Source organism: Sturnus vulgaris, chromosome Z (assembly GCF_052056855.1).
Source record: "Sturnus vulgaris isolate bStuVul1 chromosome Z, bStuVul1.hap1, whole genome shotgun sequence".
Classification (NCBI taxonomy): Eukaryota; Metazoa; Chordata; class Aves; order Passeriformes; family Sturnidae; genus Sturnus; species Sturnus vulgaris.
Window position 1 is genome coordinate 18,017,430 of NC_142283.1, and position 121,896 is coordinate 18,139,325.

General features: G+C 39.7%; 1 protein-coding gene across 2 annotated transcripts; it reads left to right on the top strand.

The window, feature by feature from the left end:
* The first annotated feature begins 617 nt into the window (after positions 1-617).
* SVEP1 (sushi, von Willebrand factor type A, EGF and pentraxin domain containing 1) lies at positions 618-120,320 on the top strand. Of its 2 annotated transcripts, XM_014884085.2 has the most exons (50): positions 618-1,389; positions 14,292-14,547; positions 15,674-15,850; positions 39,739-39,897; positions 40,143-40,322; positions 45,259-45,438; positions 49,286-49,483; positions 51,837-51,955; positions 53,191-53,320; positions 53,933-54,040; positions 54,707-54,838; positions 56,076-56,270; positions 57,278-57,399; positions 59,322-59,430; positions 61,346-61,534; positions 61,866-62,099; positions 62,619-62,780; positions 63,491-63,652; positions 64,515-64,676; positions 65,237-65,331; positions 66,468-66,564; positions 67,194-67,307; positions 68,156-68,269; positions 69,181-69,382; positions 70,403-70,560; positions 71,484-71,685; positions 72,338-72,513; positions 73,797-73,921; positions 77,251-77,374; positions 77,905-78,075; positions 80,137-80,310; positions 83,162-83,281; positions 84,578-84,754; positions 85,521-85,605; positions 85,920-86,111; positions 88,017-88,184; positions 90,094-90,766; positions 92,101-94,880; positions 96,074-96,299; positions 97,380-97,535; positions 99,375-99,438; positions 100,136-100,309; positions 101,959-102,132; positions 102,548-102,721; positions 104,023-104,199; positions 105,551-105,721; positions 110,653-110,748; positions 113,464-113,559; positions 116,161-116,254; positions 117,790-120,320. In XM_014884085.2, the coding sequence occupies exons 1-50, from the start codon at positions 871-873 to the stop codon at positions 117,818-117,820; spliced, it is 11,073 nt and encodes a 3,690-aa protein (XP_014739571.2). In that variant the 5' UTR covers positions 618-870; the 3' UTR covers positions 117,821-120,320. The 2 variants fall into 2 exon arrangements, with proteins under 2 accessions (XP_014739571.2, XP_088013480.1); XM_088157354.1 differs by lacking the exon at positions 102,548-102,721.
* The last annotated feature ends 1,576 nt before the right edge of the window (positions 120,321-121,896 follow it).

Here is a 121,896-nt window from a genome sequence, read left to right on the forward strand (position 1 = left end):
GAATTTTTCATAATAAGCACAGTTTATTGTCACTGTTGCTACATCAGTGTATATGTGTCCATACACGTGTTGATGTACATATGCAAGTGCTGTCCCTGTCTTTGATGCACACACCCTTGTGGACACTCATCCTATGTGTCTGGACACCCCGCTGTCATTTCTGTGAAATGTACATAAAATATTGCTACATCTTGAAAGTTGAAAAACCGAGTCCCCAGGCTGCTGAAGTGTGCCCTTGAACAAGAGAGGGAGACTGTGACAGAGCCAGGAGCGAGACCAGAGCATATGGACCCTTCAAACCTCCCAGCCGCAGGCGCATCCTCCCCGCAAAACAAAGGGCTAAATTAACCACTATTAATTCAGCACGTGTCAGTGCAAGCCCTCACTCCGTCCCCGCGATCAGCAGCTCCAGCCCGCGCGGCGAGGGAGTGGAAAAGGCGCTCCTCGCTTTTCGGGGGGGGTCCAGCCTTTCCGCCTCCCTTCGCTTCTGCTCGGCGCGTTTCCAGGGACCGCCACCCGCCCCGCTGCCGGGCTGGCCCCTGCCAGCCTTGCGGGACCCATCGGGGCGGGACGGGGCGGCGGGAGGCGGGGAGGGACCGGGGGGGAGAGCGTTACCGAAAGGCGAGGAGAGGAAAACGGAGAGAGGGGCGTGCGAGGGGCAGCGCCTCTGCCGCGGGGGATTAAAGGGCGCAGATACCTGCGGGGGCCGGCGGGGAGGCCGGCAGGCAGAGAGGCAGACAGACAGACAGACAGACAGACAGAGAGGCAGGCCGGACGCCCCTCCGAGTAGAGAGGAGGTGGGGCGTCAGGGGGCGACCAGCAGCTCTTCTCCCGCGGCTGCCGGCGTCTCCCAGCGCCCGCCGCCACACCATGTGGCCCCTGGTGGCTCTCTGCTGCTGGGGGGGACTGTCGCTGTCCCTGTCGCCGTCGGCGCCGCAGGGCCGGGCGGGCGGCCAGCCGGGCGCCCTCCTCCGCGCCCCAACTTTCGCGTCGCCGTCCCTGGAGGCGCCGCCGCTGCCGGACACGACGGAGAGCAAAGTGGAGAAGCTGGGGCGCGCCTTCAAGCGCCAGGTGCGGCGTCTGCGGGCGCGCAGCGGACGGCTGGAGCTGGTGTTCCTGGTGGACGAGTCGTCGAGCGTGGGTCCGGCCAACTTCCTCAGCGAGCTGCGCTTCGTCAAGAAGCTGCTCTCCGACTTCCCCGTGGTGCCCGCGGCCACGCGCGTCGCCATCGTCACCTTCTCCTCGCGCAGCAACGTGGTGCCACGCGTGGACTACATCTCGCGGCGGCGGCCGCAGCAGCACAAGTGCGCCCTGCTGGGACGCGAGATCCCGGCCATCTCCTACCGCGGCGGCGGCACCTACACCAAGGGAGCCTTCCAGCAGGCGGCGGTGAGACGGGGCGGCGGCAGCGCGGGGTGCGGGGGATGCGCGCTCAGGGCTCGGTGAGAGGAGCGAGCCGCGGTGCCGTGAGGGGCAGCACCGGCGCGGGGCGCGGGGCGCTGCGGCCAGGCCAGGTGTCGGCATCGAGGGAAGGAGCGGCGATGTGAGTCGCGGTAGTGCGTGGGGTTGCTGGGGTGCGATGGCTCGGCGTGCGCTGTGCTGTGTGTGGTGTGGGGATGTGGTTCTCCGCAATCTCCGTTGTTCGAGGATGTTCCGTGACAAGGGGTGTAGGGCTGTGTGGAATGGATGTAGAATAGTCTGGTCAGAGCAAACAAATGTTTGGAATTCGTTCTTTGAAGGGGCATGGAGCCTGTCTCTCAATTTCAGAAGTGATACATATGAGTCAAGTCTGGCATCTGAAATGCCTGCCTGGTTTCATGGCAGCGGGACTTGAGTGCCTGCTCGCTGTCAGACATACCTATGTACTGTTGCCAGATGTCTCTTTTAATTGCTGATGACTTACAAAGGTCCCCTTAAACTGTGTACAGTATAGTAATAAGTGGGGGCATGTCCGCAGGAACATTTCCAGACACTGCAATACAATCACTTGTCATGCTGTCTTGCAGACCTGTGGCAGAAATTTAGTTTAGGCAGCCCCTGGACATGTGTTGGCAGTTGATCATATTGGGGAGACTTCCCACTATATGGTTAATGGAGAGCCAGTCTACTCAGGAAGCTTTTTTTACAAGGGTAGGCCTCACTCTTCCTTGTCATTTGGCCCCTGTGTTCAGAAACAACTGCCAATCCAAGTCTCATTTTTGACTTTTCTTTTTTTTTTTTTCTTTTTTTTCCCCCCATCTAATTTTTGGTAGTGTCCTGTAGCTGAGCATTGGGTGCACTTGTCTTGAAACACACGTTCTCATTTGGAGCTGAGGAATGAGATTGCAAGAGGTGCATCACTGCTGGGCATGTGAAATTGGCAGAGATTATTCTCTTCTTCACTTTTGGCAGGAGAAAACAAGTTCGCTGTATAATGTGCTCAGAGTTGCACATGCCAAACCTGCTTTAGGAAAACACATCCCTGTATTAGATCTTCCACTGTGAGCCATGTTTCAATATAGATCCATCCCAGGGGTGTTGTGTGAAAAAAGTTAATGATACAAGTTAAAAATAACCGCTAAAAACAAAATATAAGCTGAAGAAATACCATCTGTTGTCTTGATATGAAATCTTGACTAACGATATCTTTAAAGTGGAATAAACAAAAAATCCCTTCAGGAGCCCACAATTTAGTTTCTTGAGACCAGCTAAACTTTGTGGCTGCAACAGCATGACTGTCATTTTACATTGTGTTCTTATAAGAATGTGGGAAGAAAAATATTCACATGGTGACAGGGAAAATTAAGATAGAATGACAAGGTTAAATTCCGGTCTGCTTACTAGCTCTTGGTTAAAGATGTTGTACTGTGGTTTTCTTCAGTATGATTTCTTCATGTCAGACAAATTAACATCTTCAGAGATTACTCTCCTTTCTAGACACTCTTCAGAAAATGACTGTTCTAAGTTTAAAATACTACTTTTGGAATAAATCTAGAAAGTTTTTTAAGTATAACAAAACTGCAATTCCCTCTGGTCTCTTAGACTTCTGCATCATGTTTTTAACTGTCTTTTAGTACAACCGTAATTATTTCTTTCACTTTTCTAAAATGTCTCTTTTTAAATCACTCTTTTTCTTTTACACTTTAAGTTGGGATTCCTTATGCTTCTGACAAGAATTCTCTGCTTCATTTCCAAACTCAAAGGTATCTGCAAAGCATCTACAAAGTCTCTGGGATTGTATCACTTACATTTTATAGTGACAGACAAGGAGGGGAAGTGCATTGTTAGAATAAACCCAGCACTTAAATTGCCGTGCTGCACTCTTCATTGGTAGGTCTCAAAGTGATTAATTCACTTCTGTGACAGTTCCACTGAAACCACGGAGGCTGAGAGATAAATGAATTCTGCAGGGTCATCAGGCCAGTTAGTGTCTGACCTGGGAACATGAGTGAAGAGGAGCAAGATTTACATAACAGTAGCTGTCTCAGAACCTGTGGCAGCAAAACATCATCCTAAAACATCATCCTGTTCATTTTGACAAGCTGTCAACCACACAATGTCCACCTTCTTTTAAAACATAAGAGTTCTCCTTGGCACTGCAGCTTTGTATCCCCTCCAAAGGTACTTTGGAGACAAGCTTATTGCAGTTTCTGTGTTTTGTTAAAGATGTCCTTACTAACTTTTGCCGTGTAGACCACACTTTGGCATTCCTACCCAGTAGATTAAAGATAAATTCTATGTGATTCACAGAAATATACCATATATACCACAAGAGACAGTGGCAAGAGACAACATCCTGATGAGAATGGCTGAACTGCTATTGATGTTTGGGTTTGCCATCCTGTTTGTGATTTCATGCCATGCTTGAGCTAGCAAGTGCTCATTTTTGGAGTCTTTCTTTTAAGGCGCTTGGAAACAGTCTTAGAGGGGGAAGAAACTGAGCTCATTAATTCAAAACTCTTTGGCTTCAGTTTTTCACAGCATAAGTTGGTGGGACAGCACAAACTACATGCAGCTTACGTTAAGCAGATTGCTTATTGCATTATGGAAAACTACAGAGCTGTTGTGAGAGCAGGAAAGAACCAAAGCAGAATTGAAAATATGAACAAGTTTGAGCAAGTGTTGCTCCTGATGCCTAAAGAATGCATCTAAAGACCAAAGAACTCAGTGGTGGAAGTGTTGAGAGACCTGTAGGCAACTGTATTGGAGCTTCTGATGCTGAGAGATAACCACTGCCAACAGCACCCACTACACCTCGTGGGAGGGGTGTGCATTTGTTACCAGATGGGTTTTCAAATAGAACTGGGTGGTCATCATGCCAGGATGGAAGTTTAATGGGTTCTTGTTTTAGCAGCTGAGAGCCACAGTTACATATAAGTCAGCATTGGTGTGCTATCTTTATTGGTGGACAGTTTAAACATCCTGAAGTTGCATTGGTTTTGGTGGTAAAAAAAAAAAAAGATGAAAATAAAAATTATTTAAACTACTCTATGTGGCAATGTGTTGATGAAATTATATCTTCTAAGATGAAGATAGTCTTATTTCTGTATTACAGAGGAAGTAAAATGGGAACAATTTCTCCTCATAATTGAAGTGGAAGTTGTAGGTGTGTATTGAGCAGAAGTTAGAGACAGTACTCAGACAGCCTTAGACAAATCAATTGTTGTAAAAAATCTGGCAAAGCAGTAGCTCAGGGAGCCTTTGGGAGCTCTTCTGCGTTATAAAAATAATTGTTTCATTAAAAAAGTAATTTTTTTGTTTTTATAATTCATCTTCACTCCATTGAAGTCAGTATAAGTATAGGTATATGCAAGTGGAAGAATAAGGTTTCACATTTTCTGAGAATCTAGTCTTTGAAATCTGGTGTTTGTATCTAATATGATCTTGACGGAGCATGACAAATGTCCAACCAGCATGTCAAATTCCATGCTCTCTGTCATAATTAATAAATATTTTTTAAAAAGTCCCTCAAAAGAATGTAAGCACATATCAGTTTAGGATAAACAGTTCTAATGCTTATTTAATGTTTGTTTAAATAAGTAACGATGCCTTTGGTTCTTCTATAAGACAAAAGCGCAGAAGTACAAGATGCAGCATTGTTACCCACTAGAAAAATCAGCTTTTCTTTTCAGTGCATTTTCAGATTCAGAATCTCATTTTCAAATTAAGATGAAAAATTTATTGAAGCTAAAGAAATTAATATATTTTCTTACCATGTACTTGGGTTTTTTAAAAAAGTAGTGCCCTCTCACTGAGAAGATGAACATTCAGAATCATGTATGTTGTCTGGTTATCAAGCATATCTTTGTGGATTTTTATTCCTATGACCTCTGCAAAATCTGCAGCTGATAATGAGAGAGTAGCAGATTCTAGGTTATCTTTGGCATCGTGCTCTAAATATCTGATGACGGCTTAGGTCAGCTAGAGCTAACTGACTGATTGGCAGCATTGGGCCTCTCTGGGCTTTGACATGACCTTGGCAGTCTGTGTTAAATATATGTTGGAAAAAAAAACAAAGTTAACTTGGTTTACCTCTCTGGCCACTTTTGCAATTGCAGAGCTGGTAGTTAGGGATTACCAAATTGAAAGCAGCCATCACTAGTGCCAGCTCTAAATCTCCAGTTTTAATCAGTGTGGTGTTTGTGAAGAGTACTGCTCCAGCATACTCCAACCTTGCATGGGGTTTGTTCACAAGATAATTAAGGCAGGGTCAGAGGCAAGATACACATCTGCACATTGTTCATGACCTTGGACCAAGCCTGAAATATACCTACCTTTAGAAGTTATTAAGTAGATTTCTCTGACCTTTTGGCTGGGACAGGCAAAAAGTGCTCTGTTTAGCATAGTATCTGTGGATGCATAATCAGGATTAATATTTTCTATAGCTGAAAACCTGTTCTTAGGAATTCTTCTGCTTTTGCTCACAAAATTGTATCTTGCGTTTTGGTCTAATCAGAAGCCTGCAATTTGGAAGTCTGCTGTAGATATTGCTGCACAAAATGAAACAAATCTCGTGAATGTAACCAACAATACAATGAATGAAATCTTTCACGACCATGGTATCTGTTGGTATCTAAATGTTTCAAGAATAGACATTCCATTTCATGAGAAAACCATTTTTTGTTGTCATCTCAGAGCCTTTTTTGGAAGGGTCTGACAAGCCCCTTCTGATTCCCAGTCCTTAAAAGTTACAACCCTCACAGAGAAATCAGTCTTATCATATGCCTTGCTTCAGAGATACAAAGACAAAGCAAAAAAGCTGCTGAGTGATTTGTTCTGAGAGAAGGAATAAATCTCTGGCACTAAAATTTTGAAGAAGTCAAGGCAAAATAAGTTGGTTTATTTTTAATTAATTTCCAAGGCTTACAAGAGGCCTTTACAGCAAAATACATCATATTTAGCAGTAGTTCCTGACATAAGCAATAGTTCCTGACATAAGCCTCAGCATTAAACTTCTGAATATTTATTTTTGTGTTCTGTGATACATATTTTACCCTTTGTCCCCCAATTCCGTGTGTTACTGGAATTTGTGACTCAGATTTTGCAGGTGACACAGCATGTTTGTGATGCTCAGAATTTTCTGACTTTTCTAGGTGCAGAAATTAAAAGCGCTATTGCTTTTAGCAACAGGTTCTTTGTAGGACCAGCACCCTGCTTAAATTTTGCAGCTGCTTACTTTTCTATTTCATTAACATAATCTAAAACAAGAGCTCTTGTTAAAATTATAGTACTCCCTCTGGGTCAAGGTCTCACTGGCAACCTCAACCAGGAAGATGAAAACCCTCCTTGACTGAAAGCAGCAGTCTGTAAAGAGCTGTTAAAGTCTGCTAAGAGCTTCAGCTCTGCTAAGCATACGCCGTATGAACAGTTGAGCAGAGATGGATTTCTCTCCCAAACACTCCCCCACACCCAGTTGTTCTGAGACACCTCCTATCAGTGATAACTTTGTGCTAGTGTTGCTCAATTCTAGCAGTCCTGGAGAAAAAAAAAAAAAAAAAAAAAAAAAAAAGGTATTCATATGATAATTGAGCAGTGACAGTTGGCCGTAGATGGGCCAGGTCATGAATTGTACTTGTCCATTTGGAATTAATTATTCAGTTCAGCTTTTCTTCTTTTTTCCCTGCTTATTTAAAGTAATAAATGTTTAAAGCAAACACAAAAGGAACAGATATTTAGCAGATGTATTGGTCAATAGTGGTGTGAATGCTTGGTCTGAAAAGACATGAAAATCAGTTACGTATTTAGTAAAATATTTTTGAGTCACTGTTTTTATTATTAGCAGAAGACCAGAGCAGTACTAAAGAAATCAAATAACATCTTTATTATATTAATGATGGAAACTGCTCACAGACAAAGAAAACTAGGATTTTTAAGTTTTCAAATCAAACTGAGATCAATTAGCAAATGATATTTTGAATATAGCATGCAACATTACAGCATATAAAGGTCTCCAGCAACTTTGCAAAGTCTTAATAAACTTGTTAAAAGGTCATATAGCACAAGAGCTCAGAAAATATCTATGTACATAGATACTGCTTTTTAATGTCCTGTTTAGAAGACTTCATAACCATAAAAGATGAAGTATATGCATGTTAGCTTTTTCCTGGAAACTAGGTGCATTCTGTTCTTTATAGTTCAGAGCTCAAAACTGCAAGCCACATGATTTCAAATCACCGCATACAACAGCCCTAACACAGCTACACGAGTCAAAATTCTGTGTAATATCTCCTGTCAGTGTAAACCCGGTGGTGATTTTGGGTTGTTTAGGCTTTTGTTCTGGTTTCTCAGGACTGTGTCTAAGTCGGTGTTTGAATATACCTAAGGGTGGAGAACCCATAAACTTTCAGGCGAGCCTGTTTCAATGGTTCATCACTCTTGCAGCAGAAATGTTGCTCTCTTTAAGTGGAATGTTGGTATTTAAGTATGTGCTTCTTGCCTCATGCTACCAATTAGAAGAATCTGTATATATCTTCTTTACTCCTCGCCCCATTAAGTATTTATATATATATGCATGGATAAGAGGACGTTAAACCTTCTTTTCCTCCATCTAAACATTGTTAGATCTGTCAGTCTTTGTTCAGTTCTTTGTTGTATCAGTACATTTCCTGGCCATGAGCATGCTTGGCTTTTTCACCTATGTGCTTTCATTCATATATATAGTGGGATTGTCTGACAGAGTTGTGAGATTTACTCAGGTCATGACTGCCAGTTACTGAAAGAACTATTTAAATATTTTAAATATCCAGATTATTTCTATAGATACATCTTTTCTCTAAACTTTAATATTAGTTAATTTCTTCTGGATATGTAACAGCTCATTCTCTAGGGCCTGTGTAGCAGTGCAGAAAAGAGTGGGAAATGTTGGAATATCTTTTAGTTCATTCTGTGAAACCTAAAGAGGGGATAAGATTAATTTGATTTGAGCAGTGAAAACAGCAGGGTACAGTGACCGAAAGAAAACGTGGTGAAATCAGACCTTTGCTCTTTTAGAGAGGTGCAACCAGGTCTTTCATGTACAGGAATAACATTTGTATTGTTACCAAAAATCAGTAAAATGAAACTCCTTAGCACTAATGTAACATTAAGAAGCAAGCATTCTTTATTCAGTTGGATGCATGAGGGGATATCTCCTCCAAAATGTCTTGCATGCTGAGTGCATAAAAAGTTCCTGTTTATGTACTATATTTTACATGCGTATTCATAGGTTTCACCAGAAAAAAACGTACATATGATAATCATTTTCCCAAAGTCATCAACTTAAATTGCCTTCTCTCTGTGCATGCTTTCTGTCCTGGGAGACCAGTGATCCCTGGTGGTGGACAGCCCCAAAGTCATACCTGACTGCCTGGTGAGCTGGTAAAAGTTTGCACAGTTGGGCTGGCTGCTTTCCAGTTCTTCTTCCAACAGAATTAACATTGTGGTTCCATAGGCCAGTGGTTTTTGAAGAATGAGCATTGTGTTAACCTGCCAGGTGCAAACAATTCTTCACCTGGCAATAGTTTCATGATGAAGGGGAATTGTGTTTGTCACCCCCTAGTTTTGCAATACTCTTGTGACATGACCAGGTTCATCAGGAGTCCCCTGAATTCAGTGGTAAGGTGTCTCAGCTTCACCAAAAGCTATATTTAGTCACTGTGCTGGTTATTTTTTCCTTGTAGAATATTTATTTATGTAAAATCTCCTGTCAGATTTGGATTTTTTACCTGCAGGAAAGGTGAAAGCAAAGAAACTTGAAACAGCAGTTTAGCTTGGCAAAGAGATTTAGCATTGCCATTTTCCTTTGTGAACGAAATGCTGGTCTGCTTCTGAAGTCACCTATGATAAATTAGGATGTACTGTTTCAATATTCTTATGAATATATGGACCAAATCTATGCAGTGTTTTTTGTAATAAACCAACATTTATTCATTTTAATATAAGTTTAACAACAAATATGTTACGTTATCGATAGTTAAATTAATTCTATAATATTGTAAAATGGAAATAATTTTTTTATACTGAATAAGTGATCATCTAGGAAAAATAATAATTTCATTCTATTCAGAACTCATCCGCTGGTGTGTATGTTCTATGTCATTCCTAAGGTGAAAAGAAATCCAGTGTAAGTGGTCTTCTGGGGCAGCACAGCTAAATGGCACTCTAGTGGAAAGCTTTCTGGTTTGCTTCTGAGAGGCAGTGGAGGTTCTTCCTGATCTATAAGAAATAACATTCACTTTGTAGCCCTTAGGTAGTGTTTTTCCTATAAGGTGGATGTTGGTTAATGTTCTTTTGAGGGCTAGGCTCCAACGTAAGCATTTTAATGCAGGCTTTTCCTGGGGCTGTATGATGTTATTAGAGGCTTGGTCTGTAAAGTGAGAGAGGCTAACCCATTTCAACTTGTTTCCCTCTACATAGATATATTAATATTCAATTCTGTATGGTCAGAATCTTCTTTAAAGTCAAAAGAGAGAGTAAGGACAGGACAGGAATCAGGCCCAAGCTCATTTGTTTATGGGTTACATGCAGAGGATATTGTTGAGACAGTAATGAAGAACCTTTGACAACAGCATTGCTGTGGCTGTCAAGTGGCTGAAGAAGTCTTTACCCTTCAATACCTCACCTTTCCTAACTTAGTGTTACAAACTCCATGTCAATGTTAAAAATGCAGAAGTTAGAATTTAGCTGTTTATGTGACTGTACTGATAGAATTTAATTTTCCATTACAGTAATGTATTTCTAGAGAAGGATTTTGTATGATAACTCTTTTGTTGCACAAGACTTCATTTTTTAATTCTAAGGACTTTTATTGGCACAAAAGATTGGTTAGACTGCCAGATATTTGTACACACCAAACAGTCACTGAACACAATACAGATGGTAATAACATTTTGCTAATGTGAAAAGAATGTTTTATTTAAGAACTGGAAGAATTACTGAAACTGACTGATCTACCACTCCTCTGAAGGAAGTGTAGACAAGAAAATAGTTACTGGAATGGTAAAAGACTAGGTATTTCTTGTGTCCCCATTAATTTCTATTCAATCATCCAGAGCACTAGTTGTTTTGTTTTGTTTATACTTATCCCCTTTTAATTTATAGTAGTGACCAAATGGGCTAAATTTTCAATTTAATAGGCCATTCAGCCCTTTATTTTGAGTTATGGCTGGTGCTCAGTTTCATTTGATGGTAAAATCAGAAGCAGATGTAGATATGTATGTCAAAGAAAGAGATTCTCAGGATCCTTTAAATTTACTAGTACAATTTAGAGGGCTTTTAAACCATATTTGTTGAAGAATCTGACAATTTATAAAGGGACTGCAAAGCCTTGTCAGGGGAAAAAAAAAGTCATCTTTATGTAGATACAGTCTTTGAAGTTGGCAGGGACTGATGAACAATCTCTGTGTGTACTTACAAGTTTAGGGGTTAAACAAGTTTTAGGGGTTGAACAAATATTTTAAAATATATGAACTTTCTGTTCGGGAAAAACACCTTTCAAAACAGCTTTCTGGAGAGGGAAGGAAAGCGATTTCTCAGAATAGAGGGATGCAAGTCAGGGTTAGAGAAAACAAAAATTATGTGAAATGCTGCACAAATATTGCAGAGAAGGGGAATGGAGACTGATGCTTGGATTATTAGCAGCTCTGACAGGACAGTGGCCTGTTCTCTTGTCCTCACAAGAAGAAACAAAATACTAAGTGGACCAACAGACATACACAAATTATTTTAAAACATACTTTTGTCTCTTCGCCCCACCTCCTCCCTTCCTCCCCCCATGCTGAATGTTTCTTTCTCTCCCTTGTTGTTTTCCTCTGTTTTTATACAGCAGGAATTCTGTGTCTAGAGTTACAGCTGCAAGACATGAGGGCCAAGCTGGTCAGTCGCCTTGTTTTGTTTTGATTTCTAGGGGTAATATGTAGCAATCTTGTCTGTCTGTCTGTCTGTTTCTCTACTCAGATTCCCTGGTGCCTCAATATTCAAGTCTTCTGGGTAGCAGGAAGACAGCTCTTACCTGTTAGCTCAATTCGTGTCTGTGTGACATAAGTGGTTGTCCTTTGAGATGCAGAGAACAGAAAAGATGTTTGCTCTTGCCTTATCCGAGGGTCATGTAGCCAAGGCATATTTTCCCCTCAGAAATAATCATTTGGTCCTCAAAGATGGTCTTTTACTGATGCTTTCTAGTTACTCAAACCCACATCTTTTAAAAGCTCTTGCTAAGAAATTTTTCATGGGACCAGGAACTTTCTTGATTACATTGAAAGTCATAGAGGGTTTGATTTCAGGAGTATCAGAGGGCATTTGTAGCAGTCTAATTTTGTTAAATAAAAATCCTTGCTTATTTGCTGTTCAGAATTAAATAGTCCTAAGATATGTAGTTCTGTCTAGACTACTGGGGTACAAGCTCATTTGTTCACTGGCCATGCAGACATGTCTCTGTGTTTAGGGAAAATGTGGAAGCTTGGTTGTTGCTGATTATGAGTATTAACTGCTGAAGAACCAGGGCAATGTGTAATGCTGTCCACTACCTTCATCTGTGAAGTGTGTGAAGGTTTCTGTTATGCACCAAGGGAAACAGGGCTCAAGAATACTACAGAAATTGCCATCCTTCCAAAATTAAGCTTTGTTCCCCCTTCTGCACATGTTATGACCCCATCACAAGTTGGAATCATATTCTGCTACAACAATTTGCGTGTAGGTGTGATCTTCAGAGAATTGCCCTGGCAATCTCCATTATGTCTCTTAACCCTCTGTAAGTTGCGGTTTCTTCCTCAGTTACACACATTCCACAACTTTCATGTATTTGGGACATATTTTTCCACCTTTATTATGTGATTTGCCTATTGAAAGTTATTTTTTCTAAGCTCAGAGATGCTACAGTTGCCAAAACCACTTGAGTAGGGATGTAACATATGTTTTCCTTGTCTTTTTTTTTTCCAAAAAAGGGCCATTTTTACTGAAATAGCTTTAGATAAACATCCTGAGTAGAGAATATCAGCCTGAATACTTATGAATTTGGATAGAAGTTTAAGTTGCTTATATTCAGTTTTAAAATAGCACAGTTAATGCTAAATAAGTTAATTATACATGTTAATTATAAATAACACTACTGTCTCTGCCTGCAGTCACTTGTCTTAGAGCATCAGTTTCAAAATGCATTTTGAAATTAGGCATTTGTACATTTTTCCTGCTGTTTGTCTTCATGTTGCCCTTTTGTCTTGTTTTTTTCTTCCTGGTTCTTTTCATTCCAGTTTCCCACTTCATTCTGGTTTTCCACTTATAACTTAAGCAATATGAGGAACAATAAGTTTGACTTGTGAAGGGTATTTTTGTCTGCAAGAGAATTTGGTTTCACTCCCTTTGGGTTTTCCAAACAATCAAGCCCAACCGCAAAAACATTGCTTGGCAGTCTCTCAGACCACAGTGCCAATGGTATGTGCTTTGATTTATGGTGTGTGTGCTTGTTTTTGCATAGTGTCTACCTGAAATCAGTGAACAGATAAATCAACATCCAATTGTCCTAAAATGTGGCCTGGCTTACCGAGAAGGAGTATAAAAACTCTGCAGGTTATTTAGGCTTGCCTAGCTAGTAAGCTTTTGGATGAGCTGAAAGGAAGATGATTTTACTTCAAAAGATTTACATAAAGATTTTCTAATAAAACAACTCAGCTTAGTTGATCTCTGGTTTTGGAATTTGTCCTTGCTAAGAGTGTCTTAATCACATTTACCTACTTGTCACACAGTGACATGTCTTTTGCAGGATCATTCAAAGGTCTATTAAATGTGGTCTTTTACATTAATTGTAGCATGATGCAATCTGTTATTGAAATAAACATGGTCATAATTTGCTACCAAATTGGAAATATGCATCTAATTATTTCTACGTAAGTTCCCAGAGGATGGAGAAAATACATCTTCACAACCCCCTGCTTTAGGATTGTGGACAGCACCTGGCCACAGCTGGGAAGTTGGTAGTCGTCCCTTATTTACTCACACTGACAGACAGTGGCTGATAGGGTGGCTTCTAGTCCATGGCACATGACATCACATTTTTACTGGTGCTCTGCCTGTCGCCCAAAATCTGAAAGTACTTGGAGAGTAATTAGCACTAGTGCATTGTCAGACTGGAAGGCTGAAATGAGCAGGAATCTGTGAGTCATGTTCTCACTAGGGCAGTACTGAGCAGCATCACACATGCTTTGTGTGAAGTATTAGGAAGAGCAAGCAGCAGGGCCGAAGGAACTGCAGATATTTTTGAGGTCACAGTGGACAATCTAATGTGACCTTAGTGAACTGTTGTAAGGGAGGAAAGCATCATTCAACAGGGACAAATGAGGAATTTTATGCTGGGTTTAAAATAATCAACAGTCCAAATACTTGTTAGGGGAAGCCTTACAATAAATGAGCAGTAGGATTTATAGTTTAGTGGATCAAAACATAATATTGCATTAAAATATGTGAGATTCTGTTTTGGGTCTTGCACTAGATTTTCAATGTTTGCAGTACCTATTTCAACTTCAGTCTGAACAGTATCATCAGTATCAGTATCGTTGCTGAATCCGTTGCATGGATGACTTAATCAATCAGCATGAAAAGTCTCATTTCTTATCATGTCATAATTTCTGTGGATATGTAAACTGTGACCACCTAAAGTGTGTCTCAGTGGTTGGACTTGCTCAACCACAGGCTGTATGTGCAGATGTTTGACCTTTGTTATAGTGGGTGATCTTGCCAAGGGCCTTATTAGCTGTATAATTCAAATATAATGGAGGAAGTAGTGTACTGATCAACCACTGTTAACCCTCTACTGAGGTGTGCAATTTCATTTTCTCTTCCAGCAAATATTACGGCATGCCCGTGGAAATGCTACGAAAGTGATATTTCTCATTACTGATGGCTATTCCAATGGGGGAGACCCGAGACCCATTGCAGCATCCTTGCGTGAGCTTGGAGTGGAGATCTTCACCTTTGGGATATGGCAGGGGAATATCCGAGAACTGAATGATATGGCATCCAACCCAAAAGAAGATCACTGTTATCTTCTTCACAGTTTTACTGAGTTTGAAGCTCTGGCACGTAGAGCTCTTCATGAAGGTACTAATGTCCTAACCTCAGAAATCTACAGGCAGCAGAGAGGTTTGAATAGGAAGATCTCCAGTACTGTCTTGCATTTACACTTCATGTAGTGTTGATTCCCTTTTTATTTTTCTCGTAACTTTCTAGCAGAGGTGTTTGTCCCTCAGTTAAAACGATAAACTTCATTTGGCTTAACTCATCACCGACAAAGTGAGAGCAAAGTTCTCCTCACTGATGTGTATACATATTTACATCCATTCAGCTCTTCATTTTGTCTGTGAAGAACACTGTGCTCTTGGCCCAATGTATCTTGTGCTTGAACAGATGAACCTTGTAGTCAGGTACAAGAGGCACCTAGTGTACACCTTAGAACTAGACTTACTACCTTTGGGGTGTCTCATACAGCAACAACAGCCTGTTCAGAACCAATCTACATCCCTCTGTGTAAGAATCAATACAATTTGTGTTTATGACCTTTTACACGCAGTAAAACTGCAAAGAGGAAGTGGTGGAAAGAGAGTTTGTACTGTGATTCCTCTTTTAATCTACTCTATCCTAAAATAAAAGTTCTTTCTGAAAAATAGGGTAGGTTTAGATAAGCAAGTGAGAGCACTTGATTAAACATTTGTGTGACAATGCTGCTTGATTGAGGCTTAGAACAGGCATCAGACTAGCCATTTGAACTTATTTGCTATAATTTTTTAAAACATGCTACTTTAGATTAACAGGGTAAAATAAGGTTTTCTGATGCTTTGTTGCCAGCCTGTGTGTTCCAGGTAAGGTTGGACTGGTCTATGTGAATGTGCTGAAGATTTTTTTTTGTAATATGACCAATTGATTTTCATGCCATGACCAAAAGGTGTCTCAACAGCTTCTGTTGGGAGTGAGACTGCATTCTGGCAGTGTTAGACTCAAATTAAGAGAAAATCTGGGTGCACGGTGGATTTCACTGAGCCCTTTTCCAGAATGAGGACACCAGTCTTTTGCATGTTGAGCATAGCAAGGCTCTGCTTCATACTCTGCTACTTAGAACTGGAGCATTGGGTTTTCAACATGTGTTTTACTACTGGTATAATGTGAAACTGTGGTATTACTTTTGTGGTTTTGTTTTAAATTCTTTGTTAATAAATTGGTACTGTTTCAGACCTGCCCTCTGGCAGCTATATCCAAGAAGACATATCTCACTGTTCATATCTCTGCGAGGCAAATGAAAATTGCTGTGACATCATGGCAAGCTGCAAATGTGGCACTCACACTGGCCAGTTCGAGTGTATCTGTGAAAAAGGATACTACGGGAAAGGACTACAACATGAGTGTACAGGTGAGTCTCATGTCTCAGTATTTGGTTTCTCTGTATGCTCTGAATACATGGCTAATCTATGTGAGTGCTAAAAGATCTGTTTGGGATTATGGCTATGAACCTGGATCAGAATGGAGCCAAGGCTGCTGGATAACTCTCTGGCTGAAAACGTAGTATAGCTCTAGCATCAGACTCACCTCATACCTTGTCTTCAGCAATAGTTCAAGGAGATGAGCAGGAAAAAGGTAAGAATGGGGCAAATGTTCTGACAAAATAAAGCTTTCCTAAATCACAGCATAGTGGAACATTGTGATTATGAGTATACCAAGTCTGAGGTATTATCTTTTGCTCTCAAGTGTTCATAGTACATTTTTCCCTCATGAGTTTTGCTGATGACTTTTTGAAATGTCATAGTTCGGAGAGGAGCTATATATGTGGACCTTTGCAGGATAAATTCTGGGTGAACTTACTGTTATGTAAATGTGTTTTAATTGTCCCATGATGACTAGAGAGGAAGAAAACGCGAGTCACTAAACAGAGACATTGTGACATTTTGCTCATCCTGGTTTTGTTACTACTTTTTGGACAAGCCCTTTTACTTGTATACATTCAAAGTGTGGTTAAAATAACAACCATTTACACTTCTTTACAGAAGTTGTTCTGTAAAGTTTATTACATTCCCTGGCAATTGTTGCATTGTAATTCACCTCCTGCCTCTGGAACTCCTTTCCTTCTTTCAGAATGTAAGTAGGAATTCACTGAGTTTTGAGTGCAACATGAGTAGAGGAATGCAGTTAGGAATCAATATCAGCACTGGCACATTGGATCAGAATCATATTTTATGTAAGTGGCTGCAGCTCCTTTTTGTGCTCAGTTAACTCTAAACAGGTACGCTATTCCATTTTGTTTATTTTCAATTCTAATACTAATTTATTTAAGACAAAACCACATTTTCATCATATTTTTTCTTTTGTCATAAAGTTATTTTCTTTTACCTTGAGTGCCATAGTAAGATAGTGAGCAGAATACATACAGCATTTCTGCCTTTATCAGTAGCTTGTGTTATTAAATATTGTTTTGAACTATTCCTAAGGAGAGCAGGACTATCATTTTAGAGTTGCCCTTTCTTCATGAAAAGGTTTTTTAACAGGGTAAGCATACCTTTCAAGTGCCACCAAAAATGGTAAAAGTCAGATTTTTTAAAATGGACACTTTGCAGCTGCAGACAAAAGTTTCACTTTTGCTTCCTTGGTAGGTGCTTCTGAAATAAATTTGTAGAAGGGTCTGGTATTAAATATACTGCAAGTAAGCTGATGATTGCAGCCACCTGCCATGTATGTGATGATAATTGAAGTTGCATACATGTGTTTTAGGGAGAATTTGACCTGAGTAACTCAAACCTTCTCTTTGTATATGCTCTGTTCAACTCTTGTATTTTTCAAGACAGACAAAAAAAAAAAAAAAAAAAAAAGACAGTATGTGTTCTTTAAAGGAAAAACAGCCTATTTTGAAATCTTTTATTCTGAAAAGGATTCCAACCTTTTTTTAACATTTCACATCTGAGCACAGCTGTGGATTTCTAAAGGATAAAGAATCTTAAGAATGCATTTTAACTTTTCCTCACTCTATCATGTGCAGGAGGACTTGTGGCAAGTTTACAGTGATAGGACTTAATTGGACTTTTTTTAGGGTTTTTTTGGCAAAACCTGCAGATACTCCACTAGCCTATGTTTCCCAAATACCATCAGGCTTTTTTAAAAGAATTTGAATTAAGAGGGAAATTACTTTTCTGTGTAGTATCTGTTATTTTTGCTATTGTATTTATTTTCTGTGATTATTTTCTGTATGCTCTGCTTTTCATTATACCACCTTACTCTTGCTTATGGTTTTAAATGTGAAGCATCAGAGTAACACATAAAAATCCTTACAGTTTTTTACTTTCATCATTACCGGAAAACACTCTAGAAGTCTTCTGTAAAATGAAATAGTAACCATGTGCTTTGTGCTGAAAAGCAGAAATTCAGTGTCCCACTCCCAGTCTTTGTTGTATTGTTGATGATGTGCCACTAAAGGAAGAACAGACTGACTGTTCTCTACTTTAAAAAGCAAACCAAACAAAACTTCTTGGCCCGCACTGGGAACTTCATGTGGCCAGAGATATCTGTGATGATTGTGGCAAAGAAAGGGAGTGAGAGGTTTAAACTAGTGACAACCAAAGAAAAATACAGAAGACAGCAAAAATAAATCTTCTGATTTTTCATTAGGACTCTTTCTTCCATTTCATCAATAAAAGGTGAGTTGTTTAAATCAACTGTACCTTTCATAGGAGAGTAAAACAAAATCCAGATCTCCATTTGTATCTTCTTCTCTCTCTTATGAGGTTAGAATGTATGTCTTTGACATGACGTTTTCACAATGTTTTCCAGTAAGACTCTCCTTGGAAAGCTGTTTTAAGTGATCTCTTGGGTTGGATGACTTTCTAGGTTTAAGATGATGCAACTAAAGATAGTACCCCTCATGTTCACCTCATCAGTTACTCCTAAACACAGCCACAATTGTTGGGGAGGTTAGGAAACTGTTGTCTTACAAGCACTAGTTTATTTTGTCTAACATGTAAACCTCATTTTTGGCAGCACAAGGTATCCATAAAGATGATGTGCAGCTCACACAGAACAAATAACTTGATTCCTTGTAGTCTAGGTTGATTATTCATTCTTTTGTTTATATTTAGCTCACTGCTTGGGTATAATTATTGAATTCCACCATGTGCATGAATATTTAATGGCTTGCATAGGCTTTTATTTAGGAATATGCAGCATATCAGTAATCATAAGCACAGCTAGTAGGGTAACAGTCTTGGCTTCAAAACACCACATGGGTTAGATTTCTAAAGAGCCTTTCCAATGGAACATGAAAACATGCAAAAACTTCACTTTTTTTTTTTTTCCACAGATATTAATTCAGAACACATTACTGAAAATACTTTAAGCTGAGGATATGTAGGTCCAGCAAGAAGATTTTAATTTTGTGGTTTCTTGAACCGTGCACCTAATTTTCACCCGAGGATTTTTTCCATGAGATTCTCAGGATCATTCCTGTTGAGAATGCAAAACCAAACCTGACATTCATAATGAATATCTTTCCAGTTAGAAAAGAAAAAATGAGTTTAATATACTATTAGTAGTTCTTTCCTTAGTCACACAGGAAGAACATTAATTCCAGTGGCAGATCCAATCATCTAGTGAAAGGAAAGTAAATATTTCTCCTGCCATGCTGTCTCCTTCCTCCCTCCCTTCCTTTTGGTAAGAGCTTCCACTCCTCAGAAGCTGAATCACCCTTTCTCAATATTTTTCTATGAGAGGTATTTCTTTAGCTATCCTGGAGGAGTTACTGACTAAAGGAATGCTTTGCCAACCATCTTGGAACTTGGCAGATGGTATTTGGAAATTTTCACTGAAGTTTTCGAGATTCCTTCAAGGCTTCCAGAGTTAACAAGACATATAACAACACGTATATGTTATACACTAAAGCAGGTGCCTACCATGGATCTGGAGGAGAACCCCCAACAGCACTCTGATATTCTGACAGACAGGGAGGGAAAAGAAAGCAAGAAAGGGAGTGTGAAAAAGAGTGTAGAAAATGTCTTCAAGCTTAGTAGGATCTCAGGCTAAATTTGCTTGTTGAATCTGAAGGTTTGAATTAGCTCATGGAGCTGCAGATTTTCAAGCCCTTAGAATTTGTCTTCTTGCTGTCTCACAACGCAGTGTTATTTGATGCTTTCATTCATTGATTCTGCGTCTTAAAACTGGGTGGGAGTTTGTTTTGATTCCTCTCTCCTCCTTTGATTTTAATTTCTAAATCAGAAAAATACTCTTCATTTCTAACTCAGCTGTCACTAAAAGAGGCCTCCCTGTAAGACCTGCAGCCATTGAAAACTGACAAATTGGAAAAGGGGCATTTCTTTGAAGAAAGTGTCAGATGGCTGCTAGGGTGGTATTTTGTGTCACATTAACTCTGCAGATCTTGATATACCAAAACAAGAAAGCAAACAAAAATTTTACATCAGATCATTTCAAGTAACTTGGATTACAGCTGTGCAAGGAAGTTGGGGTGTACGTGCTTAATGAAGCAATAATGAAATACTTTCAAAACCTGAACAGTTTGGAAAAACTTAGGAGTTAGAATCACCTGTGGTAGAGACAGAAAAGCCTTGCTGGAAAGACCTTTGTGTACAGCATCTGTCAACTTGTGATTCATCCCTTTTACTGAACAGCTCTGTAATCATGATCCTACTTCTGTAACCCTGTGGAGGGATGAGATACATTTGTATACTTTATTATTTGTAATTTAGTCTTCTTTTGTTACAGAGTGACTTTCAATCTGTGGTAATGCACAGAGGTTCTATTGTGAGTGTGCTGTGTCAAAATGACTGGCTGTCATGTAAAGGAGCAGGGAGCTAAACCAAAAGGAAGGATGCAAAATGCCTGTAACTAAGTAATGCTGAATTAATGCCTAATTAATACTGGCAGAAATATTCCTTGCTGCCATTCTGTGTATTTTTTTCTGTTTCTTATAAATCTCGTGACTCTTTAGGGGTGAGAGTTTCAGGAAACATCGTGATGGTTAAATACAAAAGAAATGTAAATGCATTTTTCTAGTGAGGGTAGAATAAAGTCATGATGGATGAGTACAGGAGAAATGTAAATCAGTTTTCCAGTGGTTTTTCCACTGAGAGTGCTGGAAGACAAGTGGATGAAAAAGGTAGATCGAAAAAGCCAGTGCTATAGAAATGTCTGTGGAAGTTTGGTAGGTTAATTATCTTTTAAAAATTCTTTTTAAGTCTTAAAAGAATAATGTAAAATCATTAATAATTATTGTTTTTTCTGAAAACTGGATAAAATGGCTTTTACAAGTGTTTTGTGTGCAAAATAAATACATCTGGAAGCGTGCAGACATGCTAATCCAGATTTTTTGCATTTAAATCTGCATACTTAAAAATTAGTCCCCTGAAGCCCCGTACTGTCTGCTTTGCTTCTGGAAATTCGGTAGAGGTTCTCCTATCTGTTGCTATAGAAAGCAAAGCAAAGCTAAGGGAAAAACTTAATTGAATTCTTCAAGATTTTTTTAATGCAGCACACGGTATATTCCTTTAGTTTGAAAAATTAGTAGTGTATTGCCAGCATATTCTTCATATCAGGAGAGGCTTTTGGTTGGGTTCTTGGGGTTTTTTTTTAATAGAGATGAAGGCTGCTGTGTGATTCGACTGTAGCTTTGCTGTTATTTTAAGTCACTTCTGACACCAAAGTAGTTTTTTTCTCACCCATACAACCTGCTTTATGAAGATGGGGCATTTCTGGCAGTGAATTTAAATCCAGATTTAGTCCACCAAAAAAACCCTTTAACAAGCTTTAGAGTCAGACAGTGAGCTATAAATCGGAAAAAAAAAAAAAAAAGCATGAGTTTTAACATCTAACCAAAGGGGCTTTGCCTGCAAAATTCTTAAAAAAAGGACCTTTTCTAAGTCGGTTTGGTACAAATTTTTCAGATCAATAAATGGCACATGAAGCTGCTGGTGGGTTTTCACCATATCCATAGTCTTGTCAAGCCGGTTGAAGTGGATGAGAGTATCTCCACTAGTATCAATGAGATCTGGATCAAGTCTTAGGAACTCAGTGACTCTTTGCCTTGTGTATCAACTATATAAATTTTCTATCACAAAAGTAAAAATTGTAAGTAACATGATAGCTAATAATAGTATCAATGTTTCTATTTTTTTTCCAACTCTGTACCATGCAACTTGTCTCCCCTGAATTTTAAACTAAACTGGCAGAAAAAGAAAATACAGAAACTAAAAAAAGGAAAACCTACCAACAAAAAAGTTTTCTCTGAATTTCTGCACCACTCCTGACAAATTTCTTTACCAAACGAAATTGTAGGGTGAAGGTGAGAATCCAGATTCAATTCTGACATGTGCAGACCAGAAAACCAGAGGTGTAATTTTACATTTGTACATAGTATTGAAAAACATCCATCTTTTCCATCTAGATGTTATCTGAGGCTTTAGAAAATAAATTTCTATACTAAACCAGACTCTTTCCTATTAAATACAGAACTGTTTCTGCAATAAATTTGTTGGAATGTTAGAAAGTGATGTACAACTTACTCCTTTTTCCTTATCTTCAAAGCGACATGTCTTGGTCACCTCAGAATATCAGGAAAATAAAGACTCCAGAACATATGGGCAATTTGAATGGTTGAATGATAGAAAAAAAATCAACCATTTGGAAGGTGTGAGTGATGCAGAAACCATACTCTGATTAGAAATAGACATAACACAGAAATAATCTTCCACTTTCTGTGTCAGTCAAACTTAGGCTCTCTATAGAGCCTTGTCCTTTGGCCACAAGGTAAACATTGCAGACAGTCATTCTAATAAGAAAGTTTAACAAAAGTGTAAGTACAGTACCAGCTAGTACAGTACCGGGTTTAGCCTTTAGTTAAATGACTCTAGAACCTTTATTGTTCAGGCTGGGCTTTGCCCCGAGGCTCTAGACAGGAAGAAAAGCAGGCTGTCTTGCCTTCACTGAGATTGTCCATGGTTCGAAAACATCTTTTTTCAGTAGTGCAGTCCTAGTAGAAGTGGTAGTTTAAAAGATTGCCCTGGACATGCCTTGTTTAACTGCTTAAAATGTACATCAGCCAGTTGTCACTGATCTTTAAACAGTTGAGGCTCAAACCATTTGACAAGGATCTTTGATAAGATTTTAAGTGGTCTTGTATATTTGAGAATCTTTTTTAGGATTGGGACTGGCATTATAGCAGGAATAGTTGTCCCCTGAAATCCTTAACGAAAAGTTTTCTGCTGCAGCATTCTTCAGCTACCTCTGCAGATCGTATAGTGTCATCTTACTTTCACTACCTTTTCAAAAATACATAGCCAGGATGCTTTTGTAGACATACTGTTCCTGAACTTGTGCCATCTCACAAATTTAAAGCAGACAACTTAGCATTCTGTGAGCTTTTTCGTAGCTTTTGTCTTATATAAGAAAATATTTAAATTCTTGAAACAGTGCATCAAGGACAAAATGAGATAACGGTATACAGCAAAGTGTTAATTTTTGGAGTGAGGAAAGAGGTTAAAAGACTTAAAATTTGTTTTAATTACCTGTTTTGTTCCTGGTGGCTCTCTGGGGCTCTGAAGCTTCACATTTAACTACTTAAGTCATTACAAGAAAGTAATTTCTACTACAATTAGCTTGCAAGATTTAGTCTTAGTGCCTGTGTGGTTGTGAATAAGTATCAGGATTTCTAGCACCATGAATTGCTGCTGAAGTCTTGTCAAAGTTGAATGCTTTGACTGGACTTGAGCGTGACACTCTTGGTGTGACAAAATCAGGCCTCTCCTGTGTCTCTGCATTTGGATTTTAATGGATTGTACTCACTGTATTTGTCACGTGTCAAACAAATTTGACTCCTAGCTCTGAGGATCAGTTTCAAATTGAGATGGAGTGTAGGAATATTTCCTCTCTTTTTAAAATTCTTCTCTTGAAGAAGAATTCTTCTCTTGACTTATGCTGTGAAATTCATTCGGCCCAAGCCAGTGTGTATTGTGAAGTGCTTTCCCTCTAAGAAAGAGTACTTTAAGTATTTTAAACAAAATTATCTTCTTCTCTCCTAATATGATAATATTGTTTACAGAATGCAATTTGCAGCAATTGCAAATGTTCAGAGGTGGTGACCTGTTACTTGCCTTAGTTTTGCTAAGAGGGAAAAGATAACATAGAAGCAAAAGTGCACAAAGCTCATCAGGTCATAACCCACATCTAAATAAGTAATTTGTTTACAGATTTTGACCTAAACAAAGGCTTTCAAGAGATGTACTCAAAAGACAATATAGAGGCTTCTTCTGATTCATTAAAAACTGTTATGATCACGGACAAAGACCCTCTAACTAATTAAAGTTACAAAGTGGTGTGTTTATTCACCATCGGGTGGCACGGGAGTCACCTCCGAAAGGCGTGACCGCCCCAAACAAGGTTCTTTGCCATCTATTTATTCCCCAAGATCTTACATACAATACATCTGCATAACCCCAGCACCTCCCATATTAAAATGAGCCCATCAGTCCTTCACACGTGCTCAGCTCTTCTCTTGAATTGGGTCGGTGGTCACGAAATGGGTCAGTGGTCTCCATTTGGGTCAGTGGTCTCAAAGGATGGAGTCAGGAGAGTTTTCATCAGGTCTCTGTGACCCTCTGGCACAATCCAAGGCCCCCTGTTTCGTGATTAATTGATATACAGTCCAGGTGCTGGCCATTGTTCTTACTGGTTTCAGACTCTTGTTATAACGGCTCACTCCACTTCTTTCTGTAAGCAAGTTCATAACAGTAAACAATATAACAATTAGATCTAGCTTAGCTTAAGCATCTAATAATCATTAACCGACCTTTTGCTTTCCTAACTTACATCTTGATCAATATGAATTGCTCCCAACCCTTAGCTAAAATCTTAACTCTTTATATTCACTTCCACAACTGTCTGTTCGTTTGTCTACCATTATCACAAGAGCACAAACATTGCAGTGAGAAAGGTTAAGATTGTTTTTCTGCTGCCTCTTTGGCTCAGTCCTGTCCAGCTGACTTCTCTCTGCTCTCTATGGAAAATGGTCTGGCAGGTTCATCAGATCATTTCACAATTGCTTCAGGAAAGAACCCACTCTGCCCTCTGCAGTTGTGCTCTTGCTCCCTCCCATATTCTCTGGTTCTTCAGACCCACGGGGGTCCAGAAGCACTTTAGAGTCTGGTACCACTCAGGCAAAGACTATGGACAGTGAGAAGCATATGGTGGAAAAAACACTGTGATAAAAAGGGTTCAAAAGCCCACTCAACTTGTAGAATTACAGCATGTAGGTTGCAGATAGATAATAAATATTCTATTATAAGTTGATTATACCCACCAAGTACTCAGAAGCCAGAATATTTGGTTGACTGTCTTACAAGCAGCCATGTTTTCTTCTAAAGAAGAAAGCCTAAAATCTGCTGCAGATACCCCACATTTCTCAACCTGAAACAATACTGACTGTATAGTGGAGTGTGACCTGGGGCCTAGGCAATAAGAAAGCAGCAGCATAGATCAATCTCATCAAACAGGAATTTTTTTTTTTACTGGATTTGTTGGTGATTTGATGAAAACAGAATCAGGACTCTGCATAGACATGGAAACATCTTCAGGCCAAAATCCTAGGGTTTCGTTTGTAACCATGCAAAACAAAGCCATAGCAGCAACTCAACACTTCCAATGCAGATGTTTTAATAGAACTAACAACTGAAGGTAATTTGAGAAGTTGAATTTTTTCTCCCTAGTCTGAAATTTATTGAATAGGAAATGTTTTAGTCAATAAGAGTGGGAAGAATGAATGGATCTTGGGGTTGGTGAGAGGTTGAGAAACTCTGATGTTACAGAAGTGAGTATAATGTAGCTAAATATATTGTCTAATCTAATATATGGTCTATAGCCACGTCACGTAGATATAATTTGGACCTGACAAATTTGAAACAAAACCCAATAAAATTAGGCACTAAATTGCAGGTTTTAAGCAGTGGAAAGCATAGAGAAATGGCAAAAATCTACCGTCTGTGTAGGTATGGGCAGTTGCACTGATTTTACCCAGACCTGCACTTATTGTAACAATCTAAGGACTGGCTCCTTCTCCTAGCCATTAAAATCTGCTGGGGCTCTTCCGCTAATATCAAAAGAAATATTCTGAAGACAGGAAAAAGAAAGAAAGAAAAACAAAAAAAAAAAAGAATAAAAAAGGAAGAATGTGGAACTTTTGCCCCAAAAAAGTTCAAAGAAAATGTCTTCCCTTGTAAATGCTAGTAAGTATCCATGCAAAATTGCTGTCTCCTTGTGGCATGAGGTTTGTTTCTCAAATAGAAATTCCAGAAGATAAAGTACAAGAACTTTTCTGCATTGAGGCTACTAGTACTGATTTGTTAGGCTCTGCGCCAGCTCCTGTTTTGGGTTTTATGGCAGAAAAGTGCTTGCTACGTTCCCACTGTGTTCCCCTAGAACAACTCATATCTGGAAATATACATAGCTGGTATTAAAAACTGTATAGAGGCAGAAGCAGTATTCTGGAGGAACACAGAAGCACCTACATGATGGGCTGGGAATAACTTAAGCCACATTAATTTAAAGCCATATGTTCTGAGTTTTATTCCTGAATAAAATTATCTGGAACTCTGCAAGAAAACGCTGGCCTGCTATTGTATTTTCTCTTTCTAGTCCTCATTTCATACATTGCCCACCTCCTGACTTTAGAAGGTACCATGAAGCCTGTGTAGGCATGGGAATGCCAGCCTGCTATTGCCCACTGCAATAACTTTAGCATCATAGGAGCCAAGACCAGTGCATCTGACATCAGCAACGCTGTGTATGCTCGCTTTGGGGCATACAGTCCAGTGTGGAGGTGCTCTAGAAACTTTAAATGCAGCAGATTACTAGTCTAAATCTTCTGCATCTCTTACCCCTGTGACACAGTGGTGCTTTGAGTCTCAAGAAAGAAGGTATGGAAGAGAGGCTTTCTTGTAGGAATGTGAAATACTGCAAAGGTCAGTCAAGTAACTCAGTTCACGTGTATAAGGTTTTCTAATATGAGGGAAGTGGGAGGCTGAGTAGCCTTGTTTTGAGGAGTCATGTTGTCAGCAGAGGATGTAAGTAGTGCTTGCCAAGCTTCATGGTAATATACCAGGAGAGTTACATGTTGTTAAGCTGGTGTTTCTTTTGGCCTTGTGTTATTTTCTTTCTCACAGAGGCATTAATATGTATGCCTAAACATATCCCGATCCTTTAGGCCTATTTCTGTTGTCAACTTGGCAAAGAATATCCCATGAAATGCGAGTGTTTTCCTCATTTTAGAACCTAAGCCTTTGCCTCAACTTTGTATCGAAATATGCTGTCACTTTCAAATCCCCTCATTTGAGTTTTTATATCGCTGTGAATTGTAGAGGAGTAAAACATATATATAAATTTTAATCTCTTTTATTTCTGAATGGAAATTCAAAATGCCTTATGAAATGAAATATCTTTTTTAAAATATGACGCTTCCATGAGCACCCATATTCTTCCTGGTTGGCCAAAAACATTAAAAATTGTCCCAGTGGCAGAAGAGGGGTTCTGGCTAGGTCATGGCACAAAGGCAAGGACACTTAGTTTTGATTAGTCACTTGAATTCACCAGTGAAAGTAGCCAAGCTGCATTAATGTATGGCTTTTTACGTGGGACCAGTAGCTCACCTTGTGCTCACAGTCCAAAGTCCTGACAACAGAAGTGGTGGGATCACAAAATTTGGACTGAGAAGTATCTTACTTGCCTCAGACACTGAGGGACCCTCTGCCAGTATCTCTTTAGGGTAACAGTAGCTGAGGGTTCCCTTCATGCCCACCTTTTTCACTGCTTAGCAGTGGTACTCCTTTTCAATACGCATAGAATCATGGGACTGTTGAGGCAGGAAATGACCACTAAGATCAATTATTCTGACCATTAACCTAATGCTGCCAAGTCCACCACTAAACCACGTCCCTGAGTAGCATTCTTACACATCTACTAATACCTCCACGTTTGATGACTCCACCACTTTTCTGGACAGTCTCTTCCAGTGTTTGACCTTCTTTACCTTTTGGTGAAGAAATTTTTCATAATAGCCAACCTAAACTTCCCCTGATGCAATTTGAGACGGTTTCCTTTCAGCCTATAGCTTGCTACTTAGAAGATGTTGACCCCCACCTGGCTACAACCTCCTTTCAGGGAGGTGTGGAGAACGGTAATACTCCCCCCTGAGCCTCCTTTTCTGCGGGTTAACATCCCCAGCTCCTCAGCTACTTGTGCTCTAGACCCTTTTTGATCTTTGCTTTGCCCCTTCTTTGGGCACACTTCAGTGCCTTCGTGTCTTTCTTGTAGTGAAGGGCCCAAAACTCCCCTGTGATAATGGCTCTCCTAACCTAAATGCCAGAGGGGAGCCTGTGAGAAAGCCCTTATTGCCTTCTTGTTCCCCTGCTTGTTTTTACCTACCTATCCCTCCAGATGGAGGTGACGGATTACAGCTGTTACTTGTCTGGTTTTTGCCTCAAGGCTGTAGCACAGGCAAGTATTCAAGGTAGTAAGTTCAAGGTCTATGAATGTGATGTTTCACAAAGCTGTCTGTAACATCTTAAATTTTACTCCCAGTGACGTTAGAGATTGATTTATTCTCCTTGTTTTAAGGTAATTTTTTGGGAGGCTCCTACATTGAAATAGAAATTGCAGTGCCTCATGCATTCGTAATCAGAGAGGTAGTTTATGAAATGTCACTCGCAAGCCTCACTGGTTCACAGTCTGCAAAAGTACAAGAAACCAGTCAAGAATTTGGCTCCATCTCGTGAAAAACTGGGATGTTTTTATATAGCATTAATTATGTTGTAAAGCTAAGTACTTGGAATCAAGTGCAATTTAGAAAGAGATTTTCTAGCTAAAACTCAGTGGTTTGATAATTTGAAGCCTTGGGTCCATTGAGCAGTGATTTAATCATTATTGCGCCTTACTTTTATTTTTTCCTTTTTGCTTCAGTTAAGTGTTCCCTCCTTGTTTTTCTTCATCAGTGAAGATGTGTATGGTCTTGTTTATGGCAAAAGAGCTTAGAAAGAGAGCATGTATTTAAAGAAGAAGGTAGGACTGGAAGTGTGGCAGGCCTTCTTTCTCCCAAAGCATGCAAAGAATCCCACTGCCCTTTAGAAAGAGAGCAAGTGATTCTGCCTTTTCAAGATAGAAAAATTGCGTATGAAGCAGAGAAGAGGATGAAGAAGTGGGACGCAGAGCACAGATTTACTTAAATGTGTAGAGAGGTTGAGAACCTGACAGTTCTTGAGACAACCTCACTCCAGTGTTTCCCTGCTCCTTTTCTAGCAGCTGCCACAGGGTGTTTCATTCTAGTTTAATCAAATGGTCTTCAGTAAAGTCCTTGGATCTTACCGGTACTACTTTAGCACTTTTTGTCAATACTGATGGCAAAAAGGGGCCTTAGAAATGCATGACTCACTGCCCTGGGATTCCTTCTTTATGGGAGAACTCCTGCATTGCAGAAAATTAGGTCTTTGAAGAGTGGCTGTCTAGTGAGGGATGAAAACCATGTTTCAGAAATATTTTAAATGGCAGTTCTTCACAGAAGAAAGCCGAGGCTGTTTATTTGGTACTGCAACATAATCTTTTTTATCTTTCACCCCTTTTACCATAGCCTTTGCAGCAGTAATATTCACTTCGTTGGCACAGGACTTAGTATTTAAAAGTCCTTTCTTCAGGTCAGATCCAAAGTGACCCACTTCCTGCAGTAGATACTGCTTTAGCAAGTCAGATATGTTCTTAAGGACATCTTTTATATCTTGCAAAGCAATGAGAGGTGGCAGGGGGAAAGGACAATTGGGGAAAATGAAGTGAGAAGCAGTCTGTTTTCCAAATGTTTCTTGAGCAAGCAGCAGTTAGTACTGAGCATACTGACATAGTTATTTCTGTGCTCTTGCTTTCCATAAACAGGATTTTATTTTGATATACGTATTTGGATGATATTAGAAGAATTCAGGGTATCCTGTCAGTTTCCGTAAGAGTTTTGCTTGCGGAATGGAGAATGGGATTTATGGCATTTTTCACAGTAAAACATGAGTATCTGCAGTGATTCCAGGAATTAAGTAGGAGCTATAACATCAAGATTACAACAGCTTACTGAACTCTATGTAGAGATAGTTGGGCTAGTTTCACAATATGTAAAAAAAATAATTGGCAAAACCACCACTTTTTATGGCCTGATTATTGGCCTGAGCCATTGCATGTCTTCCAGCCGTCTTAAGTTAACCAAAAATGCTGTTTCCTACTCTGGGCTGCTAAGTAAATAAACATGGAAATAGTGACATATGTTCTCCATCTGCACAGTCATGTGCTATATCTTCAATGTTCAGAAATGTTCCTTAATAGGAGTATAATCACTGTTGTTGAAAAGTATATGTAATGATAAAAATAAGGAATGTGGAAAAGAGGCCAAGTTTGGCACCTAATGCAGTAGTGACAGTTTATTGAGGGTCTGGCAGAAATAGCTTCTCTTTCCTGTTTATAATAACTTTTACTTGCTGCATTCCCCATACTGTGATTGAGCACTGAAACTACTCTGATCTGCAGAGAAAGGAGGCAGAAATAGGTGTCTGGGTTTTTTTTGTTTGGTTTGTTTTTTTAACTCGAGGATCATATGCACCAGAAACTGTTGGGAGTGGGTGTTGGAGGGAACAGCAGAAAAGGAGTATTTCACATTAGGCTAGTAAAATGATTCAGGAGCATACAGGGCTCTGTTAATATTTTTCCAGAGAGAAAATTAACAATTTTTGTATCAATGAGAATGAGAAAATCTGACAATGTAGAGTCTCTTGACTACTCCTGGGTTCCCTAGACAACTTGCTTCTCTCAGGAAAGCCAGTTTGCTCATTGAGTTTGAGCAGAGAGTAGGTTTTAGTTACATTATTAAGTCCCAAGAATGACTTAACACAAAACTGTTCAGCCTGCTGAATTAGTGAACATAGTGGAAAGAGATCTTGAACCACCAAGCACGTTCTTCACTGCAGTAACCTATCAGTGCTGTGAAACTTGGGGTGCATGCCTTGTCAGCTTCTAAACCCTTCTCCATTATTTTGTTAAACTGAGCAATCCCAGGAGAAGATGATGTGTTGAGTTAGCTGTAACATGAGACTCTTGCTCCCTGCTTCTGGAAGAAAGTGCAGCCTGTGCTGAGCAAGTGCTGGCTGGACTGTGGTAATTTCAGTGAGTCCCAGGGGTCACAGGCTGTGGAGATTCTCACTTCTGTCCAGATTCCTCTGGGTGTAGCACGTTTGTTGTTAAAGAATTACTTTTTTCATCCTAGCTCAGACTTCACTCTTGCCAACCCGTCCCTCTTTCAAGCTGTGGATAGAGGAAGTCTATTTCTTGTTTCCTAGCGTGTACCTCTAGCTCACACAGCAGTTAGCTGAGCAGCATCGACTGCAGCCCAATGGGGCTTTTCCACTCTTCCATATTTAACAGCCATCGCTTGGGATCTGGCCTAGGGTTAAATTTAGTCCTTTAGGCACCTAGTTGCTGATTATAAGTCCTCCTTGTTAGGAGGTAGGTGATGGGTTGGTGCAAATGTTTCCCTTTCTTGGCCTTCCCTTTTCTTTCTTGACCCAGAACCCTTTGTGAAAGGGTGAAAGGACAAGCAGAGTTATTTGAAACATGATACAATGGTTAGACCAAGGAAACCCTGGGCTTCCAGTGCTTTCTTGTCCTTCAGACAGGAAAGATACTAGGTCTCTCAAACACATATTTGCTCAACTGTGCATAGCACAAATGAAACAAAATGTTTGGGTTCTCTTTCATGGTTTCTTTACATCATTCAGTCTGCTTTTGGGGGTTTTTAAAATTTACTTTTCTGAAAATGAATGCGCAACTTCACAGCAGTGATACCAAAATGGCAAACAAGTGCAGCTAGTACAGGATGGCAAAGCTCCTTTTCAGTGTTTATGTATTTAAATAGCAGGATGCTATCCAGGGCACTTAGAACAGTACTATTTAGAGTTGCATGTGCTATCACATCAGCAGTGATCAAGCTTTGCTGAGGAATGTGTGTCTGTGATTATGATAAAGACCATGTCAAGAGAAGCCTACTGTATAGCACTGCGGCTCTGAGCAAAGCATTTTCAGAATTTATTATATTTCTGCTTTTGTATAAAGGTCTCACTTTTATACATGAAGTTTTAGAGAAAAAAAAAACCTTCCCTTGTATGTAAATAACTAAATAAATCTTTTTTTTTTTTTGCTTAGCAAACTTAACAATATTAACTGAGTTAATTTCCCAGAAAGACTTTTTGTAGTTTTGGAATTACACTTCTAGCATGTGTAAAATTTGGAATTTTACACTTCTAGCATGATAACTTCTAGAAATACATGGGAATATGAGGACATGAATCAATATTCAAGTTCTAAAAATCAAAAGTGCTGGCATGAACTGATATCTGTAGCTGATAGGCATGTGTATGTTTGGGCATCTCCTCCAATGTATCACCAAAGCTGGATTTTATGTCCATGGAAACAGCAGACCTGTAACTGCCTAAAATGCACTGAGACTTAAACCCAAAGAGCATAATTTCATTACCTGAATGTCACTTCTGTATATAGATATTGCACAAGTTGTCGGGATCTATGTTGTGATTTTGTAGATTGAATGAAGCATAGGTAGACTTCCTTTAAAGTTACAATACAGTGCATAGAATCAGGATTTTTTTCTTATTCTTAAGCAAGCCACATGTTTTGAAACAAAAAGAGAAGTTACCTTCTGTAAAAGTATATATAGTAATCTCTCTCAGTAGTCTTAATTTTTATTATTATAACACATTTAAAATACATCTCTCAGCTCTGTGTCCTTGCAATGCAAGTGTGGTTCAGGTATGAATCTGTTTAAGGCACTCACCATGATTTTAACAAATAATAGTTGGCCTGTTTCTTAAAAAAAATTAAAAGTGAGCATAAATTGATTTCCTGTATATTCTCAATACTGCTATGACCAAGGAGGGTGTTTTGCATTCAGAATCATTTCTGTGCAGTAATCCTGTATAAATGTGCTGGCGCCAAGCCTACCCAGAGATGCTCAGCACAGCCAGACCTCCCTGTGGAGAAGGTTCTTGTTGGCATCCTAGCTTTTACAAGCTGTGATTCCTCCTGGGCTTATATTCTTCAAGCAGGCAGATTGTTCTCCACATTGTGGATGCTTGCAGTGCTAGGATGAGATGCTCACCCAAGGACTGGATCTCCTTCCAGGAAACATCTTCTGCTCCATGGGAGGGAATCCAAGATTCTCATTGTTGTCAGCAAAGTTTTTTCTTCTGATAGTTTGTTGTGACTGTTTGAAGTACTTAAAAATCTAGAGCTAAATCATCTCAAAGTGTCATAGCAAATTCTGCAGACTACTTGGCAGTTGAATATTTCAATTTTTCTGTCTGTAATCTCAACCATAGGGTTTTAATGAACCATCCCCTATGTATCATGTAGAGACAGCTAAACTTCTGAATTGTTTTAGTCTGCTGCCTTTGCTTGAGAGGAAATTTGTAGAAGTACTAAGGAGATGGAGGAAAATATATCAAATAGGAACAGAGACATCTAGCTTGTTAAATTGCTAATCATGTTGCTTTGAGAAGGGTATTTAAAAATACTGACAAAGAGCAGATGGATGAGCAGGTTCAGTGCCATCTAAAATTAATGCGGTGCACATGCTGGGGATAAATAGGAGATATTAAAGAGCTGGAGAACATGCTATGGCTTAGAAATATTTCTCTGATCCCTACACATAAAGGCAAGCTTAGGGTTTTCCTTTGCAGTCTTTGTACAAGTCATACATCTCAAATGTTTAACTAAACCTACTGCCTTGCCTGTGTTTTGTAATCCTAGCATGCTCCTGCCTCGTTTTTTTGTTGTTTGTTGTTGTTGCTTTTTTGTTTTCTGGGGTTTTTTTCCAGCGTCATACATGTTGTAAATTGCAGAAAGGTGGATTACTGTATCTGCCAAAAGTTTAGATTTCTTTTTTCTTATCTTTCTGAAGGCATTTCATAATCACAGTGTGGGCAACCTGAAAAATCTACCATATAGAAGATCTTAAAAAAATAAGTCTTCCTAGATAATGAATGTGACAACAAAAGTTGTAATTTCTGGTGGTAATCTCTACAATAGAGACCCATTGTGTGGAAAGTCTTAGAGAAGCAAGTTTAAAGATCTTCATGTGCAGGTCCAGTAAAATGTACTTTAGAGACCATGATGGTCTGTAATCCTGCTGGGCCAAGCTGAAAATGGCTCATAAAACGGTTGCAGCAAAAGCCAAGAGATGTCACTGTGAAATACATGGAGATGTCAGAGGGCTGGGGAGTTCCATGCAGCTGTGGCCTCCCATATGTTATTCATGTTCCACTGCAGAGGTGACTCACAGTTTAAGTGTGCAGCAGCAGCAGCAGAAGGGTTTTGAAGGCAGGAGGGAGTTTGAGGAGCACTGTGTGTTAGTACAGCAGGACATCCCAAACTCATCTTCTGCTGCAGAGGTAAGTACAGAAGTGTCAGGAAGTCTTTGACTGCTTGGTGTGGAATGGGGATCTCCATTTCCTACATGACACCATGGCTTGTCCTTATAAAGTGCCTTTTATTTGGCAGGCTATTGTCAAAAAAATTCATAATAGTTCCTTGTTCCTACTGCTGCTTCTAAGTGAGGATGTGCTTGGCCCTTAGACAAATCTGATCATACAGTACTTTGCTGAGAGATGCAGATATGAAAGTAGAAAGATATAGCATGATACTATACTGTAATTTCTCCATATATCCTTAATTATTAAAGTTTTAATTTCCTTTTAGTTAAATAACTAAGTTTTATAGTCAGGCCTATTCCTGGTGGCAAATTTAAAACATGACTTTGGCATATACAGCTACCAGAGCACTTTTTTCACACGCATGAAGTTACAGTGATGACTTCTTTTTTTTTTCCATTGTTGCCAAGGCATAGCAATAATACGTGAAGTAAAGGAGTGGAAGGGAGAACTCACAGCTTCAGACTGCAGTTCTCCAAGGACATAAATGTGAGTTAATTTGAGGTTTTGGTTGTGGATCTTCCACATAACTCCCAAGAAATTGCTAGAAACACAAGGAAGCATATGTCCCATATAAGATCCACTCAACTAAAAATCTCCACGTCCAGAGTATGGAGATTCTGTAACCTGTGAGTTTCATCATTTTTAGTGGGCACCAGGAAACCAAGTAAGAACAGGTATTCATGTTGTACTGTGGTTGTGGGACAGATATCTTGAGTACCTGTCCATGCAATCAATGTCAGGAAAATAATTACAGTGTCATAAACATGACTAGATTAAATGGCAAACTAGGCTTTCTTTCCTCATTGTAGATGTTTGGAGGCTGAGTTATAAAGACCATTGGAGATTTGCATCAAAGTGTCATTTCATTTAGGCTTTGTACTTTTGGGGAGAAACGAGAATTATAGACTACAGTCATCAGAGTAGCTGTGTATCAATAGAGCTCAGGTTGATGCAGAAGAGAGCAGGATATTGCCTAGCTGATTCCTGCCATGTCCCACAAAAGATAAATCCTTAATCAGATCCTTCATTAGCATAAAGTGTGGAAAAAATGGTTTATGCCAGGGATTACTTAGTAAAGGTAGTTAGTGGGAGAAATTATGCATTGAAGAAAAATACAAAATCCATCAAATTAATCTTTGAAGTACGTGGAGTTTGAGTCTCCTCTCTCTTAACACTGAGATAATTGAAGAATAATTCCATTTCAGTGACTTAGAGCACTAGATGAGTTGGAAAGGAAATTGAGCTTGCTTGCTCTCCCAGGATTTGCAAGTTTTCTATTTTTAAGGCAGAAATGTTTATCTTTAAAATTTGTATTTCTATATTTAAAGAAAGAATTGTGATCCCATGTCACAGAGTAGAAGAGCCCTTGTCCCATGATCTCCACCTGTTTAAGTCCAGACTGAAGTCTTTATGCCATTGTGGGGGTTCAGTGCTAGTTTGCTTAACTTTGATGATGGTTTTAGTATTTGCGGTCTTAAAAAAGCCAAACTGGATAATGCATATTAATTGTTTGATGAATCTCTGAAATAAACCTTTGTTTTTGTTGTCACTTTTACAATATTAAATTCTTGTGTGAAGATTAAAATGTCAGTTTTTTCAGAATTATAAGAAGGCAGAATTCCTACTGAATTTGAAAGTTGGTTCTTTCATTTTTTAGAGGCCTTTTTTTAATATTCTATGTTCATTGTTTAACTTCAAACAACATCTTGACATATAGTTGTGCTGTCAGTATGGTTAGTTGACTGAAATGTTTTTATGTCTGCCCTGTGGGTCTTTGTTACTAGCAAACCCCTGGAATATTTCTTTTTTAGTGATTTCTTTTCTATGTCCAACTTAAGTATAAGAAAATGCATTCCATTGGTGCCCAACATGTCATCAAGCCCAGTAATGTTCAAAACCAGAAGAGACATGGTCGATTTTCTTAAAATTTTCTGTTAGTTATATACCCTGGGAGAGCATTTGTGAGGAGGAAAATGCATGAGGCATGCTGAAGTAACCACATATTTCTTCATTATAATTTCTGGTCAGAAAGTTATTGCACTGTCATTACTACAGACAATAGAATCTGCATGTGAATTGTTGATGAATATCATTTTATGAAAGCGAGTTGTTGATGACAACTTCAATATGAGCCATCTTTGTGTGCTTGGGGAATTTGGGCCTTGTGCTTGTTCGAGTTAGCACAGTAATCCCTGCTTCCAGATATCCTCTAACAAAGAGGTAATCCTCTGGTGCAGCTCATTGTTCACTATTCTGGTCTCAAGAGGAGAATTACATTAAGCAAAAATCATTTCCTTGCTCCTCCCCTTGCTTCTGGGCAGAGAACAACATGGTTCACATGTAGAAATTCACATCTTTTGTTGAGGAAATCATGTATGCAATGTGCACATGAGTCTCCTCTCTCATTAAAGGCTGACACTGTTAAAATTGTTTTCCCATTTTTAAATTCTTCCTTCTTTTTGTTGCTCTTAACAGTGCCAAATTTGTGCTTATTTACGCTAGGGTTTATTCACACTTGTTTTGAGGCTTTTTACACCCTGACATTGCTGGAAAAGAGAAACAAACCTTGAAAAAAAGTTTTAATTGTTTTTCCAGATTAGCACCAAAGCATATGATCTTTCCCTGTAGTCAGTTTTTTGCTGGTACAGAGTTGGTGAATGCATACAGGTGACTAGAATGAAATTTGGCACTGCTGGATCCTGTAAGGTTTCTGACTGTATGATCAGTTATGGATTGAGCAACATGTACTCTTCAGGTGTGCTTGCTCCTTAAGCTCTGGTTTAGCTTTGAATCCATCACTGAGTGTAGACTTGGGCGATTCTCTAGTGATGGCTGGGATGGGTCTGCAGTCTAGCTGGGTCAAGTGTGGACAGTCTAGAGCAGATAGCCAGGGCTCTGCTCATCCACACCTAATTATGGATGGTTTTGACGTGAGCTGTGGCCAGGCTAACCTCTGTGACTGTTACGGAAATGATGGAAATGCACAGAGTGCTTATGCTCTATTCTTAAACCATCTCTTTGACATCTCGGCATAGGCTGTGTCATCTCACACACTTGGAAATATCTCTGTAAGCCAGTGCTTTCTGGCAAAGATTCTGAATGAAACTTTGTGTGAGAGTTTTGTAGTTTGAATATGTCTAGGGCATATGTGGGATCAGTGAGCAGGGATTCAGACTTGAAAAAAATTCCACATAAAATGCCAAGTTAGGATATAGTTCAACTTCCTGTAAAGGCAGTGATAAACATTTGAAGCATAAAAAAGGAATGAGGACATTTGGGAACACATGTTTTTCTCAGTAGAGACATTAATAACCATTTTAACATTGTTATTTACCTCCTGCTGCTTGACTGGAAAGAGCAAATTGTAAGTGTGATTTCAGAATTAATCATTTTCTTCAAAGCTAGACTGATTCAAAGCTCTAAGTAAATTACTGGGTTTATTGTTAAAAATGTTCACATCATAGAATAGGTGACTGCTTTTATCCCATAGTTCTCAAAACAGAAAGAGAAAATTGCTGCTGGTTTTTTTTATTTAAGGTCAGGTTGAAAGAAAGAGAGAAATTAGGTTGGTGGTTTGTTGGTATATGGGGTGGGATTTTTGGAATGAATCACCTGGTTTAGATGTCATTTTATATGCCATACATGGAAAAGAAGAGGCTCATTTACTTCAACTGGCATATGGAGGGCAGCTCTGTCATAGAGCAGGTCCCCTGTGATGCTTAATTTTCACTCTTTCCTGTCTCTTCTTGGATGCACTTCATCACTTTGTGCTGGATACAGTTTTAAAAAGGATGCGCAGAGACTTTCACAAAATGCCAGATGGAAATATTTCAGAGATTTCAGACTAATGCCTCTGATACTCTGATCATCTAAAGCAGGAAAGAATATTTCAGAGACATGTGATGTCCAAAGTGAGAATCTGCACAGAACAAAGAAAACAAGCAGTAGAATTCCAAGAAGATTGTCTTGGATGGGAAGAACAGGTGAATTATATGAAAGGGACTTTTTCTTAATACTTTTTTGAAAATCCCAAAACAAGAATTAAAAACTCCCATCTCTAAATCTGATTGGATTTTTCTGCCCTATTTCCTGCAATGCTTTTTTTGTAATAATATCCCTTATAGGTATTATCATTGTCTTTTTAAAAGTGCATTTAAAATACAAATTTGTTAATTCCAATTTCAGCACTCAAAATTGCCTCTTAGCTGGAAGCCACTCAATTGCTTTCTACAAAAAAAAACATGCAAAGTTTTCTGAAAAACCAACAAAAGTATTTTCTCTGGAAGCTATCCAAAAAATCATACTCCTTCTGGAAAATGCCACCTGTTCATATTGGCTGACTTTTTGGGGGGTATATTCCATAAAACTTGGCTTATGAAAGTCAATTCTCTTATGGCAGGTGAGGAAAAAGGAGAAGGGATTTTCTTCTGCCTTTGTTTTCCGGGTTTTTTTTTCCCAGTTGCCTAGAAAGCAATAGTTTTTTATTAGTAAGACAAGAGTCAGAGTATCTTAACATCTAAGTCACAGATTAGACCAAGTTGGTCTTATACCTACCAGAGGGAAGGTTGATGCTGCCAGAATTTCTGAACTCCAGGAAATACAGCTCCATAGGAGAGACCAGCTCCACAAGCAAGGCACACCTAACTGTGTAAGGAGGAATTCACTTGAGGGTCACGTAGTTGTACAGTTCTTTATTCCATTCTAATGGTACAAATTGATTGAGGGGAGAATATGAGAGCTTGAAGGAGAAAATGTGGCCTTTTTGTTGACAGTTAAGTTAATGGAGTGAGAGTTTTTTGGCTGGGTGTCAGTGTTCTATTGCATAACCTTCTTAGAATATTTCCTGAACTTTTCATTAGGAGTTACGTTTTTCAGCACAAGTGTCTTTGTGTTCTGTTTCAAGTGGTAATCTGGTCAATCAAAATTTCATTTTAGCAGCACCTGTTGATTAGTCACTCCCTTAATTCACATGTCTTGTGAAAGAAACATAAATAATTACTGTGATTTCCTGAAGAACAGAATTCAACGCAGAGAGCAGTAAGACTCAGAGCTATCTAGCCCATGTGAAGTTCTCTGGTGAGAGGTGCCTTTTCCCTTTGTATTTTCCCTGCTTTAGAAAACATCACCTGAATGCTTTTAAAGCTTGTGTGTGTAGGTGCACAGAATTAAAAATATTAAATTCAATATGAATGAGTGCAAAGGCTTCAAGGAGTAGTTGCTTTGATTAATTCCTTCATTGTTTGTGCCTCTCACATTTTAGCATATCTAGTATATCATATGACCATGACACGTAAATCAAAAGCAGGGGGTTTTGCTGGCTTGTATTAGCTTTTTCCTGTGAATCTGTATACATTAAACATCTGTGAAGTTTTGAATGGCAAGGATTAATTTCTTACACTTCTGAATCAAGAATGCCTTCATAAGATCTGCACAAGTTATGTCAGTGAAAATCTGGTGTGTCTTCTGGGACTGGGTTTCTTTTCAAGGTGATTGATAATGGACTTAATGTCTGTCCCCAGGCAGTCACTAAAGATAACTCCACCTCGTCTGGTAGGCATCTGTTCAAACCTGTTAAGAACTTAAGAACTCTCCAGTACTTTAAGTGGAGAATGCTCCTGCCCTGTGACACTAAATATATAAATGAATAATGTAGTAAGAGTAAAGCAACACATCTGAAAAAATATGCTAGGTGAAAGGTGAATGTCCTGAATTCCTTTCTGTTTTCTTTTGCTGAAAGCTTGTCCACCAGGAACGTACAAGCCTGAAGGTTCACCGGGTGGAATCAGCACTTGCATCTCATGTCCTGATGAGAATCATACTTCTCCACCAGGAAGTACCTCCCTTGAGGATTGCACATGCCAGGAGGGATATCGTGCTGTAGGACAAACCTGTGAAGGTAAGTGTTTCCATCCAGGAACAGAATACCCCTGGAATGCACAATGCAGTGCTGGGACAATTTTTTTATGTGAGTCTGCACTGTGAGGGACATGTCAAATTGCATGCAAGATTTTCTCTGTCATTCCAAACCATCAAACATGCCAAAGTGGAAGCTGAGTTAGAAGTATTAAAAGATTGTTTTCCTTCAGTGGCCTATTGCACTCCAGCTAGTAACCACATTGTTGTGGTTGTTTAATTATTCAGTTGTTCACTGTCCTGAACTGAAGCCCCCTGAAAATGGTCACTTTGTCCAGAATATCTGCAACAATTACTTTAATGCTGCCTGTGGAATCCGATGCAAAGCAGGATTTGACCTCGTGGGAAGCAGCATCCGGCTTTGTCAACCAAATGGGCAGTGGTCTGGATCAGAGGCTACTTGCAGAGGTATGTGTTTGAAAAGTATTTTTTCTGTTGTTCATTCTTAGCAGTGGTTTTCTTTACTCTCTACAGGTCAGGTGCACAGATCTGATCCTGTTAGCCCTTGTGTGAAAGAAAGTTCCAAAGGTTGGCTGCCATGCCAATCCCTCTGTTTCCTTCCTTTCTAAAGTGGAAGGAGGACTTCTACAACAGAGAAAGCAGAGCAAGATTTACTAGATGGGCAGCCTTTTGCAAGTGAACATACAGTCTCTTTCTTTAAACCTCTCTTCACCCCTGTCTACCTAATTTGTATGAATTCTTTTTATCTGCACTGTAAAAATCCAGTGAACCTACCAAGCATTTAAATATGTAACAAGACCTTGCCACCTGGCTGTTTTAGATCATCCACCACACTCTCAGCATAGAGGGGTGTTGGTGTTGGAAGACAACTGTGAAAGAATTCCAATTTGATCTCCTACAATTTCTTCTTACCAAAGATAGGAAAGCCTGGGACTTGAACAGGGTCTTCAGAAGAATTTTGAGTGGAATGACTGACAATATCCTAGAAGTTCACTATAAAAGAATGTCAGCCAGAAATAAACAGAAGGTGTGAAAGAGAGGAGACACAAGGAAGAGAATCCTGAAAAACATTTCTGGATTTTCTGATAGGAACCGAGTTTTGTTTTACTGCAACGAAACTTCCTGAGGTTGGGTTTTTGATGATTTTGAATGTAAACTGCAATCCCATGCCTGTATATCTGCATGGTATGTCTTCCAAGGATAGAATGAAAAAAAAAAACCCAAGTAGAAGCCCTTATCTCAATAGCCACAAGATGTAGTTCAGCATGTTTAATTTGACTTGAATGCCCTTGACATTAATGATCTGCACTGGAAGCTAGTAAATAAAAAGCCATCTGTAATAAAAAGCTCATTCTGTAACTCTTGTCCTGGCCTTGTGTTAAGGGCAAAAGGCAGGATTGATCTTCGGAGGAATTAGTGCTTTATGACAGTACAGCAAACACTACAGTCCTGAAAGAAACTGCAACTTATGGTTCTGAAAGGAAGAATCTGAGCTAGAAATCAGTTTCTCAGGACATTCTTCATATAGCAGTTTACTTCACCTTAGATTTATAGGAATTTTCTTCAAATAATCCCAGAAATCTTAGGTTTCCTTTTTAGCTTCCAGTGAGAAGAGGAGAAGGTTTCAATAGAAAACAAATTGCTGGTCAGTACTGTGAGGGTATCTTGAGTAGCAGGACTTGGAGCTGTGGACTTTTCCAGCAGCTAAAACTTAGACTGAAGATTCATGCTGCTTCAGGCAGACTGGGATACTGTAAAAGAGCCTCTGTCAAGGCTGCAGTCACACAGCCACCATTTCTACAAAAAAAATCTGGGAAAAGCTGCAGACAGCCACAAAGAAGGGATGCTTCATCTTCTCTTTCATGGAGAAGTGGAAGATTCTAGTAGTTGCTGAAGCATTTAAACAAATTCACCTATTTGGTATTGGGGTGTGATCTTTCTTTAACAGGGAATTTGGAAGGTGAGGGAAAAGTCTGCATTGAGATACTGTCGCTATTGAGCTAATATCCTTTGAAGCACTGGAAGGATATATTTTTGCTTTGTGTGTGCCGTTGTCCATCATACTGAAGACTTTCAAATTTAAAAAAAAGAAAAATTTAAAAATCCCACTGTTACATGTGCTGGGTCTGCTAGTCGTGATTCACTCTATGTGACAATGAAAGGGAGCAAGATCAAAGGCATGGTTTATAGCTGTCTTGTTAATCCCAAGAGTATTTTATCACATAAATTAGGAAGAGGAGGGTGAAGGAAAATCCCTTTCCACTGCTTTGGATTTTGACATTAAATACTCCTCAGTTCTTTTGCTAGCTAAAATCTGCTGTGCTATTAGAAAGTCATTAATGCAGTCATATGTCATGCAATTAACAGTCACCCAGAGAAAAAAAACCAACTGCAAACCATATATTTAATCCAAAAAAAATTTATTAGGAGAAACCCCAGAGCAAGCAGAATATACTGTTATTGTTGTTGCTGCTTTCACTGGCTTTATGGAAATGTTTCTTGGTCATGGAAAATGTGTTACTGATAAGAAGATGGGTTGGTGTTTAATGTTTGGAGCCATGACCAAGGTAACATGGGCTGAGGTACAGGTTTCTGCCAGAGCCATGCTGAGACACTGAGAAAGCACGAGCATTGAAACACTTGAGGAGGCAAGAGCACTACAGCTGTGTACTCCTTTCAGAAGAAATGGCTAGACAGCAGATAGTGAAGGGACTGCCTCCTCTGCAGGTACGTTCACATTGACAAGAGTTTCCTTAGTGCTCTTAATTCATTCAGGCTTCCTAAGTAGTAGAGTTTGATAGAATTTGCTTCTCTTTATTGCAGATTGGTGAAAGCCTTAAAAGAGCAAAGTTTTTTGTGCATAAAGTACATGAGATTGAGCTGTAAATAAGTTTTTCTTACTCCCCATACTAGAGTTAAGATACAGCGTATTATGAAGCTGCTCTAAACCTCAGAGTGTTTCACAAAACAAACATTTCAAGATAATTTTAAATACACTTCCTAAAGAATGTCTGTGTATATGCAAACACAGGAGTAGTAGTACCTTCAGAGAGTAAACATGAGACAGTGGTAATATAAAGATACATTAGGTACATCTGGGTGGCTTATTTTCCTTCTTTTTTATCCCATATTCATAGGTTTTGCTACTTTTTTCCACTTAGGTGCAACCATAGCTGTTTAAAAAAATACATTATTTAACATCTGTTGTTTGTAGCTCTCAGAGGCTGTGTAGTTACTATTAATTATAGAGCTGGCTTACATTTGAAGTAGCATTCAGCCTACATGCCCATTAATTAGTTTGAGGTGTCTAGTAGTGTCCACTTGTGTGCAGAGTACACACAGAGAACAATTATTGGAGAAAGGAGAGGTTGCCAAGCTTTGAGTGCATTTGTAGAGGAGATCGTGTTTTGCCTCCTACCTGCCAGGAGCAAATTAACCTCATTGGTAAAATCAGCTTCCCACATCACAGCAGAGAGGCAGCTATCTGAAACCACCTATCACCAGAGGTTGCCCTCCTGCCAGCAAGGTAAACAGAAACAATCAAGTGAGAGCAGAGTTCCTCTTGTGAGGAAGGGATGAGAGGCTGGGAGAGCTGGACCTGAGCTGGGAGAGCTGAGAGAGCTGGAGCCTGGAGAAGACTGAGATGGGATCCTATCAATGTGTATAAGTATCTGAAGAGGAGAGGGCCAGGCTCTTCTTGGTGGTGCCAAGCAGTGGAACAAGAGGCAGTGGGCAGAAATTGATGCAAAGTAAGTTCTACCTGAGTGTAAAAAGAACTTCTTTACAGTGAGAGTGACGTGAGCCCTGGAACAGGCCACCCAGAGAGGCTGGGAGTCTCTCTCACTGGAGATACTCAAAGCTGTCTGGACATAACCCTGTACAATGTGCTCTAGGATGAGCAAGGCAGAGCAGAGAGGTTGGACTAGATATGCTCCAGTGGCCCTTTTGAACCATAGCCATTCTGTGATTTTGTGAGTTTAGGGAACAGCAGTCTTCTTGGTTATATTTTTGTGCAATCATGCTGTTTGCCCTTATGTGTTTTTATCCCTCTTTTGAACATACTGAACAGTATCTGCCAACTTCAGTTGAGATCAGTTTTAAATCAGAGTTTTCCACTAATTTTGGAAAGCCAATAGCTGATTATTGGTGTATCACCATCACATACTCATCTCTAGACAGTCAGTGTGTACAGCTTAGCTACTTGAGGGACCCAAGGGCTAGGCAGTGTGTAGGTAATTCAGAGTTTTGTCTGGAAGGGACCAAGGACACAAATGCTGGAGCATGACATCCTAGCTGAAATGGATCTGCACTGAAAAGGCAGTACAAAGGAAAAAGGTCTTACTATAAAATCTTGGGTTATGACATTGAAACAAGGAACATGAACTGGGTCATACCATTGCTACTTTTTTCTTACTACGATCATTCATCTCTTCTGGGATCAATCTTAATTACAGAGTAGCTTTGTGCTAGATTGCAGGATCAGGATTCAGTAGTAAAACCGTAAGATAATCTGCTGATCACTCTTCACCTCCCAGCTTCCCTTTCTGCATACACATCCTGCACAGGACTGCATTCTCCTTGGAATCACACTGCTTTCAGTGTTTGTAAGACATTACAGGAGAAAAGCCTCTGTGCTGAGCAGCAAGCAGGACTGTCTCCCTGCCTGACACCTGAAAGGGTCTCTTTTGTCTCAGCAACAGCCTGATTTGTTCCTTTCATTTCTCACCTGGTATACAAGCCATATAAACGGGCTTGTATTCCTTCCTCCTGTCTCCTCTAGCATGCTGAGCATCTTCTCTTCTGATTTGCTGACACGTGTCTATATTCTGTGAATACAGTCCAGAGTGCCTGGGGAAATTCCTGAGTACTGGGACGCTGTCATCCAGCCTGTTCATAAGGTCTTAGCCTGGTCCCTGGTGTGTACTCAGCCCGTACCAGCCTGCCGGCTTGAAATCCCACCAGAAATTCTCGGACATTGTTGGAGACGAGAAACTCCCAAGAACGCATACTTTTTCACAGGATTCCATTTGTCTGCAGCTGTTCTGTTTTGAAGGCCGATAGACATTACCAGTTCAGGCCACACACTGTGTATCAGATGTACATTTTGTTTGTTAGTTTGAACTTATGTCAAAACTTAGGCGACCTTGGAAGTGTGTGCCCAACCTCACACATTCTATGTAAGATTGTTTCAGGAAGAGGAAGATATCAAGCCTTTGAAAAAAATCTACTCTCCACTAGCTCTATGCCCTAAATTCGTAAAAACTACTGTAACGAATGTACAAGACAGTATCTCTCCTACCTCTGAAAAACTGGACAAATTAGTGTAACTCCACTGATACTTAGAGCTGAGAGTGAACTGGTTTTGTTTTTTTTCCTTTCGCAGTTCGAACATGTCCCAGACTTCGGTCTCCTCAAAACGGACACATTAATTGTTCAACAGCTGATATTTCCTACAAGACAGTATGTTTTGTGACCTGCAATGAGGGCTATGAAATTGAAGGAAATAGCAAACTCACCTGCCAGGGAACCTCTCAGTGGGATTCAAAGGAGCCAAAATGTGTGGGTAGGTATCTGATCTAACTCTGTCTTTGTTAGAGTGTAGCCTTTTCTCACATGCTTTCACGGGTGAGAAATTCTTCATATTATAATAACTGGTGAAGCTATGATATGAATGAGAATTTGTCTATGGATGTTTTATGGTCTTAGAAGTTGAGGAAGGGCAAAAGAATTTATAAATGGAGAAAGTGGACAGATTATCGTTTAAATACAGCATGGACTGCTGATTACTGAAAGGCTGCTGTGTCTCCTTGGTGTCAGACACTGTCGCACAGTGTGTTGCAAGAAGTATAGAAGCAGTAGGTCTAAGGACTAAATATGAACAACCAGCAGTTCGAGTTACCATCATAAAGCTAAAGTTGATGTGAAGGCAAGGACTAGCTTATGTGGGCCAGGCACTATGAGTGCCGCCTAAAGGTGCAGCAGTTGTCACTTTTGCTGGGCTCACAGCAAGGAAATAAGAGTTTACACAAGTTAGGAAGTAAGCACCTCTGAGTCCATATTCACAGGTCACACCAGCTATGCAGGGATAGCTAGGCATGTATTGCTGTTCCAAAAATAAAGGACCATGTATTTCAGAATTGTCTGTTTAGGGCTAGTGACAGGTATTGAATTAACTTTGAAAAGTAAAATGATGAAATACAGTTGAAACACTTCCAAGAATATACTGAAGGAAAAAAAAAGAAAGTACAAGTCTAAAGTCCAGTAATGCAAAAATTGAGCCAGTGCTGACTAAAGTCAGGGTGAAGTATATATCACCTGGATGCAGTAATTGCAGTGCCTTTAGGGTGACTTCACTTGAACCTCTGGCGATTTCCTATTTCTTTACTGTTTTATTGCATTCTTAAAAATGTGGATTTTGTGTGAGACAAGCATAAATTTCTAACTGTAAGTATATTCTCTGAAATTATGAAAATAACCCACAAGAAATAATTTAACAAGACAGTTTGCTAAGAGATCCTAATCTTTCTTCTGTTAAAATCAGTGGAAAAACTTCAATTAACTTCAAAAGGAAGGGACCCTGAAATACAGTTGGGATATTATAATTAGAAGATTAACCATATTCATCAGTTGAATTTATCCTTCCTAGCTTAGCATTTTAATTAATAAAATCCAGCTCTACTCTATCAGAAGATTTCTTCACACCATGCAATATTGCCTCCATTCCTGGATTACCATGGCAATATCTTATTTTTCCTCAGTCTGAAAAATTTAGTGAGAAAGTTACCTTTGATTGTCAGAAAGGAAAGAGTGTTAGCTAAGAGTGAAGCATCTCTGCTGCTTCTTGTGACTGGTGTTTACAACAAGCTTGCTGAAATTCTGGTTCAGTATAAATGTGTGGAGTTTTATTCAGGGAAAGGTGTAAATCAGAACACTGATATTGTATCCTCCTCTTGAAGGTTGAAGCTACCCTTTGTACCCATTTTTTGAATGATCATCATTGTCAAGGAGGTATTGTCTGTTTATTTTTAGTCCAAATTATTATTATTACCCTAATTATTATTTATAATATAAATATAAAAGGTGCTGGAAACCCTGCTGTATTTAGACCTTTTCAATTGATAATTTATTAATTCCATATCCTTCTGTTATAAAACTGAAATGGAGTTGTCTTCAGTCTGTTACCTTGGAACAGATTTCTTGGACTTCAGGGTATCCTTCTAGCTGCTTTTCTGAATGGCTTTCAGTTTGATTGCTCATCAGTGCAAAGTTTGTCCACTGAGACTATACCACAGCCATGTGTAACCCTGACACTGTAATATAACATTTCCTGGATTGTTTACATTCACTTCTGTGGGGTCTGTTGTCATGCATCTCTTTCCAAGAGACTGGAAGGTAATGGAAGTTTGGATATTACATATGTTTTAAATTTTTGTATTTTTCATTAAAGGTATTGTTTTCAATGAGCTACTTCTGAGGAGGCTACATATTTTTTATAGGTGGCTGACAAACAAGATATCTGCTGAAAAGAGAAGTTTTGTGATTTGTCCAGTTTAGGGGGAAAAATATAAAAACCAGGAAAGCTCCACAGTCAGGTTCTTGTGTTTCCTATCCATTGAAAAAAGTTTAATATCAGTCACTTTAAAATGAATACATTTTGCAAGATGTTTTTCTCCTTCCTTTGTTCAAGGTTTAGTGAAGTAAAAATACAAATGACATCCAGGGTGTTGATGCCATCTAGCGTTTAAGGAATTACTAGTTCACACTTCTGATTGCAGCTGGCCAGTTTTTTTTCCTGAAACAGTCTCATCAAAGGGATTGAAGGGAAGCATGATTTGCTTTGTAATCTTCTTGTTTGTCAAGTTCCTTTTGATGTTGAGAATTATACAGTGCTATGTTTCATCGCAGGTGGTTGCAGGTGAAAGCAGGTTCTTGTGTCTCCTTAGAAATACTTCTTCTGTATTAATTCCCTATCAATATGACTAATGTCATGGATAACCCTCTACCCTTAATGAATTCCAGACTTTTGGATCAGCTTGATCAAATTCTAGAATTGAGCACAGATAAAAAAATCTAAGCAACACTATTACAGTTGCTTTTCCTGGTAGAAACCCGTCTTCCTTAAAAGAAATTCCCTCGTTCTAGATATACCGAATTTTATCCTGATTTTTGTCAGACATTTTAGGATTGTGCTGTACTTTCATTTTTCTAGTATAGCTGGATGTGTCTCAAGCAAGAAGCACAGCTGGTTTTGTTTCCCAGAGAGCTGCAACTTTCTCTGCTTTCATGCTTGCATGTTTCACAGTTTCTCTACTTGTTCCCAGAGCAATACGCATTTTAATGTTTTTAACTTGCCTCTAAAAATATTGTTTTTAAAATTTGTGTTCTTTATGCTATTAGTCAGTTACCTTCATGTGATAAGCAACTAAAACTTAGGGTTTGGGGTTTTTATTCCTCATGGAGTTGTTCCACCTTGCAGAGCCAACAGTATATGCCTGAACTATGTTTATATCAGTACTGTTTTGTCAGAAACAGTATTGAAAGTGTATGAACTGCTTCCATGAGATACCCCTTTTTTCTTTATTTGTTAATGTCTCCATATTTGAAATAAAAATAACATTCCTGAAAACAACAGCTTAATAATGAAACAAAGCTTTTGGGACCCTGTTTAATCATGGTTTTTGCTTTGATGTAAATGGTCTTCAGGATTTGTAGTGAACCCTACTAATAAAGTATTTCAAAATAGTTCAAAACTTCCATTTTAAACCTGTAAGCAACCATCAACCCTTCCTGATTTTACAGAGCTCAGCTGCTTCCTGTGGTCACCCTGAGTTTTTCCAGCTGTTTTGAACACAGACAAGACCAAGTTCAATTTCATTTGGTTTGGAATGCAGTAAGCAAAATCATATGTCGTATCCCTAATTTATAGAGTTCATGGAGAGTATCCTTCTCCTTTTCTTACTTCAAGATTGGAGTACAGAAGATGTAGAAAGCTACAGACACCTCTTCTATTCCCTCTCTCCTGTTATGATCTAGTTTTCGTAGGAGAAAGGAAATGCAACTGCAAAGCAACCATGAAAGATGAAGTTGTAAGAAGAAGAAGGCAGATATAGAGAGTGAGACATAGTGGATCTGCATGAAAATTACCATGTTTCTGTTTCAGAGAAGATCATGAGCAAGAAAACAGAAGACCTGATAAACTGGCTGCTGTTTACTTCAGTCAGAATTGAAAGTGAAGTAGCAAAGTTTCATCAGGTTGTAATGTTTTGGTGCACTCATACCCCGACAGACTCTTGAAAATGCTGTGTATTTTGTGTTCCCACTGATTTTCCGTATGACTTTATTTGCAGGTATTTTTGAACGTGTGCTTTGTGTTTGTCAGTTATAAGTCATGTTCTACTGCTGTCTTGCAGAAAAGCGTTGTCCCATCCTCCACAAACCAGCAGGTGTGACAGTTCTCCCTCCCAGATGTGGGCTGGAGCCTGCCATCTCTGGGACTGTGTGCCAGCTGAGCTGTCCCCAAGGATTCATCCTGTCTGGAGCTAGAGAAGAAATAAGGTGCATTTCATTTGGGAGATGGAGTGCAAACATCCAGGAGGCTCAGTGTAAAGGTAGAGACCAGCACAAAACCATGTCTGTGTATACATGAGTGCAGAATTGAAGGGAAGCACACAGCAAATAACTGAGTGAGGAAAGGCTTGAACTGGGGAAAGCACAACTTAAACAGTAAGAAGTATTGCCTATACCTTTACAGCTTGCCTGTCAGATTTACTTGTAGTTTGTAATAAAAATGTGGAGTTCAGAGGTTTCTTGAGTGTCATCTTGTAGTGTTCATCGTCAAGTGCCTCTCCTGGGCTCCGTCTCTCAATTGTTAGGAAGCTGCCTGCTAAAAGGCCTGATGTGCAGGTAAATTTGAAATTTCAAAGTAGAGGTGAAAGCTCATAGCTTAAAGATATTCAAAGTGGAACCCACACTTCTAATAAAATAATAATGGTAAAGCTGTCATTACTGATTTAGCACAAGTTTATGTGAACCCTGTAGTCAGAACAGAACTGTAAAGGCTGCGTAAGGCCTGGCTGATAGACAGACTATAGAGAAATGTTCATTTTTGTTGTCTTTGAGTGGCTATGGCTGTTGACTTGCCCCAGTGCACAAGAGTTAAGGTCAAAATTCACTAACACCAAGTGCATTGGCTGACACAGAGGGTAAACTTGGGCTGAAGACGGTGACATGCATTTCAGTTTGGCTCTGCCATATTCCCCCACCTCTTCTAGAAGTGTTAGGTTATTTACTCCCTTACACACATGCATAATTGAACTGGAAAGGGTCTGGATTTGGATTATAGTAGGATAAAAACAGGAGTTTGTCTGGGAAAATGCTCTTCACCTCTTTGTGAACTATTGTGCTCTGAGAATTATTTCTTTCCCTCCAAACTGGGGCCTTTGCCAGCCCCTTGGTGATGGAACAGTACAGAAAACAGTTACAGCAGTCATCATGCCAGGTCACTACAGAAACCGAGGCTTTTTTTCTCTGTACAGGCCAGGAAGATTTTGTCTCTCTCTTTAAACGTACTGTTTCCCCTTTTTGTGATGTACCACATTGTTTTTCTGAATCTCATGTGTAAATCTGGGCCAAACCACAGTTTTTAATATTTGATGGGATTTCAGCACAAGCTGAAGTGTTTAGATCAAGATAAAACAGCATGGCTTGGGTTCAAGCTTTTAGATATTACCAGTGCATAAACCCCTAATGTAGGAGGCACTGAAAAACTCTGAAGCTTTTTCTTTTTGAGTAAAATCGAGCAGTTGTATTTCAATTGCTTTCATTCTTGTTATTGTCTTTCTCTGTTTTGCTGCCAACATATTTGGCCAGTTCAAAAGAGCCATTTTCTTTCTGACTTATTTATTATTAGCCTTTTTAGAGAATTTCACTTTTAATTAGAATTTGCCCCCGCCTGATGGCTGTGGTCACGGGAGTGTGAACCATAAGTGGTAGTTATTTATAAGAGTGCATTTTTAATAAAGTTTTTATTTGAATGAGTTCAAAGGAAGGCAAAATCACATGTATTTATTGCTTTGCATTCTTAATTATGTAATTTAATTGCCCAAGTTATGTTTTTACTGGAACTATTTCATAATAAAAACATAAGTAATATCAGTTCTGAGTTGTTTTAAAGCCCCTTGGGCATAGATGAGTTCAGAGCCAAATGTGTCCTTGTCTTATGATTCTAGAGACCATTTATCAAGCACTACAGTGATAAAATAACCTGACCACAAATGTTTTGGGAGGCTCTGTGCCAGGGAACTGAAGAAGTACTTCAAGTTTGTCAGAGAAACTTGAGGTGTAGATGTTGGTGGTGGTGTTACCCATATTGTACCACCAGTCCTCTGGAGCCATCTGGTGTTGTCACATGTCACAAGAAGATCCATTTGTCCTACATATTACCTTGTAACAGGAGTTTATTAAGGAGCATTTCCAGCAACTGCTACCTGAATTTACTTTTAAGTCAGTTCCACAGCATGCTCCAGAGAATTTGAGTCACTACTGTCTTGTTCATAGTATCTATATCATGTCACAACTACTTTCAGGTTTTTTTCATCACTGACTATGAGACACAAGTATTTTCATCTGTATGTGTCCTGTGTCTAGATAGGGAAAGGATTGAGAAGGAAGGGATGGGTAATAAAAGAAACAAATTAATTCTTATTTATTACTTGGGTTTTGGTTCCATGTAAAGCCAGAATATCATTGTGCTCAGTGATAAACAAAAATGCAGCAAAAATCCTTTCTACAGTAGAATTTACTATTCATTTACTAATCTCTAGGCAAGAATTACAAAGGGGTAGAGACAGGAAGTTTAGAAAATGCATGCATTTGTATTCCAGGCAGTACAAAAAACAGTGGATATAAGGTTTTACTTCTGTAATACCACATATAAAACCAGATTGTCTTTTTCTGGTTTAGATATTGAAGCACCTCAGATTCACTGCCCAGACAATATTGAGACTGTGACTCTGGAACATTATAACTCTGCCAATATCACCTGGCAGATACCAACAGCTGAGGATAACTCTGGTGAAGAGGCAAGTCAAAATCTGTATCTATTTAACTGGAGGCAGTCTTTCTGATTTCAATTAATTTTATGATCCACTATAATTTCTTTCTTCTGATAAGCAGAAGTAGAAGAAAAATCTCCTATGAAGTTTGTATATTGAGAATTCAACATTTTCTATCTTGATTAGAGTTATACAGTCACAGAACACTGCATGGAATTTCAGTGCATAAAACCTCATATTTATGTGGTCAAAAGAAAGAATGTGCTCTTGTTTATAATATGAAGACAGCTGCTTTAAAAATGAGCACTTAGAATGTGAAGAAGTTTAATAAACTCATCTCAGAAGGAAGTAAGCCAATTCATTAGTCTAAACGGCTAACAAGTACACGCTGTGATAAGTAAAAACTAATTTCAGCTTCCTGGGTGAGAAAGATAAATCTGATTTTCTTTTGCAAAGTTCAGAAATGTGGCCATTGGCTACTATGCAAGTCAGGGGGTCTGGAAATGGAGTTACCAGGAAAACTTGCTCCAGAGCTGTTTCATAAAGACCAACATTCCCTGCAGGCCCAGACATGATCAAGTTACAGCAACTGAATGCTTTATCAGGAGTCAGCAGAGGAACAGCTTGTGTGTGCCTTTAATGCAGGAGGTTTTTGCACTGAGCTATTTAGGAAACTGAGCTATCCCAGTAAAAGAGAGTTAAGTTCATTATTTTCTGTGGCATAGCTATGGTCAAGTACTACAGCTCTGCTGACCCAGGGTCATTCACTGAACTTAGAACCTAAGTGCCATGCTGAAGCATCTGTGGGCTATTGACTCATACACGTACTTAGATTAAAACTGGATATGTAAGTACTTACAGCCCACAACTGCCAGCTCCACTCCTCTCCCAGGTCTGCTTCCCTTGCAGCTGGAGAACTGTCAGCAGACAAAACAGGCTCTAAGCTGACACAGTGTGCCTTCAGTCCCATTTGACAAACAAGGGTCAGTATGGAAGTTTCTTAATGCACAGTGCTGTAATCTGCACCAGGTCAGGGTCCAGATCCTGACTAGGGATCCTCGTTGCTATAAGGAAGGCACACTTAAGAAAGGACATAGAATGCACTGTTGTAAAGTCCATCCTCATTACTTTAAGAGACTATTTCCATTCAGCATGAGCAGGCTTGACACTGAAGGATACTATTCTGTCCACTTTTTGAAACAAGAATATAATGATTAGTAACCAGCTTTGGTTTTTAAATAATGAGTGTTTTCCTATAACAGGTCTCAGTTCATGTTACCCCAGCTTTCATACCACCATTTCTTCTCCCAATTGGTGAAGTTGACATTACTTATACAGCAACTGATAAGGCAGGCAATGAAGCAAGGTGCACATTCAATGTCAAGGTTATTGGTAAGTGGTGGTAAAAATCACTGGGAAGGCTGTCTGTCATGGCTGAAACCTCCTTATTTGTGCAGAAAGAGACTGTGGCCTTTATGTGTGCAGTTGTAAGCCCAGGAGTATTGTCATCTCCATAAAGGCTTTGCATATGTGCAGTCACAGCTGTTCAGTTTTGGGGTGTATTTTATTCTGCTATTCTTTCTGACTGTTAAGATTTCTCCTCATACTGGTTTATTAAATGCTTTATTTTGTTGTCAGTTATTGCCTCATCATAAATCTCTATTTAATTTTTGGAAGACTCCAACAAAGTTTCCAAAGTTTTACACGTATTGCTGATGCAAATCATTATTCAAGTATTTCTGCCAGACAGTTGTGTTATTCAGGAGTCATGCAGATAGTCTGAGGTTTGCTCTGCAGAAGACAAACACTGCAGATACCATGAGTTCAGCAGAATAATTACTCTTATCCATTCACTCAGCATCTTCCAATTTCAACAGCTCTCAAGTGTGCACCTTTTTTGTATCTTCTGATTGAAATTAAACCTGCTCTTCTGGTTATAGATGCTATTTGAGTGTGGCAGCAGTTCTGTAAGCTAATGTTATGCCATTCCTTCAAATTCTGCAGATGCAGAACCTCCTGTAGTTGACAGATGCAGATCTCCACCACCCATGCAAGCAGCAGAGAATGACTACCCAGTGACATGGGAAGAACCAGAATTTTCAGACAATTCAGGTGAGATAGTGCTCTCCAAAACATAAATGTGACAGTGATGAATACACAGGTATCACCGCCTAGTTTTAATATATTCTACTTAAATAAATCTCATGAGAAAAGAGCTAGACCACTGATGTGGAATTAAATTACACAGTGTGGTAGATGTGGAGGATTTTTTGCTTTGAGTAAATACTCTTTTCTTAAGCACGTGTTCACCATTCAACTCTCTCCTGCTCCAGAACAGGAGAGTTGTTGCTTGAGGAGAGTTTTATCTCCACCTAACCCAAACATTCATGGCTGCTAGTCTGCTGATAGGGAAGGATTGGGGAAAAAAGGCATCCAAACACAGCCCATTTCATATTTATCTCAGAACTTCTATCAAAAGCATGACAAAAGACTTCCTGCTCCTTTTTCAGACTAAAGCAAGACTTGCTTAAGTTTGTAGGATTTTTTCCCTCAAAAAGCAAAGATGACACTGACCAGCCAAACAGCTAGAGAGCTCCACCTGTCCACTCTTAAACCCTTGCAGTTTGAGATTTGCTGAGGTTCCTTTTACTTCGTTATTTTTAAGGACACATAATTTTGAAGATTTGCTGCCATTTCCTTTTCCATTTGTTGAGTGATTGGGTATGAGCAACACTCTTTTATTTACCAGTGCTTTAGGTTGTCTTTTAACTCTTCTAGGTGGTCCACTGACTGTCACTAGGAGTCACGCACCTGGAGATCTCTTTCCCAGAGGAGAGACAACAGTCCAGTACACAGCTGTGGATCCTTCTGGCAATAACAGGACATGTGAGATCCACATTGTCATCAAAGGTGTGTTGTCTTCAAATTCTGGCCAAGACCTGGCATTGTTTTAACTGAATTCATAAAGGATGCAGGATTGCTCCACCTCCTCATTTAGTTATTGCCATTTTATAGTGAGGTAACTTGAAGGCAGTCGAAATATTTGCTAGTACCAACAAATAAATTGTCTATGACTGAAGCAGCACAGCAGTGATTTGGTTCAATAAATTCAAATTACATATAAAAACATTGAAAATACGATTCATTAAGCAGTAAAACTTAGAGTTTTCACAATACCAGGTGAAATATATTAATAGGTGTTACTCAAATCTTACTTCAAATCTATAGTTAAAATGAAAACTTTCTGCCAGTTTTTCTCTAGTTACCTGCAAGTACTGCAGTAGATACTGAAACATTCTTTAGATTTTGGAATATGCATGTACCTGTAGATATACTGCTGCATTTTGTTTATTGCATAGACATCTCTTCCCCCAGTTCACTTTCTCATTAAAAATACAAGCAATAATTTCTCCGATAAATTATTAAGAATTAAAAGTCTGTTTCATATCTGCTTTCTACTTTCTATATATGGACATGTATATAAAAATATCTGTTAGTGAAGAGAGAGTCTAAAATCATGCAAACTGGAATTTTGGTTATGGCTTTCAGGAAAGGTAAGTTGCAAATGAACATGCTAGCCACTGATTTACTATAAATCTTAGCAAGAACCAGCCAGTGCTTAGAGCTGGCATTGTGTCAAGGTCCATACGACCTCAGACTTGTGGCTCATTGTTTGTGACATAGTATTTACAGACATTCACAACTTCCTTCACAGGTGGCCTGAAAAATGAATCATAACTGAGATTATGAGGTTATCCTAATGAATTTATATGTTATTGTGATGCTGCAGATTGAATAATATTTAGTTTCAGAATTCAAGATGTAATATGGTTTACTGGAATTCATTGTATAAAGTTCATGTGAAAATTTAGATTGATATTTTATAATATTTTAGTAAATAGTTTTTCATGTGTATAACTTTTTTTTTTAAGTCTTCATGTTTCTGGTTTTCCAGTTGCAATGGCAGAATTTGAGAATTATTTAGCATTAGCCTGATCCTGACTTTATGGATATAGCAAATAATACTTTCACAAACTTCAACAGAGGCAAGATCAAGTCAATACTAGGTATTTTGGAAATCCTATCAGTGCTGCTTTCACTTATTTCAGCACATTAATCAATATATAAATATTTGTATTTTTCATAGGTTCTCCCTGTGAAGTTTCCTTTAAGCCTGTGAATGGTGACTTTAAATGCAGATCAGATGATGCAGGAGTTAATTGCACATTGCACTGTGAAGAGGGTTACAGCTTTTCAGAAGGATCAAGTGAAAACTACTACTGTGCATATGATGATGGTCTCTGGAAGCCACCTTATTCTCCAGAGTGGCCTAGTTGCTCTTGTAAGTCTTACTGTTACTAAAATGAATCTGCAACTCATGAAACACTATGTTTAACGAGAAAGCAAATGAAAAAATTTTAGAAAATCTGACTTCTATTTATTTATAACAAATATTCTCTGCCCTCTGCCTCGGAATTGTTACAAATATTGTGAAATAATGCTTGGAAGTCTGTATATGTTATTTCGGGAGCTGTTTAAAACAAAAATAGCAGTGAATTTCAATCCCAAGAATCACAAAATAGCAAAAATGGCAAAGTAAACAGGTTAATTGAAACAGTTTGTTAACAAACACTACCAGTGTCTTTTTAATAGGAACACAACAGTGTTTGCAACTTACTGATTGAAATGCATCGTGTGTGCTGTGCTTACATATCTAATTACCACCAGATTAGAAGAGTTTATGTGTTTTCTTTGAGAGGAACACATGCAAAACGTCAGTGGTGGAATATTCGACGTTTGGTGACATTTTTATAATAAGTGTATTAGAACTACATTTGAAGCCAGTCTTGGTTGCATCCACCTCCATCACAGTCAATTTCTTGGTTTCAGCAATAAAAGATGAGTGTTTCAGTTATGAACAAAAGAGACGTATGTTTCAGAGCTACCAATTCAAAATCCATAACTTGGACACTTCGGAACTTTGCTTAATTTCTGGATAATTATTTTTATATTTAGTCTATCAGCATTAGTAATAAAACTTTAATATTTATTGCTTTCCTCTCAGAAGTTAGTGTAGAGTTGAGTTGACAGTTCATAGGTTTCTTCCATTAAGAAAATGCTGAAGTAGAAAAATGACCTGGGTTTTAATTTCTTTTTACTTTTCTAGTAAATTTCATCCTTGCCAAAGGGTCATATGATTGGCTGAGATGTAAGTGATCCATTTGGATTGCTAATTCAAAGACTGTGCTTCTTACCTTCTTGTATTTCAGTTTTAGCCACATGATCTCGATTTTAGTTCTGAAACTCTTGCATTGATCAGTAAAAATTTATTTCTCCAACATTTTTCAGTAAATCGTTTTGCAAACCATGGATTCAAATCCTTTGAAATGCTCTACAAAGCAACACGATGTGATGACAACAATCTCCTAAACAGCTTTACTGATGCATTTCAGAGTGCACTTGGTAAAATGGTAGGTTAGTAAATACTTCTTTTCTTTACAAGTTTCTTGAAAAATATTGTTGTTTTTTCCAAATGACTAGTTTTTGTACAAGGAAATTGACAGCAGAAGCCAGTAAGTTAAATCTGAGCTTTTTTACAGGGTTACAAGTTATTTTTAAAAGTAAAGATGATGCACTGTCATTTTAATGTAATTCAGTTTAGTCTTCAATGTGGACTTGTATGGGACAGAATTTATGCAAGTGCCCAAGTCGTTTAGGGAGCTGCAGCTTGTAGATTTTCAGTAGCATTCCAAAGAGAACCTGTGTAGTTTTGAAACCCCCAGTCAATTGGGGATTGAAAGTTGGATGTGATCATAAAATAAAAGCAGTTTATATAGAGTATGTGTAATATATAACCAAACAGTATGAATGAACACACATATGTACAAATGGATACATTCTATGTTTGGTGTGTACATCCAGACACTTAAATCCAGTAGCAGTGATCTGCTCAGGTTTCATGAGTTTCAGAGTTTTCACTCTTATCATTAAGAACTGCATGATACTGAATTTGAAGAGGTTCTGTCTTTCCTCTCTGCCATGGCTCTTCTTTCTACTTCAATATCACAATCCCCCCTGCTAATCCACAAAGCTCTCCTCAGCTGGAAGGTAGAAGCAGCAGAACGTTGAGTTCTGACCCCTGGAGTGCATGTCCATCATTTTTCCAGTAGAGAACACTGGGCATCTACAGGTTTTTTGCAGAAAACAGCCCATAGTCTAACAAAGGGTTATCTACTAACTAAAAAAACATTGTTAGCACATAAAGATAATGGGAAAACTCCTGCAACTTTGGATCATATGTCAGTAACACTTGTCAAATGGCTGAAAACTTAAGTCACATGTCAGGCAGTGTCTAACACTTGGACATAAATGTCCACATAAATGTTACTCTCTTGCCCTGATTCAGGATTTTTCTTTCCAGTAGAGAAATCTTGACTGGTTTTACTTCTTTTCTTTCCCTGGTACCACCAGGTTCCTGTGCTTTGACCATTCCAATTGGCAAGTAAAAGATACTAAGGAAAAAATGGTTAGTGACTTTTCCGATCAATTATGTCAAAATGCAATGGTCTGGAAAAACATTCAGAAAGGCTGTTCTGAATATGCTTATCCTATTTCCAAGAATTTGAAACTCTACCAGAGATGTGAAAAGTGGTAATGAATGGGCAGGAGCATCTTTTGAATGAAAGTTGATATAGACAAAACAAAACTATGGCCCAATTTGCTTGAAACCTTTCTGGAAAAAGCAAAAAATGCATACTTTATCAAAAATCATGCATCATCTCTTCTTATGTGATAAATCTCCACTGTTTTTGGGGAGGGGAATAAATAAACAATACCGGAAAGGTTTCTGATGAGTTTTCTGTCGTGTGATTTCTGACATGTGATTTCTGTCCTCCTGAGATTTATTTTCCCTCTCCTCTGAGCTCTTTTGTAGCATAAGTTCCTTTCCATGGGCAGGGAGAGGTGGATATGAAAAGGAAATGTTTGAAAACTACATAAAAGTGACAGCATTGTAAACCTGACAGAGGTACAAGTAACATAGCTGGAAAAAACAGCAGGGAGAAAAATGCCTCAGCTTAGTTCTGTATTCTGAGATATGGTGTGCAAGAGTGACTTAATTGTAAGAGTAATGAACTGGTATCTTTTCTTTAAAAAAAGGTCTTCTATGATGAAGAGATTGTACTTGTGCAAGTTGCTTGCTTATTTCCGAGTTGTATCAATAAAACATACGCCTTCTAGCAGACCTTGCCAGGGTTGTAAGAGACATGGAAGGGGGAAAAGCAAAAGCAGTGGCAGAACCAGTGCTTTATATTGTAATTAGAAGTTTTTATAAGTCAGGAGAGAGGGCCCTGTGGTTTTATGTTTTTAAAGTTATTCTTCTTTATATTGAAAGGTCCCATCATTCTGTAATGACGTCGATGATATTGACTGCAGATTGGAAGATCAGACACAGAAACACTGCTTGGAATATAATTATGATTACGAAAATGGATTTGCCATTGGTAATTATTGATTGCATTTCATATTGATTCTTAGCCATCCAGGTTTAAAGCAGCATGATTGATGCCACAATGTCTTTAGAGAGATTTTGTTTTAAGTAACTGTGGTACTCATAAAATAATAAGCAATTACATTAAAGATTTTTTAATATTTATTATTATTATTATTATTAAATTATTTCTTTAATATAAAAATATTGTTGAACTCTTTGATGTCTTGTATCAGTGCTGCTTCCCATGTAGTGTGGAGTAGAGTTTCCTGGCTGCCTTATGGTGGGGAGGGAAAAAAAGCACACACACACACAGTCTTAGAAACCTGCATGGTTAGCCTAGAAAATAGGAACTTCTTTAAAACACATAGTTTAAAACCAAAATACTGAAAAACTACAATAAATAGATTTGGAGATTGTTTAGAAAACGAGGAGCATCTGTGATGCCAGGTCAGATCTGCACAGAATCCTCGCTGTGTAAAGCTATATGCACTTAAGTTGGCCCATTTGCTGTGAAAATACTTCCTGCATGCAAGGACAGACTTTGCACCCATGACTGTGGCTATATCAGAGTGAAGGCCATAACCATCCTAGTGTTTGTTCCCACTTTGGTTTATGCCAAAGTAAGGTAGTTGTCATTTTCAGTCCAGCTTAATTTCCATGTTGTACTGCTGGTATTCTTGGCTTTCTGAGTCCCATAGGGGTGCTGAGAGCAGAAAAGCTGTGGGTAACTTACATTACCTCTCTTAGCAAGAGGCATCTTGGCAGATCCACATCAGAATCTGTCATAGGACTGTGTCTCTCTTACAGATTTATAGTGGAGTTACTTGGTAGAACTTCCTGCTTGTGCTCACCTTTTATAATACTTCACTCTGAGAGCATTTGTTTGTGTTCAGACATGGGGCAGGTCTGGATGTTCAGTCTGCATTTGTCATCAGGGTAAGGATGAATGCTGATGACAGCTGGAACTAATCTGTAAAGGCATGTGGAAAAAACAGTGTTACAGACATGGAATGTAGCATCCTATTCTCTTCTGGTTCATGTCAACCTCTTACCAGAATAACCTTGTTGCTGTTTTTCAGAAGTTTCTCATCATTTTACACTGTGGAAGCCGGGGAGGAGAACTCTCCTCAAGGCATAAGAGACAACAGTTTAGAAAATTAGTTGTAAAACACTCACATGATATTAAACTGTGCTGTTAACTTGTCCTAGTTACCACTGTAAATAAAACATAATCTTGGTGATGCTAACAGAAAATTGGCAGATTTTCTTTTCTGTCTTCATGTCTTTTACAAAATAATCTTCATCAATGAAATAGACCACATCCCTCTAGATTTAGTAATCATAAAAAAGTAGATTATGTACAGAAAATGTTTTGATTGAAATCATGTTAGAGTGATGAAGGACATTAGACAAGGATAAATTTGACTCACTGTGTGTAACAAGAAATGCCTGTCTGCGGGTAATACGGGGATAAGGTGATGCTTTTTCTGAGAGGTCAGACAATGTTAGAACTGCTTAGGAGTTGTTAGAAGAAGGTGCAATGGAGATGGGGCATAGGCTATGCTGTCTGTAAGTAAGCAAGAAGTGGAATCAAAGGCCACATGGAATTGTTGAAGAAGTTGCTGGCAGGTGAGGATTCATCGAAGAGAGAGGAAGAGAAAGAATTGCAATATGTAACTTTTATGGCTAATTCTTTAAAGCTCTGACTAATTTCATCAGACTCAGGACCTCTAGGATATCAGTTAGGAGTAAGATTTTTCATTAGTAAAAATTCAGGTGCCAGTAGCCACTTGCACAGAGTCAAAGTCAACACTTACCCTCTGGAGCTTCAAACAGATTATATTGGAGTTGTATTTTAGAAATAAGTACGGGTGCTTATTTTCCACATGATGTTTTCTATTTGTTTTTTCCTAAATGTCCCACAGGACCTGCTGGCTGGGGAACAGCAAACCACCTGGATTATTCCTATGGTGATTTTGTTGATGCAGTACAGGGGGAAGACTTATCCAAGCAACTTTCTGCCTCTGTAAAAGCAGCACCTGCTCGGGTCAAACGGCATAAGCTGAATGTTCCAATGACTGACCAAAAAATCAAGTTAATATTTAACATCACAGGTGAGACAAGTCAAAACACCAAACTTACCTGCTTCCTTCTGTTTCAAAACTGTGTCTCTAATACATTCAGTAAAACTTCTTCAGCTCACAGAAGCCTGGTTAAAATGCAGATGGTGGTTCTCTGGACACATTCGTAGCCCCATTTCATCACAGACTTTCTTCTTGAGGGAAAGATCACAGTTTCATGTTCATGGAGAGCTTTGTGCACATGGCCTCCTTTTCACTTTCCACTGAGAAGCTTGAATGTTGCACTCTTGATAAATTCCAGAGTACGCTGAAAGTGCTGACTGCAAAATCTTGGTGTTTTTTGTGTTTGCTGTTTGTATTCCAGCTAGCGTGCCACTGCCTGATGAAAGGAATGATACATTGGAACTGGAAAACCAGAGACAGCTCCTTAAAACTCTGGAAACGATCACAAACAGGCTGAATAAAACTCTCAATAAGGAACCTATGTATTCTTTTCAGTTTGCATCTGAACTCATTGTAGCTGACACCAACTCACTGGAGACCGAGAAGGCCTTTCTTTTCTGCAGGCCTGGTTCTGTGCTGAGAGGGAGAATGTGTGGTAAGCCAGATGACTTGCTTCTTATGTGTATTTAAAATCCTTTTGCAAAACAGGATTTTAGAGGATGTTTGCAGAGGGTTATGATTTGACACAGTCCAGTGCTTGTGGTCTCCCATAACAATAAACTGCAAAAATGCTTTGCACAGTTTGACTTCCAGAGGATGTTTATGTTCCTAACCAAAGCCTGTGGAAAAGGGATGCTTTGTACCCAGGATTCCACTCCCGGGGGGAATCAGGCATATCCATGCTTGGCCATGCAAAGAAAACAGTGCGTGGTTAAGTCTTTTAACCCTGTTAGTCCTGTGGGTGATGTGTAGCTAAGATGGGGAATTGGATTCCATTTCTTGTGCATAGTTAAATCTTTGCAGTGTTCCAGATACCCTATCTGCTGAGGAACAGAGTCACATTTCATAAAAACTTTGAAAACATTATTTGACTAAATGGGAACTCCAGGGGCAAGAGAGGTATGTATGATTTTTCACTCTGAAGGAAACTTAGCTTTCCAACATTACCTTACAGTCAATTGTCCTTTGGGTACCTATTACTCCCTGGAGCATCTTACCTGTGAAAGCTGCTGGACTGGATCCTATCAAGATGAAGAAGGGCAGCTGGAATGCAAAAGTTGTCCATCTGGTAGCTATACTGAGTATCTACACTCTAGAAGCATCTCCGAGTGCAAAGGTGAGAACCTCTGTCTTATTCAGACAGCCACTTCTGAATTCTTGGTGACATCCTTTTGGACTCTATGGAGGAAGTACTGGATTGAAGCTAGCCCGTGAAATGAGGAGCAATCCTAACTGCACTTTAATGCATATGCATAGGGAAATATCTAAGTTTTTGTCTCTGCTTTAGCATGCAGGATGCCCGGGCAGAGGTTTTGAGAAGAGTTGACCTTTGATGCTTTGCTTAATTTCTGTATTTCATTTCAGTGATTGCATTTTTCAGAGACTAATGCACTTAAAATAATTCCATTGTCATCCTCCCAGCCCCTCTCCATCTTACCCTACAGTGCTTAGGCGTTGAACTGCACAGAACCACTATGTATTCATGATTTCTTCTGAAAAGGAAATAGCTAGTTTGATTTAATTTTTATTGGCTTTATTGCCATTAGTTTTGTTGATTAAAATGAGTAACTGAGTTTCAGTAAATCATCTGTGAGGCTGATTGGAGAGAATTCGCTGGTTAATAATTCACAATTGCTCTATGAGTGCCTTACCACAACTGTCCTTTTTTTTTGCTCTTTGTACCCATGAAGCCCCTCAGAGTAGAGTATGCTCCAGAAATAAAATTCCTTGTGATGTGTATTGTGATTTCAACATTATTTTCAGAGATCAGGAGCTATATTTCCTGTTGGTCATTGCTTAAACTTTCTGAACTCTTTTGCCTTATAGCTCAGTGCAAGCAGGGAACATATTCACCTAATGGTCTTGAGACATGTGAAACTTGTCCACTTGGAACATATCAGCCATCATTTGGATCCAGGAATTGCATCTCTTGTCCAGAAAATACATCAACAGTAAAAAGAGGTGCAGTGGATGTCTCAGCGTGTGGAGGTTTGTAACAAAAAGGGTAATTAATTTTTTCTAAACTAAATATTAAAAATGTCCAAATTATTGTTTAAACATCAGCTAATGTAATCCAATTCATCTGCCTGAGACTGAATTCCTCTTTTGGTTAAGTGTAGATCAAGGAACATTTCCCAGGAAAATGGCAGGTCATTTCCTGTTACGAATTATCTTCCTTCTGATTCTTATGTAATGAGGAATAAAATGAGATATATGATGGGTACCTAAATGAAAATAAAACCTTTTTCCTTACAGAAGAGAAAGGGAATTATCGCTATTATTTCTTCTTTGTTTTCTGTACAAAAATCCTGAATTTTAACAGTTTGCTCAATAAATTGTTCAAAGAAATTCTCGTCATTTTTCTTTGGCGAGCTTTTCCAGAATTCTCAGGGAAATAGTCTGTAAGGATTCATGGTGCAAAAAAGTCTTGTCTTTGTCCTTACTTGTTCTTGAAGGGGAAAAAAACCAACAATTAAAACAAACAAACAGACCAAAAAAAAAAAAAAAAAAAAAAACTAAAAAAACCCAACCAAACAACAACAATCAAAAAAAAAGGTGTGAGAGATAGAAAGGAAGTTCCATTTAAAGACTGCCCCAGAGCAGCAAAAGAAGTAGTAAAATGAAATACTTTCCAGATATTTCATATTCCTTTGAGAACAGCATGGCATCTCATAGAAGATTTTAAATCGGCATGTCCTAGAGTTGTTGAATCCCTGGCAGATTTCATTCTGTTCCTTTTATGCCTAAAAAGAGACTGTGACAGAAGAGAAAGTGATAAAAAAGAGGTGGAGGGAAGTACGGTGAATGTGCAAGAGATCAGGTCACTCAAAAAGGTTTTTTCCTTTTGCAGTACCATGTCTTGCAGGCGAGTTCTCCCGTACAGGTTTGACACCTTGCTACCCTTGTCCCAGAGACTACTATCAACCAGACCCGGGAAAATCCTACTGCTTGTCTTGCCCCTTTTATGGAACAACAACTGTTACAGGTGCCAGATCCATCACAGATTGTTCAAGTAAGCCAAATTATCTCTGATGGATAAGGTAAATATGGGGAACATCTAGAGGATAGCTAGAAGTAGTCTTAACAGAAAACATCCCACTTACTTTCTGGACAAATGTAGGATTTTGAATTCAGGCAGTGAAATTCTCAGCTGGTTCTGCCTACCGGTGTTGCCTCTGTTTTTGAGACTAGCTCTGATACATGACAAGGGTCAATAAACAGAGTATACATAGGCAGTGTGTGTTTACATTGCCTATGTGTACTATACACATATACTATAGAGAGAAATATGAATAAATATATACACACATATATATATGCATGCATGTATCTGTATATAAAAACATATAAAATATTTTTATGTGTGCACACAGGTATGTGTTTTAGAAATATGTGTCCTTACAAATACATATTTTTGTAATGGGCACCTAAAGTTTGCATTTTATTCCCACAAATTCCGTTTTTTCAGTATATCTTTAGGTGCATTACTAACATTCAGTTATAATGTCCCCATGGAATAAGGACCTTGCTACACAGCATTATTAACAATGTTTTCCTACCTTTACTTTCTAGGTTTTGGTTCTACTTTTTCAGCAGCTGAGGAAAGTATAATGATGGTACCAGCCTTCCCAGAAAATATCAGCAAACAGTACAAAGTCAGCAGTCAGGTAAGGACAAGTGCTATTTTCCAGTGTTATCTCAAATGAAAGAAAAAGCACTTCATGCAGTAGTAAACAAGTAAGACCTTTTTGACTGTAGTTCTTTTGCTGACTTTATTTCCTGAAGAGATGAAAGCAATGGTTAAGAGGGGAGCACTCAAACTCTCTTTGTAATCATAGAAGCATTTTCATTGAACAGTGGAAATGGCAACAGCTGTTGACAATCTTAAATTCTGGTTTTGAAGCCTTCACCTGATGCATTAAATACTTAATACATTTGTAAAAGAAAAGTAAACTACATGGAAGAGGTTCAGACAATCTAGAAAAAGTATACTGACTGTGTTCAGTCATCTGAGGTCTTCTATATGCTGAGTTCCAGAAAATACTACCAGATACCTAAGTCTCAGATGTAGAATCTTGAGTTTATATATAGTAACACAGACTTGAGAGGACACAAGGACTCTGTTGTGAGTACCCTCTCTGAAATAAAGGCAAGTCCTCGTCTGAAGCTGGTCTACTGACAATATTTGCTGGAGATGACTCCTTACCCCCATCCTTCACCCCCAGTCTGCGACTCCTGACAAGACTGCTTTGACTGAATTGGAATTTTGGATATTGTGTAAACAGGAGCAAAGCTGACTCATGACAAATTTGGCCTGAGCCATTATATTGCACAGGGAGAGGTGAAAAATTATCTCCTATGGTTTTAATTGACCATTTATTCAAGGGTTTTGATGAATTTAGGTTTGCAAGAATAGGAGAAATAATGTCACATGGTGAAGTTCCCTGCCAGGTCACCTGATGGCCACTAGCAGGAAGTGATTACCTGATGTAGAGGGATGCAAAGTGGAGAACTTGCATACAAATACAGCTTAATATAAACTGTGAATCATAGCTCAGACAGTTTTGAGAAGATATTGCTAAGTAAAAGATAATTTTTAAAATAATATTCAGAGTTCTGGTATTTTTCAGTAGGTAAAAACCACAAATGGTTAGCATGCTGACAAGACAGAGGAGGAACTAGAAGCTGATGCTGGTGACTTTTTTATCCCATCTTTCCAAAATGACTAATAGGGTATTACAGTTTAAAACTAGAGTATTGTGTGCCAGCTTTGCTGTAAGTGTATCATTTGTGCCTTTGGCAGGTCTTTCATGAGTGTTTTCTGGAACCATGCCACAATAATGGGACATGCAAGCAATTGGGAAGTGGATATATTTGCATATGCCCACTAGGATATACAGGTAAAAAACGGGAAAGCAGGTGAAGTAGCTAGCACTTCATGATGCCCTTAAAATAAGGAAGTATAAAGGACCAGAGCATTTCAGTATAGCCTAACTAACTGGAATATTCATCACATATTTAGAATATATAAGAAAATAGATACATCTTCATGTCCTTGCTGAATTATGTCGTGTTTTGCAGAAAAGATTTTGAATGGGATTTTTTAATGGAATTTGTGGATGTGAAATTCCTATCATTTGGCAATATTTATGATTAACAAAGGATAGAAATTAGCAGTCTTGACACTTAATTCCACCTGTATGGAGCCTATACTTGTCTCCAGTGTTAGCTACCCAGTTGTTCCAAATCAAAGAGATGACTTATAATTCAGCTGTTATCAAGAAGTTATTTTTGATTGCCACTCTCTGAAGCTGATCAGTTTGTTGCCCACTGTGTATCACATCTTTCTAACAACATTTGTCTGAGGTCAATTGTGTTAAAGCACAATCTTATAAAGATAATAAACCTGAATGTCTGCTAATGTAGGCAATTAATCATGTTTTCCTACATTAGGTAGATATGGCATCAATTTCTCTGTACAATTTTGGATTTTGTCTTCCTATTCTCAGTCCTTTATTTTGCATTCTAGGCTTGAAATGTGAAACACAAGTAGACGAGTGTAAATCATCTCCTTGTCAAAACAATGGAATATGCAAAGACGGCATTGGGACCTTTGTTTGCCACTGTCAACCAGGCTATTCAGGTAATTTGTTTCACTTCATAGCTTTTCTTCTGACAGTATTGGTTTCTGTGCCAAGTAAGTAACACAAAGCACAAACCACAGTGCTGTGTAATTCCGTATCCCATTATAACAGATAAACAATATGATCTGCAGGTAAGTAGAACAGAGTAAAGGTTCTGCTATATGTGAGTTGGTTTTGAAATAAACGGACAAGCATCCAAGGACAGGGTGTGGGCATGTATCCTTCTCTTTTGTGACATTTGTGGTCTGAAAAAAGTTTAGGGAGTTAGTAAATACTAACAGGGAAAGTGCTTGTGAGACTGACTGCCCAAACAGACACAGCATTTTTGCGGTTGCTTTACTGCAGCCCTATGAGTAAGTGAGTGGGCTTTTGCTTGTATTTTTTCTCAGTGTTTATAACTGTCACCTGCATGCACAGTGAAGGTATTGAAATCTGCAGGGAAACTAACATGCTTGAGTAGCTGGCCAAAACAGCACCTGATTTCTAAATATAGAAATAAACTACTGCAATAATTTTGTTTAATCAAAAAAACCCTTTGCATATTCCATTAGAAATGGTCTCCCTCACTGTTCATGTTTATGATTCTACATTTATCAGCAGCAGCATTAGCTGGATGAGTTTTTAAACATAAAGATACGCAATGAACTTCTTGATCCCAGCATCTAAATAACACAAATGACCTCTGTAGCTGTTGCAGTAGTGCAGTCAATCACGTAATTTTGTCACCCACTCTTGGTAACCTCTTGTCGTGCTCGTGGTACAGTATTGTGTTGTGCACATCCAGTCCCTGCAGCATATGGTCTGTGACCGTGTCTTGATCATGCCTTGTAATCCTTGCTATTCAAAGGTCTCTTGTGTGAGGAAGACATAAATGAATGCAGCTCCAGTCCGTGTTTGAATGGAGCCCACTGTGTTGATGGCAAGAATGGTTATCGCTGCACGTGTGCTAAAGGGTTCACAGGTACACCTTGTTCTCTTTATGTTAGCCTTTACTTTTTCTGACCAAAAAATATGTCTTCCTACCCTACCCAAAGTATTTCCATCTCATTGCTATATGGCAATATATATAATATATTACATGTTGATATGAATGTGAGTTGTGGATATTCCTTAGCTCTGTCTAATCTCTCAGATTAGTGTGTAGTTGTAGTGTAGTGTAAATGTCTAACTAGTAATTAGTAGTGTAAATGTGACTTCAGAAGGATTTACTAAGTGCTAGATCTCCAATTACTAATTTTGCCATGAACTTGCCATGTGATGTTGAGGAATGAATTACAACATTCTAATGGGTTCAAATGGTTTTTAATTTTATTTTAAAATAAAAATATTTTAACAGTAAATAAAACAGTCTATATTAAAACTACTCCCCAATCCCATACTCTGCTTTCACAGATTTCTGTAAAAAATACACATATCTGTTGATTGTCATGTTGCCAAAGAGCTCCATTATAAAATCACATGCAGTTTCAGTGCTTGTGACATAGGGCCTCTTTCATATCATAAATCACAGAATCGTGTTCCTGGCTTTCACATCTCTCCTTAGGGTTTCAGCCGAATGTCTTTTTTAGTAGCTTTTCATTAGTTGTTCAGAATTGTTTCTGAGGTGATTTCCTGGCTTACCCCGAATTAGTCGTGTTTAAATTTTACAGTTTGCTACATGCTATTTCTGTAACTGTTAAGATGGTTCCCATAATTCTTCTGTTTACTTAACCTCTGTTCATGGAGTAAATTCCAAACTTGCGTGGCTGCTCTGATGTTTGCTTTTTCTCATATCAGCTACATTCTTTAAAAAACAGAGATGGTTTAATAATCGTCTTTCTTAGGTTAATTCAATGTAGAACTGTTACTTTGTTCTTTTTTTTTTCCCCTCAGGTGATCACTGTGAAAGGGAGATGAATGAATGCCTTTCAAACCCATGTCTTAATAGGGCTGTTTGTGAAGATCGAGTTGGAAGTTTCTCCTGCAAATGTCTCCCAGGTTTTACTGGTGTCTTATGTGAAAGAAACATTGATGAATGTCTCAGCAGACCCTGTAGGAATGGAGCTACATGCAGGGATGGTATCAACAGCTTCAGGTGAAAAACAGATGATTGATGTCTTATAATATGGAAAGTCAGACATGTTGAAGTGCCTCAGCCTTCTTAGATTTCAGCAAGCATATTTTGGCAGCCTGATCCAATATAAGTGGTCCCTTTATGAACACTTAAGGGATCTTAAAAGACAAGAAAATATATCCTAGTGTCTCAACTTAAAAAATTCCAAGGAAAACAACAAAGAAAATACACAATTTGAAATGTAAGCATGGTAGAACTGCATGGTTTTAACACTGGTCTTCCAACAGATGTTCATTTTCCCAAACTTCATGGGCTTATCTTGCTTTCCACTGATTCTTCACTCATAATACACGATGACCAATTATGTACCTGGCAATACTACATTTCTATAGCTTGGAAAGGGCTATAGCTGTACATATTGAGCCTATAGAGGTTAAAATACAAACCCCAGTGGAAACTTCCAGCTATTTACTTTTATGATTTAGGTTATCTGAACTCAGATCAGAAGCTACAAATGCCAGCAGTAGTGTCATATCCTAGATCACTGGGATGCGCCAGCTGTTAACATCTGTGTTTAGTAAATCTTTCCTTCCCAAAAGCCCCAGAAATTTTGGTGCCTTTCAAGCACCTTGGTTTTCCAAGTATCAGAGGTTTTAGTATCTTTATACTGGCTTGGTTCTCCCTATATATAAAGATGACTGTCTGAATAACTCTCATCATTAATTCTGTGTATGTAAGAGGTGTGTTTTACTCATAGAAATGCAATGGTTATGTCTCACAATTGCATACAAAGAAATGCAGGCTGTTTAAATATAGTATTGTCCCAATCTAGAAGTGATATTATGCAGCTAATAGAATACAAGTATGCTTAAGAGGAATGACCAAAATAAAACTCCATTAATTCTGTAGTATATCATCTGTTGATTTTTTTTTTTAGTATTGTTACATACCATTCTCATTGGCAGATCTGGCCAGATTCATAGCCAGAATTCTTTGTTATGATGGCTATCACCTTTGAAATGTGCTTTTCTTCCTCCGTAGGTGTCTGTGTGTGACAGGGTACACAGGAGTGAACTGTGAAGTGAACATCAATGACTGTGACTCCAGTCCCTGCTTAAACCAAGCCACCTGTGTGGATGCCTTGAATTCGTATGTTTGTAAATGTCCCCCTGGCTTTACAGGCAGCAGGTGTGAAACAGGTACACAGGACTAAGTCTCAGAAAAAGGTGTCTTGACTAAGTCTGTGCAAGATTTGCACTGGCTGGGATGATTTCATACAGCTTTCCCAGAAAGTAGCTAGGGCGGTGGGACTGTGAGAGGATGAGTGAAGCCTGTGTGACTACAGCATTAATAAGTTACAGACAAGTAACAGCATGTGTCTGTGTCATTTCTCTTTTTAATACCCAGTAGGTCTATTGAATTTTATTTGTATTTGCTGTGTGTATCTGTGTTAAGCAGATCTTTCTGTTTCTTGTAATTTGTGTAGGGCTTTGCATCACAACGTTAGAAATTACTAAGGGATAGTCTAGCTTCAGAAACCCTAAAGGCATCAAGTTCACTTCAGGCAAAAGGATATCAAGTTTGCTGTGGACAGATGGCATGGGTCACACCCATAGCACAACTTCCTGGGGGATATTGGAGACATTTGAACCACAAGGCTCAAATCTCTCTCCCTTAAAATTATTACAAAGTTGCTGGTGAATCTTTAAATGGAAGCCATGTTGATTTCAGAAAGACAGTAGAAGACATGCAGGACATTTACGCCTGCCATCCTATGTCACAGTTTAACACCCACCTTTCAGAAGAGCTCCACTTGAGTGGAAAAACACTTGCTGTTTTTCTTGATTAAATGTAACAAGCTGATTATACCTCTTTGTGTTGTTGGATGGTAGATGGTAGATGAATATGTCATTTCAGTGATAGAAGACAGAGAAGAAAGGTTCCTGTTCATTGCTAGATAATCAGCATCTTTTCCAGATATTTATCTTCAAACACTGTATTCTAGCAGTGGGAATAATTTTTGTAGCAGGGCTGCATTCTGCTTTACTGCATTTGCTTAGATATCATTGGATTCTCTTTTTTGTGTAAATATTGTTCTGAAAACTCTTTGTCTTTGTTGCAGAACAGTCCTCTGGTTTCAATCTTGATTTTGAAGTCTCTGGTATCTATGGATATGTCATGCTTGATGGTGTTTTACCATCTCTTGGTGACATCACTTGTACATTCTGGATGAAATCCACAGACACCACAAACTATGGAACTCCCATTTCTTATGCAGTAGAAAATGGAAGTGATAATGCATTTCTTCTAACTGATTACAATGGGTAAATCACAGCTTTGCTTTTCTATAGCTTATGTCTTGGATTGATACAGGAAGTGTACAATAGAAGTTTGAGTATAAGTTTTGCCTACTTTGGCGTAGAAAAATCTGCTTCCAAACTCCCTTTGTTTTTCTCCTTGCTTTGTTTCCATCACTTTTTGCTCTGTAGTAGAGCAAGATGGCAAGAGAGCAGTGAATTTAAACATTATTTTTTTTCTGTACTGCATTCACATATTTTCTAAATGGCTCATTGAGACAATGAGTGGAGCAAATGGAGCCCAGCACTCTGAGTACTTCTGGCATAATTCTAAAAGCAGAGTATGACTTGCACTTTTACAAATGCAGAATATGACTTGTAGTGTGACTCCAAACTCAATAGGAAAATGTAAGAATCCACTATACAGCCATGGCTTGAGCCTTCATATTTTGTTACAAAAGTATCTTACTTCTTTCACCATGTTTTGCATATGATAACCAACTTCCAAGTCGTCTGGGAGAGAGATCTTATGATCTTATGATCTTATGATGATATTATGATCTTTCAAGCCACAGTTGTCTTGTCAGTCAAATAACATTTCTTTGAGTCACAGGGGACAGACCATGTTTTTAAAGTAGCTGCATGCAGCTCAGTATGCCCATGTCTTCCTTCCATGCAGCTGGGTTCTTTATGTGAATGGGAAAGAGAAGATAACAGACTGTCCTTCAGTGAACGATGGTAACTGGCATCACATTGCGGTGACGTGGACGTCCACGGATGGGGCATGGAAGGTGTACATCGATGGAAAACTGTCTGATGGAGGCAGCGGGCTCTCTGTTGGATCAAAAATCCCTGGTATGCTTCATTTATATTATACCACATCTGTTGCCTTCATTCTGTTTTTATTGCAGAATATGCAGAACAATGTTTAGGTTTTTTAGTATACATTCATGTTTTCAGCATTTATGAAAAGCTTATGTTTGCTGTTCTCTTTTGTGAGGACAGTTCCCCATCTTCAGTTCAGCATCACTGAAGACAAAATTTCTCATTTCTAGAGTGTATTGGTAGGTAACCTGTTTTATGAACAACACAGTTTAGTCCACAAAGGAACTTGTGCAGAGCTGATTCTGGGATGGATTTTTGAGAGTATGTGTCTCACTCAACAAAATAAAGTTTATCTGGCTTTTCCCTTACATATGTGTGTTCAGGGTTGATTGACTTAGCCTTTCCTGCTCTCTTCAGTCACGTATTTGAAGTTATGTTTATATTTTTTCCTAACAACTTGGATTTGCTATTTCATTGTTTCCTGTGAGCAGTCATCTACAGAGGGCATAAAAAGGAGTATCTTCAGCATTGAAGACCTATGAAAAGCCTGGTATTATTTGGCTGCAAAGAGGTTTTGTTTTGATACTGTTTGCATACTGCCACCATCCAAATTTACATAGAATTTCAAAAGACTATTTTATTAAAATAAAAAGTACAATATTGAAGCATTTTAGTCCATGATCCTTATGTTTGCCCTGTCTTTCCCACTTAAATTGGAGTTTTCTCCGGAGACAAGACCTTAGGAGGTGTGCTGTCTCCATTACTTTTTCACCTTGTCCACCTACTCTGCAATGTAGAAAATGCATGTTCACATGTTATTGGTCAAGGAGAATAAATTTAACTTGTGTGCTATATTTCAGAGCATGACTACCCTCAGTGTGCTTTGGAGGGTGTGGAATCACATTTGATCTGTATGATTTAATAAGCTTTTGTTTAAAGCAGGAAGTGTAAGTTAGTATTGTAAAATATGCCCCACCTCGTCAAAACTGCATTTTACATTGCTGTGTGTTATGCTTCAACTACTGGCCTGCAAGTGATCTCTTTGAGCCAGTATCATTCCTGAAGCAGCCATAGGTAATTCCTGCTCCCTATGTATTTGACAGTAACTTCCAAATTGCTATGTTGGCCTACTTCAGTCTAACATAAGGCTTCCCAGAGGTTTTGCTGAGAGTTTGTTGAAGGTGGCCTGTCTTCACTGCAAAATCCTAGTAACACAGAGCAGCAAAATTTTCGTTTTGCTTAGTTTTTAATCTTCTTATGGGATCCTTGTTGCAAGGCTTTGTTTTTTACCCCTCTTCAAATTCTGAGTTTAGGTGGTGGTGCACTTGTGCTGGGTCAAGAGCAAGATCAAAAAGGAGAAGGATTCAACCCAGCTGAATCTTTTGTGGGCTCCATCAGCCAGCTCAACATTTGGGACCATGTACTTTCTCCACAGCAGGTAAGTGTTTGAACAGAGGGCTCTGAACACAGCATGAACATTTGAGAAGGCATTCTAGGTTAGCACATTAGGTAGACCCCTACTCCCACAGAAATCAATGGGGACCAGATGGAGTTCTGGCTTAGGGTAATAAGATTAGTGTAGTTGGTAAAGTAGCTTTAAACAAAACTAAGTCTGGTAAAAGTAACACCTTCTATTCGGATTGAGCCATTCTGTAGTATGTGGCCTCAAAACAGGAAGGAAATCATGCATAAAAATTAGCAGTACTGCTAGATGACAGAGAAATCCAATGAAACGAGATAAGCTCTTGTTTTACAGACTAGTTTCCTCATTCTGCTGTTAAAACTTCAGAGAGGAGACATCAGAATTTCTGTCAATGCAGTAGACACTATAGAGCTATATAGTTTCAGGAAAAGTCTGAAAGGGCAGTATAACTGAATGCTGAGTTAACCTAATCAGGTACCTAAAATAAAAGCTTGACAGCACCAAACTTCCACTGAGTTAACAATTAATAAAGATAGAAAGATGTCTGCAAGGACAGTGATCCATCAGCTTTTCTGGGAGACAAGCTTCAGTGCTTAGTTATCCTCAGAGTAGAATTTGTTTCTCAATGCCTAGTTATGCCATTTATGACTCCTGGTTGTGCCTTCCACTGTGTGCTGCTGTACAAGCCTGACTCTATGTACCTGATCATCTCCCCATACACACGGGGCTGCTGAGAGGTGTCCCCATAGCTGTTTCTTCTCTAGGCTGAACCAAGCTCTCTTCCCAGGGCAAATGTTCCATCCCATCCCTGAACTTGCTCCAACTTGTCAATGTCTTTCTTGCTGTGAATAACCTGAAATGGAATGCAGTACTTCAGATGTGATCTAATAAGCACTGGAAAAGAATAATCACTTCCTTGTTTTTCTGATGGTAACCCTATTCACACAGCCAAGGATGCTGTGGATCTTCTCTATTTGCACAGTGCACAGCTGGCCAGTATTCAGCTCACTGCCTACCAGAGTTCCTAAGTTCATTTCCACAGAGCTGCTCCTGCTCTTGGCTTTCTTCAGCCTATATAGTTCAGAAGATTTTTCCTTCCCATTTTGCCTTGTTGAATCATTCAAGTCTGGGTTGGCCCTTTACTCCAGCCTGTCAAGGTGCCTATGGATGCAACTCTGTCCTTGAGCACCTTAACTGATGATATTATCACCAGCTTGATATTATCTGCAAATGTGATGACAGTGCTCCATCACCACTTCCTCCTCATTAGCTTTTCAATCCTGAAGGTCAGAAGTGTTAAACTTCTGATAACATTTGAAAAACAAAGAAAAATGTTTAAAGTTATAGGCATTTCTTTGGGGAAAAATCTTTGTATTAGAAGGTTTTGCTCTTCTCCTGACTTTTCTTAAAGTTGTATCACTAATACGTGGTTTATAACTGTTTGCTATCCATGATCCAAATAAGAAATAACAACATGAACAGAAAAAACGGTAGAGCAGAACCTTAGTTTCCAGCATCCAGACATCTCCTCTGTTTATTTCTCTGGTTTTTTACTACTTTGCCTCTGATAGGTTTAAAATTTCCCAACCATCTGCTACTGTTCTTGGCCTTTAGGGTCACCAGCTGTTGCATTGTCAAGTCAGATCTTCAAGGTTTTTTTCAATAGCAGATTTGAAGCTGATAAGAGTACATGTGATTTTACAGGGCACAGTTTTAATTGCAACTTTCTGAAACTTTGTCAGTAGTTGCCCCTCTATAATGACAGATCTGATTTAATTCCCACTTGCTTCAGATGCAATATAGTTAGGACAAGGAAGAAAATCCTGCCATTCATTTATAGTATCCATATTACTCATCTGAAAAGACAGATGTGACATCAGACAGGAAGCTGAGCCAAGCTTCCTATACAATTTTTACCTCATTCATTTCAGAGCTTGGAATAGTAAAGTGCTATTGTAATCTGTTATCATTAGTTTGTTTTGGCTAGCTGGAACTATTCATTAATTTCCTTTCATTAATTTTCCTTTCTATTCTCAACAATAAAGGAAAGCAGGGTGACAGAATATGTTGCCTAGTGAATAAAGGAGTGTGGAATCTAGTCTTCAAGATTTTTCATTGCTTGCTTTAGTTGCTTATTCATTTGCACATTAATTTTGCATAGGTAAACTATCACTCTGGTAGTTTTGTTGTTGAATAGACAGCAACAGAAATACGAGTAGTGCATAGGGAACTGTAAGGTCCTTTTTGGCCCTCTGTTTTCCATCACATGGCTTGAAAGGGCTAATTACCAAACTAGTTTTTCCCACACTGGAAATTTTTTGTGCTTTTGTGCAGTTTCCTTGAAATTTGTTTGCAACTTTGCCTAAGTCATTTCCACTGGCACAGATTGCTGAAATGACAACTTAGAAACGGCCTCAGAATAAACACAGAACAGTCGATTTCTTCTCCAGCTATACTGACTCTAGGAAAGTCCAATTTGCTTCAATGAGTTCAGAGTAGGGACAATATGAGAACAGATCGCTCCAAAGTTCATGACGTAACTTGCCTTCTCACAAGGATTGACAGTGTAAAACATTATTCTAGGTAGTTGATTTCATCCACTGGAGACTTGACAGAAGCCAATCACCCACCTGAGAAAACTTTTCTATCAGAGATACATGACCAGACCTTCTCTCAAGATACTAATCTGCTGTTGGTCTAGTAGTGTGTTCCTTTATTCCTCCTGTACTTAGCTGGCTTGTATAGTTCCTGTTTCTATACTCCATTAGTTATGTCCCTGTCCCACTTTGGTTGGGCCTTGCCTACAGTGCTTTAAACAGTCTAGTTAATTCAGTTCACAAAACCTCTGTTCTGGAAACAACTAATTGCCTTATTAAGCTGCTCTATTCTGTATTTCTGTCCCTTATATGTGGTGTAGTGCTAGGAGTTTTCAGAATACAGATCTTGAACATTAGGTTCCATTTGGGTCCTATTTGACATTTTCTGCAAATAGATAAGTGTTCTCTTCAGCTTGCATCCTCATTACTGTCTTTTTCTGTGACGTAGATGTGTTTTTCTTTTACACTAACAAATGCAATTTTGTCTCAAGAACTGTGTTCAATACCTTGTTTGTATGTCAAGTAGTCCTTCAGATAGTGACTCAGCACGAGCTGTCCATAGCTAGATGGCTTATAAGAACAGAATAATAAGCACTTCAGCCAGGAACCTCTTGTGCTGGAAAGTATGAGCATTGCTCCCTCAAGGATCTGTTCTAGTGTTGCATGCACGCATGAAGAGAATTTTTTTTTTAATATTCTTTTCCTATGTCCTTAAACATCACCTAACCAACTGTTTTAAATCCATAGGTAGAATCTCTGGCTACATCCTGTCCAGAAGAACTGCAAAAAGGAAATGTACTAGCCTGGCCAGATTTCCTGCCAGGAGTTGTTGGAAGAGTGAAGATAGATTACAAGAGTATATTTTGTGCTGGTTAGAACTTTACTTCCTAGAACCCATTTTTTTCTGAACAGTACCATAAGACACTTTTATGGGGTCATCTAGCTAGTTTGCAGCCTTTGCTCTACTAACCTTGAATAAATTATTTGGATAATTTGACAGTTAGAACATGCAGTCCTTCATTCTTCAAATTCCAGGGTTTTGTAACAAAAATTCATTGAAATCTCTGACAAAAATTTATTGCTTCCTGAATTGAGATGGGAAAAGAGTGAAGATGGTACTGGATCAGAAAAAAATAAATTCCTGCCTTTTATTCTAAGAATAATTATATAGTATTAAAATCCCTGCTGCCTCCTTGCTTCTTTTTCTGTAGATTCCTTTTCTGATTTTATATGTTGATGATTCTCAAAACCCTTTGGACCCAAGCCAGGATGTAGCATGTGTAACATTTCTAAAAGCTTTTTCCTGGATAAACTTACACAGGATCAAACAATCACATAACCAATTTATTCATTTCAGCACGTACCTCTACCTCTTACTGTATGCACGTATTTTGCCCACAGATTGTCCATCTTTGCAAGGATCCATACCACATCTGCGAGCCTCTTCTGCTGATTTAAAGCCAGGGTCAAAAGTGAGCCTTTCCTGTGACCCAGGATTCCAGATAGTGGGAAACTCTGTTCAACACTGCCTTAACCTGGGACAGTGGACACGGCCTTTTCCCCGATGTGAAAGTGAGTTGTCTCAGTGGGCTGGCAGGATTAGGAAATCCTAGTGTTTATTTGGATCCTATCACTATTCCTGGCCTGGGTTTTTTGCGGCTATCATGCGCTAGAATCCACCCATGTTAAGCACCATCTTACATACATGCTTAAAACTAAATCCGTGTTTTGTATTATGATCAGGTTCTTACATGTTTTCATGTAACACCCATGGGTGTTAGTGAAATTAGTCCATTTGGATCAGCAATCTGGTACTTTCCTCCTCAATGGCATCAGGAAATGCTAGAATATCTCTGTGATTTTTAGATGTCACTGAGAATGTCTGCTTTGAAGTAGAAGCCTTGATTTGAGTAAGTTATGAACTAATTTCTTTAAAGGCAGCAGATATTTCTGTTAGGACTTGGAAGTGCTCCAATATTTACAGAATTTCCTCAAAGAGACTTAGCTGTATGCATTCAGGCTGTCAAGTTTCTTTTGATTCTCTGATTCCTGCTCCTGCTTTTTCCTTTCCTTTGGTCCTCCTCTGTTGTGACTGCACATATGACTGCAGTTGCTTGTGGTGGAGCTGATTACATTTTTTGTTTCAGCAGAATAGTAAATTAGCTCCTGAAGTAGATATTGCATCATCCTAGAATATGTAGTTTGGAGAAAATCATCAAATTTGTTAAAAACACCTTTAAAATAGTTTGATCTAGATTTTACTGTCTTCCTCTTTATTCAATTGTTTGTAGCAAAAAGTCCACAGTCCATCCCATCTTCTCTGTAAAGAACAGCATGCCTGTGAGGATTTACCTAAAAAAAAGTCCTGCTGGGCAGAAAGAAAGTTAACTGGCAGAAACTTTGCACTTTCTTGGTGTGGTATCAGTGACAAACCACCAGAATCATGTTAGTGTTTCTGATTTCTCTGTATTGGGCCAAGCAGTTTTACCTGCTGAGCACAGAACTGAGACAGAACAGGGCTGACCTGCCACAAACAGGATGAGTTGATGAAGGCCCGACTGGCCCACTGGCCTTTACTTTCAAGGTATCTTTTCCATGCGTACCTGATGAATGAAAGCTACTTGAAGATACCTATTTCCTACATAATGAACTACAGGTTTATACTGGTGGTGTAGGCCTGAAGAGGTACTGACTGAATCAGGCTCAGTGTAATCAGTATCTTCACCCACAGGATCCTTTTCCTCTTCCTGGTGCTAAATACCCCCAAAACCACAGATGCCTGAGAACCTGTCTTTGTTACAGGCTCTCCAGCTCTATTCCTTCACAGCAAGTACCTGGCTTCTATTACTATATGCTTTAAATTCCTGTTGTGTGATCCTTGCACACAGCTAAGGGGCTAGGACTTGCTATAAATCATCTAGCTGCAAAATTACCTGTGTAGCTGTTGGAAAAAGTTCAAGCCTTTTTGACTGAGACAAAGATGCACAGAAGCAATACTGCTAAAATAAATAAAAATCTCTGGCAGGCAGGTACATGGATGCCTTCTGCTGGCACAACTGGGATCAGATAGGCTTTACTATAGTCGATCTGAGAGGTGCCCAGGGTTGTATGTGAGGTCAGTTCCAATCTCTCTGTCATTCATGTACTTCCTTGTCTCACGCCAGTACTGTAACTCTTAGCAGTCTCTGTTGGCTACTTTTGCAGTGTTTAAACACAGCAATCCCAAGCTTGCTTTTCAGCAAAGGGAAATAGCAACAACCTCCAGCAAAGCAAACTCAGTTTTCCTTTTTCTTTATAACTCACCATGGAACATTTCTTATCAGAAGTGTTCTGTGACTGAAGGGCATCTGCTCAGATCACAGCCACAGATGTCTCTTCCAGAGCTAGCAAAATTTTCTTAGCAGGATCTGGAGAGTCCTGCTAAGACTCTTACTGAGAAATGCCCAGAAAACAAGACTCTCCACTAGACCTGGAATTGATTAGAAACTGCAGGAAAGGACTGGGCCCTCTTGCTAATGGGATTGTACAGCTGCAGAGACAAAATACACAGTAGTGGCTCTCATGTGGAATTATTCTGAAGATGATCTGTGTTTGTTCTGCTAATGCTATGCCCTCTCTTCACTCATGTCACAGGAATCAGCTGTGGAGTGCCTCCAACTTTAGAAAATGGATTTTATTCAGCTGAGGACTTTTTTGCTGGCAGTGCTGTTACCTATCACTGTAACAGTGGCTACTATTTGTTGGGTGACTCCAGGATGCTCTGCCTGGACAATGGAAGCTGGAACAGCATTTCACCATCTTGCCTTGGTAAGATATGCCATACATTTGGCTGCATGCACTGGCAGTCTTACACTTCTCCTGTGCCCTTAGGTTTGAGTGGACATTCATTCTGAAATTGTGGAGGCTAACCATAGTCCCAGAGTCATAATCCAAAATATTCACATTTCTGAAATACCATGCGCAGCCTTATGTGAAACCAGAACTACATTCTGTCACTTTTTTCTGTCCATCCTCTTGTATGCCCCACATCCTGCATTTATCAAACATATATAAAATTATATAGGCCTACACTTCACTGTCAGTGTCCCATGCTCTCCAACCAGGTTCATTTAGAAATTTTACAGGTGGACGTTGTAGTACTTCAGATCAGATTGACACATCTGATAACAAGTAGATTTTGCACAGGATTTCTGATCAAGCAGAGTGATACAAAATGTACTGCATAGCACAATAGAAACAAATTGCAGTTGCTTGACAAAATACAGCAATTGTAATACACAGTTTAGGCACAATTCCAATGTGTTTCCCATTATCAAGCTCTATAATATGCTACCATCCTGACCTTGCAGATCCCCAGTAGCTGGGAATGAATGTGTGAGTTAAGGTCAGCTCAAGCCCATTGGTAGTTGTCTGACATGTATACCTCATGTTGACGGTGTATTAATTTCCACTCCTCCATGCTGGTCAGATAATTCAGGAAGACATTCAGACTCTCTAATAAACTCAGGGAGAATCATTTACACTGCCAGTTGATCCTGTCAACTGTTAATTGATGTTTACCTAAAAGAAAGGCCACCTTACTATCTCTAAGCTTAATGGGCAGATCACATCTGCCAGTGTTCTTTTTCCAAAGTGAATTTTTTTTGGTGAGTCACACATGCTTGCCAGCAAGCAGCTGCAGCGTTGGGAGGGCTGGGAGTGCCCTTTTGGACACAGTTCACACAGTTGCTACACTGTAACTTACATGCTGGTCAGCTGGGTCTGATGTGCCAGGTGCAGTGGCACAAAGGTGGGACAGGCTGGCATTGTACTGTCCACAGAGGACTAGGTGTCACTGCTCTTGCAGGGCCATGTCTCCAGCATATTCCTGCTGGAATCTACTAGCTAGCTGTACTTGGATAGCTGCATCCGGTTGTACTGAATCTTAGTCATGCCTCAAGTGGGAGTTGCATGGTAAAAAACTGGCAAGATTTGTGTTTGAATTGGCTCCCAATTCCTTGTTGGAATAGCACGTAATTTTTTCAGTCAAGACAAGCAAATGAAAAGCCAAGTCTTTTAGTTCTGCCAAAATTAACTTTGGAAAAGGTTCCATCTGGTTTCATAGCATCCTGACCAGCAGCACTCCTTCAGAATCTACAAACATCATCACAGGTGCTTCAAGGCTGTCCAAATAGTTCCACTTCTATGCAGTAGGAGTCACCGTGTTCAGAAGCAAAAAGCCTGTGCCCCACCTTCCAACTTGCATTGTTTCTCTCAAAGCAGACTAATGGGAAAATTAAAGTAAGAGTGGATTTGGCACCCTGACCCAACATTTACCTTTCTGAGTCATGCTTCCAGGGAGGTGCTAACAAAACGTGGTACACCTATGCCTGAAGCATTCCTTTTGTTCTGTTAGGGTCTGATTCACAGTGTACTTCCACTTCATTGTAAGTCTCTTGCCTAACAAGACATTACAGAAGAAGCAGTCATCCCAGTTCTGCTGTGGTAGCACTTTGCATTCTCCTGACACTTGTGTAATTGACAACTTTTTTTATATTAATGTGCAGCTGTCATGCTGCATATCAAAAAGAAACTCCTTTTCAATGTGTTGTGGTCTATTAATGCTGATCAAACTCATCCAGCAGTGAAGAACAAACCTTCCAATTCAGTAAATTGTCTTGCTTTTTTAACCAGTAGGTTTTTTTTACTGGAAATGGGCAAAGGACCCAAACGGTTTGTCTGCATGGTATACCTAGATCAATATGTGTCCTGTAGCAGGGCATTTAGATGAGGAATTGTTCTACCTCTCTCCCTCAGTCTGAAACAATTTATAGAACATTTATAGAGAGAGAATAATCCCTGAGAATAATCCCTGGTGCCAGCACTTTTCAATTAGATACACTGAAATTAACTATTGCAATTTTGACTCGTAGTTTTCATAGCAAAGACGTTTCCTTACTGTCAAGATTAAAAGATTTTTATGAGGTATTCTAGAGTGAGGGATTTTTTTTTCTTTTTTTTGCTGCATAGTACCAAGCTGCATGGATCATAAATAATCAATTGAGATTTTGAGGTGCTACTATCATGTAAATAGTTAATTATAATAACTTATAAATTTTGAATTAATTTTTACTTTTCTTGCAACTGCAGGCTCTTCTTGGACCTAGTCTAATTGTCTTCATCAAAGATGGGGCTCTAATATTTTCAGAGTATTTCCCCTGTTGGCTAAGTTTTCCTGTCTTACAAGCAGGAAGGTTGAGATAGAGATGATTTGCCAAGCAAGATTTTAATGCAAAAACCCTTCCTCAGAGTGTCTGCCAGGACTAGTAGTAACAATAGTTACAATATCTGTTCTTTTGCAGTTCGGAAACCAGATACTTTTTGTGGAAGTAGTGACTGAAGGTTAATAAGATTTATCTCTGATTTTCTCATGTTGTGCAATACTATTGAGAAAATTATAATTAAAATTATAATAAAACTTTACAGTGAGTTATAAATATTTGTTTAAATATTAGAAGTATTTTTCCCGATGGATTATAAATGTGATTGCAGTAAGTGATTTTTAATTATACTACTTAAAGTAATTCCTCTTGACAGTAAGACAGAAATTTAAAGCAAATGATTGCTACAAATAACACACTAGAGGCGTGGGTTTTGTGGTTTGTTTTGTTTTTTGCAGATGTTGATGAATGCGCTGTTGGATCAGACTGCGATGAGCATGCATCTTGTCTCAACACAAATGGATCCTATGTTTGCACTTGCATCCCTCCTTACACAGGAGATGGTAAAAAATGTGCAGGTATGGGAAAGAAAAACATCCAGCTAGCCTTTCCAAGATTCTGTATAGGCTGGTATCCTGCCTTCCAGTTGCCAGACAATAATTGATATCTAGAGCAGGCATGCTTTCATCTCCAGGTCAGTTTAGTCTGGATGAGGCAGTGATAAAATGTCTCCTTTTATTTCTTGAAAACTCACCTCTCCGTATGGATACAGCTGTCATGGGATGCTGCTCCAAGACATATACACACACAAAAACCTTACTGCACACGGAGCAGGGAAGGCCACAGAGTTTCACTTCTGAGAACAGAGCTGTGCAGCAAGGAAATATTTTAAAACAGGCTTCTGGATAAGGCTAGAGCTGCCTGTGGAAGCATTAAACAAGGTAACTTTGGATGAAGATAACAAGACAGTGGCATAGGTTGGTGAATCATTTAAAAAATGGTATAATCATGGACAAAGACCCTCTAACTAATTAAAGTTACAAAGTGGTGTGTTTATTCACTGGCAGGCAGCATGGGAGTCACCCCCAAAAGGCGTGACCGTGCCGAATAAGGTTCTTTGCCATCTATTTATTCCCCAAGATCTTACATACAATACATATGCATAACCCCAGCACCTCCCATCCCCATCCCATATTAAAATGAGCCCATTAGTCCTTCACACGTGGGCAGTTCTTCTCTTGAATTGGGTCGGTGGTCTCGAAATGGGTCAGTGGTCTCGAAGGATGAAATCAGGAGAGTCTTCATCAGGTCTCAGTGATCCTCTGGCACGATCCAAGGCCTCATGCTTCATGGTTATCAGTTTACTTATTTTACGTTCTTCTGTACGTAAATTTATAATAGCAGATAATTATACCAATTAGCTCTAGCCTAAGCATCTAGTAATTACTAACCTACCATTTACCTACCTAACTTACATCTTGGTCATGGAAACTACTTCTACTCTTAGCAAAAATTCTAACTTTTTAAAACCATGATTCATTGGGATAAAAGGTAGCTGGGCGGCTTTCATGTTCAGAGATGGACATGCTGGAATGGGCTTTCCCTCACAGAGGGAGAAATGACTGTAAGATGTGTTTATTTCTGACAGTGAATGTAAACTCAGTTAGAGGGGCTCTTCCATGTCAAGATTAGCTTACTTGCATGAGTCTTCAGTGTCTGTCACTTACATAGAAAAGAGAAAAGGCTGTAAACTACTTATGAATGTTTTCCATGTGCTTTGCCTTCCCAGCAAATTCCCAAGGATATCTACTGCAATTTGTTCATAAAACCTGATATGTAATTATATTATTCATAGTTTCCCTCTTCCTCCTCAGAACCTGTGAAATGCCATAATCCAGGAAATCCAGAGCATGGCCATTTATATGGGAATACTTATAGTGTTGGCAGTCAAGTAACATTTTCCTGCGAAGAAGGGTTCCAGCTGACAGGAGCAATGAAACTTACTTGCCTGGAGTCCGGACAGTGGAGCCACACAGTACCCTATTGTGAAGGTGTGATTCCTAGGGAGAATGCATGCTGAAATGTGACTTTAACCTTAGAGAGAGGAAGGAGCAAAGTCATAGCAAAGAGCCTTTAGAGACCATGGCAGCTTATGAAACACTGTCCTAGCAGATCTAGATCTCGGTGTTGAAGTCTTTGTTTTATTGAGACATAAGCACAGTTGTCATATTTGTAGTGGTCCTCTCTTACACAGATTCTCCAGTGCGTCAGAGGCATAGACTCAGTCAAATGCAAGCATTAGAAGTGTTCTTCTAGTTCTTCTCCATCCCGTCTTCCATTTTCAAGGAATTAGTGGCTTAAATAGCATTAACTGTCTCAGTGGATAAAAAGCAACCAGAAAGAACAGGCTGATGCATGTACATAGTCATGGTATAATAGCAGAAGTTGTTTCTTTAGAAAACCAGAACAAATGAGATGAAGCAACAGGTAAAGTGAAGAGTTGACAAAGACTGTCTAAGCAAAAAATCAATTACTTTGTCCGTAGAGAGAGGTAGATAAGGAGTCCTCTTGGTAGTCAAGCATGTGGTTTGTAGAGCAGTTATAACTACCTTCTTCCAAATAGTTCTGTTTCTCACTAAGGTGAATTCAAATAAAGAGTCCTAAATGTCATTTGCAGGTTTTGTAGGCAAGAACTCATTGTTACCTAGGGCTTTATACTTCTTCAAATCTTTTCAGAGAAAGCAAAGCAAATCCTAGTTTTCTGTTCATTTTTGTTTGTGTTATATCAACTTCTCTTGTATTCCTGTCTTTTTAAAGCTATATCCTGTGGTGCTCCAGTTATTCCAGAGAACGGTGCCATTTTTGGCTCAAATTTTACATACCAAAATAAGGTGGTGTACAGGTAGGAATTCAGTATGTTTGAAATGCTGTATTAATAACTGTTTGACAATCTGGCAGCAAATAAGAGTATGGCTGAATTGAGAGATTGGTTGAAATGAAGGAGAGGAGCAAGATGAGATTAAAATAATGGAAACACATTTGGTTATAGTGTGGCTGTTCATTAGCAGGGCTGAATGTTTACTCCAATACTACGTCTCTGTTCCCTGAAAAGAAAGATGATTTATGCAGGTGTGGATGATGAGAAAAAAGGGATGGCTGATTATATTGTGCATGAAAGGCTGTGTGTTTGATAGCACTTCTTTTCTTCTAATGCAGATGCAATGATGGATACAACTTAGTGGGTGAAAAGGAAATTCTGTGCCTTGCTAGTGGCATTTGGAATCATGGTCCGCCCTCCTGTGAAATGGTGATGTGCCCTAGCCCACAGGATATCAGCAATGGAAAATACACACTCAGTGGCACAGCCTACCTTTCCTCTGTATCATACACCTGTGACAATGGATATAGGTAAATGCATGAACATGCCTGAGCTAAATGCAGGTGGCATGCTTGTTAGAAGGTCTGACATATCTGAAAGAGACAAAGCCGGGATCATTGCTCAGAATGATAAAGTGCTAAAACAGAATTGAAAAATATTTCTTTATACCTTGAGGGTACTTTCTGTATTTTATCTTTAACTGGAGCAGTTCAGAAAAGTCACTCAGGATTTGCTTATATACATATGCAATGCTTTCATTTTACCATCAAACTTATGAAAATATTTTGAATATTCAGAAAATAGTTTTAATTGTTTCTGAAAGTTCTGATTTGTCTTTAAAGATCATTATACCTCTACAACTGTAGTTCATGTTAATTTTGATATTACTTTACAACACCTTTTGTGAAGGAACTTTCTGGAAGTTACTGATTTACTCCTTGAACTTTCTGTACAAGTAATTTATTCTGAGGTTTTTTCTGTTTTATATTTGTAAGGAATTATACTGCAAGCACAATTTAACGTGGTGCAATTAAAAATTAGCACATTAATGCTATGTCCGAGGATGTGGCTATACGTGCAGTTTTCTGTCTCCCCTGATACCTGCTTGTTCCTCTAGCAGATATACTTTGACATAAGTGGTCCCATATGGACCTGTTCAGGGGTGATTTTTTTCTACATTTTCCTGCTGCAATCATATCCTTGTCTAGATGCTGGCAGGTAGGTGAGGTGTGTTCATTTGATGAATGTTTTAGTTGTGTTTGTACAAATGGATACCTCAGCTGCAGTTCAGTGTAGTGTTAAATCAGATTCACATTGTGGGCTTATCTGTATCCCACGAGCACCAATGAGATTTTGACTGTGGACTTTGGACATATAGGCAGCAAATACCACAGCAGTTTTGAGTCTTTGTCTTTTCCTGTCTACCATAGCTTGGTGAAAGAGGTCCTCTTTCCTGTGGTTACCACTCCAGAGGAAACCCTTTCAAACAGTGTCCATCTTATGCATTATTTCTGGACCCAGTCTCTTCCTTCGAGCACCTCTTAGGTGCTTTTAGTCTTAAATATATTGCCACAGGTAGGCAAAGCCCTGCTTTCCTAACAAGGGCCTATGCCAAATTTGTAGAAGCATTACACGTCAGTGTTCTTTTCCATTAACTTATTTCAGTCAGCTAGACATGGGGATCTAATACCATTTGAGACCAAATTGTAGGGATTCAGACATTCCTGTGTAGGGCTCTCAGACATGATGTGGGCCCTACAGGGAACCCACAGACAGCTGACACAGCGGCTGGAGACCAGGGGTTTCACCCAGGGCATCTCTGGGAGGTGTTGCCCACTCTGTTCAGATACCCTGTCACACCCTCTGAAACAATCCTGCTTCCTCAGCTAAGGAAACAAAAAAATACCATACTCCAAATGGGTGTGGCTGCTCATTCAAGCAAAATCCTTTACCTCCTGAAGGAACTGAATGCCTTTTTGTGAACAAACTTGAAATGGAGCATTTCCTTCAGTGTCCTGGGTGAAGATAGTGTTTTAGTCCTTGAGTCGATCAGGCCTCAGGCAGAGGCCTAGTTGTGAGTCTCAAGACTGACATGCTGTTGATAGCATACAAGTAAAATGTTAAGCTTAAACAAATATTTATTTCTTTTGTGCTCAAAGATGGGCAAAGCTACAGCAGAAATTATGTGTATCTACACAGAGCATTGAGACTCCACAGAAAATCCACCAGCTTGCTCTTCAAAGTGATATGAAGACCAGCTTTTTCTGATAGCATCTGTGTTTTTCCATGAACAAAGGATGAGATTCTGGCCTCTACTGAAGTCAGTGAGAAAGACTTCTTAGTGTCACTGAGGCCAGAAAGCAAAGCACCTCTTTCACCCTGAGTCCCTCACCGGGAAAGAAATGGCAGCTTTAATAATGGTCTTTGTGTCTCAGCCTTCAGGGGCCTTCTGTACTTGTCTGTGCATCTTCAGGGAGCTGGAACAGCACACCACCAGCTTGCAACATCGTGTCTTGTGGATCCCCTCCTGCCATCAAAGATGCAGTCATCAATGGGGATAACTTTACTTTTGGAAACACCGTCTCTTACACGTGTAAGGAAGGGTATGTAGCTTAGAACTACTGGATTAATATTCGGGTTGAGTAAAACTGGTGCACTGTTCAACCAGTCCTTTATAACTGCACACTTTCTGTCTTAACTTTTTGGAAGTTAAATGCAGTGGAGATTTGTTTGTGGGCTGTCAGGTTATATGAGACGCAGACATTTCTTAAAGTAGTTTCAGGGGAACTGAATACACTCAGGAAGAGAAGAATAGAGAGGAATCAGGGGGAATGATAGCACAATTCAATAGGAAACTCTTTTCCTTGGAATTACTATAGAACCAGTACTTCTGTGTTAAACTGAAGTTTCTGATCACAGCAAATCCTTTATGTCTCCATCAGGGTGTAAGAATACTTTTGGTGCAGTTTAACAACTGTCTGTTGTGGTGTTCTAAATTCTATTTTCTTAAAATTAAAATTAAGACTATTTGTTTATAGAGGTACATTATTTTAAGTTTATTTTTATCTACTCTGTGTAGAGAAATTTTCAGACCCTATTTCATTAAAGAAGAGGCTCAGTTTTGATGATATCAAGCATGAACGTATAATAGTGGACTCTGATTCTGCAAGAACCTTTGCACATTGTAATCTTTACAGCCTGTAAGCAGTTCCATAAAATATCTTGGAATTGTTCCGTCTAAAAGGCGAGCGGGTAGGCAGAGTTTTTGCCAGTTTAGATCCGAAGTGACGGAGATTTTATGCTTTATCTTGGTGTAAAAAGGTAAATTGACAAGCCAGCATTTTTCTTATATATTGGCTTTGCAATGTTATTTGAAACATAATTGAAGCAAAGCATCCTTATTATGTTTTTTAGACTATATTATGATTTTAAAAGCTGTTTCTCTTTCCTGTGCAAACATTTCAAATGGGTTAGGATAGCAACATTTAAAGACTGTCATAGCTGTCTGTCTGTGACAGTGGATCATATCAAACATTGACACATAATTGGCGCTTTTTCTGGGTTCCAATCACGAGGCCTTGAAAACAAATCCTGCAAACAAGATAAAACAGTTTTACAGGTGTTGCTTCAAAATGTGAACAGACTGCAGCTGGAAAGTCACTGGGAACTTTGCTCTAGTTATTGTTTCTTTGCTTATTGTGAGAGCACACCACAGGGAAAAAAAATGAAGAAAACAGTCAAAGGCACTGTGAGTACACAATTGTCTGCTACATATTTAAGCAGCAGGGATTTAAGTGGGATGATGAGCAGCACAGATTAATGCCTGTCCCTGCACCCCAGAGACAGACTGGAAAACTACAGCTACACTAACAGTATTCATGTGGTAGAATTTTATTGTAAACTATTTCGTTGGATTTTTTCCAGTCAGCATTAACTTTTTTTTGGCTTTCCAATATTTTCTAACACTGAGTTTTTATGAAGAAGTTCTTTTAAAATTGCTATATTCATTATTGCTAAGAGCATCTCTGGGTAGCTCACTAAGAGCTTTCACTTTGCTTGCAAGTGTGAAAATAGATTGATAGGGCTAATACAGAAACCCAAAAGTCCTTTCTGGGCTTTTCATCTCTTTTTTTTCCAACCAGTTTTGCTAAACAGAAATAGTTTCTGAGTGGGATCGTTTCCTTGAGAATTGCATGGACCATCCCACCATGATACTAGGTTTTTTGTAGTAGTTTGAGCCAAAATAAAAGCTCAGAAATGGTAATTGGATAGACAGATGAGAGAGAGGCAATATGCACAAGGTGTGCTTGGATATCCACCATTGTGATACCTCACTCATGGACATGTAGGCTTTAAGATTTTCCTTTTGAAGTTGATCGTAGCTTCTTTAATGGATCCTGTTCCTCTGGGGTTCTAGAAAACAAGCTCATACTGCAAGGGCTTCAGGAAACCTTAGGTAGAGTTTGACAATGCTTGTCTTTTTTACTTCCTATGTGGTTTCCTTATCCACAGTTACACATTAGTTGGCCCTGAAACCATAGAGTGCTTAGCCAGCGGCAAGTGGAATGTGAGCCACCAGCAGTGCCTGGCAGTATCCTGTGATGAACCACCCCATGTGGAAAATGCATCACCAGAGAGTGGCCACCGCCTCTTTGGTGATATAGCTTATTACTTCTGCTTGGATGGTTACAGCCTGGCTGATAACTCTCAGCTCCTTTGCAATGCAGAAGGGATGTGGGTGCCTCCAGAGGGCAGGGATATGCCCCACTGCATAGCTGATTTCTGTGAAAAGCCATCCACCGTCTCATACAGCATCCTGGAGTCCATTAGTAAAGCCAAGTTTGCAGCTGGCTCTGTCGTGAGCTTCAAGTGCATGGAAGGCTTTGTTCTGAACACTTCAGCCAAGATCGAATGCCTTCGAGGGGGCCAGTGGAATCCTTCTCCTCTGAGCATCCAGTGCATCCCCGTTCGCTGTGGAGAGCCTCCCGACATTAGCAATGGCTATGCCAGTGGATCCAACTACAGCTTTGGAGCAGTGGTGGCTTACAGCTGCAACAAGGGGTTCTACATCAAGGGAGAGAAGAAGCGGACCTGTGAGGCCACTGGCAACTGGAGTGGCAGCTTGCCCACATGCCACCCAGTGTCCTGTGGAGAACCACCACAGCTTGAGAATGGCTTTATTAAGGTACAGAATGAGTTTTCTCATCTGCCTGGTTCCATGGCAAACTGAATATATCTTCACAACTGTTGCTGTTGGGGTTTTATTTCTTCTGTTTTGCTCTTCTGTTAAAATTGAGGAAGTACATGATTGGATAGAATAAGGATAGAATGAGCAGGTGGATTTGCATCAGAATCATACCTGAAAAGCATGAATACGTCCATGGGATTTCCTATCATAAAGTGGGTTATCAGTTAGGAGACTCAAGACACCATATGACATTCAATTGATTTCCTTAATGTCTTATTCTTCATTTGTTTGGTTCTTGGGTAGCTTTCAAGTGCCTTCTGGAGATGTTTGAAGTACTGATGCCAGTTCACAAGCCTTGCACTGTTCACTGCTATGAAAAAAATCTGATGTACAATAGATAAATCACCTTGGGATAATTTTTCTTCTTTTGATGCAAGCACATTTCTTTTCCGAAGTCAGAACTTCCCTTTCCTTATCAAATTAAGTTGCAACAATGTGTTTTGCTTTGGTGCACAAGAATAATATTGTGGTAAGGAAGATCAAAAACACTATTATAAAGATTTAACATTGAATTTTTAAAGCATTTATCTTCTGAACATCCCTCTTCCTTCCTTAAATCCAGGGATTTAAGATACCATGATGCCAGATACCAGGGAATCTGCATTTGCTAGATTTGGAGGGTGGAGGTTGACATTCCAGTTAGTACATGAGTTTCCAGCAGTAATAGCAACAATTTCTGTTCAGACTCCCACATAGATGCATCTTCTAATTAATGCATATCACTCTGTTTTGTCTTCCTTAGGTAGAAACACTCTTTCATGTATTCCTTACAGCTGGAGAAAATTTTTAATACCTCAGTCAAAGCCCACACTTTGAGGTTCTCCTCAGCTGCCTGCTCAGCACCGTGCAGCTACATATGTGACATTTATAAACATCTCCAAGCAGTAGTATATTTGAGGGCTCCAACCTTAGATACACATAGAAGCTAAAGAATCATGACAACTATAGGCATTTGATGGCAGCTTCCCCTGATCCTTTTCTTTTCCATCTTCCTTTCCACATCTATTTTGGTCTCATGGGTCAGGAAGGGAGAAAGCAGAGGAATTATTTTCTAGCTTTTACCTTTCAAGCCTTGAATTTTCTGTTTTCTTTTAGAAGTGGTCTCAGAATGCATCATTTGAGGCAAGATATTTCGTACCAGTTACTTGCCTTCATTCCTTTTGAGACAGCTAGAAGCTAGACCAGGAGAACTCAAGAAATTAAATCAGTCTCTTATTGCCCGAATCATGCATCTTCATTTCAGACATGTCTCCGTCTTAACTGTTTTCCAGGACATCACTGGACAGTTCTTTGAAAATCAGGCAACTTATCAGTGTGACTCTGGTTACCAGATGGTCGGGAGCCCAATGTTTATCTGTCAAGCAAATCGGCAGTGGTACAGTGAATCACCTCCTTACTGTGCACCCCTCAGCTGTGGAAAACCACCATCCATCCAGCATGGCTACTCCAAGGGAGAAACTTTTGATATGGGCTCCAAAGTTGAGTTCTTCTGTGATGAAGGCTATGAACTAATAGGAGATGTTTTATGGACGTGTCAAAAGTCTGGGAAGTGGAGCAAAAAGCAGAGCCCTAAATGTGTGCCAACAAAATGTCCAGAACCACCCCTGGCAGAAAATCAGCTGGTCTTGAGAGAAGTGTCTTACCAAGTTGGTATTGTACAGTTCTCCTGCAAGGAGGGTTATGTTTTGCATGGCTCCTCTGTACTGAAATGCTTGCCCTCCCAGCAGTGGAATGATTCCTTTCCCTTCTGCAAGGTTGTACAGTGCTCTGCACCTCCCTATATCCCCTTTGGGGACCCTTTGACTTCATCTCTTCATTTTGGCAGCACTGTGAAATACATCTGCGTGGATGGGTTTTTGATGAAGGGTGAGTCTGCCATCAGATGCCAGGCGGATGGTTCATGGAGCTTGCCTTTGCCAGAATGTATTCCGGTGGAGTGTCCTCAACCAGAAGAAATTCAGAACGGCATAGTTGATGTGCAGGGCCTCACCTTCCTTAGCACAGCCCTCTACACCTGTAAACCGGGTTTTGAACTGCTCGGGAACACAACTGTCCTCTGTGGAGAAGATGGACAGTGGCTTGGGGGAAGGCCCATTTGCAAACCTATTCAATGCCCAAGGCCTAAGAAGATCCTCAATGGCAAATACTCATTCACAAGTTTCCATTATGGGCAGTCAGTCAGGTATTTCTGTGACAAAGGTTTCCAGCTCCAAGGGGAGGAAACATTGAGATGCCTAGAAACAGGGGAGTGGAGTACAGAGGTTCCCTCTTGCAAGGCCATAAATTGCCAGCCCCCTCAACCCATTGAGAATGGTTTTGTGGAAGGTGCAGATTATAGCTATGGGGCAATGGTCATTTACAGCTGTCTGCCAGGCTTCCAGCTGTCAGGCCTTGCCATGCAGACCTGTGAAGAACTGGGGTGGTCTAGCTCCACACCAACCTGCCTTCCAACAGACTGTGGCCTGCCTCCTCACATTGACTTCGGGGAGTACATGCAATTGAGACATGGGGAAAGACGTCCTGACCAGGGAGGTGTTACAGAGAATCCCTCCCTTTCACATATATTGCTGGCTGACAACATGAAAGACTCCAAAAGTTCCTTGAAGGAGGACAGTGCAATGCAGCTCACCACTTTCTTGTTTGGAACTATAATTTTATACACATGTTACTCTGGCTACGAGCTGCTGGGAAACCCTGTTCTAGCTTGCCAAGAAGATGGAGCTTGGAACGGCACTGCCCCTGCTTGTGTTTCAATAGAGTGTGCCTTACCATCCGCCCCAGAGAACGGGTTTCTGCACGTCACAGAGAACACGCTGGGCAGTGTGGTGCGGTACTCCTGCAGGCCAGGATTCACACTGGTTGGCTCTGACACACGGCTGTGTTTGCCAAGTCGGCAGTGGAGTCACACTGCTCCTTGCTGCAAAGCAGTAGCGTGCAGTTCACCTACCCAGCTTTTGAACGGGAAGATAAGAGGGGAAAACTACACATATGGGAGTGTTGTCTACTATGAATGTGATCCTGGTTACCAGTTAAACGGCCCCACAGAGAGGAGATGCCAAGAGAGCCAGAAATGGGATGGCAGTGAACCAATCTGCATTCCTGTTTCCTGCAGCCCACCACCAGTTTTGGAGAATGGTCATATAACTGGAGAGGACTACACATTCCAGAAACATACAGAGTATAGCTGCAACGAAGGTTACCTGTTAGATGGGGACAGGAGCAGAGTCTGCCTTGCAAATGGAAGCTGGAGTGGAATCACTCCAGTTTGCAAAGCTGTAACCTGCCCTGCACCGCTGCCTCTTCCCAATGGGAGCACTACTGGCTCGGATTTCAGCTTTAATAAAGAAGTGTATTATCACTGCCATGATGGCTATAGCCTGCAAGGACCATCTATACTTACCTGTCAGAGTGATGGTACCTGGGACTCAGAAGCACCACACTGTGAACCAGTCATTTGTGGACCCCCTGAAGATATCTCCCATGGCTTTCTGAATGGCTCAGCCTTTACTTATGGGGAATTTGTCCACTATATATGTTTCCCTGGTTATGAGCTGCGTGGCAACCCCTTACGGCAATGCCTGTCCAACGGCTCCTGGAGTGGAACCCTTCCGTCTTGCCTACCCTGTCTGTGTCCTACACCACAGATTCAAAATGGAGTCGTTCTTGGCACAGATTTCAGCTGTGGGATAAGTGTCCAGTTTCAATGCCTGGAGGGCTTCAAACTGCTGGGGCCTTCTGAAGTTACCTGTGAGGCAGCTGGCAAATGGAGTTCTGGGTTTCCTCGCTGTGGACAGATTTCCTGTGGTGCTCCACCCATCATCCCCAACACATTTATCAATGGGAGCAGCTCTGAAGATGAGAACACAATCATCTATACCTGCTTGACAGGTTTTGTCATGAAGGGCGGTCCAGAACTGACTTGTGTGGAGACTGGTGTGTGGAAGAAGCCATACCCGAGCTGTGAGCTCTTAAGCTGTGGCCCACCGCCATCTATCCCAAATGCAGAGGTTCTTGGGAGCACTTACACCTATGGAAGTAAGGTCCAGTACAGGTAAGGATGGTGCTGCTATTCTGTTTTCATTAAAAGTCCCTGAAGGAATGAAGATGGAAGGTTTATGTACACTCAGTTAGTGCAAGTTTCTGCATACTCAGATTGACAAAGCCCACATTGCCGTGCACTTTATAAAATACTATTTGGATCACTCATGAAAACTCCAGAAAGACATTTCAGCATGTTGGGCTGAAACCTCCACTGATATTAATTTCCCAATTCCATTTGCTTTCTTATTCTCCTCCTCTGAAGCACTAGTTTCAACATGTAGGTTTTGTTAGCAGGTGACAGCAACAGGCAGCAGGGTCTATAGCTTCTCTCATCTTGACATTGCATTTATGCTTTCCTTCTGTGTCAGGTGGCTCTTGTAATACAAAAGGGCTGATATCCCTCTTGTCCCATTTTCTGCACTGCAGCACTGTGCTGTCTGGAGCACTGGAGCCAGTTACTCCATTTTCAGATATGAGAAACTGAGGTTCTTTTGCTGATTTCCTGAAGTTTATACACTGCAGATCCCTTTCTCCAAGGTGAAGAAAGCTGTGGCCAAAGGGGAAATGTATTTTTCACAGTAAAAGCAAATAGTGGTATGGGACAGAGCTGAGACATAGACAGCAGGTGGGTGAATTGAACAGTGTCAGTCATTCCCATGCAATTTTAACAAGGTGAAGAGAGTACTTTTGCTGCTGTTCTACAAGTAAACCCACTACTGCAAGCCAGTTGAATTGTTCTTGGTGAAGCACCATTGAGTCAGCCTTAAACATCTAAGCAAATAGTATGTGGTCAGGCTAAGGCTTGGTTTGTTCTTGGAAGAAAGTCAGATCATTTTTAGAATTATTTGGTGCTCACACACTCTATTGACCTCACCAAAGGCCCTCCTAGAAAAGACATGGCAGTTTAGGAACTGCACTAAAACTTCCAGTACCCTCTGAGTACTGAAGCCACCAGCTCATTTCTATTGTGATGCTGCAGCAGAATGAAACAACTGTAAATTAAGTCTGAAGTCTTCAGCTCTTGCAACAGAATGAATTCAGTCCAGACATACTTCTTACAGGCTTATGTTGAAATAATAGGGAAATTTCAAGATGTACTTATTAACAACTAATGCTGCAAAATTACTGTACTGACTTTTTAATTTGTGGGTTAGTTCATTCCTAGCTGTGTCTCTGTGGTCAGGTCTTCATGCTGTGTTACAGATGTCTGGAAGGCTACACAATGGCGACAGAAGTGGATGTATGCACTTGCCAAGAAGATGGACAGTGGTCCCCCCAAAGTATTTCCTGTTGCCCCAGAAAGTGTCCCCTTCCAGGAAATACCACTAATGTAATTGCACTTGGGAGCAACTTCACTGTGAACACAAGCATCACTTTGTCATGTGTAGAAGGCTACACTCTGGTGGGAGAAAGCACATCTACATGCAAGGTACAGTTTTATTAGCACTGTTTTATTCTGCTGGCCTTCTTGAATTCAGGACCTCACACCTTCCTTAGCTTTTGGGCCTTAACTGGACACAATTAAAAATTCAAAGTATATTCTGCAAAATATAGTATGTTTAGTTGTTTCCCAATAAGAAGTTATTTGTTTTCTATGTATAGACTTTGAGAACTAGAATTTTTTTTACTTCTTTTTCCATCAAAAGCTGAGGAGGCTTCCTTTAGAAAAGCATTCATTTTATCATGTGCCAGGCATTAAATCATGCCTGAGATTTTAAAAAATATATCTAAGATTTCTAATGTATTTTGAGGATTGCATGCAGAGCTTTTTCTCCAGAATAACAGGCAGTAGACATTTTAATCCACTGTACACCTGTAGAAACTTGAATCCTCTGTTAAAGACCAAATATCTTCATCAATTCCACTGGTAACCTCCTGTCACATTAGCTTGTGGACAACTTCATCTTATGATTGTAAATAGACTTTTAAAGTCACTAGGTATGCTCATATGAGAAAAGCTGAGCGTGTGTGGGGTTTGCAGAGTATGTCTTCCTTACGAAATGTTTTCCCTTCATTTTGCTGTTTCAAATATCTGTAGAAGTAGCTGTCTTTGACAAGTGTTTCTTCAGGTATCAGACTTGCCTTAGTGAGTCAGAGAAGGCTGCTGAAGCACTTAGTCATGGTGTTAGATATTCAACCAGAAGAGAAATACAAAACATGAAATCAGGCAGATGGAGTTTTCATTCTTCTGATGTGGTCCCTGAGCGATTAGGTGACCTTGTACCAGAGAACTTGCTTTTCCAAGCTTCTTTTCCCCATTTTATGTTCTATTCCTTCTGTCTTTTAAGTCTTAAGCTAAGTGTTCCTGCCAAAGATAAACTCCAGTCTATGTAAGCATCTTAAAATTGTTACTTAAATTACCAAGTTTTATAAAGGATTGAACACATAATATTATATCTGTACACCCACAGCAACTGGATGCTTCTACTATGATTTTTCTTTTTCAATTAGATACGAATTGCACATATAAAGCAGTACTTTTACATTTCTAATTACATTTATTTTTCAGGAAAATGGTGTTTGGGTGCCACCATTTTCTGATGACATCTGCAGTCCTGTGTCCTGTGGAACTCCAGAGTCTCCAGAACATGGATTTGTGGTTGGCACTAAATACAATTACAAAGATGTGTCTATTTATAAATGTGACTCTGGCTATGAATTACAAGTAAGCAAGCTCAAATCTCCAACACTCTAAACTTTAGGTTGTCATTTTCAGTTCCTGTGTGATTGCTGTGGACTGTCTCAATCACATTGATGCCATAGAAGCTGGATGTCTGCTGGTTTTGTTATTGTCTGTAGAGAGTTCATGGTTTGTTTGAGGCAGTCTTTGAATGGCATAAGGGTATAGTTGAAGCAAATATAAGAATCGCTTTCACAGGTATATGTACAGTAGGTATCTTGCAGTATTTGTGTTTTCCTAACTGAAGTCCTCTGCAAATACACATTACACATGCTTGTGATGATAAGTCATGGAAGAGTTGATTTCTCATGTACTACTCCCTTGACCTGGTTCTGTAGCCAGAGTTAGATTGCAGGTTTTTTGATTCCTTTTCATAGTGTCCCAAGCATTGTGTCTGTGCACCAAGAATTGTGCCTTCCAGACTTAAAGTCCCTCATAAACTCCACTGCCCTCAGTTCTATGGCATTGCTAGATGGTATTAAAGTGATAGATCAAAGGTATTTCGTTTTGTTCATTGGAAGCTTTATTCCCTGGTGAAGCAGGAATCAAAATTCTTTCCTGTCCATTGTTTTTATTACAGCTTCTGTCCCCACCTGAGCTCATTGCTTTCCCAGTATCAGGATTCAGGCTAGCAAGTTCAGGGCTGCCTCAGAGGTGTTTTCAAAAGCTGCAGTGAATTCAGAAATGATAGTAGGTTGCTGAGGAACAGGTAATCTACACTGCCCCCAGGTAATGACAGAGTGAGACATGAGGTGGTGAGGTGTCTCCAGGACAGAGTCTGGCTCTCAGTGCTGGTTCTGAGTGCCAAGCAGAGTGCAGGATTGCACTTCCTTTGTACTGTTGTAACAACAGTAATTAGTTAAGAACTTCATGCATGTAAAATCACCCAGTCAGAAGTTAATTCACTCAGTCAAGATAAAAATAAGAGTTTGGAGAATACTTAGATAACAATGCCTTTTAATTTTTTATGTTGTCAAATATGCAATATCACTGGGGATGAAGGTGTTGGTATTTAGACAAAAAGACAGAGTTGCTGTTCCAAATAATTTTAGGAAGTAATAAACCAGTATTGTTATACAGTAATAAGTTCTTACAACCTTCATAATCCAATTTCGCCACCTAGTGTCAAACTGTGTCCCCGCTATAGATGACAAGTCCTGCTTTTCTCCTTTGGAAAGCAAAGTCCATTGGGCATGATGCCACACAACAACATGTCGAACAGCTGCCCTTTACTGATGGGTCTGCTTTGCAATGAAAGTACATTACAGCAAGGGACAAACATATATTGTTCTCCATGTCTCAGAATAAAATAAGAATTAAATCCTGGGCTATTAGACTGTCTATAAAACTTGTATGTAAGAAAGAAATAATGTAATTTGTAGGCAAATACAAAGAATGAGTGCTTGGGATCTTGTTAAATCAGCATATCATGTCTATCAAACACAAGCTTGTACTTTTGTTGAAAAAATTTCTAGTTGAATTTCCTGTGAGTGAGTCCCGAAAGGAGAAAATTTGTCATTACAACACATTCCTAGGAAGAAGAATTATAAAACTGACAAAAAAAGTGATACTCCAGAGATATAACGACAAGAGAACTAACCAACTGGCCCCAAAAACCTTTGGTTTATAAAGAACCCCCATCATTTTGCAGAAAGTTCTACCATAAACTCTGCTAGTAGACTTGGGCTGTAGTACTTCGTTTTCTCTTTGCATGGGTGGCACATGGAGAAAAATCCTCCTCACCTTGCTGGATACTAAAGCTGATGAGAGAAAAGAGTTAACTAAATCAAAGTTATTCTTTGAACATTTTCTATTGTTTCACAGGGTGATGCAGAACGGACTTGCCAAGAAGACAAGCTTTGGAGTGGCACTGTGCCAGTGTGCAGAAGTACGTTCTACCTGAGCCTATCACTTAATGTTGGCCAAGCGTGGTATCACACAACAGAAATCACTAATGCTCATTTTTCTTTATAAATCATACTGTCTGCATTTACCTAAACATTTTTGGTAAGTACCACTGGTAGGCAGAACCTGGAAGGGCAGAATTGCTGGTGTGTGCAGGTAGTAGTGTGAAGGGAATCCCTGAACCTTTCTGCCTTGCTCCTCTGCAGAGAGCTTCCAGGTTTAAATAGTTCTGACACTTGAAGTCACTTGAAGAACTTGAGTTCTCAGGTTACTGAGGACCTCTGAACACATTAGTTGCCAGGAGTCACAGTCATCCTCAAATGTAACTCTGTGGATATTCTCAAAGGTACTTCGCTTCTCAGATGTTAGTGATGGCAGTTCTGAAATAGGAGTTTCTACATAACTTATGTGGATAATGCTTACATGGCCTTCAGGTGTTGCTGGAAGAGGCAAAGTTTCCTGAGACTTCCTGCCAGCACAGTCACAATAGATTTTTTTGCCTTTAGCACGAAGTGGAAGAATCAAGTATGATTCTGCTCTGCTACAGGAGCAAATTCCTGTCAATGACCAGACAACTGCTGTGTTCTTTCCTATTTCTCAGAGTAAAACCTGTGGAGGTCCTGTGAACAGGACGCACCATATACATTTTGTTTGATTGGAAAGTATTGCTTACATTACAGGAATATCATGTGGACCCCCAGACATGATAGAAAATGGATCTGTTCAGGGAGAGGAGTTCCTGTTTGGCAGTGAAGTTTTTTACAGCTGTGACCCTGGCTTTGAGCTACAGGGGCCAAGCAGAAGGATTTGCCACGTTGACAAAAAGTGGAGCCCTTCCGTCCCTACATGTGTGCGTAAGTAGCAAGCAAAGCAATGTGATGTCCAGGAAAGCTAGGGCAGGGGGAAAGTGTTTTGTCTTGATTCCTCCCTGCCTTTCCCTCCAGCAGAGGGACTGTAACAGGAGGAGCCAGAGGAAAAGCCAGCAGAGAAGTTCTCATTGGCAGTACTTCTCTGATCTGAAGCAATCTCCTTTTGGCACATTGAAATGGCATAAACAAAGAAAGAGTCATGGTGAGGTCAGTAGGGTAGGAATGTGGCCTGCTGTATCTGACTTGCCTTGAATTATGGTATGCAGAGCCTTGGATATCATGTTCATCCCTTCCATGCTAAAGTAAGTATATCCTGGCCACTCAGTATATCTGGATACCACAGCTGTGCTCCCTAGGATCAATCTTGGCTCTCTATCAGGGAAATAACTAATTGAGGGAGCTCAGAAAGAAGGATTTATTATTTATTTCATACAGCTTATAAATAAAATGCCAATATTTATAGTCTTTACCAGGAAATCATTTTCCATCTTTTCTTGCTGATATAGTTCTATGCCTTGCATCTTCCTCTCTTGCCTTTGATGAATTTCCTTGGTCTTCACAGTGTGGGACAGGGGTCAAGATTCTTCTTAACTACTGCCATTGTTCTTGAGCACATATTGAGATCATCTTCAACTGTAGGGGCACAAAGGAGACTGAAAATGCAGCCTCAGGCCTGCACAGAAGAAATATTCTAGCTCCTCTCTTGATTTCAGCATACCTCATATCGTTTTGTCCTGGTTTAGGGCAAATTTGGGAGAAAACCTCCATCGGGCCCCCCCAGGAAGCAAACCTGAGCAGCCCCTCCCCCAAGCGGTTTGGGAAGAAACTTCCTCAGAAAGAAGTGGAAAAAACCTGTTTATTCAACAGGCAAAGCACTGCCCAAAAAAGCACACCAAAAAAAAATTAAAAAAAATACTATACAACAGAACCTCTCACTGCTCTGAAGAGATGGCAAACCCAGAAAGTCTCTCTCCTGTTTGTGTAGCTCAGCTCAGTCTATTCTCAGTCCCTCTGGCACTGGAAAATGGCGCTGCCCAGGCCAGGCCCCGGTGGCTGCAGGTGCGAGCTCCTGGTGCTCCCTCGGGTCCCCAGTCCAGAGCAGGGTCAAATAATTCCAGGAAAAAGGAAAAAACCAAAACTGTCCGGGGAACTTCTCTGTCTCAGTTAGTCAAAAAGTAACAGAAAGCCAAGGAGAGCTCTCTGCTGTCCACCAGGGTGACACAGTCCAGGAGATGAAGTGATGAAACTCCTATCTCTGTGTTCTGAAAACAAGAGCCTCAGACATTCCATCATTTCTCCCCCTTCACTCTCAAATCCAGCCTTAAAGGTACAAAACTTATTTCTGGGCTAAACAGACAAATGGGGATACAATTCAACAGGACAAAGTCACTCCAGGATAGTTATAAGATCACCAAACACACTTTGACACATTTTCAGGTGTCTGCAGAGTGAACCCCAGAAGAAAGGACAGGGAAGGAATTGTATAACTCTTCTCCATGTAACAGTTCTCTACTTCTTTCTTGCTGTCTTTCCATTAATTCAGGCTGAGAACAGAGCCATCAGATACTGTGTGACTCATAGATGGAATAGTTTTCATTGTGTGTATAAAACCCAAAAGTTTCCTTCTCTCCTAGAAATTACTTGTGGGCTGCATCCCTCCATTGAAAAAGCAGAGGCCATTTCTACTGGAAGCACGTACAGAAGTAATGTAACCTTTGTGTGCATCTCTGGATACCATCTTGTTGGGCCCCAGAATATCACATGTCTTGCAAATGGGAGCTGGAGTAAACCCTTGCCATTGTGTGAAGGTAACTCTTTGGTTTCATGTCCTAAACATTCCGATCTGGGATAAGCAATAGCTCCTCCTTTATGCATGCATATCATATAATCCAGAGACTGAGTTGCTTTTGAGAAATCATTCTGTAATGTGGAGTTTCTGGAGAATCTATCAGTGGCAAGAAAGAATGATTTCCATCTTTCTGCCCTACTGGCCCCAGTATGAAGTCATAAATATGTCCTTGCTTCCCCATTTTGCTGGGGCTTTTCTCTGTCACTGAGTGGAGCTTCTTTTTTAGGTTGGCTACATTTCCTTCCCAGGGCTACTGAATCAATGTCCTTCATGATTTTAGTGGTGACTTTAAACATGTTGTGTTATTAATTCAGGAAATATTTGAAGTTCAGGACTAATATCAAGCTGAATTAATAAGACCCCTTCCTTTGCAGAGACCAGATGCAAAATTCCAGTTACCTTGGTGAATGGGAAAGCAATTTATGAAAACAATACAGTTGGCAGTACAGTAACATATCTCTGTGAGAGGGGATACAGCTTGGAAGGAGAACCAGCAGCAGAGTGCACAAGAGATGGAAGATGGAGTAATCCCTTGCCTCTCTGTAAACGTGTGTGTTTGCTTTGTAATGGAAAAGTTTTTGCAGAGGAACAACAGGAGCAGTTATTGATACAAGTTAAAGCAGTAATTTCTCTGACTGTATTATTGTGACAGTAAAAGAACAAGCTGTCTTCTGCATAGATCCCTCTCGCTGGAAAGATGACATAAAATGGAGTTATTATAGTCAACCACTTTATATATAGTAGAAGCAGGTGAGAGAATCATTAGGAGGAGAAGGCAAAAGGGAGACTTTATTGTTGTCCACAGGTGACATATTGACTGGGTGTAAAGGAAAAAGTGCCAGACTCTTCTCAGAGTTGCACAATGATAGAGTGAAAAGCAATGGACACTAGTTGCAATAATGGAAGCTCCAGTGAAGTTTTTGAAGAAACTTCTTACCATCAACAGAGTCAAACAGAGGAACAGAGACCCAGGGAGGACATGAGATCTCCATCCACAGAGTTACTCAATTTTAACTCAAATTTCTGGTTGGGTTCCAGAGTAACTTCTGACCTAGTTGGCCCTGCTTGGGGAAGCAGGTTAGACTTAATGGCTGAATAAATTCTTCTGCAATTCTGTGAAATAGCGCATTATGTATATGTGCACTGTGCCCACACACCCACAGTAGCCTTCCTTGTTGCTGTATGTGTCTGTAAGTAATTTTTAAGACTTAGTGTAGTCTTAGGATGGTTAATTGAGACATTTAGTTTTTGAATTATAAAGTATTTATTCATTTTAGTTTCAAGAAACTGGCATAAATTTCTGCTCTTTATAGAGCCAATATTTTCCACATTGGTGATGAGATCAATAGACCATGCAAAAATAGCCCAGCAAGCTTACAGCCAACAATAAATAAAATTAGAGAGATTCTAAACTCTAATGAATGTCACTAAGTCTCTAATCAAACATCTGAAATTTTGCTGCTCTTTATTCGTCCAGCCCCTCCAAATATGAAGTAGGATAGGTCTGGTTGTCTTTTATAGAAATTTTGTGGTAAACAGGAAGGACAAGAGAGAATGATTTCACTGTAACAAATAAGTAGGATATTTCTCACTTAAACCCTTAGTATGTCCTCTCCTGACATCAGCAGACCGTTATAGCAAGCAGTGATTTAGACATTTTTATTATTATTTTATTACCCAAATCTCATAATTTCAAGCCAAATTACAAATTGGACTCGTACAGCATCCATTTCTATTGCTTTTCCTATCTTTTGCGTTTTAAATTTGCAGAAACTATTCTAAAGGGGTTTCTCTTCCTTCCATCTCTCTCTTCCCTTCTTCTTTTCCCTCACACCCTTACTTTGAACAGCAAACCCATGTCCTGTGCCTTTCATAATCCCAGAGAATGCCCTTCTATCGGAGGTGGATTTTCATGTTGGCCAGAATGTATCCATCAGGTGCAGGGAAGGCTACCAGCTGAAAGGGCAGTCTGTGATCACCTGTAATGCTGATGAGACCTGGACTCCAGCTGCAGCTAAGTGTGAAAGTAAGTACAAGACACACGGTTCCGCAGGGACAGATTCTGCAGGGTACTTTCCAGAGGGCTCTAAGAAGCTCTAGAGAATAGCTGTGTCTTCTTTCTTTCTTACAGAGATGTTCCTTTCAGGAACAGAATTCAGATTCAGAATATGTCTGTGTTGGTTGGTGCTTCAACAGTATTCATCCTACTATTTACTAGGCCCTTCTGCAAATATATTCTTAATTTACTTTTTGCAAGCCCTGCAGCTGGGATTGGTTGTTGAATACCCAAAATACCCTAATAATTATTTCCATGAGATTACAGGTGATGAGACAAGAGTTGCAGGAAGAGGTGCTGCCTTTTATTGTATTTATTGATACTGATAGAAGGCAGTGTCCTTTTGCAAGCATGTCAGAAAGCCTATTGACTTCTTACAAGCAATATTTAGATTCATAAGATCACAGAATGGCTTGGGTTGAAAAGGGCCTTAAAGATCATCTAGTTCCAGCCCCTCCGCCATAGGCAAGGATGCCATTCACTAAATCAGCTTGCTTAGGGTCCCATCCAACCTGGCCTTGAACACTTACAGATATGGGGTATCCAGAGCTTCCTTGGGTAACCTGTTCCACCTCATTACTGTCTGGGTAAAGAATTTCTTTCTAATATCTGAACTAAGCCTTGCCTTCTTTCAGTTTAAACCATCACCTCTTGTTCTGCCCCTACCTCCTCTTAATAAGACCCCTTAAGAAACTGGAAAGCTGCAATGAGGTCTCCGTGAAGCCTTCTCCTGGATCCATGCTGAATAATCCCAGCTCTCTTGGCCTGTCTTGCTAGGAGAGATGCTCCATCCCTCTGATTGTCTTTGTGGCCCTTCTCTGGACTCACTCTAACACATCAATATCTTTCTTGTACTGAGGACCCAGAGATGGATGCAGCACTCCAGATGGGGTCTCACAAGGACAGAACAAAGTGAGATAATCCCCTCTCTCACCCTGCTGGTCACACTTCTTTTGATGCAGCCCAAGACTGAGTTGGCTTTTGGGGCTGCAAGTGCACACTGTTGGCTCATCAACCTCTCACCAAAAAGAAGCCCCAAGTCCTTCTCAGGGTTGCTCTCAGTGACTTCTTCTCTCAGTCTGTACTCATGTTTGGGATTGCCCTGACCTGAGTTCAGCACTTTGCACCTCGACTTTTTGAACATCATGGGGTTTTCATGACCCGTCTTCTTCAGTTTGTCCAGATCCTTGGACGCCATTGCTGATTTACCACCAGAGGTGTGACTGTGGCACCTCCCCTAGATGGCATTGTGTCCAGGGTTAAATCCTGTATCATGTAGGCTCTGCAGCTCACCAACATCTGGATGGTTTCTTTTGTTTAGAGATATCTTGCGGTCCCCCAGCTCATGTAGAGAATGCTCTGATCCGTGGTAGCTTCTATCAGTATGGAGACATGATCACCTATTCGTGCTACAGTGGGTACATGCTGGAGGGGCCCCTGCGGAGCATTTGCCTGGAAAATGGGACATGGACTACACCACCTACCTGCAAAGGTAAGTCTTTTTTATTAACAGAATGATAGCTTAATTTGCCATAAGCACAGAGGTGTCATCCTAGGTGCAATAAAAATTAAAATGAAGTTTTTGCTCGTTTTAGTGCAGTCATAATTTTACTCAGGGCATTTAATTGCAGGTTATTGCTTTATTTCCAAGTTAAAGAGAAGGTTTCCATAATTGTTGTCTTTAATCCCTGTTAGTCTTACAGTTTCTTTTGCTACCGTGTTGCATCCCACACCCAGGATGTTTTCTCCTGACACCTTTTGTCTGGAGCCAGTCATCTTCCTGACAAGCTGAGCTGTTTCAGATAAGCATTGCCAGTTAGTTTTTCAGAGTCAAAAACTGAGCAGTGCAGAAACCAAAATAGAACAAATGTGTGCTTAGTCCCTCACTATGTTCAAAGTGTAGCAGCTCATGAAAATCAATTTGCATAAAGAGGTAGATTGATATAGCTCATTAAATAATACACACTGAGCACTCTAGAAAATTCATAGATTTAACAGTATACCAAAGTCCAGGTTTTCTACACTTGGCATACCAGCAAGCATTTTTAATTTCTCAATCTGTTGAGCTAAAACATGCACTTTTTTTAAAACAAAGAGTTAACTCTTCCATTTAGAACATTCAAGTAAATAAAAAGTTTTGAACAGAAAATGGGGGAAACAAATTAAAAACTGAAGAGATTATTAACTCAACAATAAAAAATATATGTAAGCATATTCAAATACTGACTTAAAGCCATGGATGAGGCACAGCAAAAGAGTTCAGGGTCATTGGGCTTTGGTGGAAGAGATCTTGCCATCTGCCATTTCCATATCAGAAGCTTGGCTTGCCCTTTGCTGCTGGATAGCTGTGGAGCAGTGACTTAGCTGCACCCTGAAGTCTTATTTCAGATTGTGGTACAGCCACCACGACAAATTGAGCTTTAGGTATTCTATTTGGAAGGCAGAAAGCTTTACAACACAGCAGTGGCCAGTCACAAGGAGCCCCATTCCTCTTCACACAGAAGAAGAAAAGTTTGAGGACACTCACCTGAGGACATTGGAGCCATTATCAGAATTGTCAGGTCTGCTTCTCCTCCTGCAAGTCTCAGCTCCCCATATCGAAATACAAGCAACAGTTCTTCCTTCCTCAGAGTCTTTCTGTTTAGGTGAAGAACCATTTGGAGATGGAGGATTCTATACTGTGCTAAGCCTAGAAAATCATGAACTCCTCATCAGTTTTCTAACATGAATTCTGGCAGCAAAATATTATGAATGCTGACACCTAAACAAGTTGAGTTTCCCTACTCTGTGAAAGCAGGCGCTCTCCTAAATTCCTGCATCTGATAGTTATAATGTCTTGCATAAAAGTCATGGATCAGTAGATCATTTTGAGAAGAACTAGAACCAAAGAAGAGGGCTAGCAGCTCCTGAATGTTTCAGGAATAGAGTAGCTCCTAGGTTTGTCTTGGGTTTGTGACTGTGGCTTGCCCCTGGCATGAAGAATTACCCATCAAACAGCCAAGTAGAGAAGATTTGAAGGAAAAGCATCTGAGTTACTTCGGTTGTCATGATGCATCCAAAAGTCTTGTTGGAAATTTGCACTCCCAGAGCACCAAGCTGTTTCTGAAAAGTTTGTATTTCTAAACTGTGATGATTCCACAATTCAAGGGATCTCTGCATAATAGCTGCTTTACCTATGTTAGAATTCATTAGCAAATTATTTGGATATTATCTGTTCCGATTGTAACACTTTGGACTGTTCAACTGTCCCTTTAACATCACCATCTTAACTTTTTATTCTTATTTAATAATTATTAATTAGAAAGAATCCCTCTACTTTATGCCGAGGGATGTAATTGTCTGCTGTTCATGCCACTGGTTACCAGCAGCCAAGAAGGGCTGATCTGCAAAGCACTGTCAAACCTTCTGTTTGCAACACTGCAGTGTTTACTGGGACCGTTCAGAGGAGTAAGTATTAGGGAAAATTATTTCCAAAAAATGCAGTGAAGAGGTGGACAGATGATGAGAATGGAAAACAAAGCAGGATAGCCTGTGTATTAAGAGAGGGGAATAACAATTTCCCTCCTCTTTTCTAAAAGGGAACTTAAAAAGAGCTAAAGATGTTTCTGAAGGACTGTCCTACATTTTCATGACACATGTCAGTGATCCTTCAAAACTGCTTTATAATTCATGTGAGTGATTTTCCTAACAAAAGTCCTACAGGACCCAAGCCTTTGTGGTCTACATCAGAAACGACATGAAAGCACTCTTTGTAATGACTCATGCTGCATTTCTTGTTTATGGCTGTGTGAGTTGATTATTAATGTGTCCTAAGCCTGCTTGAAACATTCTGTCCCGGTTGAACAGGTTAGTTAATGTAAATATTATAATTAAAAAGCAGACTTCTTTAGCCTCTTTGGAAGACCTCTCACCACAGCTGCACTTGCCTGAATCAACACTGGTTAGAGGTTGCTGGCCAGATTCTGATCTGAGTTTCAGGGATGAGAAGTATTAGCCTGGATCTGCTGATTGTAAATATCTGCAGGACTCTTTAGGCTGCACAGCTGCACACAGCTTACCTGACTCCAGTTTCTTCTTTCTGAAGTGTTCTACAACTGTCTTGTCCGTTTGCACTCTTCATGTCTTGCTGACTGTGAGTGGTCAATGTGGAGCTGTCAACCAGGAAGTTTGTACCCCGTCAGCAAACAAGAACATTATGAGAAAGAAGCTTGAGGAAATTGTTTGCTTGCAACCACACAGAAGCTTTTTGCAAAGCTGAGAACAGATAACAGAATTTATTTTTCCCATTCTGACACGTTTGACTTGCAGCACTGTAATGCTTTTGTGTCCCGTGTAGATAAATTTACAAGAGGGTGTCAAAAGATTGAAACAATGGATGTGAAATTTACTAGCATTAACTAAAGTCACAGTTGATCATTCCTATTCTCTCCTCAGCACAACAGGACTGCATTTGCCCTGCTTGCTTTTACTGTAGCAAAAAAGATAGAGAATGAGATCCTACCTTAACTTCTCAAGCATTTATCTAGTCTTGTCCGTTGATAAGAATAATCCTCACAACTACAGACAAGTAGTCTCTGCTTGCCTAAATTGGTATATAGCAAGTTCACACCTAGGCATGATATATTCTCATTCAGTTTCACAACCAAGACCTCGGCAGAAACCCAGGAAAAACCCATTTCTACCTGACATCTGATTGCTGAGTAACGTGGAGTTGCCATCCAAAGCAATTTTTGTAACTCATGAAATATCTGCATCTTCTACATTGACAGAAAGAGAAGATACATTTTGGAGACCTTATTTCATGGGCTTTGAATTTAATGTGGAATATCATTTGTGCATTAATCTTTTATCTCACATCCCAATATACATTTGTGGAATATTGTTTAAGTGGTTGAGATCACACAAAGCTTTAAATGTTTTTTTCATTGCAGAAAAGAAACTTGTTTGGCACACTATTCTGCTTTAGTCAACACCCAGAGACAAGCTGTCTGTGTAGTAATTGATATTTTTACAACAAAAATTTTCAAAATCACTGTTAAAATATTGCAGATTATGTTAACCTTTCAGAGGTCTCTTCATTATCAGCTGAGACTTGATGGAAAGGCTCTTGAGATTGAAAAATAAAATGGCAGAGCTTTGGCCTCATTTCAATAGACTCCAAGCTGTAGCTTGCATTTTGGCATGGCTTAACTCCAGGAGTGACTCAAGTTTGTCTCTCTGAGGGAATGATTTGCATTCTTTCCAATGTAGATTTCAGGTCTGAACAGTGTTTCAGTGTGCCAATCCACTGTTTGTATTTAATGCTAATATTGAACAAGATCTGAAACACTCAGAGCTTAAATGCATATTTTGCTCACCTAATAACTAATTAAAGATAGCAGTTCAGATGCAATTAGCAGTTCAAATTGAGTTTCCTGAGATTATTGTCAGTCTGATTACTTACTTGTTCTATAGTATTGTCTCAAAGCTACAGTTTTTCATTTTCTCTATATAGTATGTACACCAACATGAGAAAGACTGTGCTCCCTCCAATGATCTTTAAGCATAACATGTTTGTGCATAGCTTTTACCTGATTTTCTAAAGTATTTCTGGTTTCCCTGGATGTATGCAGCAAGATATGGTACAGTGCCACAGAAGTGACAAGTCCGAAGTCTGTCCAGTCCAGGCAATATATTGGCCCAGCACGATAGATTCCACTCCAAATTCCTCACTTTTATGATCAGGTGCTTATTGATAGGAATGGAAGCCAAGGAGCACCAGTCAGCATGAATGCTAGGTGAGGGTTATAGTCACACTTCGAGTCCCAGGGATGAACACTTACTGTGCCACTGCTGCACCCTTTTTTGTCACTTTTCATTATGCTGGATGATAGTGTAGTAAAAATTGCCTGTTCTATCCCACAGTTAACCTTACTTTAGACACACTGTATATTATGCCAGATGGTATTATCTTGGTGCTTCATTCCAAGGTTAGAAGAAAGCTTGATTCTATTCCAGAGTCAATTTCAAAGGCCTGGGGAAAGGGGTGAGGAGGCTAATAGGTTTTTATGGTGTATTGTATAGGTATTTTCATTTTGTTTTACAAAAGTTAGTGGGAAAATCAGATGAAGAAAAGTGTCAGCCTTGAAATACTACCCAAGTAATTTATTCAACTATAAATATGTCTACATTTTCATTCTTTCCATTAACATTTTTAAAATTATCTAAATGATTTCCACACTCTTGCTTACAGTACCTAATAAAACACACAGAGCCACGAGATGATGTAGCCCTTGAAATCAAAATCAAGCAATGCTTCTGAACTTCACTGCATTTGTTTGTTCTGCTCTAAGCTTTACGACTGCAGAGGTCTGTGCAAGCTGCTGAGTTGCTAGGCCTCTAACTGACTGTCCTGAGTTTGTAACGAAATCCCGGTGTTTCCAGCTGTCTGCCGGTTCCCGTGCCAGAACGGCGGCGTCTGCGAGCGACCCAACGCCTGCTCGTGCCCAGATGGCTGGATGGGCCGTCTCTGCGAGGAGCGTATGTATATCATCCCTGACTCTCATCTTAAGGGTGCTGTAGGTGAGACAAATGAATCTACTGCGGTGAACCAGAGAAGGCATGAGAGCCAGAACCATAAAAATAATTCGTATATTCTGCTTGACAAATGAAAGAGAACGGAAGGGTATATACTTGGTTTGTTTCTAGGAAAGTAACTGTTCCCTTACATCTTCAAAGCAAAACAAGCAGTTTTTAAATTGATGTGATTTTGTTTCTGGGTGCTCTTTCACTGTGGTTGAAGAGCACCTTGTTTCAGTTCTCCAAAGTCTGTTTCTAATAGCAATACCTGATAGTTTTGGGGAATGAACAGGGCTTAGAACAGAAGAAATGTGAATTCTCAGCTTCCATTTTTATCAGTCTGTGGTTATGAACTTCATCAATTCATGTTCAAATAATGTAATATGTCACCTTTTCCATGCTGTCCCTCCTGAGCTGTGTATTTGTGCCTCACAAATTCTAGACTGGCTTTTCCTGTTATGGATCTCCAAATTATTAGAGAACTGGATCTGTTCTCACTGAAAAGAGCCAAACCTGACTCTTGGCTCTGTCAGAGATTCCCTGGGTGACACTGGAATGCCAGTTTGATCCATGTTTCTCTTCATGGTGGTCTTAGAACAAGGAATTTGGGAGATTTAACCTTTTCAGGCTGTCATAACTGCTGCATGAGGAACCTTATTACTGTACACATAGTCAGGCAGGGGTCTATGTGGATAGAAAAGGAAAGTGCCTTTATTTACTATTTAGTGTTTAGCATTCAGTAGGGCCTTGATGTGAGGTTTAGTGTGTCCCAGATCCACATCAGGGGTGTTGTCATTGTCCCCGAATCTGAGTTACTGCCCCTGACTCTGAGTATCTATGGAAACCTACAAAAATTGTGCACATTCTATCTCTAGTTCTTGGAAAAGAATATGGTTCAAGTATTTAAGATGTATCATATGCTAAAATGGTCCTCTGAATATATCTCTACAGCTTTCAAGTCTTCTCTGTGACAGCTGCACATGGCACAAATAAGTGGTAGATACAGAATGAAAACAAGAGGTTCAGCAAGTTTTGTCTTTTTGCATTAATGGAAACTCTAGCTATGTGGTACATTCACACAGCCGCTCATTTTCTGTCCTTGTGCCTGGCAGTATCACCACAGCCATACATGCATCTTAGCCCTGTAAGTGTCACAGTCTGAGCAGAAGAGGATTGCACCCTGTGTTTGACAAAATTGTGTTTGGCATCCTACAATTGAGTTTATTAGTTTCATCAGTAATGACACTTGAAGTATTGTCCAGAACCAGCCATTTCATTTATGATCCAAGCCATTTCAATCATCATCCCAATTCAGACTGGCAGCTGACTAGCTAGGTCACACTTCACACAGGTACAGGCACTAGGTTTTGGTTTTTTAGTTTTTGTTTTGGTTTTTTGTTTAGTTGGTTTTTATTTTTTTAAACTTTGGCATAGGTAGTTAGAAGAGGGGAAAAGAATTCCCACAACTGCAACACCAATTTTGCATTGTTTGTCAAACAAGGTGCACCAGTGAGCAGAAAAAACAGACTCCGTCTTTGAAGTTGAGGGCCTGTTCTGGAAGCCCAAGTATTAGGCCACAGTAAGGCCATTGAGAGAATTCAGTCACCTTGTAGTTCACAGTAGCTTTCAAAAAAAAGATAAGATTCACCTTCTTGAGAGAGTCCTGATCATTCTAAAAAACTAGCAGGGTATCACAAGTTTTTTCCCAGTGATACAGGTTAGTCCTGTGAAGTCCATGGAAGTTAACAATTATTTTCTTAGCCAAGCTAACTGCACCTGCTCAGCTTGACCTCTGCTGTGCAGCAGCAGAAGAATCTCTACCTCAGTCTTCTGCAGCATCCCCATCCACCCTCCCAGTACTAAACTCTACTGGAAGTGCCACTTGAGGGTCCAAATTTGATACCCAGCTCAACCCTTGCTCTTCTTAGAGTATGTCTGCTCAAGTACTTTGTTCACCTAGCATAGTGGAGATGATAGTTTTGTGAAGATACTTAAAGCACGAACACGTGGGAGGTTTGCAGATCTGCTCACAGGAGCAGTGTAAGTTGATTGTTGCTCTGACCAGAGGTCATCAGCTGCTTGGTGTATGCTTTGTTTCTTCCCCAAAGCTTCCAGCCTTAGCCTTTTTCACCCAAAATACCTTGTAGTCAAGCTGCCTTTCCCCAAGGGGCTTATGGTCTCACAGGTCTCAGCATGTTTCCACTGGCCTAGACAAAGTGCTTTTCTATAGGCAGTGCATAGATTAACTTCTTTTGGATGCTACATCTGCAAGCACAAATAGTTCATGAACAATTCGATTTTTTGTAATTAAAGCATGAACTGGCTTTGTTAGCACCATCACAGAAGTGGCCAGTGTCAGTGGATATTACATGTGAAATACAAACAGCCCTGGCTCATTTCCCATGAGCACGGAGCCTACAAGCATCTGAAGGAATACAGCAATTACTTCAGCCTGTCCATTTCTTTGCCATCACTCTTTGTCATATCTGTTTGCCATGCCAATCATATTCGCTTCTCATGCTTGGGTAGGTCCTGCTCAACTCTGCTGATACTCTGTGCAAACACTTCAGGGGGCAGTGGAGTTTCTAGTTAAACGTAAGTTTTGTCTTTTGCACATTCTATTCTTTACTTTCATGGAAGATAATTCTTTTCTCTGGTCCTTTCTCTTGTCCTTAGCAATATGCATTCTGCCATGTCTCAACGGAGGTCGTTGTGTGGCCCCTTACCAGTGTGACTGCCCCCTTGGATGGACTGGATCACGCTGCCATATGGGTAAAACTTGTCACCTGCATATTTTCTCGGTTTTTGGGACTCTACTAGCAATACCTAGCACAGTTCTCCAGGGACTCATTGAACTCTTAAGCTTATCACAGGGAAACCCAGGCCTACAATAATATTCCTGGAGGATTTGCTGTTCCCTGCTGCAAACTACTTTCAAACTAGTCCCTCCCTAATAAATTTTTAGAACTCCCAGAAAAGTTTGCTCTGAAAAAGGACAGACAGTATTCACAAAAGTACTCTCTGCAAAAAGCAGTGCAAAGGAGAAAGGGTTTCCAGGGAGAAGAATAAAACTACTTTTCTCAATTCCAGGTGCATGATTTTCATTTTCATCTTCAGGAAATTCAGGTCATCATTAAATTCATAAACAAGCTGCAGCTATTATAGAGGTTTTTCACCACCTAGCTGTCTGGTTTGGTGGATTCTCACTAATTGTCTGTGTACTGAATCAGGAAGGAGAGCACACCAAAGCAAGGATTTAAGGGAATTGAGTTCTATGGATACATCGTACATGGGTGCCTTACATTAGGTATCATCTAAGTTCTCTGAACAAATTCAATGTGCACTTCTTTTGACTAGATGTCTTACTTACACCTAACCAAAGGTAAAGGTCATGGAGCACACAAGAATACTGAGGGGTGGGAGGGCAGTGATTTTAGTGTCCACGTTTGTATCCTTACCAGTCCGTTTGTGTGAGATGAGGTTGGCTGCAGTTATGGAAAATATTTGAGCCTCAACTTAGAATATAGTGTTCTATCAAGACTGAATAAACGCCAGGTTTTGAAAGACGTTTCCCTGTGAAAAGACAGTAAAACTCAGCAACTGAGTGATTACTGAAATGTCTTTCAATCATGCTTCAATCTTAAACACTTACAAATACTAGCTATTTTTAAAAGTATATTTCCGTTTCTTCACTTTATTTTTATTGTCCAGGTGCACCTTAACTGATTTTTAACAGGGACTTAACATGAAAGCCATTTTTCCTTCCTGCAAGACTTTGAAGTGGCTGATGGGGTGAGCTGGGAAGGAATCCGTGCCTCTGTTAATGAATATTCATACTATTTGTTTAACTGATAAGAAGAGTAAATCTGGGGGATAAGCTGTGCCATACACTGCAAACCCAAGCCTTCTGCAGAAAATTGAAATACCAGAGAGAACATTTTAACTCTGAACTATTGTCTTTTGAAGAGACTCTTGCCTCATGCATCATTTCCTCTCATATTTCACAAGCCTTGTAGCTATAATTGGTACTTGAGGAGGATGGATAGCTTCTTCACTTTTTGGTCCGCAATTCAAATCTGTGCAGGCTTGACTTGCTTTTCAGTAGCTAAAGGGAAAATTATAGTGAACAACTGCATCTGCATCATAAACACTGCTTATGAAGTTTTTTAATCACTTCTTGTTTCAGCTACTGATATTGACATTTTGCTGTGATGGATAAATACTTCAGTGCAGATAAAGATGTTTTGGTCATATGCTTCATTCCAAACTCAGAAGTAATTTTCAACATTACATACTTGGTACACTTAATTGTATATGGATGGCCTATCACTATAGCCTCCTGCCATTGTTTGTTCTTGTTTGGCCCAGAGGAACTGGAGTAGGTTTTTTGCGTTCCTGTGATTACTCATTTCCATTTCCTGTAATTCCATAATAATCAGTGCTTCCTGATGCATGCTCCTTGGAAAAATACTACCCAGCCTTTGTCCTCACTAGTATCTTTATGTCTGTCCTTTACATATGGCATTATCTGCTTTAAAGTATTCCCATCTTTCCTGCAATATAAATGGCTGTGTTTGAAGGACCTCATTAATTGTATATCTAAATTGGTTCTATAAATTGTGTGGTTCTTTACCTTTCAATCTCAGAATTGATAGGAAGACTTGAAACTTTGACTTTTGTTTGGTTACTTGATACCCTTGGGTTAGACTATCACACAAAATCATGTTCAACCAGGCTCAGCATGACCTGTAAGGCAGACAAGATTTTTTCTCTGATGCCCTGTTGCACCTAGTCTCACCTCTTAGGGCTATCCAGTGTCTTTCAGGACCTTACTGTCATTCTCTGCTTCCTTTACTTGTCTCCATACAGGTGCCATTGCATGAAGTCTTACTCCTTGCTTGCTACTGATCTGCACATGGCTCTCTGACCTTCAGCTTCCTCTGCTTATGCTGTCTTTTTCTGTACTTTTTTCCTTGTGTCTGGTGTGTGCTTGTCCTAGCTAATGTTAAGCTGCCACATTTCTTTTTTTAAAAAATAATCTACATTTTATTCCTGTTCTCCTGTTCATCTTATGATTCTTCTAATTCTTCCTCCTGCTTCTGCTTGCATTCCTTTGTTGTCTTAATTGGAATCAAAACCAGCAGAATTTTTAAGGTAATTTAAAATTACACACTGGATGTTTCATGCAGGTCATACAGTGCATCAGATAGCAAAAGTAGCAGAGGGAATCAAATCACACTTAGCAGACATGTGCTTCTCAGGCTGCTCTTCCCATTCTTAACAGAATAAGGCAGGATGTATTTTCAGTGCCCTGCTACTAAATCAGCTTGTGGATGTGCTCATTAATGCAAATTTGTGTGTGTTTGTGTGCAGCTGTTTGCCAGTTGCCTTGCTTAAATGGTGGAAAGTGCATACGACCAAATCGGTGCTACTGTCCCTCTTCCTGGACTGGACCTGACTGCTCTAGGTAAGTGTCACTGAGCACTGTCCCAGAGCTAGGCTGAATCACACCCTACTGAGCTCTAAATATGAAGAATGAGCAAATAATTTTAACATTTTGAGCATCTCTAGATTCTGTAAATCAGTAGCCTTTAGATGCCTCAAGATTTATGAGCAATAAGTAAAGACCTTAGAGAGTATTTGGCAAAATGATTGCCAAACTTGTAGAAAACTCAGCAAATTGTATCTTTACATGTAATCAGACAGGTAAACCCACAATGTTTAGACTGATTTTTCATTATGTAACTAGGAGTGGGATTTTGACATGTAATACAGAATGTTCTTCAAGAAATTTTGGTGGCTTACTCTTTACTATTGTTCATTTTGAACTGTATATATCTCAGCTGGGTCCATGTTCAAGACTGGGGTCATGCAACAGTTGTCTTAAATAATAAGTCATCTTATACCCAGCACTGAGTGATGTAATCATTTAAAGAGTACAACAAGGTGCCTCTGAGGCAAGTCCCAGTTCAAATCTCCTGGCACCTCTAGGGCCATGATAGCAAAAAATGTACATACCTCAACTCACACAGGCTCCTGCTGAGCACAAGGTCATTATCCTGGAGAGCTAAATAAGAACCACATGAATATTTTTCTACAGTGAACAGATGAAGCCTGTGACATTGTAATTTTTTGTGCTCTTCTTTCTGGGTGGATAGTGACAGACATTCCTTCCTTTGGACAAATCACATTGTCCAAATAGTTTTCATTTGTCAGTTGTGATTATATATGCCTTAGTGAAGCAACTTAAATGTATTGCAGACAAACAGTATCTTTCAGCTTTAGACTGGAAGGTATACAGCTGAAGTCTGGTAGTATTTCCATTAAGGACATGAAGCAGAGAAGCCCAAATCCAGTGGGCATAATAGCCAAAAATAGTGGGGTTCATCTCATGAGAGGCAAAGCAAAGTTTCAGGCTATTCCCAAACCAAACTATCCTTGGCTTCTTTGTTGGGTTTTTTGGTCCAAGTCCATAGCTCTGTGCAGCATTGGAAGTCTGAGAGAAGGTGGGTTATTAGCCATGCAGGATTGGTCTAGCAGCTTGTCCCTTCCAGAGCTGTTTGGGAGGACGTTTCCCAAACATAAATTGATGGGTGAAGTGAAGACAGAAGCAAGCTCTGAGATGTTTCACATTTTGCTAAGCTTTGGCATCAGTTACTTGTGGCTCTTTATGGGGTATGATACCTTTCTGAGAATTCTAAAATTTCTTGTTAACCTGCTGCAGGTTAACAAGGTGTGGATATATAAGGGGAAGCTGAAATGTCCCAGAGCCTTTATCAGCATGTAGAACAAGACTAGCTCCAAACTACTCTGTGATGAGCCATGACTTAAATTAAATGCCAGATATCTCTATTCCCCATGCCCATTCTCTCCTCCTCTTTAAGCTGTAGCATTCTAATCCTTGGTATACTTTCAGATACCATCCTCTTCTGCCTCACTGTTGATCATTTGCTATGTTCAGTGCACCACTGATTTTTTTTTTGTTTGGGTTTTTTGATGCAGGAAACGGAAGGCTGGATTCTATCCCTTTTAACATCAGAGCAGCAATTCTACATTCAGATATCTTTCTTCAGCCTAGGCACAAGGGCTTGGATTCTAATGCATTGTAAATCAAATCCATTGTTTCCCTTCCCCCACCCCTCCCCAGCTCCTTGGTTTAGTATTTTATTTTGTGATACATCTTTCCATTTTTAAAGAAATCCTCTGTATTTTTCATTTATAAAAGTATTATCAAATATATGCTGCTACACAGGTGTCATACACACATACAAATGTAAAGATTCCTACAATCCACTGAGGAAGTGGTTGTTTAAAGTGAAGTCTCTCCCATTTCTTACATTAAGTCAGCTAATTAAACAGTACTATACTGCCAACCATGATTAAACAGAATATGGCAATTCTGCTTACCAGCTGCCAAAGCATACTACTGTCCAGCAACTCAACAGGAAAGAGTGTTACACTGAATGAGCTGCTAAACTTTACATTGGGCCTGTCTCTGAACTTCAGTTGATAAAGATTATAACGGCATGTGATAAGGTCTATGTTGTAACCACAATTTCTGGTGAGCAAAAGAAGATTCTGTAGTGTAGTTTATATGACATTAACTTCATTGGAGAGTGACTTAATGGGAGGCATCAACATGAGTTTTACCTGAGATTTCTTAGTAAAAGAGATGAGGGAACGTAATCTCTTTCAGAGAAGAATGGATTAAGTCTAGCCAACAAGCATCTTTGAAGCTTTCTGACCTACAGGTCATTCAGGTGTAGCTCGAAACTGGATTATCCAAGATCCAGCAGCAGGAACCAGGTGGATCTCTGAAACTTGCACTTCCCATTTGCCATGGGACTCACCACCTGCCTGTAACCACCATCCCTTTCCGATATAAATGAAGTACATAACTAGCAGCTATATGCTAGGTGAATGTTTTTGATATCTGAGGTTTGGATCCCAATATTTGACTGCCCTTGAGATGGAGAGAGAAGGCACCAGTTAGGTTTACAGGTGAAGGTTTGCTTGCCAAAATGTTGCATTTTTGTTATGCAGAATCCTCAAAAATCTGGAAAAGGCCTCTCTTGAGAACACACACAGGCAGAAATCCTCAGCTGACTGAGAAATACTGAGAGCACATGTTATCAGATTTTTCCATCTCAGACTGGTGATCCCATTGTGTCTGAGGAAAACACACACAAGTGCCATGCTAAGTCATGTTCTGATGAATTGAAATGTTAAAATTTATTATTAAGTAGGGTGGTGGAATTGCAACGTAGAAATCACATGCATTTTTCGAAGTCACGTGTTTTATAACTCTCATCAAAAAGTCTGATCTATGAAAAAAGATCTTCGAGACAGAACCTGAGAGTCATTGATGAGAAGTTCAGTTTTTTCCCCAAAATAACAGAAAACTGTAATTTGCGGTTATCATTGAGAAAGAAAAGAAGAAATAAATTTTACCTTCTGTAGCTTCCTATTCCTGCTTAGCTACCCTCCAGACTAAAAGTGTGCACAACTCCCCCACCCCCCTTCATGGATGTACCTTCCTTTTATGCATGAACCTTGATACAGGAAAGTGATAGGACACCAAAATGAGCTCACAGTTACAGTAACAGGGCTCTAGTAAAAACTGACACATAACTAATGGCTGTTAACCTGAAACCAGAAATGGGGAAGAAAGAAACAAGCAAAGTTGTCAGCCATTAGGAGCTTTCAGCCAATTAAAAAAAAATAAAAAAATAAAAACAGATAGTAAAGAATAGGAGTCATTAGGGGATCAGATTAATGTGAATGTAGATTCCTTCCCAGTGGGAACTGCAAACAGCTGAAGAGTTGTGGTTTTAGCTCCCACAACCTTCTTTTTCTAATGGACTCTGCTAGTACGTAGCAAAAATCTTCTATCTCCCAGTTGCACAGCCATCGATGTTCTCAGCTCTGACTGAAGTTTGTGTTCAGTAAGTAATGTCCACATTTCAACAGAGTCACCACCATTTCTAGGCGCTTTGTTCCTTGATATTCTTGCTGCCTTACCAGCAAATGAAGGGAGCTGCAGTGAGCAACACAGGACTTCTCAAGGGAAAGAGTGCATAGGTGAGAAAAGCAGATCTTTATTTATGTGTCATTGTCATGTTTTTGTCCCTTTTCCAGTGTGCTTCTCTGGCGTGTCCTCTGACTCTGGTCATCTCCAGAGCAGAACAGCAGTGGTGAGGAGAGTGCTTTTGTCTGGGAGGACATTGCTGGAGAGTTTAGGGCTGCGGAATAGCTTTTAACACCCCAGCTTCACACTAGTGACTAGTACATGGAGTCCCGGGAGCAACCCAGTCAACACATTTTGTAAGGAGATGTGGTGTTAGGACAGAATAGCTGAAACTAGAGGCTGTCATATTAGTGCTATTGATGATGTTTTGATACTTGCTGGAATATTTTCCCCTCCCTACCCAGTACTGTATTGTCATTTATGTCACTGCCTGTTGTATGTTTTAAACGACTTCCATGTGATGCACTTTACACTGTAAATAAAGTTGCACCCTGTTTAGTACCTATATAGAGGCAACATTGTATTCTTTTTGTAAACCCTCAGAACAGTGATATTAACCTACCCTTTAGGATCTGCTGGCAAAGACTACAGAAATAGACCTCCACTCAAGAAAAAGACAAAATAGTTGCCAGCAGTCTTAAAAGGTTGTGTTGGAATAGTCCAGGTTTGATCGGCAGATAAAAATGCAGTTAGCACCTCATTTTCAAATCCTTTCTTCGGCTAGGACATATTTTTAAACCTATAAAGGCCAAATTTACCACTGGCATAAAGAGACAGATTAAAACCTGCTTCACTCACCACTAATGGAGATATAACTTGTTTATTCTGCACCAGTACTGGAATTTTTAAAGGTATGGAAATGCCCGTATTCCTGGAGACATGAGGTAAAGAATGACTGTAGCAGAAAGAAATTTTTTTAACTCAAACACCACTCCTCCAAACAAGGAGTTCATACAATATAACAGGCAAAAGATTTAGGATGTGATGTTTTTGGAGATAATCATGTAAGCCTGTCAATGTCTGGATACACAGGCATAAGTTGAGATTTAGAAGTGCAAAATGTGGTCAATGTTTGGAAGCCTTCCCCTAAGACACCAATTCAAAAGGTTAGTGTTGTTAATGAAGCCCTGAAACTTAATGTGTAACTTACAGAAAAGATAGAAATTTGCATCTCACATTTGCAGTGCTCGAAATATGGGTAAAAAATCCTGAGTGGGAACAACTGGGGTGCCTGTGCACGTGGACTCAGATCTTGTGCATGCTCTAGAAACACAGAGAACTGCCTTATGTAAAGGAAAGTGTGGCAAGAACAGGCTCTTTCCCTGGCCCTGTTCTCTTTGTTGTGGCCATTGAACAAGATGAAACTCTGAAAGGAGTCTACTGACACCTATGTCTCTCGGCTTGGAAGTACACTGGGAAATGTTTGAGTGTTGACTCTGGTCTCATGGGGGGGCACTGGACAGGGTTAATGTGTGTCAGCAGTTGTCAACTTGAGGAGTCACTCTTGCACTCTAACAGTCAGACCAGAGAGCTCTTTTGCATCTCAGCACAGGAAGTTTGTGCATCTCTGAATTTTCTTAGAGCAGTTTGGATCCTCACTGCAGAAAGGATCCCTGCTGCTTTTACTGCACTGCAGATTCTTTTCTGGGAGAACATACCCTGACCACATTTCCAGCAGCAAGAGACAGGAATTTCAGTACCCAGTGGCAAGCCAGGTGGAATATGCAGTATCTTTATTGATCTGTTTCTCTAAGGTTATTTCCATTCATGCACACGATGCAGAGCACTTCTTCACGTATCCATCGCATTTACAGCAAGCTCCTCTCCCAGGAGCAGGGCTGCATTTCCATTACCCTTGCTTTCTAGCCTGACGTATTTGCTAGTGCCTGCCAATGGTGAGGTCTGCAGGCATGCCACCTCTCCCTGCTGAGCTTGGAGCACTACAAAAGCTGATGCTCTTCACAAGCTGATGGACATGGTTCTTCAGAGCAGGGTTGTCCATCCTGCCAGATGTCCCTCCTGTAGATGGACCAGCGTGACCACTTTGTGCTCTAAGAAGTATCATGCATGGCCTGGTAAAG

What these genes read in the sequence shown, in the direction of transcription:
- SVEP1 (XM_014884085.2), top strand. Translation starts at nt 871, where the DNA reads ATGTGGCCCCTGGTGGCTCTCTGCTGCTGGGGGGGACTGTCGCTGTCC. An exon ending in ATGCCCACTAGGATATACAG is followed by an intron (nt 66,565 to 67,193) that starts GTAAAAAACGGG and finishes TTTGCATTCTAG; the next exon opens with GCTTGAAATGTGAAACACAA. An exon ending in GATGGTATCAACAGCTTCAG is followed by an intron (nt 69,383 to 70,402) that starts GTGAAAAACAGA and finishes CTTCCTCCGTAG; the next exon opens with GTGTCTGTGTGTGACAGGGT.